Source organism: Loxodonta africana, chromosome 3 (assembly GCF_030014295.1).
Source record: "Loxodonta africana isolate mLoxAfr1 chromosome 3, mLoxAfr1.hap2, whole genome shotgun sequence".
Classification (NCBI taxonomy): Eukaryota; Metazoa; Chordata; class Mammalia; order Proboscidea; family Elephantidae; genus Loxodonta; species Loxodonta africana.
Window position 1 is genome coordinate 74023441 of NC_087344.1, and position 121896 is coordinate 74145336.

Genomic DNA, 121896 nt, shown 5'->3' on the forward strand with positions numbered 1-121896 from the left:
TCAAACCGTCAGCAAGGACATGCTTACTCTGAAGACTTTAGGGAAGAATGCTTCCTTGCCTCTTCCTACCTTCCAGTGGTTGCCAGCAATCCTTGGCATTCTTTGGCTTGTAGCGTCATCACTCCAGCTTCTGCCTCCATCTTCACAAGGCCTTCTTCTCCTTGTGTATGCCTCTGTGTCCTTCACATGGCCTTCTCAGAAAGACACCAGCCCTTGGGTTTAGAGTCCACCCTAACCCAGCATGACCTCATCAAAGACCCTATTTCCAAATAAAGTCACATTCTAAGGTTCCGAGTGGACATGAATTTGTGGGGGATACCATTCAACCCACTACAGTCACATATTCACAGGTCCCAGGGATTTGGTGTAGACATCTTTAGGGGGGCATTATTCTGCCTATTTTTTTTTTTATTCTGCCTATCACAAAAAAAAAAAAATCACAGCACTCTTAAAACCTTCCAGTGGTTCCCCACTGCACTTAGAATAAAAGCAAAACATCTCACCCACAAAACCCTCAGTAACCCACCCCTGCTCGCCCACTCCACCCCCTCTGGCCTCCTCACTATTCCTTTAGTGCAACACGCCCAATCCTGCCTTAAACTCTTTCACTTGCTTTTCCTTCTGTCTTGAATGCTGTTGTCATGGATTGAATTGTGTCCCCCCAAAAATATGTGTCAACTTGGTTAGGCCATGATTCCCAGTATTGTGTGGTTGTCCTCCATTTTGTGATTATAATTTCATGTTGAGAGGATTAGGGTGGGATTGTAACACCACCCTTACTCAGGTCACCTCCCTGATCCAATGTAAAAGGAGTTTCCCTGAGTTGTGGCCTGCACCACCTTTTATCTCTCAAGAGATAAAAGGAAACAAGCTAGCAGAGAGTGGGGGAAATCCTACCACCAAGAAAGCAGCACCGGGAGCAGAGTGCGTCCTTTGGACCTGGGGTCCCTGCACCTGAGAAGCTCCTAAAGCATGGGAAGACTGAGGACAAGGGCCTTCCTCCACAGCTGACTGAGAGAGAAGGCCTTCCCTTGGAGCTGATGCCTTGAATTTGGACCTTTGGCCTACTTTACTGTGAGGAAATAAATTTCTCTTTGTTAAAGCCATCCACTTGTGGTATTTCTGTTATAGCAGCACTAGATAGACTAAGACAGCTTTTCTTCTGGATCTGCCCATGGTCAGCTCCTTCTTGTCATTTAGGTCTTAGCTCCAGTGTCACATCCTCAGAGAGGCCTTCTTTTGTCGAAAGTAGCCTTGGTAGTAGATCACCTTGTATTATTTTCTTCATAACTTTATCTCTACCTGCTGTTTTCTTGTTTGTTTGTTTTCTGTCTCCCCTGTAAGAATATAGGCATCTTCAAAGCTAGGATCTTTTCTTTCCTGCATACCCAACACTGGAGCTCAACCAGCATTTGTTGAATCAGTCAGTGGGCCTCAGCTTCCTTGTTTTTCCATAGGTATAATGAATGATACCTCTCGTCTCATCAGCAAGGAGCCCTGGTGGCACAGTGATTAAGTATTCAGCTGCTTACTAAAAAGTTGGCAGTTGGAACCCACTAGCCACTCCGCAGGAGAAAGATGTGGCAGTCTGCTTCTGTAAAGATTACAGCCTTGGAAAGCCTATGGGGTAGTTCTACTCTGTCTTACAAGGTCACTATGAATGGTAATCGGCTTGATAGCAGTGGGATGGGTCTCATCAGGTGAGGATTAAATAGCTACCGTTTTTAGTGGCCAGTAATGAACTAAGCATGACCCTAGGAACTCGACACTTAAGATATGATGTTCATGTCTTGGTTCAGGGTCATTTGGTTTCAAGAAGCGGAAACCCTCTCAAGCCGGCTCAAGAAAAAGGAGGTTTATTGTAAGGATACAGCAGACCATCTAGTAAGCACCCAAAGACAGGAAACAAAATGCAGGAGGGATGGGCTACTTCCTGGAAATGGAAGAGATCTGGTCATCACTCTTCTCCCTCTATGGGGCCACATGGTCCCTTATCACTACTCCTCTTCGTGCAGCTGTCTTCTCTTTGAAGACTTGCTTTTTCTGCTTACACATGGCCACTCATGGCCCAAGAAAACCATGGGCCTCAATTCTCTGACCTTATGATGTGGCTTCATCATAGTCATCTACTTCCATCCCTCAGAGTCCCAAGCCCCATTGCAGAGAGCAGGAATCCAATTGGGCCAGATTAAGTCTGGTGCAGACCCTCGGTGCAATCATCTGTGAGGTGAGATGATGAGGTCATGAGCATGTTGGCTGCCTAGGTGCATGCCTTCAGGAGGAATTGTGAATGGGGAACAACTCCAAAGAAAGGAGCGTGACTGGGCAGGCATCCCAAAACATATCTGCTATTTGCAAAGCATCCACCACGTAGTACACTCTTAACAAACGTTAGTTCCTTCTCCCTTTTCCAACCACCTTTCCATTCTACGAGTCCATGGTTAATATATACAAACACACACATTCATACCAGTTGCCATCAAGTTGATTCTGACTCATGGTGACCCCAGATGTTTCAGTTTAGAACTATGCTCCATAGGGTTTCAATGGCTGTGACCTTTCAGCAGTAGATCACCAAGCCTTTTTTCCAAGGTGCCTCTGAGTGGTTTCAAACTGCCAACCTTTCAGTTAGTAGCTGAGCACTTAACTGTTTGTGCCACCCAGGGACTGTATATATCTCTAGCTTGGTTCTCTTATCCTCACACCTGTCAACACTTTAAGCTACCTGCAGTATAATTACATGTGTATCCTGCCATCTCTTCAAATTCAACTTATAAATAGACTACTCTTGCTCCAGAAAATATCTCATCTCCCTATTTTTTTCTCTCTCTGACACAAGCTTGACCTCTTCCAGGCATCCCAACTTGGAACCCCTGGGTCTTCACTCGTCTGCTGTCATGGATTGAATTATGTCCCCCCCAAAATGTATGTATCAGTTGGGCTGGGCCATGATTCCTGGTATTGTGTGATTTTCCTATATGTTGTAAACCTTGCCTCTATGATGTGAATGAGGGAGGATGGGCAGCAGCTGTGTCAGTGAGGTAGGACTCAACCTACAGGATTGGATTGTGTCTTGAGGCAATCGCTTGAGATATAAAAGATAGAAGCAGGCAGAGAGACAGGGGGACCTCACATCACCAAGAAAGCAGTGCCGGGAGCAGAGCAGGTCCTTTAGACCTGGGGTCCCTGTGCTGAGAATCTCCTAGTCCGGCAGAAGATTGATGAGAAGGCCAACAGAGAGAAAGACTTCCCCTGGAGCTGACAACCTTAATTTGGACTTCTAGCCTACTTTACTGTGAGAAAATAAACTTCTCTTTGTTAAAGCCATCCACGTGTGGTATTTCTGTTATAGCAGCACTAGATGACTAAGATAACTGTTTGGGGGCCTTAGAAGTGGTCCTGTGCCCCCTTATCCTCTCTCCTCAAATTTAATCTTCTCACCGATTCTTGTATTGATCAACAGAGCATTACTGAGTGCACTAGCCCATGGTGCAAAAGAGCAAAGTGGTCAATACCAGAGCTTTGGCGTCAGACAAACTTGGGTTCAACTCCCAACTCTGCCTATTAATTTTGTGACCTCGGCAAGTCTCTTGAACTTGTTAAGCCTCACTATCCTCATGTGTAAAGTGGTGATGGGAGTCCCTGGATGGCTCAAATAGTTAACTGCTCAACTACTAGCCAAAACGTTGGCGATTCAAAACCACCCAGAGGTCCCTCGGAAGACAAGTCTGGTGATCTGCTTCCAAAAGGTCACAGTTATTGAAAATCGTGTGGAGCAGTTCTACTTTGCACACGTGGGGTCGCCATGAGTAGGAATCAACTCAACAGGAACTAACAACAACAGAACAGTGGTAATTATAGTTCCTGCCTTACAGGATTGACGTTACGGTTGACAATGCATGTAAAGTATGCATGTACACATTTGCTTGTTTATTTGTTTATTGATTGGTTAATCAGGTGCCAGTGATGTGCCAGGAAAACAAAGATAGATAAGACGTAGTCCCTAACTTCAAAACACCTGAAGTTTCTTGACAAGTTTGTGCCACTCACTGCAATAACCTTCTGACTCCCTGCCTGACAAGGCCCCTCTGGGAATACATTAGCCAATAATTATATTATATAGCATTCATTATATAGAACTAATTTTTAGTTATAAGAGCAACTTATGATTATTTAGAAAACATAGAAGAGAATTAGAGTCACCCTTAATCCCCTGCCTCCTGGCTTGTGGTAGAATTCTTTCCTTCCTTCCAGCTATGCTGCTTTGCAGGATTATATCATACATCACATCCACTTTGTAGCCATTGTTCTTTTGCAAGTATTTGGATATGTCACCGTCATGGTTAAGGTTGTGTATCAACTTGGCTGGGCCATGATTCTCAGTGGTTTGGCAGTTACGATGTAGTTTGGCAGCTATGTAATGATGTAATCACTTCCATGAGATCTGATATAATGTAATCACTTCCATAATGCTATGAGCAGCCAATCAGTTGAAAGGGCTTTTCCTTGGGGGTGTGGCCTGTATCCAATATATGTGGACTTTCTGGCAAAGCTCATGGGCTTTTTCTTGCTCTGGATTCTGCCTCTGGCTCCTGGTTCATCTGACCTCCAGTTCTTGGGACTTGAGCTAGCCACCAATCTTGGGATTTGTTAGCCTCTGGAGCCCGTGAAGAAACCCTGGTGGCGTAGTGGTTAAGAGCTATGGCTGCTAACCGAACGGTCAGCAGTTCAAATCCACCAGGTGCTCCTTGGAAACCCTATGGGGCAGTTCTACGCTATTCTATAGGGTCCCTATGAGTCAGAATCGACTCGATGGCAATGGGTTTGGTTTTTTCTTTTTTTTTTTTTGGCAGCCTGTGAACCAGTGGCCTGTCAACTTACCTGCTGATTTTGGATTCATCAGCCCCTGCAGCTACATGGATCAAGATAAACCTTCAGCCTGACCCGCAGGCTTGGGACTTTCCAGCCTCTACAACCGCATGAACCATCTCCTTGATATAAATCTCTCTATATATATAAATATATATGCATACATGCTTCACTGGTTTTGCTTTCCTAGAGAACCCAGCCTAAGACAGTCATTAGGAAGCTTTGAAGTACCATTTTGAATGTATTCTATAGGTGACATGGTGAATTTAACAACGTACATTTATCTCCTTTATTACAGACATGGGTAGTTGTTCCTGGGTTTTCCCCCAATGATAAATAATGCCCTATAGACATCTTTATTTAATAGGCTCTGCCACCGACTGAGCACTCATTTTGTGGTTAGTTGCCCTTGTTGCCATTAAGTCAGTTTCAACTTATGGCAATTTTATCTGTAACAGAACAAAACATTGCCCAGTACTACGCCATCTTCATGATCATTGGTATATTTGAGTCCATACGTGATCCACAAGGTTTTCATGGGCTAATTTTCAGAAGTGGATCACCAGACCTGTCTTCCTTGTCTGTCTAAGTCTGGAAGCTCTGCTGAAACCTGTCTGCCATAGGTGACCCTGCTGATATTTGGAATACCAGCGGTATAGTTTCTATAGCAACACACAAGCCACCACAGTACGCCACACTGACAATGGGTGGTGGGAGCACTCATTTTAGGCCTCACCTTTCATAGCTGTTGTTTCACTTAGTGCTCATAACAATGCTGGGATTCTTATTCCCATCGTAAAGACAAGGGAACAGACGACTGAGCCGACTCAGCAGCTCACGAAAGGTGGTACAGCCACTAACTGCAGACTGTGTTTGGATCCACGTCTATGTGAACCACTACCCCGCTCAGTCCTGGCTGTTAGTGCCATACTCTCTATTTCTTTTTGCGTTGCTGGTGTGAGTGCTTTTAAAGTTCTTCATTCATATTACCAGCGTGCTTCCCAGCACCTAGAACAGTACCTGTCACACAGTATGTGCCTGATAAATGATGAATCGATGAATGAAAAACATGGCAGTATAAGAAGTTGCCTTTTTCACTATGATATCATCTGTACTGGATATTCTTATTAAAAAAAAACTCTGCTAATTTGATAAACAGAAATGTTACCATTGCTTTAATTTGCATTTCTTTGATTATTAATAAGATAGAATATGTCTACCACTAAACATTTGTAATTTCTCTCCTGTGAATTACATATTCATATCGTTTGTCCATTAATTTACTGGGGTCTTTGTGGGCTTTTCCCTTTATATTGTATAAGCTCATTATATGGCAAGAATATTAGTTATTTGCTTGTTGATTCATTGTGATTCCCCCAGGCTGCTGTTTTCCCTTTACTGGGGTTGTGTTATTTAGTCCCTGAGTTTGGATCCACTCTCCTGGTTACACCATGAGTCTCATTTGCAGCTCAGACTCTTCCTTCTAGATCCTTCTCAGGGGCCTGAGCACAAAGCAGTTTATAAGAAGTCATTCTTCAGGACACACGACATTGAGTGTGCTTTGTGGACACACTCGCGTCTGTATTATAACAGGTCACCCTGCAGGGAAGGTATTACCTTTTCCATTTTGCAGACGAGGAAACTCGGAGAAGTTAAGTGACTTGCCCATGAGCACATGAATTTTACGTGGCCAAGCCTGGGTTTGAATCCAAATCATCCAACTCTATATCCTGTGCTTCCTCCATCACGCCAGTTGCTGGAGAGAAAGCCCAGGTCAGTAGCTGGCAGATGGTACAGACCTCAACTCCCTTTTTCTTGCTAAGTGGGACTCACAGCCTCTGTGTGAATGTGTGTGTGCGTGTGCTAGGCAGAGTGTTGCATGCGATGATGGAGGGAACAAAATAAGGAAGAAGGTCGGGTTGAGAATGGACTGTGGGAGGCCTTGAGTGCCAGGCCAGAGTGCGAGGCTTTATTCTGTAAATGGCAGGATACTCAGACTCTCCACTCACGTCCTGTGCCCTCCCAGAAAACAAGGGCCAACCCTGCCCCGAAAGCAAGATCCATGACTAGAAAGCCTGAGACTCATGGCCCATGAGGTGGCAGAAAAGCCTTGAGAAGCAATTGTCCATCAGGTTTTTTCCACCTCACAGACCCAGAGAAACGAGGGGACTTGCCCAAGGTCATGTTGCAGTTTAGGGATTAGAACCCAGCTGTCCCAACTCCCAGCTGAAGACCCTGTCTTCGAATCACACAGCCTCTCTGAGCCAATCCAGAGTGGCTATAAGGAGAACGGGGTGAAGCTCACATTCAGTCGCTCACTCATTTCACTTACTCAAAAGAATGAACAAATCTGTCTAGGAAGAAGTACAACCAGAATGCTCCTTAGAAGCAAAGATGGGGAGACTGCGTCTCACATACTTTGGACATGTTATCAGGAGGGCTCAGTCTCTGGAGAAGAACATCATCAAAAAACAGAAAGACGCTCAACAAGACTGATTGACACAGTGGCTGCAACATATGGGCTCAAAGAGCAACAATTGTGAGGCTGGTGCAGGACAGGGCAGTGTTTCATTCTGTTGTGCATAGGGTCGCTATGAGTTGGAATCAACTCGATGGCACCTAACAACAACAATTAATGTTTATTAAGCACTTACTATATACCAGGTTTTCACTGGCTAGTTCTTTTCAGACGTAGATCGCCGGGTCCTTCTTCCTAGTCTGTCTTAGTCTGGAAGCTCAGCTAACACCTGTCTACCATGGGTGACCTTGCTGGTGTTTGAATACCGGTGGCATAGCTTCCAACATCATAGCAGCACACAAGTCTTCACAGTACAGCAAACTGACAGATGTGTTGTACGTAGGGTGGCTGTGAGTCGAATCAAATTGACGGCACCTAACGACAACAACATATACCAGGTTCTGGAGCCCCTGGCCTGTTAACTGAAAGGTGGGGATTTTGAGTCCACCCAGAGGGTCCTCAGAAGAAAGGCCTAGTGTCCTGCTTCCGAAAAAATCAGCCACTGAAAACCCTATGGAGCAGAGTTCTACTCTGACACACATGGGGTTGCCATGAATCAGAATTGAGTCAACAGCAACTGGTTAGTGGTTATGTACCAGGCTCTAAGCTGAAAGAAGACAAAATCTAGACCACAGTGATAAACAAGACAGACTTGGTCCCAGCCCTTGGGGGCCAGATCAGTGGAGGAGAGGAAAGGGACAGCAAATGCAGCAATGACAGTCCAGAGGAATGATGCTCCCTTGGGCTGTACTGGGGCAGTGGGATCCTGAGCAGAGGTGGGCAAGCCCCACATTCCTGGAGAAAGTGACCTCAGCTGGGACCAGAAGAATGCAAGCTGGTTAAGCCAGGAATGGGAAGGAAAGGTCCGATATCGACAGTAAGAGCACGCGGAGAGCTCTAGAGGTTAAAGGTAAGTCGTCATCAGAGACGTGAAGGAAGGAAGAGATGGCGGAGGAGCAGACACAGTGAGGCGGGAGTGATGAAGGAGGGGCTGCTGAGGAGGGCCTGAAAGCTGTGTGCAGGAGTCGGCTCTTCTTATTGAGGGCAGTTAGGAACACCCTTCTTATTAGTGGGGGTACTAAGCGGTCAGACTTCTGTGAAAGACAGGTCACCCTCACTGCCATGTGGGGGACAGATTGGAGGGGACAGCACGCAGGCAAGGGTGCCGGAGAGTGACAGGTGCCATGGGCAGTAGAGAGAGGGCTTGGTCCTGGGGTCCCCTGGAGACCAAGCTGGAGAGCTGCCCTGGCCTGGCGTGAAGATGGCTGAGTCACAGTTTACAAGCATGTGCGTGCCGGCCCCTCTTCCCGCCTGCCCGCCCCAGACAGGAGTTAGCAGAGCAGGCCGCACAGCTAATTAGGTTCAGGTGCTCGGCCCCCTGGACTTTGTGCAGAGGAGGTGGGCAGTGGAGGCCCCCACACCCTGCAGAGTCAGCTCTCTGATCAGTTCAGGGCCCTGAGCTCAGGTTGGGGAAAGGGGGGTATTGGTGGAGGGGCAAGGTGGATGAGGAGGAAGAGAAGGGGGAAAGGAGTGCCTTGCTGGGACTGAATCTGTTCATTGTGCTGTGTGTCTGTGGATCTGGGTGTGCTTGTCAGTTGTGTGTGTGTGTGTGTGTGTGTGTGTGTGTGTGTATCTGTCTGCTATCAGTGATATGAGTCTGTGCCCATGTGGATGTGGGCCTGTGTCAGCATGTGTATCTGTGCCCATTGGCACATATGAATATGTGTGTGTGTGTCTGTGTGTGTGAGTCCATGGTTATGGGAGTGTGCTTGCATCAGTGTGTATGTTGTGTGCTTGTGCATATCTGAGTGTGTATGTGATCTTACTTAACTCCTTGGTCTGATCAGTTCCCCTCTTTTGGGAGGGCTGAGGAGAGTGAGAATTTGTTGACCAGTAGCCTCACCTCCTGGGTCACCAAGCTTGTCTCCACCCCCAGCAGTCCCTCTGTGATGCCCTCCCAGACTGAAAGCAGACTTCTTCCAGCTTCTTTGTCCAGCTTCCCCAGGACCCTGTTTTGTCTGTGAAGAGTCAGGCCCCGAGGTGGGGCAGGCCAGGGTCCTTGAGGCAGAAGCAAATCAGGCTCACACGTATACACGTACATCTAACACATGCATATGTGCAAGTATGTGTGCACACATGTGCACACTATGCATAAGTGCAAATATGCACATCCATGTCCTCTGGGCACTGGCTCAACAGAGGCAGAAAGAGTCAAATAGGGTACAGGGTGTGCAAGAGGCCTGGTGCCCTGTCTTGTGTCTAGCATCCTGCATCCTGTATCCGGTTCATATGCAGTGGGGGTGCACAGGGCCTGGCAAAGAGGCAGATTTCTGTCCACAGAGTGTACACGAGTGCCCTCACGGGTACACTGAGGCACAAGAACACATAAGATCTTCTGTGCTTGTCCATGTGACTGTGTGGATAATCACCCCATCACATGACACTCATGCCCAGGCACCTCCCCACATATCCAGAGCAGCTGTGGTTGTCTGGGTCTGCTCATGAGTACAGTGGACAGAGCAAGGGCTGTACAGCCAGGCAGGCCCAGTTCTGCCATTAATTGTCTATGTGACCTTGGGCAAGTCACTTAACCTCTCTGAGCCTCAGGTGAAGATAATTTAAAACAGATGATAATCGTGCCTACCTCACAGAGCTATGATGAAAATTACAGATACAAATTCATTCATTCAACAGACATTTACTGAGTGCCTACTAAGTGCTAAAGGAGCCCTGGTGGTGCATTGGTTAAAGTGCTTGATTACTAACCAAAACATCAGCAGTTCAGACACACCAGCTGCTCCACAGGAGAAAGATGTGGCAATCCAATTCCGTAATAATTACAGTCTTGGAAACCCCATGGGGGCAGTTCTACTTTGTCCTATAGGGTCGATATGAGTCAGAATCTACTCAACAGCAATGGGTTACCATGTGCCAGGCACTGCCCTAGGCACTGAGGATCAACCGTAGATAAAACTGAGAAAAATCTCTGCCTACGTGGAGTTTACATTCTGGCACATACATACTGTTATGGATTGAATTGTATCCCCTCAAAAAAATATGTGTTGTGAAATAAGGGGCAAAAAAAAAGAAAATATGTGTTGTAAATCCTAACCCCTATACCAACTACACCCCTTGTCATAGAGTCAATTCCAACTTATAGTGACCCTATAGGACAGAGTAGAACCACCTGCCCCCCAGGGTTTCCAAGGCTGTCATCTTTAAGGAAGTAGGACTGCCACATCTTTCTCCTGCAGAGCAGCTGGTGGGTTTGAACCATTGACTTTCTGGTTAGCAGCCAAGAGTTTAACCAATGCACCACCAGGGCTCCTTCCTAATCCCTATACATGTGAATATAATCCCATCTGGGAATAGGGTTTCTTTGTTATGTTAATGAGGCCATAACATGTAGGGTGTGTCTTAAACCAGTAGCCTCTGAGATATAAAAAGAGCAGATTAGGCTCAGAGAAGGCAGCACAAATGGAGGTGAAGATACACACCATATGAAGATCACCAAGGAAACAAGGAACAAAAGCTGAGAAGAGACAAGGACCTTCCCCCAGAGCTGACAGAGAGAGAAAAATTTCCGTAGAGACAGCACCCTGAATTCAGTCTTCTAGCCTCCTAAACCGTGAGAAAATAAATTTCTGTTTGTTAAAGCCACCCCCTTGTGGTATTTCTGTTATAGCGGCACTAAGAACCTAAGACATGTACTAACATACGCATTGCCCTCATGCCATGCCTGGCACACAATGAGCGCCCAATAAATGCTAACTTCTTACCCTCTCCTCCCATCTGATACTCTTCCTGGATGAGGAACCAGGCAGGGCCCCCTCTCCTCTCCCCCTCTCCTCCCTCTGCAGTTCACGACTCCAGAGTAACTTGCAGAAGCCTCCAGCTCCTCCTTGAAGCGTAGGAAGATGGTGGGTGCATGGCTACAAACACTGCGGATGTGCGATAATTAAAAGCATAGCTGTAGCAAGTGCTGCCCTTGGCCTTGGGGTAAGAGGGGAAAAAGGTTTTATGTACTCATGGCCCCTCTTGTAGCTGGAAGAAGATCCCTGTGGGAGGACACTGGGCAGATCCAAGCTTTGCCATCACACCACCGTCACCGTCACCATCACCTATGATCAAGGGACCACCCCTCCCCCCGGCCACCCCACACACCACCAGAGGCCTGTAGTCCTTAGGATACAGGGGTTTGACAGGAAAACTGGAAGATCCTGGAGTTGTTCTCAAGAGGGAAGGTGTCTGACCTTGGGGAGACGCCATCCATCCTTACCCAGACAGGACTCCCCCACTGAGGTGGAGGCTCAGTGAGGAGTCTTTGCTGAAGGAGGGACTTCCCAAGGGCTGCAGCCTGCCCTGGAGTAGGGACAGACCACCTGTCCCCAGGACTGAGTCAACAAATGTTCACCATGCATCCCTTGGTGGCCACTCTCTCCATGGGTCCTCACCACAAAATCTATATTCCACATGGTTTTCAGGGGAGAAAGGGAAGCTCACAGAAGTTACATACTTTGCCCAAATCACAGAGCAAGGCAGCTACTGAGAGGACCTGAGGTTAGGTGTGTTCTGTCTGACTCCAAGCCCAGGGACATAGGAAGGAGGAGAGGCCACTTGGCCTAAGAGCAAAAAGCATATCAGGGGAGGGGAGAGGAGGGAAGCTGGGGAGGCTCTGGGAAGTGGGGCTCTGACTCAGGCCCCCCAACACACACATACTGAGCTGGCTGACAGGAAAAGGGGTTCCCCAGCTGCTCCAGGGCTTATCTCTGGGGGGAGCTAATACAAAGAAAATCCCTCCCCCCATCTGTTCTGGGGATCCTAGGGTGGGGGAAGTAGGACTGTGACTCACAGACAGCTGGAGGGTCAGTTGGTCGTACCAGGCGCTTGGCATCTGAGGGAGGCATGGTGAGTCCTTCAGGACACTTCTTATTCACTGGTTCTCATGAGCTTCTCAGCCCCCACAGCAGTCTGTCCTACTAGGGGGCTCAGGGGGCCTGGTGGAGGGGTCAGCTGAGCCCCCTGGAGCACCCCAGGCAGAAGAGGTCCCAGTTTGGTCTGACTGAGTCATGATGGAAACCACCTGTGGCTGGTGGGAACTGAGGGTGGGTTGAGGGCAGTGAGAGGTGTATTCTTGTTCCCAAGTTCATGGCTCAGGTCTGGGTCCTGAGGTTGGTGCACAGGAGGTGCCACTCAATGAACTATCTAGGCAGAGAAATAATCACCCTGACCTTTCTCTCCACTGACTCTCCCCTTCCCCCAGAGCCTCCCCCTTTTCATCCAGAGTTCCTCCAGAAGTGGGGTGAAGTGGGGAGGATTCCTAAAGGCACTGCCAGGCCCTAGAAGAGGTGCTTATCATCCCCACCCTCCCCAGCCCAGACCCCCAGAGATGGGTGGGCATGGTCCCCCTACCATCACTGCTTCCAGCCTGCCCAGAAGCCAGAAAGTGGTTGGCTTCCTCCTGTACCCCCCACTAGCATGTCTGGCCCTGATCCCTATGAACCTAGGCCCCCACCCTTGTCCCCAGCCCCTCTGCTGGTCATTCCAGCATGTGGAGCTGTGTGTGAATGTGTGAATGAGCTGAGAAAAACAGGGTGAAGTGAACTCATGCACCTTGGATCTGTGTGTGTAAGCGTGTAGGTGAGCGGGTGTTACAGAGTATGTACCTGGGAGGTTTGGCTTTCACTTATGTGTGCCTTTGTTCACATATGCATGTGTTGGATGGGTTGCTGAACAAGTATGCATGCGCACCTGTGTACATATGTGTGCATAGGCCAAGAGTCACAGAACCTCAAGGTTCCCAGGGACTCTAGAGCTCTTTTAATTCCACCCTGTACCTTTGCATTTAATGTAGAATCAAATATGTATGTGTGCGTGTGTGTGTGTGTGTGTATGTGAGGGTGGCTATCTCGCAATCACCAGCCTTCTGGAGCACCAGCTCCCTACCAGGCACCATGCCAGGTACTTAACACATGAGGTTTTAACCAGCACGATAGTCCTGTGAGGCAAGGAAAGTGATGAACCCACTCCATAAACAAGGAAACTGAAGCTCAGAGATTTGGGCAAGGTCACATGACTCAGAAGGCTCAGAGTCTAGACTGGAATCCAAGACTTGATCCCAGGCCACCCTGTGGTGCTGTGATGCTCATGTGTGGGCGTGCCTCCTTGAGGGTGTTCAGGTGGTGGAGGACCTGGTGTGGGGAGGTGGCGTGAGGCCCCATGGGGGGCTGGAGTCAAGAGTGGCACAGGTATGAGGGCATGGGTGTTAGGGTGTGCACTCAGGTGAGTATGTAGATTTGGTAGATCAGGGTTTGAGCGTGCACATGGAAGCCGTGGCAAGCGTGGGAATGTGCGGACCAGCAAGTGTGTGTGTTGTCTGGGTGTGGAGGAGGACGAGGGGTGCAGGGTGAGGATCTGCAGGGGGTGAGGGGAAAGAGAGGAAGTGGAAGCACAAGTCGATGTGCGGGTGTGCGTCTGAGTTGGGTGTGGGAAACGCATCGGGTTCTCTCCTTTTTTCTTTCTCTTCTCTGACTTCAACCAGGAACAGATGTCTGAGCAGGCTGACGAATTGGAAACATCTGAAACAACTGTCGGCGCTGAAGTATAATAAATAGACCTTTCATCACATTTCCCGGAAGGGGGTCGCTGGGGACAGGCTCCAGGGAGCACTTAGAGGGGCTGGGGTTAAGAGTGACCCAAGGATGGGTGGGTGGAAGGACAGACTGACCTTCCCTTCTCTCAGGAAGGACAGACTGCCCTGGGAGAACAGGAAGACAGGCTTGCCCCCAGCCCCTCCTAGTGTTCACAGGCCTTACTTTTACTATCCGTGCAGTGGGATTGGTGTTCATTCTGGGATCTGAGACCTGACATCTTGGGAAGAAGTATTTTTTTCTTGGAAACAGGCTGAAAGTTGGCCCAACAATGGCCATCACCTGGCCCTGAGCATCCCCAGGCAGACATATCATGGCCCTCACCCCCTGCCTTTGCCTCCTGGTCCTGGCCTCTGCACCCTGCCCCCAATATATCCACACAAGTCTTCTTGGGCCCCAGAGCTTGCCTGACTTAAACTTTCCAAAGGAAGACACATTGTCCTCCTTCCTGCCCCCAGATGTGTTGGTTTGAAGAGTCTGGTAAGAAAATTACGGCTGGGGGTGGCACAGCAGACGGGGGCCTGGAGAAGGGAGCTCTGCTGGGTGTTGGACGTGGGGTGTCCAGGCAGGCCTCACCCCACCCCTCATCATGGCCTCGTCCCAGGCCCACATCTGCCACAGCTGCAGAGGCATGCTCCTGAGGACGGCCAGGGAGCAGAGGGGCCTCGTTCTGACAGGAGCCAGATGCAGTGCCCAGGAATTCCAGGGAGGGGGAGATGAGCAGAGGTGGGCCCTGCAAGTGGGTGAAGGAGGAGGTCAGGCCACAAGGCTCAGGATGGGTGAGGGTGTTCCAGAAATTGGGCTCCAAGGACTTTGATCATAGAGACCCCAGGGCTTGCATGTCAGAGGAGAGGATCTCAGGCCTTGTCCCCAGACTACTAGGACACGCCTGGCCCTTTGTTTGGGGACAGTCCATGGTAGCAGGGGAGAAAAAAAATACCCCTAAACCTCCAAAGCCAGATGAAAGAGAAGATAGAAGGTCTTGACTCTACCACTAACCCAACAGCTGTGAAACCTTGGCCACCTTACGCAAGGTGCTGAAACTCAGTGTTCCTCTCTGTGAAATGGGGGTGTGTTAGCTCCAACTCTCAATGTTGCTACAAAGAATCCATGGGATGAAACGTAAGTACCTGCTGCAGGAGCTAGTAAGTGACCAATGCTCCATTCAACAAATATCCACCTACAGCTTATTATAGGCTAGACCTAGACCTAGACATCCTGCCCTCCAAGCCTTTGCACATTCTATTCCCTCTGCCTGAGACATCATTCCTCCCCCTTTTCACCTGTCTACTCTTACTCACTCTTCAGGTCTCACCTTGAACAGCTCCGCCTCAGGAGACCTGTTCCTGATCCAGAACCTAGGTAAGGGCCTCCTTCCTTGTTCTCCCCTAAAATCCTGCCTTGCCCCATCACAACAGCCATCATTCATGGTTGTGATCACTTGATCTAGAATGATGCCCCAGCCCCCAGACTCTGAGCTTGTTGAGGGTCGGCACGTGTCCCCAGCATCTCTCAGCATCTGCTGGTGTTGCTCTTGTTTTTTAAGCTAACACTGACATGGCACTTACTTTGTGCAGGTGGTGCTCCATGACCTTTACACATGATAACTCACCTAATCTTCCCAAAGGGAGAGGTGCTTCCTTTCATGAGGAAGACACTATTATTATCCATACTTTGTTGTTCTTTGTGATTCCGACCCGTGACCTTATGCGACAGAGTAGAACTGCCCCATAGGGTTTTCTAGGCTGTAATCTTTACAGAGGCAGGTCACCAGGTCTTTCTCCCATGGAGCTGCTGGGTGGGTTCAAACCACCAACTTTTTGGTTAGCAGCTGGCTGCTTAACCTCAGCAGGGCTTCTATCCATGTTTTAGAGAGGATAATAAATTGTCCCAGGTTATGCCATTAACGATGAATGAATGAATGAACATATGAAAGGACAGACATAAAAGAAGCTCACTGACTAGTGAGAGAGGCACGTAATTGCTTCTAATAAAGTGATGTGTCCATGCCCTGGGGGAGCCCAGAGGAATGGCTCCAACCCAGGAACGAATGGGAGTAAATTTCTGGAGCCTATGTGACCTAGAGCTTAGGCCTCAGGCCCTGAGAGAGGCAAGTCTTATTCCAGCTCATTCTCAAGGTGCCACTCTGGTCTCTCTAGCCCCAGATGGGATGGGGCCTCTCTGCTCCTTTGCACAACTCAGGCCTTTCTGGTTCCCTCTCTCAAAGCCGAGGACTCCCTCAAGAAGGCATTCCGTCTAGCCTGGGGGGCCACAACAGCCATCCTGAGGCTGTTGTTTACCCTGTCTGCTGAGGGCACCATTGGACAAATCGGCTGGGCCTCTTGCATCTCCTCCTTGTGTTTAAGTAAACAAATAAAACGAATGTTCTCAGCTTGGACAGGACAAGGTGTTCTCCCTAATCTAAGCCAAGGCTTCTCTTTGGAAAGGACTCCTAGGAATCTTCCTGCCCTCCCACCCTCAAGCCCCTTCCCTTTGAGAGCCAGGCTTGGGCTCCACCACCTGAGGTTTCGAGTCACCAGAGGTGGTCTCCAAAGGGCCAGGTCAACAAGGCCCATCTGCAGCATGCAGAAGAACAAAAGTCAGTAGCCTTGGGAACTCCTTGACCAGAGGCATCCTGGGCCTTGCACCCAGTACCAAGGGCTGGCTCTCTCCTTGGGTGATATGGCAGCAGCTGGAGAAGGCCAGCGGAGGGTCTGCCCAGGCAGGGGCTGGACAAGTTGCACTTTCAGTGTCCCTCCCAGCACTGGAACCCTAGAGTCCTTTGCATGTAATGTTGCCCTGAAAATGAGGGTGCACCTAAGTGTGTCCACCACAGTGTGCCTAGGCCACGTAGGTGAGTGTTAATGCGTGTCTGTGAGTGTGCACAGCGGCAAGTGCATGCCTGAATGTGCTTACGCCGTGTGTGTGAGTGTGCAAGTGACTCTAAGTGCCTGTATAAACAGTGTGGCTGTCTCTGTGTGTGCATGGGTGTGAGTACATGGCATTTGTATGTGACTGCACATACAGACACCCGTGTGTCAGTGTATCGCGTGCATGTGTACATGTCAGAACCGGGAGTATCTCACATGGGGCTCTGTGTGGCCTTGTGACCGTGACAGTGTGTTTGTGTGTGGTGGGAAGTGATGGGGAGCTTTGGCGGCCTGACATTCACACCCTGCCTGTCCCTGGCAGTCCCTGCCTCACTCAGGGCCTGGCTCAGACTCTGAGACAGAATTTCGGAACATTTGCCAAGGCGGCATCCCGGCCCTTCATAGTCACCCAGAGAAATGGCTGGGTGGGGAGGAAACCAAAGCCTTCGGTGGCTCCTGTGGGCCTAACTCAGTTACACGCTCATTACACAGCTCCTCCGCTGTGAGCCCAAAGTTGCTGGGCCCAGGGCGGGGTGCAGCATGCCCCACCCCACCCGCTCTGCTACCCCCATGCTGTTCTCCTGCTGGGTGTAGGGCAAGGCCGAGAGAGGAACCTAGTCCTGGAAGACCTAGCCCTCAGGGAGTCCCAGTCAGAGGGGAGGTGACTGGAGGAGGTTTGGTTTGAATGGCTGATCTGTCCCCCCGGGAAGCAGAGAAAGGCAGTGTGGCCTGGGCTGTCTGAGGAAACCTGCCTCTTGCCCCTTCTGGGCTGGCCCTCGGGGAAGCCTGGGGGCACAGCTGTCTCCAGATGTGCTAGGAGTCACCCCAGGAAGGCAGAGAAGCCTGATTGATCTCCCCCTCACACGAGATGCGCAGTTACTCACACCCCACAAACCTTCACAATTAGATGTGTGGTTTGAAGAACCCCACGCCAGCCTAATGAGAAGCACATTGTCTCCCGAGGTGCTGGGGGAGAGGCGAGGGCAGCCCAGGCAGCCGGCCTCCCGAGCAAGGGCCTCCAAGCTTAGGGGGAAGCAGGCCCGCCAGTCCCTCAGACACCCCCTCCAGCCCTCCAGTCTCTCTTCCCCTACACCGGGGTCCCCAGGCTTTCTCCTTCCCTCCTGGGGGGTCGTTTGGGAGCCAGATGTGGAGCTCCAGTCTCTGCAAGGGAGGGGAATGGAGGAGAGAGGGAGAATGGCCTTCAGAGTCAAACAGCCATAGACACTGGAATTTGGGCTCCACTAACTGCGCATGAGCTGTGGGATCTTGGGCTTCTTGCCGAGCCTCAGTGCCAACACCCGCATACCCAGCGGTGGCCCCGAAGATTAAAGGAAATCACACAACACCCGTGGGGCAGGGCCTGGCAGGGCCTCCGTGCTCCGTGCTCCCACACGTGGAGGCCCTACAGGGGTACACCCCAGAAGCCAGTTGCTGCTGAGTCGACTCAGGCTCATGGTGACCCCCATGTGTGTTAGAGTAAAACTGGGCTCCTTAGGGTTTTCACTGGCCGACTTTTTGGAATTACATCACCAGCCCTTTCTTCCAAGGCACTTCTGGGTAGAGTTGGACTTCCAACCTTTTGGTTAGAAGCCAAAGGCATTAACTGTTTGAACCATTCAGGAACTCCTAACATGGACTTTGGAGTCAAGCTGCCTTGGGTTTCACTCAAATTTACACCACCCAGGGACTCCTATAGGTGTATACCCAAAATCAAAAAAACCAAACCCATTGCGGACGATTCTGATTCATAGTAACTGTACAGGACGCAGTAGAACTGCCCCATAGGGTTTCCAAGGGGCGGCTGGTGGATCCGAACAAATCTTTTAGTTAATAGCCAAGCTCTTTAACCACTGTACCACCAGGGCTCCACTGAGAGATAAAGGAGGGGAAAAAAATCAAAGAGGAATGTCTTAGCTAATGAGGAAGAGCAAATGCAGCAGCCAGCCCTGTGGGTGGAGGGATAGCATGGTGCTGAGCGTAGGGATTCTGTGGGGTTCCAGCTCTGCCACTGATGTTCTGTAGGGCCATGGGCAGGTCCCGGGCCCTCACTACTCTCTGCCATAAAATAAGGCCCTTCCCTTTCCAGTGGAGAGTGGAGGAGAAGCTGCAGGGCTGGAGCCAACTGGCTGGGTTCAGCTCCCAGCTCCACATTACCAGGTGTGACCTCTGACCAGCCACTCACCTCTCCAGACCACTGTTTTCTGCTTTGTAAAATGGAGAGGATAATTGTCCTACCTAGCCCATGGAAGAAAGGCCTGGCAATCTAGTTCCAAAAATCAGCCAGTGAAAACTCTATGGATCACCATGGTCCAATGCACAACTGATCAAGAAGATTCCTTTGGTTGCGTTGTGCATGGGGTTATCATGAGTTGGGGCCGACTTGATGGCAGCTAACAATAACAACACCCACCTCATTGTGGGGTCGTGGGAATTAAATGACAGGTAAGTGTTTGGGATTGTGCTTGGCACATCATAAACTTCCAAAGAAATTTCTCTTTTTCTCTCAATCTATTTAAGATGATCTGATATTTACTGACCTAATCACTTCACATACAGTGGTGCAGTGGGTTTGCTTTTATGTGGCCTTTCTGGCCCTGGGTTAGTGTTTTTGTTAGGTGCCATCCAGTTGGTTCCAACTCATGGCGACTATGTACAACAGGCCAAAATGCTGCCTGGTCCTGTGCCATCCTTAAAATTGTTGCTATGCTTGAGCCTTTGTTGCTGCCACTGTGTCATTTCATCTCATGGAGAGTCTTCCTCTTTTTCACTGACCCTCTACTTTACCAAGTGTGATGTCCTTCTCCAGGGACTGGTCCTTCCTGATAACATGTCCAAAATACATGAGACAAAGTCTCGCCATTCTCACTTCTAAGGAGCACTGTAGCTGTACTTTTTCCAAGACAGATGTATTCATTCTTCTGTTAGTTCATGGAATATTCAATATTCTTCACCAACACCGTAATTCAAATGCACCAATTCTTCTTCAGTCTTCCTTACTTGCTGTCCTGCTTTCGCATACATGAGGCAATTGAAAATAACATAGTTTGAGTCAGGCACATCTTAGTCTTCGAAGTGACATCTTTGCTTTTGAACACTTTAAAAAGGTCTTTTGCGGTGAATTTCCCCAATGCAAAGCATTGTTTGATTTCTCAACTGCTGCTTCCATGGGCATTGATTGTGGATCCAAGTAAAACGAAATCTTCTACAACTTCAGTATTTTTTCATTTTCTCATGATGTTGCTCATCGGTCCAGTTGTGAGAATTTTTGTTTTCTTCACGTTGAGGTGTAATCCATACTGAAGGCTGAGGTCTTTGATCTTCATCAGTAAGTGCTTCAAGTCCTCTTCATTTTCAGCAAACAAGGTTGCGTCGTCTGCATATCACAGGTTGTTAATGAGCCTTCCTCCAATCCTGATTCCTTGTTCTTCATATAGTCTAGCTTCTCGGATTATTTGCTCAGCATACAGATTGAATAAGTGGCAAAAGATACAACCCTGATGCACACCCTTCCTGACTTTAAACCACTCATTAGTCCCTTATTCTGTTCCAACGACTGACTCTTGATCTATATACAGGTTCCACATGAGCACAATTAAGTGTTCTGGGATTCCCATTCTTCACAATGTTATCCATAATTTGTTATGATCCACACAGTTGAATGGCTTAGCATAGTCAATAAAACACAGGTAAACATCTTTCTGGTATGCTCTGCTTTCAGCCGAGATTCATCTGACATCAGCAATGATATCCCTCATTCCACGTCCTCTTCTGTTCCAGCTGATATTTCTGGAAGTTCCCTGTCAATGTACTTCTGCAACCGCTTTTGAATTATCTGCAGCAAAATTTTACTTGAGTGTGATATTAATGACATTGTTCAGTAATTTCTCTATTCTGTTGAATTGCCTATCTTTAGAATGGGCACAAATATGGATCTCTTCCAATCGATTGGCCAGGTAGCTGTCTTCTGAATGTCTTGGCATAGATGAGTGAGAGCTTCCAGCGTTGCATCCATTTGTTGAAACATCTCAGTTGGTATTCCATCAATTCCTAGAGACTTGTTTTTTGCCAATGCCTTCAGTGCAGCTTGGACTTCTTTCAATACCATAAGTTCTTGACATATGCTACCTCCTGAAATGGTTGAACATTGATGGATTTTTTTTGGTACAGTGACTCTGTGTATCCCTTCCATCTTGTTTTGATGCTTCCTGCATCGTTCTATATTTTCCCCCATAGAATCCTCCAATATTGCAACTCGAGGCTTGAATTTTTTCTTCAGTTCTTTCAGTATGAGAAATGTGGAGTGTGTTCTTCCCTTTTGGTTTTGTAATTCACCAAAATGATTGGTTGGGCTGCAATCTGCTAAAGGATTGGTCAGTATGCTATCTGCATAAGCGGTTTGCAAGGGATTGCAATACACCTATACACGGATTGCTATGCACCTATTCATGGATTGACTGGTGGGGGCTGGCGGGGGGGTTGCCGCCCAGTAGTTGGCCTTTACCAGATTGGTTGGGGAAGCCCTGATCAGTATGCCTTTACCAGGATTGGCTGCCCCACCCCCCAATGACTGATAAACATGTGAAGGCTCAGATGGGGCTTCCTGATCCACGAGAAACAAGACAGCAGATTTTTGGGACACGGGACCCTGCACTGAGAACCTCCTAGAAGAGCTCTAATACAGGTCAAGGGCTGTAACACTGAGCTGGTAATACTGAAGACTAAGAGAAATGGCAGCAAGCACAGCAGGGCCAAGAGGCAAAGAAATTGTTGCAGCAGTGCAAGTGGCGAGAACTACTAGACCAACAGACTGTGGCAGTGGGCAGAGTCAGCCAATGGGATCAACAGCAGCAGTGGGCAGAATCAGCCCACACAGTGGAGTTGGGCACCTCTGGGCATACACAGTACAGGGGTTGCCCATAAAACAGTTTTGCCTCAAGAGCTATTGTAATGCTGGCCTAACACTGGCCCTGGCCCAGGGTTGTCCCAAAGCTGCTGTTTGGGAGCTTGACCAGCAAGCACAGGGGGCCAGGCCCAGCTACAGAGAGAGAGACTGACAACAAACACAGCCGTGCCATATGTGACCTGACCTGACACCACACCTGCTAATACCTGGACCATGGCGTGCCAGCCCATTGACACAGAAATAAAGAAAATAACCCATTGCCATCGAGTTGATTCCGACTTAAAAAAACCCTATAGGACAGAGTAGAACTGCCCCCTAGGGTTTCTAAGGAGCACCTGGTTGATTTGAACTGACAACCTTTTGGTCAGTAGCTATAGCTCTTAACCACTACTCCACCAGGATTTCCAACACAGAAATATACGTGGATAATTTGGGAAGGGTGAGCAGATCCTTTAGACATAAGTGGGTTCCTCCCTTACAATGCTAAGTGGGGTGCTCCTAAGGGTGGAGGGGTCTGGTACACCTAAATCTGTTCCTGTTGTTTACTATTTGCTTTCTGTAAGTAATCTGTTCTTGTTGTTTAATGTTCACCTTCTACAAATAATAATAATAATGGCTTTCAGATGCCAATACTGTGTGTCTTGTGTGTAGGACTCAATCAGATTGGATAGCAGAGTCCTCATCCCAGCAGTCTCATGATTGTTGGGGATTTAGAGTACAACCTGTTTACATGCACATATGCGTACATGTACACACACACAGCACACATGCTTGTTGTTAGGTGCCATCAAATTGGGTTCTGACTCATAGCAACCCCGTACAACAGAACAAAACACTGCCAGGTCCTGTACCATCCTCACAATCATTGCTATGCTTGAGCCCATTGTTGCAGCCACTGTGTCGATCCATCTCTCGAAGGGTCTTCCTTTTATTCACTGACCCTGTACTTTACCAAGCATGATGTTCTTCTCCAGGGACTGGTCCTTCCTGATAACATGTACGAAGTATGTGAGACCAAGTCTAGTTGTTCTCCCTTCTAAGGAGTATCCTGGCTGTACTTCTTCCGAGACAGGTTTGACAGCACCCATACAATATCCTATTTAACCTTAAAAAAAAAAAAACCTCTATGTCCAAATGTCCATCAGCTGGTGAATGGATAAACAACATGTGGTACATCCATATGATGGAATACCACTCAGCAATAAAAACGAACAAAGCACTGACACTTGCTACAGCATGGATGACTTCAAATGATTACACTAAGTGAGAAAAGCCAGATGCAATCAACTACATGCTACGTGATTCCATTTATATGAACTGTCCAGAAAAGGCAAATCTACAGAGACATAAAGTAGATTAATGTTTGTCTGGGGCTGGGGTGGGAATGGAGAGTGACTGAAGATGGCCACGAGGAATCTTTCTGGGCTGATGGAAATATTCTAAAATTGGATTGTGGTGATGGTTACACAATTGTAAATATACTAAAGGTCATTGATTTGAACACTTAAAATGGGAGACTTTTACAAATGAATTTTATACCTCAATAAAGCTGTTTTTTTAAAAAAATCCCTATAAGCCCTAAAACTATTGCCCTAAGAAACCATTTCAAACTGGAACTGAAGCCATCCTGGGAGGATTGAACGGTATTCCTCAAAAATGTATGTCAACTTGGCTAGTTCATGATTCCCAGTATTGTGTGATTGTTCACCATTTTGTCACCTGATGTGATTTTCCTATGTGTTGTAAATTCTGTCTCTATGATGTTAATGAGGTGGAATTATTTGCAGTTATGTTAATGAGGCAGGACTCAATCTACAAGATTAGGTTGTATTTTAAGTCAATCTCTCTTAAGATATAAAAGAGAGAAGTGAGCAGAGAGACACGGGGACCTCATACAACCAAGAAAGCAGTGCTGGGAGCAGAGCATGTTCTTTGGACCCAGGGTTCCTGCTCTGAGAAACTCTTACATCAGGGGAAGATTGATGACAAGGACCTTCCCCCAGAGTAGCAGAGAAAGAGAGAGAGAACGTTCCCCTGGAGCTGGTTCCCTAAATGTGGACTTCTAGCCTCCTAGACTGTGAGAGAATAAACTTCTCTTTGTTAAAGACATCCACTGGTGGTATTTCTGTTATAGCAGCACTAGATAACTAAGACAGCCACCTTTCAGCCAAATAATAGATTGTCCTATAAAATAAACAGTAACACTTATGAAGAATGTGCGCCTTAAGAATGAAGAACACCAAAGACACAAGGTAATTATGAGCCTAAGAGACAGAAAGGGCCACATAAACCAGAGACTACATTGGCCTGAGACCAGAAGAACTAGATGGTGCTCAGCTACAACCGATGACTGCCCTGACAGGGAACACAACAGAGAACCCCTGAGGGAGCAGGAGAGCAGTGGGATGCAGACCTCAAATTCTTGTAAAAAGACCAGACTTAATGGTCTGACTGAGACTAGAAGGACCCTGGAGGTCATGGTCCCCAGACCTTCTGTTAGTCCAAGACAGGAACCATTCCCAAAGCCAACTCTTCAGACAGGGATTGGACTGGACCATGGGATAGAAAATGATACTGGTGAGGAGTGAGCTTCTTGGATCAAGTAGAGACATGAGAATATGTGGGCAGCTCCTGTCTGGAAAGGGGATAAGAGGGCAGAGGGAGTCAGAAGCTGGCTGAATGGACACGAAAATAGAGAGTGGAGGGAAGGGCTTCTGACACTCCCAGTCATGGCAGCAGATGCTTCACCAGGCACTGGGGGCTCTCTGCCATTGTCGTCTCCCACTCTCTCGCTATATACACATACCACACGCGACATATATATAAAGCCATGTTTACAGCACCTATGAAACCCCCAAGCTTTTCCCTCAGTATTTCACAGACATTATTTCTACACTTCACAATGACCTTGCTGTTGTTGGTTACTGTTGAGTCAATTCTGACTCATGGAGGCTACGAGTGTGCAGAGTAGAACTGGTCCATAGGCTTTTCAAAGCTGTGACTTTTCAGAAGCAGATCACCAGGCCTGTCTTCTGAGGCCCCTCTGGGTGAGTTCGAGCAGCCAATGTTTCAGCTGGTGGTCGAGTGCTTAACTGTTTGCACCACCCAGGGACCCATGGTGATACTACAAAGAATTATTATTTCCATTTTACAGATGAGGAAACTGAGACTCAAGTAGATGAAGTAGTTTGTCCAAGGCCACACTACTAGGTACAAGGTCTGACCTTAAAGGCAGCTCAAAGTCCAAAGCCTCCCTTCTTCCCGCTACACCAAGCTGCCCTGAACCTCTTATTTCTGTGCCTCTCTGGCTCTACATCCATCTCTTTCTGTCTCTGTCTTCCCAGTTCCCTCTTCTATCCATCTGTCTTTGTCTCTCTTTGCTGCCTCTGTCTCTCAGCCTCTGTCTCTCTCTGTCTCTTCATGTCTCTGTTTCTAACTCATTTATTTTTTAATAACCACAATAATGAGAAAAGCTCCTTCCCGACCCTCCTGGGGAGGGAGACAAAAGGAGGGGAGCCCAGGGAAGAGGGGGAGGGATAACCTCCCCTCTTGCTCCTGAGAAATTTAATAAAGGGCCTGAGAAAGTGCTGGACTCTGCTGCCGGCCTGTACCCTGGGAAAGGGGGCGGCCCCCTCCCCCCCTACAGACATCGGCCTGGGTCAGGGGAGGGAATGTCTCCGTGCTGGGCCCCCCTTCTCCAGCTCACAGGCTTTATCTCTCCCCTCCCTGCTGGTGGGAGCAATTTCCCTGGCTAATCCGCCCCTGAATATGGTCCATACCAGACTCCCTCCCCTTGACCCAGACCTGCGGGCTTTCCCAGGAGAGCAACCCAGAGGGGAGAATCAATCACAGAACCGAAGCCTCTGGCTCACAGGAGGTCAGGCCGTCCAGCCCCCTGCCTTCTGCTGTGTCCAGGCCAGCTCTCCACCAGGTTGTGTCCAGCCCCCACCAACATCTGGCAAGAGAGGGCTGACCTGCCCACCCCCACCCTGGACCGATGAGCATCTGATGCCAGAAGGCTCAGCTGGCCCCAAGGCCCTGTCCAAATGTATCCCCTAGCCCCTGACTGGAGAGAGCCCAGGATCCCAGGTGGGAGAAGTCTCAGCCCTCCTGCCTGTGTCCTTGAGGACAGCATTGGCCAAGACAGAGCAGGCTGATGGGATGTCCCTCAGCCTCACCTCACCCTCCAAGGGAGGCAGCGGTCCCCAGAGGGGCTTAGTACGTCGGAGCTGGAAGAACCCCCTGGCCCAACTTCTTCATGTAACTTTTAAGGGAGTGAAAGCTGCTGTTTCTAGGCAAGAAGGCGGGGTGAGGGGGGGGGTGCAGGCAGGGGGCATCCAGGGGCCAAAGAAAGGAAGCCCGGCTGCTTCTGTGCAGCTGAAATTGATCAACAGTGAGGTGCAGTGCAACTGGTGAGATGGAGCTGATTCATCAGCCAGGACGTTGAAGCCAAGGCAGATGGTGCAGGTGGGCAAATCAGTTCCCTACCCAGAAATGTTCTCCAGGTTCCCACCTGCCAGGAGAAGTTGGGGCCCTGAGGCTAGCTACCCAATCATAGACATTCTGCTGCTCCCAGGCATCTGGACAGCTTCCCCCATGTCAGGAAAGCACACGCTGGCAGAGCTAACTGTCTCTCCTACCTGACCAGGAACTGGAGGGAAGAGCTGGAGAGGTGGGGCCTGGGAATGAGTATCCAGTCACTCATTCATTTGCTTCACTGTGGAGGCCAGGCCGGGTGCTGAGTCTCAGAGACACAGGGAGAGTAATAATAATAATAATAGCTCCTTCTTTAGTGGGTTATGAAGTGCCAGGTACTGTGTTAATGGATTATCTCACTAGATCGTCACAGCAATGAAATGTGCTATTTTCACTTTAAAAATGCAAAATTTAGAGGTACAGAGAGGTTAGGTCACTTGTCTAAGGTCACATAGCCAGTTAAGAAGAGAGCCACAATTCAGACCTTAGCATGGCTGACTCCAGGGCCTGGACCACACTGGTTTACCTAGAGATTACCCAGATCCCCTTCCCCTCTCAAGAAGCTCACAGACCAGAGAAGATATGAAACAGGGCTGGGACTCTGGCGGGGGCAGGTACAAGGGGTGGGAGCCAAGGGATAGTGGGTTTCAGGGCCTGAGCTAGGGCTGACTCCTACTTCATCAAAAATGGGAGGGCAGACCAGTGATCTCACAGGCACTGCCGACAGATCTCGGCTGCTGACAGCTCTGCTCAAATTAAATACAGCTGCCTGCATCCGCAGTGCCCAGTGGGCAGCCAGAAACAGCCAGCACTCCTGCACACCTGGGCTGATGAGCTGGGCCTGCCTTTCACTGGTCCCCTTGCCTCGGGCCATGGCAGAGGAAGAGAGAAGGGCCAAGAGATGCGACAGGGAGACAAACACGTTCCCAGCTCCCACTGGATTCAGCTCTGTGCCAGGGCCTGCACTGGGCATTGTGGAGGTGTGAGATGAGGCTGCCGGGGCAGGTGCCTGGCCTACCTGGAGGAGCCAGTGATCGGGTGTCCTAGAGCCTTTTTGGGGAGCTGGGCCATGAGAAGTGGATGCTGAAGGGGACACAGACAGGCCAACCCCCGACAGACTGGGCTTCCAAAGGCCTCCCTTGGGCCGTAGGACAATGCAGTGAGGGAAGGCCTGGCTACTTTCTTTTCTAAATCTGTAGGAAGGTAGATGGGAAGCAAATGCCAGAAAAGTGAATTATTTCCCAAATGTACCCCCTGACACACTATTGGAAAAGCACCTTTGTGCCTCTTTAAGACCCTTCCTTATACTTCTCAGATTCCCTTGATCCTCCAATTCCTCAAGACAGGGATTATAATCTCCATTTTTCAAAGAACCTGAGACTCAGAGAGGTAAAGAGCTTTTCCTGAAGACACACAGTGGTAAGGAGTGGTTCTCAGAAGCTGTGTCTCCCAGCCACTTGTCCAGTGTGTGAGGACCCCTCGTACAGCTAGATCTGGTGACCTGTGGGAGCTGAGCTGGCTCTGAGTCCCTCTCTCCCGCTGCGGGCAGCCGCAGGTGGATGGACATGGCTTCCACCTTGAGCTTAGCACTAGTCCTTCGGCAGCTGGCTGGCCAGCGGAGGCTCTTTGGGACACGTGTTTCCACTTTCACTGGAGCTGGGAACTAATAGCAGAAAAACCTGTGAAGCTGCTAATGGGATAATGGAGAAAGTATTTATTTATTTTTCAGCAGAGGCCTATGAGGCTCTGGGGCAGGCCCAGTGTGAGGCCACGGAGGCGGGAGGTCAGCCTGCTGTTAACAGGGATTAAGCAGACATCATAGAATGAGGGGGTTTCTGGAGCAGAAGCTGGAGGCTGGGCCTGGTCGGATGCTCTCAAAGCCAGTTCTTCCTGAAGAGAGGCAGGCTAGGCCCGAGGACTCAAGTCACTCCTATGTAGGAGGGGTCCTGCTGGGAGTTTCCCCCTACACCTGCTTCCTGCCATCCTGCCCATGGTGCTGGCTCCTGAGAGGCCATCAAATCAGTCTCCTGCCTCCAAGCAGTGTGTTCCCAGGAGCCTCCTGAGGCCCTTGAGGAAAGTCTGGGTACCTTTCTTTCCATGAGCAGCTTCAGATGGAGAAGGTAGTTCCTATTACTCCTTCAACTGGAGCCGAGACCGTCCCCAGGACGCCAGTTCTATTTGAGAAATGTCTTCTTCAAGAGCAAGGCGCGATGGGTCTAACTTCCCCCAGCCCCACTGTTGAACTAGTTGACAAAATCTTTCCAGCCGATAACACTGCCCTTGGATCTTCCAGTCCTGGCTCGTTTAAAGGGAGCCACACTAAGCTGGGGGGCAAGAAGTCCCTTAGATAGAGGTGAAGCATTCCACAGACTTCCGGGCTGTGGATTTGGAGTAGGGGCCTCACAGGCATGGGGGAGGCTGAGCAGGCAGGACCAAAGCCCCTCACCCCAGCTCCAACCACAGCAGCTCTGCCTTGATTTGTTTTATATATTGACATTCTACCTCAGGTTTCTCTCCAAAATACTAAGGTGTCTACTACTTAAAATTAAAAAAAATTAAAATTTTGCCCCTCCCCACTCTATGCAGAGGAAATAATTCAGGGGTCAGAGAGAAGGGATTTGCCCAAGGTTACACAAAGCTAAGATTTGACTGCAAGTTACCTGCCTTCTGATCCAGAGCTGGTCTCACCACAATCTGCTGGAGTAACCAATGTCACCTGAGGAAAACCAGAGAGGGACTAGAGACGCTGCTCTGTAAGGGGTAGAGGGGTGGGAAGAAGGAAGGCTTGAGTTGGCGTCCCCAGGGCCCTCGTGAAGAAGTTGTTTCATCTCTCTAGGCCCAGCACAGTGCATAACAGGTGACAGTGTACATTGGGTGAGGGCAGCAATGACCACCCCCCTGCAGTCGGACTGTGGGATTCTTGGCTTTGGGGCTGGCCCAGACTGAAAATGGGGCCCCTCCTTCCTGCAGAGCAGCCCCCCCTGAAGGTAACTAGTCCTGCCCTACATGTGAGGGCCTGTCTGCCCAGGCCAGGCTGAGTTTCTCCTCTCAATAATAGCCCAGTAAAGGAAAGGCTAAGGCCCCTGGAGACTCCACCCTGGCTCTACTCCCCCCCACCCCCACCTCCTGGTTGGTATTCCAGGATTCCTGGTGCCCCACATCATGTGCCTAGCTGGCATCTGCCAAGCTTGGGGAGACCCGGCTGCCCATGGCTTAAGGGCTCACCTCTCTGCATTGCCAGTGCCTCTCCACCAGGAGAGCTCTTAAGATTCCAGTCAGATGCAGGCCTGCTTCGCCAAACCCTCCTCACCACAACTACATTCTATTTCCTTGGGAACATGTGCTTGACATTTGTCGGTTCCATTTCCAATCCACCCCCTCATCCGCACTTACTTTCCTGTTCTGGTCCCTCCTGCAGTCTCTTCCTCGGGGGAACAAGAAGAAAGCATTTAGGGAGGACGCTGGTCTGCCTCCACACTGCCTGGCAGGTAGAAATCAGACTTAAGTTATTCCTGGAGATTTAGGCAGACACAGGGAAGAACTTCCTGACCCACAGGGGCTTAGAAACTAGAACAGGAGCCAGATGAAGACAATGAAATAGTTTGCCCTAGAGTTATTCCATTGAGGGTAGAAGGAGGTCTGGAGGGGCTGTCCAAGGCAGACGTGGGTCTCCTCTTAGAGGCCTTAGCCCTAAGTCTGGCCACAGGCCCGAAGTGCGTGCTTCATCCCTTTGTCTGACAAATGTTTATTGAGCATCTACTCTGTGCCAGGCATCATGCTAGCTTCTGGAGAAGAGCAGTGAATAAGAGACACAATGCTGGCTCATCTTCAGTCATGACCAAGTAAGCAGGCAACTTCAAGATGGTATGGGGTTAGCACTGTGAAAAAGAAGCAGGTACTAAGGACAGGACACCTTACCCAGTCTAGGAGGGAAGTAGGAAAGATTTCCTTTGGAAAGAGACTGGGAAAAGGCGGAAGGTGGTGAACAGAGGAAGCTGCTGTGCTCTTAGATCATTGGAAAAAGATGTCGCCCAGTTCCTGCACCCCATTCAGGCACACCCAGAAGTTAGCTGGGGTGGGATAAAGGAGCCTTTTCTGTTTCATTAGTGTTTTTTTTTTTAAAAAAAAAATGGGTAGCCCCACCATTACTGAAATCTATAGGAGAATTCTACAGGAGGATTCTGATCAAAAGGGAGAAAATGCAGAATTTCAAATTCCCATGGAATCCAGACTTTCTGGGGCTACTGAAGCTGGATGAACCTCCAAAACTACTGCCCTGAGATAAACTTTAAACCTAAAACCAAAAATATCCTCTGAAGTCTTCTTTAGCCCAAACAATAATTTAGCTGAACTAGTAAAGAATGTCTGCCTTGAACATGGTGCTCTTTTAAGAACTAGCTATATGGGATCAGGAAGCCCTGGTGGCATAGTGGTTAAGTGCTATGGCTGCTAACCAAAAGGAAGGCAGTTTGAATCCACCAGGCGCTCCTTGGAAACTCTGTGGGGCAGTTCTACTGTGTCCTATAGGGTCACTATGAGTCGGAATCGACTCAACGGCACTGGGTTTGGTTTGGTTTTTTTATATGGGATCAAAGCGACAAGAGCAATTCAAAAGATTAGACAGAAAACTTAGGGGGCAGTGAGTTTATGTTAATGGGGGGAACAATTTGGAAAAGGAGGGTGAGAACTTACAGTGTAATCAATGTCACTGAATTGTATGTGTAGAAATTGTAGAATTGGTGTCTGTTTTGCTGTGTATATCCTCAACAACAGCAAAAAAAAAAAAAAAAAGCCCAGTGAAGGGGAAAATGAAATCACCAGGTCACATGAACAAGCAATAACCTGGACAGGCATTTCTCTCAGCTCTATGGTTTCAGCCCAGTGCTCGGCACATGGTAAATATTTGTTAAAGGAACAAAATATTTGGTCAGTCTGGTACTCAGTCCTTCCAATGACCCTCTTTCTCCTTCCAAACTGCGATCTGTCTCAGTTTAGAATCCTACCAGGACAGGATTAACCCCTAAACCAGCCCAAGTAATATGCAAGGGAGTAAAAACAATGATGGCTAACATTAACTGAGTGCTTGTCAAGTGCCCAGCAATGCTCTGATCACTTTACACAAGCTACCTTGTTTAATCCTTGCCACCACTGTATGAGATGGGCACTACCATGATCTCATTGTACAGATGAGGAAATTGCAATTATGGACCTCACCCAAGGTCACACAGCTAGGACAAAGATAAAAAAAAAGAGTATTTTCTGTCTATGGGGTGGAGTCCCTGCCCGACGCAAATGGTTTATGCTCTTGCCTGCTAACCAAAAAGTTGGAGGTTTGAGTCCACACAGAGGTGCCTTGGAAGAAAGTCCTGGTGATTTAATTCCAAAAAAATCACCCACTGAAAACCCTATGGAGTCACAGTTCCTCAAAAAGCTTATAATAGAACTACCGTACGACCTAGCAATTCCACTCCTGGGTATATACCCAAAAAACTTGAAAACAGAGACTTGTACACCAAAGCTCACTGAAGCACTATTCACAATAGCCAAAAGGTGGAAACAACCTGAATTTCCACCAACAGATGAACAGGTAGACAAAATGTGGTCCTTACCTACAATGAAATACTACTCATCCAATAGGAGAAACAAAGTCTTGATACATGCGATAATATGGATGGAGTTTAGGACCTTATGGTGAGTGAAACAAGTCAATCACAAAAGGACAAATATTGTATGACCTCACTTATATAAAAAGACAGGAAAAATATAGAGACCAGAGTTTATCCCTGGTTACCAGGGACAGAAGGGAGGGGAAAAAAGAGGTTAACAGTGATGGAAAAATTGCACTGATAAAGGGTAGGGTTGCAAAGCTGATTATCGTAATTGCTGTCAATAAGTTGTATGCTTGTAAAAAGGTGAATCAGCAAAAGTCGTGTGATAGATATTTTACAAGAACGACCAAAAAAAAAAAAAAAGTAGCTGTTTAGGCTGCTTATGTACAACCAAAATTCTCATGGGATTTGTTTCCTGGGTTTGGAGGCTTAACTGGCCTAGTAACATGTTTGATGCTTCTGTTTTACCTCCTAGTTCTTTGCATAGTGCCTGCAAGTGGCCATCCAAGGCACAGCAGTTGGTCTCTATTTGCCTGGAGCAGCAGAGGAAGGAGGATAGTCAGGAATAAGAGGATATGGAATGTGTAGCTAATTGCCTCCAAGGACAACTGCCTCCTTTGCTGTGAGACCAGAAGAAATGGATGGTGGCCAGCTACCATTACAGAACATTTTGATTAAAGATTCTATAGAAGAATCCTGATCAAAAGGGGGAAAGTGCAGAACAGAACTTCAAAATCTCATGGAATCCAGATTTCCTGGATCCTTAGAGGCTGCATGAACCCCTGAAACTATTGACCTGAGGTAAAAGTTAAACCTTTAATCAAAAACATCCCCTGAAGTCTTCTTAAAACTAACAGTTTAGCTTGACTAGTAAAAAAATCTCTGACTTAAGCATTATGCTATTTTAAGAACTATCTATCTGGGATCGAAGTGACAAAAGCAACTTGAAAATTAGGAAATTTAAGGGGCAGTGAGTTTATGTTAATGGGAGAAGAACAGCTCAGAAAAGGAGAGTGAGAATGGTTGCACAACTCAAAGAATGTAATCAATGTCACTAAACTGTACATGGAGAAATGGTTGAATTGACGTATGTTTTGCTGTGTATATTCTCAACAACAAAATAAAATTTTAAAAAATCTTCACATTCCTTTCCATATTTTCAATGTGATTTATCTGCTAACTTATTGTGTAATCTTTGTGGATGCCATTTTGAAACTCACAAGTAACTTCTGAGAACGGATTAATAAAGGTATATGGAGGAAAAAAAAAAAAAACCCATAGAGCACAGTTCTACTCTGACACACACCAAGTAGGAATCAAGTCCATGGCAACTGGTTTAATTGGCCTACTGGTTGTCAGGCACCTTGGGTGCCTTTAATTCTTAGGCTAATTAAGAGAAGCAGGTATCATCCCCTTTTATAGATGAGGAAACCAAAGCCCAGAAAGTTAAGTAACTTGTCTAGCCTGGAAGCTGCTCCTCTAGAATTTGGCTCCCAATACAATACTCTCTCACTTCTGCACCCTATTAGCTCCCTGGGACCTCTTCCAAACTGGGGTGCAAACAGCTGCCCCTGGTGAACTCTGGGAAGGAAGCAGCTCCAGGAGGGGAGCTGGCCTGGTGACTGGCCGGCCAGATTTTTGTTCCATCCAGGGTGGACAGTTTGGCTGCTGTATGAAAGGCTGAGCAGAGCTCCAAGATGGAACTGATTCCCATTAAACAATTGCAAATGTCAGGCAACACAGCTTGGGAGCTCCTTGCGCACGCACCCTGGAGGCTAGAGGCCAGGCCGCTCATAATGAGCATGCCAGCTGACCTCATGGTTACTCCTAATGCAATTATAGTCCACAAGGAGACAGAGGGTTTCAGTGCAGAGTCTGAGCAACGTGCTCTCCTGGGGACATGGCAGCCCCTCCTGCCTGAGAGATGGTGCTGGGACAGAGGGTGTTGTTCTAATTAATCAAATGAGATCTGTTCCAATGCAGATGGATGAAGAAATTACCTGCAGATGTGACTATGAAGAGCCATTTTAACTGTCTGTGCTGTCACGAAGGCTCAGGGAGGCAGAGCCACTTGCAGCAGGGTTCATTCCATCCAGCCCCCTGTCTCCAAGCAGGGTAGACCTGTGCCAGCCTAGGTTGATGAGTGATTGCTAACTCTCTTGGGTCTCCCTCTGTCTGTGCTTCTTGGATCTGGATCGTCCAGAGGCCCAGGTAGTGGGGGGGAACTCCCTAGGGGTCCTGGCTAATGGCCTGGTGGAGGGCTTCTGCAGGGGCACTCGGGAAGCAAGCAACAAGTGGTCCTCAGTGCACATTCCTGAGGAGCTGAGTTCTTATGCACGTGCACTGCAAAGTGCCCCCTCACCACATCTTTGCATCACTTTGCTTATTTTTTAATCATATAAAGCTAAGTAACACTTTTTTTTTTTTTAATTAAAAAGACAACTGTTCCCCCATTGAAGACACAGGATCCTTGAGAACACTGATTGATGGATCCATTCATTTCAGCACCCACAAGGCTGTGAACTCTGCTCCTTACTGGAACGTAACAGAGGATTCAGGCCTGGCCCGTGTCCTGAAGGAACTCACAGTCCAGGGAAAGGAGATGGTCAGGTAAACAGCTGGTTACCCAAAGTGTGATAGGCTGTTATACCAGAGTATGCGGTACTATGGGGACTCAGATGTAAGAGGTGGCTTGGTCTGGGTGGTCAGGGAAGACCTATCAGAGGAGGTAATGTTTAAACTGAGCCCTGAAGTTAGGTTCCCAGCTGGGTAAGGGGAGAAGGTCATATCTGTCAGGAGAACCCCTACCAACAAAGGCATAGAGGCAGAGGGGAGCACATTGGGCCTGGGCCAAAGAAGACTCAAGAGGAGCGTTAGGAGATGGAGGAAGCTGACAGGTTAATGAGGGGTCTTGAACAACATGCTGAAGAGTGTGGTTCTTTTCCTGGAGACTCTGGGAATCTTTGAAAGACATTAGGAATAAGAGGATGACAGTTGGATTTACATTTTAAAGCAACCCTCTTGGCAGAGGGCAGGCTGGAAGGAGAGAGCCTGGAGGTAAAGCCCAGTAGGAAGCTATTGCAATAGTTGAGGCAGTGCGAAAGGAAAGAACAGATTTGTGAGACAATTGGACAGTACCACCACCTTGGGCACTGATAGGCTGAAGAGGCAAAAAAGAGAGAGGAGTCAAGAACAATCCAAATGTTTTCGGAGTTGGATCTGGATGAATGGTGAGAGATAGGGATTCCATGTGGAGGAGGAGGGTCCTGCTCAAGGCATGGCTGTGGACAGGGCTCAGGGAACCAAGGCTTCTGGGTTCTGCCCTGGCTGCTTTCAGAAGTTTTGAGAGAGCCCCTTCTCTCAGCATCTGTTTCCCCATATCAAGTCAGAACATTAGCTCCCACCCCCTCTTCCATCCATTTCCTCCCAATATGGAGAAGATAATTGGGAAACATTTGGGGAAGGTATGGGGATCTCTTGAGGGAAGTCACTGCTTAAAACCAGCCTAGTTGGCATTTTCTGAGCCCACCAAGTCCACTATGGGTGAGAGGTAGAAAAGTCCCAAGCCCAGGCTTTCCACTGGGCCCAGCGGCATGTCTACATGTGGCACTAGATCTCTAACCATAGTAAAAACAGTGATTTTGGCATTTGCAGATTCAGACTGTCATGGTTGGAAGGGAGTGGCTAGGAAAAGTGCTTCACTCCTGACTTACGTGTTCTGACACGGGACCATCTCTACTACTGGGGTCAGGACAAAATTGCGTCCCCACCCACCTCTGCTCTTCTCAGCCAAAGCAAATGCAATTCCACTCTAGCCTAGATGGAAAGGCTTATCAAACCCACATGAGAGGAAGTAAAATCAGAGCACCTCCTACCCCATGTGGTACTTCTGTGCAGAATGAGCAAGAGGACCCCTCTGGTAGACTCAGCCCTGGAACTGATCCCACACACACACCTGTCTCCCACCTACCCACCCCCACTGTGGGTCCTGACACGAAACTTTCCTAACTTTCAGGTTTAGTTTCCTTTGTCTCAATTCCCAACAACTACCCCACTCTCCTGTTAACAGGCCTTCCCACCCATACCCTGACCCCCAGTCCTGCCTCTGGGATCATCTGTGCCTATCCAGGACAGGGTGACAAATAGTCCAAGTCAGCATCATCATCCAATATCCTTAGTGATGGTTCCAAGCCTTCCTCTCTTTAAGCTGTCCACCCTCCCCAATCCCTCCCCAGCAAATGATCTTGTCTCCTACCTGCCATCCAGACGACACTCCCTCCACTTCCTAGCCTCCCACAAACTCACTGGAACAGTTCTCATCCTTCTGTGCCCCATCCTGAGACAGCCTTTCCACCTGTGTTCTGGGACTTGGTGCCATCAACCATCCTCTCTCATATCCACCATCTCCTACCCCTTCACCTACGAAACAGGTTCATGTCTCTTCCATCATAAACATCCTCCCCAGATCGCCTTCAAACTACTATCTTCTTCTTCCTTCCCTCTTTAAACTCTTTCTACATGCCTCATTTCCACATCCTTGTCTTTTTTCACTTCTTAACCCACTGCAAACTTGCTTCTGCCCCCTCCGCCTCCAAAAATCTACTCTTACTGAGGTCATAGCCTCAATGGTCCATCCTCACCCTATGTGACCCCTTGCACACTTATCACCCAGGCCTTTCCTTCCTTCTTGAAACTGTCTCCTTCCTTGGCTCCTGACCTCCAATATCTCCTGGTTCTTCTCTGACTTCTCTAACATCTCCTTGGGCCATGCCATAAAAATTGAGATTTTCCAGCAAGCTCCTCAATGCTTTCTCTTCTCTCTGCACACATTCCCCAAAGCTGTGATTATCGCTCTAGTCCTGACTTCTCTAGCTATCTCCAATCCCAACTATCCAGAAGCCAGTGATGGGTGAGTGGTGGAAGTGAAACAGAGAGTAGCAACAACCTCCCATCCCCAGTGTGTCTCACGAGCACCTCAAATTCAACAGGTCCAGAACACCTCTCATATTCTATATTCTATCACCCATCCTAAAACTCATTCTGGCTCCTGCGTCCCCTACCTCTGTAAATGGCCAGCAACATGGAGCCATCCTCCCTTACTCCCTACATACAATTAATCACCAGGTCCTGTTGATTCCACCTTCCAAATATCTCTGGAATTGGCTTCTATCTCCACTGCCATTGCCCTGATTCAATCTCTTATCTCACAACTGGATAGCCTGCCAGTCTTCCTCTGCCTGAAATAGCCCTACCTCCAGATCATGGCATGCCTGGTCTTTGCCTTCCCTCCAATACCCTCTACCCCCTCATTCCTTTCCCATTTGACTCTCATCACCCTGCCTTTCTGCTCTTTCCTGGACAAACGAATGTAGTTTCCATCTCAGAACCCTTGGAAGGCTTGTCCACCAGATCAGCAGTTCTCAAACTTATTGGTCTCAAGATTCTATTACACTCTTAAAAATTGAGGACCCCAAAGAGCTTCTGTTTATGTTCATGTGTATGATATTGATCAATATTTACCAAAATAGAAGTCAAATTTGAGCAATGTTTAAAACACTAGACTACTCAAGCACATCCATTAACTGTCAGAGCACTATGTCACCACATGTCACAGAGATCTGAAAACTCCACTGTACACTCATGAGAGAATGAGACTGAAAAAGTATTAAGGGCAAATAATGTCTTAGTATTATAAAAAGTTCTGCCCTTGTGGATTGCCTGAGAGGATCTTGGGGTCCCCAGACAACGCTTTGAGAACTGCTGCACCATGTAGTCACTCACCTTACTCTTTCACTTCATTTAGGCTTCAGTGCAAATGTCACCTCCTCAGGAAGCCTTCTCTGTCCCTCTCATCCCCTCCTCAAGTCATTTATCCATGCCATTTGTTGTCATTGCTATTAGGTGCTGCTGGAGTCAATTTCAACTCATAGCAACCCCGTGTGAAAGAGCAGAACTGCCCCAGAGGGTTTTCTAGGCTGTAATCTCTACGGGGAAATCCTGGTGGCGTAGTGGTTAAGTGCTACGGCTGCTAACCAAAAGGTCAGCAGTTCGAATCGAATCCAGGCGCTCCTTAGAAACTCTTGGGGCAGTTCTACTCTGTCCTATCAGGTAGCTATGAGTCGGAATCGACTCAACGGCAGTGGCAGTGGGTTTGGATGGGTTAATCTCTACGGGGGCAGATCAACAAGTCTTTCTCCTAGATGGGTCTGAATCACCAGCTTTTTGGTTGGCAGGGGAGTGCTTAACTGTTGTGCCACTACGGATCCTTATCTATGCCATTACTACTTCTGTTTTCTTTATAGCTCTCATTACCATCTGAAACAATCTTGTCTTAGTCATTTAGTGCTGCTATAACAGAAATACCACAAATGGATGGCTTTAACAAACAGAAATTTATCTTCTCACATTCAAGCAGGCTAGAAGTCCAAATTCAGGGCGTCAGCTCCAGGGGGAAGGCTTTCTCTCTCTGTCAGCTCTGGAGGAAGGTCCTTCTCATCAATCTTCCCTAGGACTAGGAGCTTCTCTGTGCAGGAACCCCGGTCCAAAGGACATGCTCTGTTCCTGGTGCTTCTTTCTTAGTGGTATGAAGGTCCCTCTCTATGCTTGCTTCCCTTTCCTTTTATCTCTTGTAACATAAAAGTTGGTGCAGGCCGCACTCCAGGGAAACTCCCCTTACACTGGATCAGGGATGTGACCTTAGTAAGGGTTACAATCTCACCCTAATCCTCTTTAACATAAAATTACGATCAAAAAATGGAGGACAACCATACAACGCTGGGAATCATGGCCTAACCAAGTTGACACATATTTGGGGAGGACACAATTCAATCCATGACATTTATTTTCTTGCTTGTTTATTTTGTTTTCTCCCACTAGAATACAAGTTCCACGAGAGCCGGAATCACAACTCTCGTTCACCTTGGAGCCCAGTATAATGCCTGGCATAGCAGACACTCAAAAAACGATTTTTAAATGAATGAACTGTAATAAAAGCAGTGGTTCTCAGCCTTGGCTACATATTAAAATCACTGAGGGCCTTTTCAAATTCCTGCATCCCAGCCAATTAAATTGGAATCTCAGAGGGTGGGACCCAGGCTTTTTTATAAAGCAAAAGCTCCCCAAGTGATTCCAATACGCAGCCAAGAATAAAAACCACTGATCTAAATTCTTAATTCCTCACTTAGACAGAGTTAGACAGGGTATAAATGATGGCAGCTCCACGCCTTGCCTGTCTCCAGCTGGACCGGGCAGCCAGGCCCAAGGGTGAATGGATGGGAGACGATCAGGCTGGAGTCCTCCATGGGAGAGAACAGCCCTCAGTCCCCGGGTCTGGGATGAAAGAGTTGGATCACAGCTTGCACAGGTGGTGCTGGTTAACCTCACACACACTTCTGCAGGCTTGCTGCACTGGGTGCACGTTCCCCCGCGCTGTGATGAGGAACTTTGGGGAGTCAGCAACTTGTTGGGAATGAAGGTGACTTGAGAGGACAGAGATAGAAATGAGGCAGGTCCCTGGATAGCACTGGGCAGGGGAAAGGCTCACAGCTGTAAGCCTCGACTTACCTCTCAAGTGTAGCCAGGAAATGACACACCCCCTACTCTACCTGGGCAACGATTCCTGAGCAGTCACCAGACCCCGTGACTGCTTCAGGGAATCTCAGGCCTGTGCCAGGAACTGGTACTCACCCAACAAGACTGGAGCCAGCCCCTGTCCAACTCAAAGAAGTTCTGGAGATGAGGTGCCTAGCAGGAGCTCCTGGCTTCCAGAGAGAAGAAAATGTGCCCAGCACTGTGTGAGCACCACACACAGCCTCACTTCATCACTTCTTCAGAGGGGGGTGACATTCTCTGCAGTACAAGGGAAGAAACTGAGGTACAGAGGTTAGGTGACTTCCCTAGGGACACCTAGCCAAGTCTGTCTTAGATGCCATGTAGTAGATTGAAACTCTGGAGTCCTTCCAGAGTGAAAGTCTCAGGTCAGTTACGTGATCTTAGAGAAGTCACTTGACCCTCCCAAATCAGTGTCCTTGTCTATAAAATGGGGGAAACAGTACTCACCTCAGAACTGCCGACACTTACATCAGCAGCCAAGCGCTTAACCACTACGCCACCAGGGCTCCAGGGTTATTGTAGTGGGTATTACAATGAAACAGAAACTGCTCGATAAGTAGTAATTATAGTATTATTCTTATAGGCTCCCAAAATCTTCTTTCCACTATAGTCTGTGGCCTCAGAGGAAAATTGCTTATATTTGTATGATTTAAAGTTCTCTTACATCTATTAACCCATTTAACTTTTGCCTTATGAGGTTGGAATTTTATCCTCCTTTCTTTGTAATATATATATTTTTTCCCCACATGAAGACACTGAGGTCCAGTAGCAAGCTCAGGTCACTCGGTGGTGACTGGCAGAGCTGGGTCAGGAACACTGACCCCCTGAGACCTTGGCCACCACATAGCAGCAGTCACAGAGGGCCTACCCCAACCTCAAGGAGGGGTTACGCCCTGGATGCTCTGGGAAGGAGAGAGGCGGGGAAGCCTGAGGTGGAACAGGGTGGTGAGAGGAGGGTGGAGCTGCGTCCTTGATGTGGTGGCTCAGCCCAGTCAGGGCTGTCGCCACAGTCCTAGGGTTTGGCTGGGACAACAACTGCCATTTCCGCTGGTGTGGCAATGCCGAGTAGATCTGGGTCCGCCAGCCTTGCCAGGGAGTCCAAGCCAGGCAGGGCTGGGGAAGGGAGGATGTTCTGCCTAGTCTGGCCTGTGGCTCTTTGCTACTGGGGTGGGGGTCTGTTCCTGCTCTCTGTTTCACTTCCAACACTCAGCCCAGCTCCTTTGCACAGAGAGCCAGGACCACACCCTGAGTCCAGGAGGTACTGACAGAAGAGGAAACAAGACCCCAGCCTCAAGTCCTCCTCCAAGGGGCAGTGGAGGGGAAGAATAAAATCTACAATTCATTAAGAACCCACTGAGTGCTGGGAGGAACCCTGGTGGCACACTGCTAACCAAAAGGTCAGCAGTTCGAATCCACCAGCCACTCCTTGGAAACCCTAGGGGGATCGCTATGAGTTCGAATTGACTCGACAGCAATGGGTTTGGTACAGTTTGGTGTGCTGGGCCTTATCCTCTGTGCTTTGAATAAATTCGTTCATTTAATTTTCCTAATAGTCCCATGGGTCAGGTGGTACCCTCATTTTATAGGTAAGAGAGGTAAAGTCCAAGGTCCCACAGCCCTAGGTGGTAGAGCCAAGATTATGCCAAAGCTCAGAACCTTTCCAGGGCACCACAGCTTTAATGGAGATCATGGCCACCAGGAACCAGCCAGCTCTGCCAAAGACCACCTCAATCCTGCAGCACCACCACCAGGAGGGCAGGGTCCACCTTCTCCAAACCAGGAAGCTCCAAAGGTCGCTGCACCGTTTCTGCCATTTGGTTCAGTTCCCAGATGTGCTGAGTGCCTTGCAGAGCCTGTAAAGATGTAAGGATGGACAAGAAAAAATAAAGTGCTAAAAGAGAAATACAAATAATGTGTTGAGAAAGGAAGGATCATTCCGACTAGGTGAATAAGAAAAGATCATGGAGTAGATGGTGTCTGAGCTGGGCTTGGAAGAGTAAGAAGGTATCTCCTCTCCCATAGCCACAGGAGGCTGGGCTAATAATACCTCACAACATACACATTTTGCAGGAACACATTCAAACAGAAAGATAACACACAAACACAGTTGCCTGTGGGAGAGAGTATGTATGGGGATAAAAGAGAGTAAGTAAATGATGTCAGAGGGCCTTGCATAGGTTGGTGGTGATGATGTGCCATGACTGAGGAGTGTAATTAACTCGATCCTCTGCACTGAAGGTTAAAAAGGGGGAAAACAATGTCTTGCCTTTGAAGTGGAGGTAGAAGTTAAAGGCCATTTTCTCTAGCAGAGACCCCAGCCTCTCCTTAGGAGGAGGCAGCCTTCTGAGTATATTAACTAGAAGCCTTTTCTGGAAGGTGATAAGGAGCCAGGAGCAGCTGGCAAGGACTTAATGAGTTGAGACTGGCAGGCATCTCTTCAGGGCCTTTAGAGTTACTGTCATGGAATAGGGATGGGCTGTAACCAGAAGATTGGGTAACAGGGAGCCTTTGAGAGTGGGGCATGGCCAGATTCCTCACTGACAGGAGGTAACCTGCTCTGTGCAGGCTCGGACTTGGACTGGAGAGGAGAGAGGGTCAGAGTCTGTCCGCAAGCTCTGGGGCAAGCTACATGCACCAGGACTAGAGGGAAGTGGGGCAGGACTGGCTACATAATTTGCAGGGGCCGGTGAAAAATGAAAATGCAGAGCTCCCTGCTCAAAATTGTTAAGAATTTCAGGAGGGCAACAGCAGCACATTAAAGCAATAGGGAGGCCCCTTCTAAATTTGGGGCTCTGTGTGACTGCTCAGGTCACACATCCATGAAGTCAACCCTGAAGTGGTGTCCAGGGAACATGAGCAAGGGATGAGGCCACAACAAAGCCAGCTACAGGGGTCCTCTTCTGGCCTGGAGGTCTCCTGGCCAAAACAAAAAGGCTCTGTCAACACATTGGTAAATCTAAGGACGTAGCCTGGGGCCACACTCAGCATTTCCCAGGCGGGTGGGTCTGCTCCCCTGACAGCATGCCCCACGAAGGCATGTGTGGTGTTCCCAAGTAACCAGTCCACCTCAGCCAACCGGCATTCTCAGAGAGTCCAGGTCTTGCCTTATTTGGAGGAGGGAGGGCATTTAAATTTCATCTCTCCGTGTTGGGGGAGCTCTAGATGCTGGGAAAATATGTCATGCTTGGAGACCATCTGGGGAAGAGGCATCTGGAGTTGTTCCTTTAATTTACAGAACTGACAACCAAGGGTAGGGGCCTTTGGCAAGTACAAAGGGTGATGGCCCAGAAAAGAATCAAGATATTAATAACTGGCTCGGTTGGCACTGTCCTCCAGTCCCCCGCCCTGGGGTTCGTGTGGCTGGGAAGCCTGATGTCTCTGTTACGGCAGGATCAAAACCAGCTTTCAGAGCAACATAAGCCAGGGCTAATTTTTAGCACAGACGTAACTTTCTAGTTCCTTTTTCCTACCCCTCATTTTTCAGTTGCCTTTAAAGAGGCCGCAGAGAACTGAAAAACAAATCCAAGTTTAAAGAGACAAGTGCAAAAATGCAAACTGGGCAAGGCGACAGAGCCGCCAGCTGGACAAAATGTGCCTGGAAAACAGCATCCTCTGCTTGGCAGGTGCTGGGGATTTATGGTTGAGTTTTGCAGACGTTTCATCACGTTACGAGCCAGCTCAGGAGACCCTCATAAAACTCTCCTTATATGAAAGAACAAACTAGCTGATAAAAGTCAGCTGCTGCCTATAAATGCACTGTGGGGATTGCAATTGAGCAGTGGATTTATTAGTCTAGGCTCTCTGTGCAAATTAACTATTCCGCACATTTGAATCGGGAGGAGAAGAGCTGGAGCACAGAGGGCTGTCTCCCTTCTCACATGATGGCAAAATGGGCCATGGTGACCACCTCCCATTTCTTTACTGTGGACCAGACAAAAGTCTCCCTGAAATTAACTAGCTGGGGATCTACTCTTATATTCTTCCTCCTGGCCCCCAACAAATACCCACAAAAAGAATCAGTCCACCAATTCTCTATCCACTGTATTCCCGGCACATCCCCTATGACAGCATTTCTCACAATGGGCTGGCATTTCTGCTGGACTACCAGGATCATGTGTACAGTAATTAGTTCTATGCTGGGCACAGAGGGAGCTCTCCGAATGAATGCCTATGGATGTGGCAGTCTGTAAGGCCCCGCAGACATAAGTTATTACTAATCTACTCCAAACCGTTCGGAGGGGTTAGAGGGTAAGAAGAGCTGAGGTGTCTGTTGGAATCGAGGAATTATTGAGTGCCAGGAAGGAACAAAAAGGGAAGGAGAGATGCGATGAGGAAGTTATTAAGGCCAGTTTCTTCCCCAGAGAAAGGGCAATCTTTGTGGCTACTGTACCCAGCTATCCCTCTCTGTGCTAATGGCTTCATTTCCTCAGGGTTAAAGCTGCTTCTTAAAGAATCACCCTGCAACAGAATCAGGGATACTTGCTAAGGAGGCAGGTTACCTCGGCCCTTCCCCACACATACTAGGCTCTCTGGAGCTAGGGCCCTAATGTGCTATACCAGGTATCCGTTTCAGAAAAATGACTTTCCTTTGCACTATGTAGAAACCAAGAAGGAGCCTTCCAAGAATGATGGGGAGGGGGAAGAGTGCCTGGGAGGGGTCCCTGCCTGTCATTACTTAAAAAGCACTGTCTTTCTCCTCCCAGCCCCTGGCATAAAGGGCAGCACCAGGATTCACTCCAACCTTCTTGGCTATGTGATCAGAAGGGAGGGCAACCAGCAAGGTGGCAGCTGCCCTGAAGAGCCATGGATAATCACGTGCCACTGCCACTCAGATGGGGTAGCTCCGCACCCACCTCTGGGTCTGCAGGAATCCTATGCTAAGTAGGGCTGGGTACACAGAAAACCAAACTCTTGTTACAGCTGAATAGGTGTTGAGGTGGCTTTTACCTTCTGTGGCAGAGAAGGGACAGTGGTATAGAGGAAAGACCTCTTTGACCAGAACCAAGAAACCCCTGGTGCAAACTCTGGCAACGTCACTGACAAGATGTGGGTCATTGGAAAAACCACTATGTCTCTCTAAGCCTGTTTCCTCATCTACCTACAGGAGGTAAGCATACCTGTTTCATGGGCTGTTGTTAGGGTTAAAAAAGACAAGATACAGAGCATAGCACAGTGCCGTACATTATTAGGTTGTCTATTAAGTCAATTTCAGTCCCTTAAATGTTTATAAATTTACCAAAAGGCCCCCACATCTCCTCTCACTTAAACCTTGTAACCTACAAGGACATATCATCATCCCCATTACACAAATGAAGAAACTGAAACTTACAGAGGAGAAATGACTTGTCCAAGAGCATATAGCTAGTTAGAGGTTTAGACTGGAATGCAGGTTGGATGACCTGCAATTCAGGAAGCTTTCCCAATTCGGTTACGCGTTTTCTGTCCTTCTCATCAACACACCAGCTCCTTCCTCTCACTCTCAAACCTGCCCCTCCAAATGTGCACGTGCCCTACCTTTCTCCTAGTGAGAAGGAATTATAAACAGCTCAGTGCTTGAACAGGTTGAAGATGGTGCCTGGCCTGTCTCATCCTGATTAAAGTCAGGTATTACAGACCACAAAGGCTGATCCCTTCTTGGGCAAGGAGTCCTTCTTTTTAGAGCTCAGACATCACACTGCTCAGAGTGACCCTTACTCTGCCCAGAGAGAAGAATCTTAAGATCAGTTTCTAAAGGTGGATGGGGTACAGACAGGAAAGAGGGGAACGTGAACTCTTCATTCATCCAAACGCACTGTCTCACTGACAGGGAAGGGGGCTCTGACCACCAAGTCTATTCCCCAAATGAGGGAAACAGAACAGAGCTCACATTTGGTACCTATCGCGACCCATAAGCCAGTGGTATGCTTCAAGGAGGGGCGTAGAAGTACTCCCACTATGGTGATTCTCCCTAAATTAGCCTATAAATTCAATATGATTCCAGTAAAAATGCCAACAGGATTTCTTCTTCATTGTGGGGGGTGGGTGGGTGGGATTAACTACCTGGAAAATTCTAGGGGGAAGAAAAGCATAATGAATTGGGGTGGGAGGAGAGAGAGGGTTGCAAAAAAACCTAACCAATATTAAGCCTGGGGAAACCACCTAAATGTTCAATAGGGGGCAAGTTAAATAATTTATGGTATACCCAAACAATAGAAACTATGCAATTATTTTTATAAAACTAAGGAAGCTCTTTATGTATTCATATACAACAATCTTCAAGATACAATAAATTGAAAATACAGGGTTTGAAACTGGGTATATAGTATTCTATTACTTGTATAAAAATGAGGGAGAAAATACATAAACGTATTTACTTGTTATGTAAGTTATCTATTGCTGTGAAACAAATTACCCCAAAATTTAGCAACATAAAAAAAAACAAACATCATCTCAGCTTCTGTAGGGCAGGAATCTGGGCATAGCTTAGCAGGCTGCCTTTGGCTCAGATCTCTTATGAGGTTGCAGTCTAGCTGTCAGCTGGGGCTATGGTCTCATCTGAAGGCTCAGCTGGGCTGGGGAGGTGGAATCTGCTCACTCGGGTTGTTGGCAGCCATCTCACCCCAGAAGCCTCTCCACAGGGCTTCCTCACAGCATTGCAACTGATTTCCCTCGGGCAAGTGATGCAAGACAGAGAAAGAGATAGCGCCCAAAATGGAAGCTGCGATTGTTTTTATACCCTATTTTCAGAAGTGACATTCCATCATTTCTGCTGGATTCCATTCCTCAGAAGCAAGTCCATAAGCCCAGCCACATTGAAGGGGAGGGGAGTACATAAGGATGTGAATACCAGAGGCAGGATCACTGGGGACCATCTTAGGAGATGTCTATCACACTTATACTGGCAAAGAATATTTCTGAAAGGATACCCTAGAAGCATTTAATGTTGGTTGTGTCCAAGGACGGGAACTGTGTAACTGGGGGAGAATTTTCCACAGAATTTGCTTGTGTACTCTTTGAATTTTGTACAATGTGAACCGTGCACTTCCTCAGAAAATAAGTCAAATTTAATTTAAATTTAAAAAGAGCAATTAAAAGGACAGTATTTTAATAGCAGAAGAAAAGCTAAGAGGGAACAAAATAAAAACAAACACACTTAAATATACGTAGTTATTATTAAGCACCATAAACAAATTGGGATGGCTTTAGAGTCCATGATTACTTGTTTCAGTGACGGAAGTTTGAAAAGCTCTTTATTGTAACACACACACACACAAACAATTCCCATTTGCAGAACAAAATACAAATTTTTGAGCCAGACATTCAGGGCTCTTACAGTTGGGTCCCAGTCCATCTTACTAACCCATTTCCTGTCATTCTTCTACCCCTTTATACTCTACTGAATTGCTGTAATGAACTATTAATATTTGTCAGTTCTAGGGTGGGGTGTGTGTGAATGCACCAAGCACGATGCCTGGCACACAGCAAACTTCCAGTAAGTGTTACCTCCCGATCTTTCTCAAACAACTGCCTTTGCTGAGGCTGTTCTCTTTGCATGGAATGCCCTGCACCCCTCTCCTACCCCCTCAAAAAACAAACCTGTTGCCATGGAGTCAATTCCCAATCATAGCGACCGTATAGAACAGAGCAGAACTGCTCCTTAGGGCTTCCAAGAAGCAGTTGCTGGATTCAAACTGCCAACCTTTTGGTTAGCAGCCGAGTTCTTAACCACTGCGCCACCAGGCCACCTTCCTCCTAGCCCCAAGTAAAACTCCCCTCAGTCTTAACTCAGAAGTCACTGTTTTATTTCAACAACAATATTCTCAATGTTGTATTACAGTTTAAATCTCTGCAGCTCAAAGTCTGATCCTTGGACTATCAGCATCAGCATTACCTGGCACCTTGTTAGAAATGCAGACTTTCAGGCCCCACCCAGACTTACAGAATCAGGATCTAAATTTTAACAAGATACCAGTGATTTATATGTACATTAAAGTTTGAGAAATACTGGCTTAAATCTTTCTCTACTTGACCTGTAAACCTTTCTAGGTCTCTCATCTCTTTCCAAAGCCCATCATAAGGCCCAATACTCAAATGTCCTTTGAGGTTTTATTCATAATTATGTAGATGATAGAATAAATAAAATACCTGGGAGAATATACACCACATTGTTATAATGGGTATCTGGAAAGTGGGCAGTGAGCCCTGGTGATGCAGTGGTTAAAGTGCCTGGCTAACTCAAAGGTGAGCGGTTCAAACCCACCAGCCACTCTGTGGGAGAAAGATGTGGCAGTCTACTTCCATAAAGATTACAGCCTTGGAAGCCCTCTGGGGCCGTTCTACTCTGTCCTCCAGGGTCGCTATGAGTCAAAATCGACTCAACGAAAGTAGATGGGTTGGCAGGTACGCAATGTGCATTTTCACTTTTCTATAATGTTTCAATTAAAAGTTTTTTTAAAAGATAATTTAAGTAACAGTATGTATCAATGATACCATATTTGTTAAAAAAAAAAGTTTGTGAATAGATACTATACATATCAAAATATTTCTACTTGAGTTTGTTTCATGGTCTTTTACATTTTTAATTTTTCTACAAAATTTTAAAAAGCACATATCCCTTTTGTAATAAGAAAAAAACAAAGTCATTTTCATTTTGAAAAATATATATACTCTTTATTAAACCCTTTTACATCCAATGATCCAGGTTTTTACAACAAACCTAGGAAGCTGACAGGTCTGGAAGTACCATTACCATTTCACAGATGAAGGCACTGGGCCTCAGATACGTAACTCTGATCTGACTCTGGGTTGGTGTTCTCCCACCCAAGCAGTTACTCCAAGCTCAGAGGAATGCGGCAAGTCAGTTGTCAGCTTTGGGCAAAAAAATCTGTCAGTTTAGGAATCGTTATTGTAGCTCAAAACCACAGGGTAAAAGAAAAGCCTTCCTTCTCAGTAATAAACCCCAGCACTCTCAGATGAGCAACAGCAAGAGGAGAACAAGCTTCAAAGGCAAAGCACTCGGAATAATTCATGCTACACCGCCTCCCCCTGGTGGTACGCTCTGGAATCTAAAATTGCCTGATGATAGATAAGTAGGGACTGCAACTGGTCCAAAACAGATTTTTTTTTAATGTTTTTTTCAACATTACCCTATTTCTTTAAATCATCGAAGCTACTCTGTCTTTCTTCAAGGAGTCAAGTATTGACACAAACACATGGAACCAGGACCTGGTGCCAACTAGGCTCAGTGCTGCGGATCACGCCAAGGGTGACAGCAATTCCACAGTGCTGCTCTTTACCTCCTGTCCTTTCCTTCCCCACCACTTCTACTGCTGTTCCTTCTGCACCCAGCGTTCTTCAGCACTGCCTTTCCTGCTTTCTCTCTGCCTCTCTCCACTTCCCTGAGCCTCAGGAAAGGGCAAGCAGTGGCCCACGTATGTCCAGCCACAACCTGGGATGGAGAAGCCCCAACGTCAGAAACACCTAGCATCAACCCTCCCAAGGGCCAGTCCCTAGGTTCTGGGAACTGATAATTCAAGGGCATCACAGTGCAATACTGACATTCCTTTAGAAATATCAGAATGCAGCAAGGTCAGTCTTCAACTGTGCTCCCCCCGGTCTCAGATAAACACACAGCTTCCTTACTCTTCCAGGAAGAAGGAAACATTCAATAGGATATCTGGAATAGGAAGAGAGAAAAATTCTGGCTGTAGCATATCACCTGTCTAGAGGACACAGAATGTTGGATTTATAAAAGATACAGAGGCTGCGAGAGCCTCTCTATAATGCTTCCAGAGATGTGGGATGCAGAGAAGGAGATCACAGGATAAACAAAAGCCAGTACCTTGCACAAGGTCTTGGTGTTCATCTTCTGAAATTTGGTCCCAGGCCTTGGGCAAAGCTTGGATGTTTGCCAAGTCTCCCCAGTGGATTGAGGAGAGGAGGTACTTTCTCTTCATGTACCTACCTGGAAGTTAAGGACCGGTCAAAAAGAAAATTAAATACGTCAAAGTAAAAAATACTCTAATGAGAGTCTAACCCACTGCCCTTGAGTTGATTCCAACTCATAACAACCCTATAGGACAGAGCAGAACTGCCCCAAAGGGTTTCTTAGGCTGTCAACCTTTACAAAGGCAGACTGCCACATCTTTCTCTCGTGGAGCAGCTGGTGATTTAGAACCACCGACCTTTGGGTTACCAGCTGAGCATTTAACCACTGTGCCACCAGGGCTCCCTAGTTAGAGTCTAGTGAGCTATTGAAATGAAAGTGCAGCTATCACTATGTTTTAGCAGGTGGGCAGGATTTACCTGGTGAATAATCACACATATTTACTAGCACCTCTTTATTCAGATGGTTCTGTGCTACAGGCAGAGGAATTAAACACTGTCCTTGCAATCTAGCAGCCCCCAGGGTGAGGAAGAAAACCAGAAACTAAAAAGAAAGAATCTAAGTGACATGACAGATAAAGCTGAGCAGATGTTCCAGGATAAATACACGGTTTAGGGAGTAGCAAGCAGGGGGATCTCAGCTGAAAGGAAAAGCATAAGCAAAGGCACAGAAGTAGGGAAGCATGGGATGAATCTAGAGAAAAGTAAATCTGGTTTTGCTGGCAAGGAGGCAGTGTGTAGAGAGCAACAGGAAAAGAGGCTGAAAGGGAAGGTTGAGCCACAAAGAGCAACAAGCTAGGGATTCTAAACTTTATCCTACTAGCAACAAAAGCTACGGAGAATTTCTATGTATGTAACATGATTAGAACTAGACCTCCAGAAGACATGTGGATTGAGACCATTAACGGGGGATAGGAAGAAGATGGCTTGGAGGGAAAGAAGTTGGAGACAAGAAAACCTGTTAGGAGGTTACACGTCATTAAGAGCCCAAGTGAGAGGTAAGAAACTGTGGAAGTGGCACTGGGGATAGAGAGGAAGGAAAAGACAAGCACCAGGGAAATGCAACTAAAGGGCTTGACAACTGACTGTAAACATTCTTAGAACACTACCCGGCACATAGTAAGTACTCAGAAAAGTTAGCTGCAGCTACTGTTCCTTCTGCTCATGTTGCCGCTGCTGCTACTTCTACCACCGCTACTACTGCAATGAAAAAAGAAAGCAAAGGGGGTAAAGGGAAAGATGGTCTTTGTTTCCAGAGTGGGTGATTAGACAGGGCTGATTCCACACTAAAGGAAAAGGGGGCTGAATTTGAGGGCTAGATCGAGTAGCTCAACTTTAAACTTGAGTTTGCAGTTCCAGTGAGAGATCCAGCTGGAGGTAGCTATAGGAAGTGGGAAACCAAGACTAGAGGCAAGAAGAAAGTTGGGGTTTGGGACTCACTTACATAAAGGTAGAAACTAAAGCCAGAGGGTAGATGAGGGCATCAGAGAAGAATTGAGAGAATAAAGCTAGAACTCCAAGTGGTTCTTTGATAAAATCCTCCTCCCTGAGGAAAAGTATACTCACCATTCAGACCACAATACCCTCCTAACTGGTCTTTCTGCTTCCACGTTTGCCCCCCACCCCAAGTCTTTCCTCAAAGCACAGCCAGGGTGATACTATTAAAAACATCGGTCTGATTATGTCACTCTTCTACTCAAAACCTTGTAATGGCTTTCCATCTCTCTCAGAGAAAAAGGCAAAATCTTTTCAATGCCTTTTGAGCCCCTACACAGTCTAGCCCCATTTCTGACTTCCATCTCCTATTAGGGTACCCTTCATCACTCTGATCTGGCCACACTGGCCTCTTTGCTATTTCCTGAATGTAACAGGCATGTTCTCATCTCAGGGCCTTTACACTTGATGTTCTCTTCCCCCACATATCTACATAGTTTCCTCCCTAACTTTCTTCAGGTCTTTGCTCATATGTCACCTTCTCAGTGAAGCCTGCCCTGAAGACCCTATCTAAAATTACAAGCCCACCCTCACCCCTCAATTTCCTCTTTCCCTGCTTTTTCACCATAGCATTTATCATCATCTGACATACTATACATTTTTCTTTTTTGTTTAATGTTCCTGGCACCTAGAACAGTGCCTGGCAGGTACTAGGTACTTAATTATTTGAGGGATGACTGTACTAAGGAATGCAGGGGGAATCCAAGTTCAGGAACGAAAGAGAACTGAACCAAACTATTCAGTTTTCTAATCTTGTGAAAACTGAAATTAAAAGGACTTCTTAGAACAGCTCTGGACACTATCTAAAATGTATGTGAAGGATACGAATTTCGATAATGTCTCTCAATATCTTGCAACCATTCCAACATGTCAGCCAGAGAGGGGCTCACAGCTGAAGGCTGCAGGACAGCATCAATGCCAACTGCGTCTGCATGCTGCTCATAGACCTGAAACACTTGCTCCACGTAGCTGCTGACCGTGTCACGCACCTTGAGGAGGGTGGCTCTGTGGGGAAAGAGTAATATCATGAGAAAGGTCTAAGGCAAGGTTTCTCAACCTCTGCACTATTGACTTGGCAAATATTCACACATATTTACTAGTACCTCTTTACAGGTGGCTCTGTGCTGTAGGCAGAGGAATGAAACAAAGAAATGGACTGGATAATTCTTTGTCGTATGGGGCTGTCCTGTGCATTGTAGGACACTTAACAGCACCCCTGGCCTCTGCCTACTAGGTACCAGGAGCAAAACACCACCACTCAAGTTGTGACAATCAAAAATGTCTCCAGACATTGCCAAATGTCCCCTGGAGGGAAAAATCGCCCCCAAATGAGACCCACTGGTTTAAAGAGAGTAGTGACAGTGCCCTGGAGTAAGGATGACTCAAAAATCAAGAAGTGACTTAGAGACAGAGAGGCTGAAGAAGTAATATGGCTCTCACAGCTGTGTGATAAGCCCAGTTGCCAAAGAAAGTAAAGACCAAGGGGCCTATCTGGGGCTGCAATAAAACTGCATAACGAGAGCCAATACTCACAGTCCCACACCATGGACATGAAAAGGGAACAAGCAAGAGGAAACTGAAACAACAAACCAGTAGTATCCACATGCTACCTAGCCCTAGCTAGGAAATTCTTGAATGGCAGAGTCTGAGCTCTGGATGCACACACACTCCTGTGGACCTTGGGAAATTTACTCATCCTTCCTCATGTATAAAAATATTTTGTTTTGCTCACTACGTAGCCTAAGTACTCAGAACAGTACCTAGGTACGTAGTTCTAAGCACATAGAACAGTAAAGACTTAACAAATGAATAAGCAAAAAGGATCATTGTGAAAATTAAATGCATTTAAAATACTTAGAGCCATACCTAAGGAGTCCCCGGGTGGTACAAAAGGTTAAGTGCTCAACTGCTAGCTGAAAGGTTGGCGGTTTGAGCCCACTGGAAGGCATCTTGGAAGACAGCCTGGTGATCTGTTTCCAATAGGTCACAGCCTTGAAAACTCTACAGAGCAGTTCTACTCTGCACGCATGGGGCTGCCACGAGTCGAAACTGACTTGACAGCAACTAACAACAGAGCAGTGCCTAGCTTATGGTAAATGTTGTTATTATTCCATTGGTGACTTCGAGGGGCCTAGCCACCAAGACAAAGGCTACAACTTCCCAAAAAACACGGTATTCCCCAGCCCAGAACTGTGGCTTTCAAAAATGTTTGACCATGACTTATAATTAAAAAACACATTTAAAATAACTACCCAGTACCTTCACGCAAATGTGTAATCAACTGAAATAAAAGTTTATAAAACTTGACCCTCTGAAACACCGATTTTCATACTGTGGGTCCTTCTCATTTGTGGGTTGTGACCAGCATTTCAAAAAACCAAAGTAGAAGACAAAACATCACAGTGCATCCTGCACAGTATTGTTTTGTGAAACGCTTATTCCAGCTATGTGTGTATGTATGTGTATACAGACCATGATACAACATGTTATTTCTTCCTGAGGTCAAGGTCAAGTTTCAAAGTAACTGGACTGGAGGAAACCTGGTGCCTCCTGGGAGGCAGGCTTTCACAGGGAGTTCTTTTTTTTTTTTTTAACTTTTATTGAGCTTCAAGTGAACGTTTACAGGTCAAGTCAGTCTGACACCTTACTCCTTACTGCCACTTGCTCTCCCCCTAATGAGTCAGCCCTTCCAGTCTCTCCTTTTATAAAAACTTTGGCAGCCTCCAACTCTCTCTATCCTCCCATCCCCCCTCCAGACAGGAGATGCCAACACAGTCTCAAGTGTCCACCTGATATAATTAGCTCGCTCTTCATCAGCATCTCTCTCCCACCCACTGTCCAGTCCCTTTCATGTCTGATGAATTTTCTTCGGGGATGGTTCCTGTCCTGTGCCAACAGAAGGTTTGGGGACCCTGACCGCCGGGATTCCTCTAGTCACATCCAGACCATTAAGTATGGTCTTTTTATGAGAATTTGGGGTCTGCATCCCACTGATCTCCTGCTCCCTCAGGGGTTCTCCGCTGTGCTCCCTGTCAGGGCAGTTATCGATCGTGGCCGGGCACCAACTAGTTCTTCTGGTCTCAGGATGATGTAGGTCTCTGGTTCATGTGGCCCTCTCTATCTCTTGGGCTCCTAGTTGTCGTGTGACCTTGGTGTTCTTCATTCTCCTTTGATCCAGGTGGGTTGAGACCAATTGATGCATCTTAGATGGCCGCTTGTTAGCTTTTAAGACCCCAGATGCCACATTTCAAAGTGGGATGCAGAATGTTTTCATAATAGAATTATTTTGCCAATTGACTTAGAAGTCCCCTTAAACCATGGTTCCCAAACCCCCGCCCTTGCTCCGCTGACCTTTGAAGTATTCAGTTTATCCCAGAAGCTTCTTTACTTTTGGTCCAGTCCAGTCCAGTTGAGCTGACCTTCCATGTATTGAGTGTTGTCCTTCCCGGGAGTTCTTTTTTTTATATTGAGATATAATTCCCCGAAACCTTCTTCAAACCAAACAATAGTTTAGCTTAACTAGTAAAAAAAAAACAGTCTGCCTTGAGCATTTTGCTCTTTTAAGAACTATTTATATGCAATCAGAGTGACAACTCAAAAAGTTAGATAGAAACCTTAAGAGGCAGTGAGTTTATGTTAATAATGGGGAGGAATAACTCAGAAAAGGAGGGTGAGGATGGTTGTACAATTCAAAGAATGTAATTAATGTCACTGAATTGTACATGTAGAAATGGTTTAAGTGGTATATGTTTTACTGTGTATATTCTCAACAACAAAATAAAAAGAATTGAAATAAAATTCACATACCATAAGATTTACCCTTTTAAAATGTAAATTTCTATGGTTTTTAGTATATTCAGAGTTGTGCACACATCGCCTCTATCTTAGAACATTTTCATCACCCCAAAAAGAAACCCCATACCCATTAGAAGTCACTCTCCACTACTCCTTCGTCCAACCCCTAGCAATCACTGATCTACTGTCTGTCTCAATGGATTTGCCTATTTCGAACATTTCACAAAAATGGAATCATACAATAATGTGGCCTTTTGTGTCTGGCTTCGTTCCCTTAGCATATCATTTTAAAGGTTCATACGTATCGTAGCAAGTATCAGCATTTTGTTTCTTTTTATTTGCTGAATAATATTCCATTATATGGGTATATCACATTTTGTTTATCCATTTATCAGCTGATGAACATTTTGGGGGTTGTTTTTACTTTTTGGCTATTACGAATAATTCTGATTCCCAGGGAGCTCTTTAACAGCTACTATTGATTAAGGAGCTGACCCATATAGAGATGTGTCTATGACCAAGCAAGAGGTTCCTGGGGATTTCTGCCCTTACCCCTCATCAAAGTACCCTCAATCCAGAAGCAAAAGAAATATCTAGAACCATATGGTCCTCGACAGCTTACACATACCTTCATGAGCTGGTTTACCTCTCATCTCTTACCGCCCCTTCTATGCCAGCCATTGTCTATGCAACAATACCCATATCCACGTCCTGATCCATTAACACCCACTCATCCTTCAGGTCTCGGGCATCACTTCCTCCCAGAAGCTCCTCCTCTCCTCACAGTTTGGGTTAAACATGTACCTCTATGCTTCTGTAACTCCCAGTACTTACCACTATCTTAAACCCAAACAAAACCCAGTGCCATCGAGTTGATACTGACTCATAGCGACCCTGCAGAACTGCCCCATAGAGTTTCCAAGGAGCTCCTGGTGGATTTGAACTGCCAACCCTTTGGTTAGCAGCCATAGTACTTAACCACTACACCACCAGGGTTTCCCCACTATCTTAGGACATACCATAATTTAATCGACTGATTGTCTATCTGTTCTACTGGGCTGAGAACTCCTAGAAACTAGAATTGAGTCTGGTTCATTGATATGTTCCCAGCACCTTATGCCTGGCATCCCATAGGTGCTCGATATGTGTACTTTGAACAAATGATGGTCCCCAATTTGATGGTTTCCTATTAGTCCACGGCATAAACTCTGTACACTGGAACCTTCAAGGAATGGCCACATGTGCCTTGTTTCTCCTGTCCTCAACAATCTGTAACTCTGAGACAGAGGGTCTAACAATTAGCATAGATCAGAACTTGGAGACATGCTACTCCTGGGCACAGAGAGACCAGTGCATAGCAGAACAAAGTGGTGGCTGAAGGCTCTGGCCTTGGGGTCAGGCAGACTGGGATTAGAATCCCAGCTTTTCCGTTTACTAGTTGTGACTATGGGCAATTTGCTTGAGCCTCAGTTTCTGCACTTACCAAATGGGATTGACTGAGGTTAAGCCACGGAGGTGTTAAAAAGGTTTTATGAGGTAATGTATGTAAAACCCTTAGCTGTGACACCTACTAAGTTTAGAATACAGCTCTTTGTAGCTTTTTACCATAAGAAGCCCTGGTGGTGCAACAGGTATCGCTCATTTGCTAATCGAAAGCTGGCAGTTCAAATCCACCCAGCAGCTCTACAGGAGAAAGACCTGGTGATAAGACCTGGTGATCTGCTTCTGGTGATCTGCTCCTATAAAGATTACAACCTAGAAAACCCTATGGGGCAGTCCCACTCTGTCACATGGGCTCACTAGGAGGCAAAATCAACTCGATGGCACACAACAAGCTTTTTACCGAATAAAAAAAGAAAGAAAGAAAAATACAAAGTGCTAACAAGCTTCCTCCGCTCTTTTTCTGTTCAGATTTTGTACCTCTACTAAGCTCACCACTGTCAGGCCTAGCCTCTGCCGAGAAATATCAGAAAATGGCTTTTTGACAAAGGTCCCACTGCAACAGAGGGAAAGGGGGGAAGGCTGAGACACCTCCAAGTGCCGTGCTCGCAAGAGAAAAACACCCTTCTGACAGAGTCATCCTTCTAACAGATTCATCTCTTATGAAACACCCAGTTTTAAAATCTACCGAGCTCCTTACAGCCTCTCCCCTAGCTTGTCCAGGACGGTGTCACCAGCAGCCAGCTGCTTGCGCCTCAGCTGCTCCTCTAGGTCTGGGAAGGCGCGAAGTGGCGGCACGTCGTCAAACCGCACGTTCCGGGCCGCCTGCAGCTGCTCGGCCAGGTTGCTGAGGGAGGCCACGAGGGGCTGGCAGTCGCTCAGCGTGCTCCGCCACAGGCCCTGCTGCTCCTCCACCGCGGGGAAGCACTGCCGCAGGGCCTCCCGCACCGCAAGCAAAGGCCGGTCCTGAGTCATCGTCTGTGCAAACCAACAGAAGCAGCGTTAGGTCCCAGGTCGGTCGGGAGTTACGTCCGTCCTCGTGTCAGGACACGTTCTCAGCCTCCGCCCTCAAGCCCGCTTCCTCAGGTAAGGCTGTCCATTCCTTCAGGCAGGAGTTCCTGTCGCGAGGTGTCGTCTTACCTCCGGAAGCGGCTCTCTGAAGGAAGCCCCCTGTGGCCCACCTCAGGAAGCGTTTCCGACTGTTCCTCAGAGGAGGTTTCTCCAGGGGTAGGGCGGTCTCCTATTTCAGACTGCGGATTCCCGGGGCCGAGGCTCTGTCTCGCTCTCCAGACTCGTGCTACTGGAGCCGGAATCCTGTCTCTGCTTCTTGAGGCTGCTCACCGCTTTCCCTAAATCAGAGGTCAAATTTACCGTCACCGCAACGAAACATCGATGACACGCGGATCTCTGTGCGCATGCCCAAAAGCGATTCCTCGTCCCCACCCCGCCCACCCGCTCGTAAAGCGCAACCTCAGGCCAAGGCGGCCCCTGCGCTGAGGAAATACGTCATTCAGCCGCAATGACTTCTGGGTGTTGTAGTTCTACGTGTGGACTGGCTGCTTGATTGTAGTGCTTCCTAATGATTGGATGTTGTGGGACCTTTTTAAGACGGCGACTTCTCATTCGCCAGCCTGGAGCAGTTAAGTTTGAATTTGGTGGCGGCGGTCGCCTGTCCGGTTAGCCCCAGAGCCGATTTCCTCGCTGGTGGAGCGGAGAGGTTTTTCCTCGCTCTTGTTTTGGGACCTGCAGGTATGTGACTCGCGCCTTCTTTATGCCCAGACCCTGAAGGAGGGGGGTTCCCTACTGGCCCTTCTGGGTCCTTGTTCACCTTCCCCTATTCCTTTGCGGTTTCCTTAGTTTCCCTTCCTCCCTGACCCTTTGTCATTCGGTCTCCCCCGTCCCCACAGCCTCCACCGAAGCACCATGGCTCCGGCTAGGAAGGGCAGCAGTCGGTCGACTAAGACCAATTCGTTGCGGAGCCGGAAGCTCGCCTCCTTTCTCAAGGACTTCGACCGTGAAGGTAAGGGGCGGGGCCCGGGTCGTGGCACCTACCTGGAACCATCGCTGGGTCCCGGCGGGTTGAGACGCAGAGAGCACGGATTCTAAGCCTCATGCATCCGCCGGGTGACCCGCGTCCTGTCGGCTCTGCCTTTTCACAGTGCAAATCCGATACAAGCAAATTCAGTCAGACAGGCAGAACCTCCTCAAGGAGATGGATAACCTGTACAACATCGAGATCCTGCGGCTCCCCAAGGCACTGCGCGAGATGAACTGGCTCGACTACTTCGGTAGGTGCTGCTAGAGTTTCCCGCAGGCCTCGGTCTGGGACCCCTCGGTGGTACAGACTGCACACTGCCTTCAGAAGGAACCTGCTCAGATGTCACCTTTTTAGTGAGGTCTTCCATGACCACTGTTGAAAATTGCAGCCCCACTTCCATCTCCTCTCCTTGGTTTATTCTCTTCCATAGCATTTATCATCATCTGATGCTGGGGTTTTTTTCTGGGTAATGCTGGGTAGGCTAACTTTGTCTATAAAGGCCTAGGTAGTAAATATTTTAGGTTTTACGTGTCAGAGGGTTTCTCTTATAACTACTCAACTCTGCTCTTATAGCTCCAAAACAGCTATAACAAATGGGCATGGCTGTATTCCAGTAAAACTTCATTTATGGACACAAAACTTGAACTTCACATGTCACGAAATACTCCTTTGGTACTATTTCCAACTGCTTAAAAATGTAAAAAAAACGTTCTGAGCTCACAGACCATACCAAAGCAGGTGGGAACAGTTTGCTGATTCCGGATCTAATCTAATACATATTTTACCTATTTTGTTGATTACATATCCTTTTATCCACAACCAAGATTGTAAGCTGCACAATGACAGGGCAGGAAATTTATCTGTAGCCAGAAAGGTATCTGATAGGTACTAAGTACTCAGTAAACTTTATTAAATGAATGCATGAACAGCTTGGTTTGTTACCAGAGCTCAGATGGAAGGGTGAGCCCTAGGGAGTTTTTTCTGCAGCTTATAAAAATTGCCTGTTTGAAAATGGGCAAATCAAATTGTGATGTGTAAAGATACAAGAGTTTTCCTGGCCAGAGAAAGAAAAATCCTAGTCTGTTCTCCCGCCACCTTGTTAAAGATTCAAGGAAATGCAGGTAGGCACCCTTTCTGCTGCATTAACCAACTTTTCCACTTTCTTTTATTAGTTACCCAGGCTATAGCCTCCTTCCTGGATAGAAAGGCATGTTCTGTTTACAGTAGCCAGTTGCCATCAAGTCAGTACTGACTCATGGTAACCCCACAGGTGTCAGAGTAGAACTGTGCTTTGTAGAGTTTTCAGTTGTTGTTGTTGTTGTTTTTGGAATTAGATCACCAGGCCTTTCTTCCAAGGCACCTTTGGGTGAACTCAAACTTCCAACCTTTTGGTTAGCAGCCAAGCACATTAACTGTTTGCACTACCCAAGGATTCCTCTGTTACAATAGCAGACATTGAATAATCTTTTCAAAGTTGCCCTTTTATTTATTCATTCATTCATTTGCTCGTTTCTACAAGTGTTCATTGATCATTTGTAAGTCACAATGCTAGGTGCTGAAGATGCATTGACAAATTCAGACATTGTGCCTCAGGAACTTACAGGTTAGTGTAGAAAGGTGATTAAAAACTTTACACATGATTTTATACTTAGTTATAAGTGCTATAAGAGCAGAGTAGCCACCAGTAAGCTCATTTATGTAGTGCTTTCTATGCTTTACATATGTTAATTAATTTTATCCCCATAACAAGCTTATTGTCAATATTATCTCTATTTTATAGATGACAAGATTAAGGCACAGAGAAGGTAGTTACTTTGCTCAAGGTCTCATAAGCTAATTAGTGGCAAAGTCTATTTGAACCCAGATAAAATTCTGTTTCCAAAGCCACAGTTCCTGGCTGTTATACAGAATACTGTGAGAGTTTCTAGCGTGAGAACCTCACCTAACTTTAATTCTACATCTGAATCTTTCAAAGACCTCTTCATTCAACAAACACTTACTACCCAACTACCAGATGCCAGATTTTTGCCAGAAGCTATGGATATTATTGTTATTCTCAAGGAATTCACAGCGAAGGCAAGGGTGGACACTTAAACAGCTCTGAGTAGTTGTTGGGTAGGAAGAGGGTGAGTAACTAACTCAGTACTTTGCAGCAACCTACTGTGAGGGAAAAATAAACAGTTTGGGGGTCAAGGCAAACCTGAGTTCAAATTCTAGCTCTTTCATATTCCAGCTGTATGATCTTCCTCAAGTTACTCAATCATGTTAATCTCTCTGGTCTTGGTTTCCCTATCTGTAGAGTAAGGGTTGTGAGGGTTGAGACGTGGTGAGTGGAATGCTTGATACATAGTAGGGCCCATTGTTGAGGAGGTGGCTTTTGAGAAGAGTTTTGAAGGATGAATTAGGAGTTTATTGAATGCAGAGAAGTATTCCAGGCAGAGATAATAAGTATTAGGGCACTTAGTCCTGAAAGGCGGGGGCACATCTGGGGAAAGGTGAGAAGTTTGGTGTGGTGGAACATAGAGTAGGTCATGCGTAAGAGTCAAGGCTGGAGAAAGACTAGATTGTGAAGGCCCTGGAATGTTGGACCAAGGGTTTAATCTGGTCCAGTTTTAGACAGATAACTGATAGTGTAGGGAAGATGAGTTATTGTCAAAATCTGTAATAACTAAATAACATGTTCTTTTTAAAGCCCTTGGAGGAAACAAGCAGGCCCTGGAAGAGGCAGCAACAGTAAGTGATCTGTCCTGTTTTTGAACTGTTGGTTAGTTCTTTAGTCCAGTCACAGAATCCAACCAATGAGTGCTTACTGTGGAAGAGGTTCCATAGGGAACATGATCTGCTCATGTCGTGACACAAAACTACAAATCAGAGCTTCTGATATAATATAGCCAATGTTATTACACCAGGTTGAGAGAATTCTAGTCTTAAAACCCAGGGGAAGGATGAGACTTGGGTATGGAAGCTCTTAATTGGTAGGTGTGTCAGGAGTCCCAAGACTACCCTCAGGTCTGGTGATTTATTGGGATTTACAGGGCTCAGCATATAGTCATACTTAGGGCTATGATCTGTTACAGCGAAACGACACAAAGTAAAATCAGCAAAGGGAAAAGGTACATGTGGCAGAGTCTAGAGGAAATCAGGTGCAAGCTTTCTAGAGTCCTCTCCCAGTGGAGTCACACAGGACACATTTAGTTTCTCTAATAACAAGTTGTAGCAACACATGTGAAATGCTTTCTACCAGGGAATCTCTTTAGAGACTTAACGACCAGGGTTTTTATCAAGGACTGGTCACATAGGCACCCTCTGGCTAGCGTGTACCAAAATTCTAGACTCCTAGAAGGAAAGCAGGTGCTCAGGATAAGCCATGTTGTCTGTACAAAGAGTTTGGGCACAATGACCCGTTATCATTAGGGAATGTTGAGAACCCTCCCAAAATTCAAGTTCCCAGATGCCAGCCAAGGGCCATCTTTGCAAGCAGACCTTTCTAAGCATAGTGGTCTCAGGTCTGCTGTGTTCACTCATTTAGGCACTGTGAGTGATTGGTGGCCTGCCACCAGTGATACCTTCATTGCATGTCAGTTGTTTATAGAGACAGCAGAAATTTGGCAGGGATACCACCTCTCTCGCTTCCCTTAACAATCACAATCTATTACAGCACTGTTTCTTGCTAAGCCCACATGGCCTCAGAATCCTCAGAGCTGTGCATGTAGTCCCTGCCACGCCAGAGATGAAAACCTGTGTCATTCCTAGTCTAACACCTGTTCTGATGTCTGCTTCTGGCAATACCCATACATAGAGGTGGTAGCCACCACTGTGAACAAGTTTAGTTAGAACGGCCACTGAAAGCCCTTTGAAGGACCCAGGAGTGTGATAGAACCGTTATGGAGACCTCTCGACTCATAAAGAACATGAAGTCTGACACAGGACCAAGTGCTGGAGAGGATGCGGATCATTAGAAACTTGTATTGGTTGCCAACAGTATGTAAATAAGTGCAACCACTTTAGAAAACAATTTGGCATAATATCAAGGCTGAATGTTTGCATGCCCTGCAACCCTATAATGCCCTATCCCTACATATACAGTCCAGAGAGAACTTGGACATGTGCATCAGAGACATGTACAAAATGGTTCAAGGTAGCAGTGTTTGTAATAGCAAAAAACTATTGACAGGAGGATGGAAAAATCCGTTGGGATATAGCCACACTGTGGAATATTACACAGCAGTGAAAACAGATCAACTACGACCACAAATAGCAGTCAAAACCAGACAAGATCTTGTTTAAGCATACATATACTTGTGAAAAAAAGGTATGACATGCATATATATAAACGTTAACATACACATACGTATATATCATAATATAGATGCTTTTTTTTCTTTTTTTTTTTTTTTTTTTAAAGCAAATGGAGTGGGCAATGACAGGGTTAGGATCCCGAAAATCAAACCTGTTGCCGTTGAGTTGATTCAGACTCATAGTGACCCTACAGGGCAGAATAAAACTGTCCTCTAAGGTTTCCAGGGAGTAGCTGGTGGATTCTAACTGCCAAGCTCTTAACCACTACACCACCAGGGTTAGGATAGTGGGCACCTTTAGGGAAGAGACAAGGGAATAGAACAGGGAAGGAACACATAGCTAGAAGCAAGTTATTGGCAATCTTCTGGGTCTTGGATTGGGTGGTAGGTTTATGGGAGTCTTATATTTTAAGTAACGTAATATTCTTGTTTGTATCAAATATGTTTAAATTAATTGTTTCTAATTTTAAAATATTGTTCCTCATTTGATGGATCTGTTGTTTTCTGACTATCTTTGTTACAGGCTGACCTTGATATCACAGAAATAAACAAACTAACAGCAGAAGCTATTCAGACACCCCTGAAATCTGCCAAAAGTAAGTACTTTTCAAAACTACTTATTGAAGTGAGAATGCTGAGGTCCAGGGTGGTTATTGGCTGCACAGGCAGGGCCTCACTGGTGGGGCCTCTTCTCTAATGTTTGGTCTTCAGTCTTGTAAATCCAGAAATTTGATTTTGTCCACTATATTCAATATATTGTTCTGTTCTGTGTGAGCTAAAGGGAAAGGCGGAAAAAAAGCTGTGCTGGTTTGTAAATCAGCGTCAAACCAGTCCGGGGAGGCTGAGGTCCTCCACCTCTGGTGCCACATGTGTGGTGGGTAATAAATCCCATTCCACATGCCAACCGTGTCCCGTAGAAATCTCAGCTTCCCTTCCCTGGTCAGTCCGGAACCCAGCTGCTCCACACAGCGCTTTTCTCTCTCAGCCCCATTCACCCAGGGCTAGGTTAGCAGGTACTGGCCCCTTCTCTATTTCTTGGGTTTGATAATTTGTTGAAACGACTCACAAATTCCAGGTAAAGGCCTATCTTTAGCAGAAAAAAGGATAGGATGAGGTCCAGGAGGGGTCTTGGCACAGAGCTTCCGTGTCCCCCAAATGTTAGCTCTCACCAACCCAGAAGCTACACTGAGCTTCCATCTTCCAAGGCTTTTATTGGCCTCCTCACATGGCCATAACAGATTATATCATACCTCCTGAGGGTTAATCAGCATCGGACCCCAGGTCATCCCTGCTGATCTGATCATCCGCCACTCATTGGCCTCAGGTGTGGTACAATTCAGCCAGAACCAAAGGTCAAATTATTTACCCAAATTATTAGCATGGACTCAGGCCAGAATGAGCAAGGGGATTCCGCACCCTGCAGCTGAGAACCAATCATTGTTTGGATTGGGTTAGAGAGGTGTTAAATGGTAATACCAAACTGAGACTCTTCCTGATGTAAGCAGAAGGGTGGAAAGAGGATTGTAAAAGGAATCTTTCTCAGTATGTAATTCCATGTTACTCAATCCAGTGATCTGTGTATGTAAAATCATCTGTAAGACACTCTAAGAAACACTGTGTTATAGGAAAAGTTATATGGGAAGCCAGGTTTGTAATCGGGTTACTCAGTGAGCGGGGACTCAGGCCAGACTGAGTGGTGATGTGGAGTCAACGTCATTGTCATTCAGCTGTATCTAGCTCTTGTGAGGACAGATAGACCCATGGCCTGGATTTCATGGCTGGCCCCCAGGCACCTTCTCCACTAGGCAGGGCCAGAAATGCTGTCTGGTTCTTGTTCTAACTTGCCTGCCATGAAGAAAGCATGCCGTGTCTCCATTCCTAATGTTTGTTCCAGTCCTGCTTCCCTGAGTTTATGATGACATAATTGAACTTGGGTGTTCCCAGAGTTCCTCAGCTACATATTTACCATCTCTTAGATCACTTTGGGTCATTTCTACACTTTAGGTAATCTCATCAGTTTCTAAGTACCACCAGTTTTGCTTACTTGGTGGGGGGTGTACGGAAGGGGGGTGTTCTGATTTCACTTCTGGGAACTGAACACAGCAGGACCAATATCAACCAACAGTTAAAATTGTTTTTGCGCTCTTATTTAGTGTGTCAGAGTTTCAGCTGAATTTAAAAAAAAAAAAAAAAGTGGAGTCTGATCTCTCTCCTGTGGTTAAACGCATGAATTTTCTCTGCAGAATCTCTGCTCAGGATTGTCTAGGTTCTGGTTATACATATTTACAATGGGACACTCATTACTTTTTATTTAGTAGACACTAAGACTATTAGAAAATTCTTCCCAATTTTGAGCCAAAGTTTCCTTGCGGTACCTACATATTGACACTAGTTTTGCTTTTTAGTGTCCTGTAGAACCATTTTAACCCCTTTTCCATATGACAAGCCCTTAAATATTAAAAATTGTTACTGTTTCCTCTAGCTTCATTCATCTTAAACATCTTTCCTACTCCTCCTCCTTAGAAGATGATTGGCATGGCGATTTACCATTATTATGACATGTTGAGAATGTTCCCTCTGTGTCAGTACTCAGAGGGCATTACGTTCATTCATTTCACAAATATTTATTGAAATCTTATTACATGCCAGGCACAGTTCTAGGCTTCAGGGATACATGAATGAAGACAACACTGTTCTTGTGGCGCTCACATCCCAAGCCTCACAATACCCCGTGTAGTGACTACTCCCTTTTATAGATGAGGAAGCTGTGTGACCCAGTGAGTGGTTGTACCGGGACACACGTTCAAGTCCGCTGGACTCGAGTCCGGGCTCTGACTCAGAATGCCAGGCTGCCCTTGTCAGGCATCATATGGGGTTTCTGACCATCTGCTTAGTTTCTTTTGTCTAAACTCTCTTTTTAAAAAGTTTTAGTCTTCATTTTGGGTCTATTTCTTGATTACACCTTAAGGTTGCAAAAGCTTTACTCCTTAAAAGAAACGTGACTGCATCAAAGTTTATTCCCATCAGAAATATCACTCTGTTCAACCGTTTCTTACAGCACGAAAAGCAATACAAGTGGATGAAATGATAGCAGAAGAAGAAGAAGAAAATAAAAACAAGAATTTACAAACTACAAGAGTAAGTAGGCCCTCAGGTTGGGGAATGAGGGCTAAGATGCCTGAGGAGATACGAAGATGTATGATACACTCGTTGCCCTCCCAGACAGAGTTAACAGTTTAGTAGAGAAGATCCCACTTTAAACAGGTAAACACCAACAGTGATAATAGAGGCAGGTATAGAGTGCATGGAACACAGGGGAAGAAACCGTCAAGTCTTAACTGCCCTATTAGGACACAGCCAGGGCTTAAAAGGTGGGTGAGATTTCACTGGCTGGAGCAGAAAGGGAAGAGACTTCTGGGAAGAGGGGTGGAAGTGTACTGTCCACCTAAGGAACAGGGAGCAGTTTGGTTTGGCTGGAGTAAAAGCTGTGAGGGTGATGTGGGCAGAGACCAGATAACCGATGGCCTTGTATATCAAACTTGGGAGTTTGAATTTCATCAAGTAGGTAATGGGAAGTGATGTGATCAGAACAACTATATTCAGGATAGATGAGGGATGGGGAAGTCTCGAGACAAGGAAACCAATTAGGAGGCTATTCTATTTCTATTTTTAAGAAAAATCTGCATACTTTTATATCTCACAAAAAAATAGCTGTTTCCCCAGTGTTAAATGTACAGTTCAGTGACATTAACTACACTCACCACACTGTGCCGCTGTCACCACTGTCCATTTCCAAAAATAGTTTGTCACCTCATACAGAAGCCCAGTACCCCATAAGCTATCGTACTTCTTAAGCTGAGGCACTGACATGGTAGAAAAAGCAGGGGTGGTTTCGAGATAAAGGGCACAATGAGCAGGACTGGTGGGGGAACCCAAGATGACTGGTTTCTGGCTTAGGCAGCTGCCATCTGGTGAGATGGGGGACACAGAAGAAGAGCGGTGTTGGATGTGTTGAGTGCTTAATACTTTTCCAAGACATCTAGGCTAGACAGAAATTTCAACCCGGAGCTCAGGAAGGAGGAGGAAATTGAGAGAGTCACTGATGGCCAGATCTTTAGGCGGCTGTCCATCCGTGTGTGAGGGTAGACGAGGTTGTGCAGGGAGCATGAAGGGGGAGGAAGGCTGAGGATGGAGCCCAGGAACGGGTGTAGAAAGAGGAGCTAGTGAGACAGACGGCGGAGGGACAGCCAGAGAAGTAGGGAAGACAGATCTTGGAAGATAAAGGAGGAGAGAATTTCCAGAAAGTAAGGAGTGATTCTTGTCAGGTACCTCAGCTGAGTCAGGAAGGGTGAGGACTGCAGAGGGACCCTTGGATTGAGCACCCAGGATATCCTTAGTGACCTTCACAGCAGCACTTTTCTGTAAAAAGGGCTGGGGGGCAGGCTACCATGTGTTCAAAAGAGATTTAACTTTGGCCAAAATCCTATATTCCGAAGGCCCAGCCAGCATAAACCCTTAGTTGGTCAGTTACGTTTTAAATGAATTGAATCATTCAATTCTGTGAGGAAGTCCTTATGTTTGCTGTTCATTTTCTTTTCCAGAGCTAGAGCAGACCTCCCCGCCTCCCTTCTTTTTGTTCCCTTCCTTACTGTTCTTCTCTGCTGGGCTTTCTGTAACCTCAGTTTCATTTGATTGCGATTTCAGGTTAAAAGGTGTCCTCCATCCAAGAAGAGAGCCCAGTCCATACAAGGAAAAGGCAGAAGCAAAAGGTAATAGGTTTTCCAAATTTAGATATGTGTTCTTGATTTTACTGGACAGGCATGTACATCATGGCAGAAATAGGGGGTAAAAAGGGCTTTTGTGCCAGAGTTCATATAAAGCATAAAATCATCAAATCCTTGAGTGAGCTGGAGGGGCTTCTGGAAATGGTCTCACCCTCTAACCCAACACCTACTCCAATTCTTCTGCCCATTTTCACCATCCTCCCCTACTTTATTTTTAATTCAGACAAGGAGAGTCAGGCCTGGAAAAACATGCTTTAGCACTGCAGATATGTTTAGTTGCCTGACAGTCCATATGCAGAGATACCCCGTGGTCGGTGATAAAGTGGCTGCCGCCTGCCTTTAGTTTCTTGAAATGTCCTCCTGATCCTGCTAAGTAAAGATCACCATGGGCTCGAACTGATGATGCTGGACTCTACCAAACCATTTGAGCGAGGGGACGTCTCAGAGAAGCTTAGAGGAGTAGTCACTGGGATGTGTGTCTGAAGGAGGGACTCCTCATTTCTCCCCGAGCAGTGTAGCGGGACAGTAACTAGCCACCTAGCAAGAGGACCAGACCCCCAGCTGGGGGAGCCTGCAGATTGTTAAGGGGCTGTCTCCTGGGTTCAGAGTTCTGGCTCTAACTTAATTAGCTATGTGATCCTGGGCAGGTTACTTAAACTGGATTTCTTTATGAAATGAGGATAATAATGGTGCCTTCTTCATCAGGTTATGAGGGTTACATGTTAATCAAGTTAAGGTTCTCAGAACAGTATCTCACAGTGCTCTCTCCAAGTGTTAGCTGCCTCTGCTGCTGCTGTTACTGGGCCTGAGAGTTGACATACCTCATGGCTGTTTCTTACCTATAGGTCAAGCCGTTGTAACACTATTACCCCAGCTATGAACCGACTGGAGTTGTCTATGATAAAACCAACCCCAGGCGTGACACCCAGGTTTGATTCAAGGTGAGTCTTGAAAGCAGCCCTTGGATTTTGGTGGGACCCCAGAATTTGACTTTCGTCAGAGAAGGAGTATTTAAGAAAACAGGCCTGAGAAGCCATTGCAGAGGAGGGCTTCCAGTGTTTGCCTTTCCCCTGAGGGTGGGTTTACATTCTCACCCATTGTCGGTAGCAAAGTGATTGTTGGTATGATGAGAGGGAAGAGAACATTCTCCATGGAGGTGTCTGTGTGATTCTGGGCCTTTTTTAATTCTGATGAGGCTTTTTTTTTTTTCCTTAAATCAGTAAGTACTCTCCTCTCCCCTTAGTAGGAGTGAAAACTGGTACCACCTTTTTGAAGGGCAATGTAAGTTAATACCTTTCATACCAAAACCACTTGCCATCAAGTTGATTCCAACTCATGGCAATCCCATGTGTGTCAGAGTAGAACTGTGCTCCACAGGTTTTCACTGGCTGATTTTTCAGAATTAGGTCACCAGGCCTTTCTTCCAAGCACCTCTGAGCACACTTGAACCTCCAATCTTTTGTTTTGCAGCAGAGGAAGACTTAGTTTCTACTTGAATCTCCAATCTTTGCTGTTTGTTTTTCACATGAGCATAGAGTAAGGACATTTAGGGGAAGGCAGGTAGCAGCATTTTAACTGCCTTGACAAAGTTAGTCTGGGGATTACCATAACCGTAATCTCCGAATCACCCTCCTTTGACCCTGGAAAATTCCTCTTGATGGAAGAATTTAGGCACTCTTGGAAACACATTAACCACAGTTTATTTCTGGCTTTGTGGATGGCTGGCATCATACAGGATTTATGGACCTAAAATTTACATGGATACAGATTAACTTTTGCTAGATGTATGTTTGATAATTACAGCCTCCTTTCTCCAGCTGTGTTTAGTCATTACTGCTTAAAAACAAATTTTCCCCCAAATTTAGAACTCTTCAGAAATGCAACTCAAGGCCAGGCGGGGGTTGGAAGAGCCTGGTGTCATTCAAATTGCCGAGTCATCTTCACAGAGATTTTCCCACTTTTTAGAGTCTTCAAGACCCCAGGCCTGCGCACTCCAGCAGCCAGAGAGCGGATTTACAGTGTCTCAGCGAATGGCAGCCCCCTTGCCGACAGCAAAGAGATTTTCCTCACAGTGCCAGTGGGAGGCGGAGAGGTAAAGTATTTCAGAGGGAAGCCAGACCACAGTGTGCTGTAGAGTCAAGCCTTTCTTTTCCCTGGTCCATAACCCACTGCTTTCCCGCAAAGTCCTTTCAGTTGCATGGGTCCTGATCTCCACACCCTGCAGGACCCAAAACCCAGTTTTCTCTCCCAGGTTGAGGCCCAGACTTGGGAAGCTCCCTGCCTCAGCTCTGGGTTCCATTTGCTCCCCAGCTAACATTTGCCCACCTGTCTTGTAGCAGGCCCAAGATGTACAAGACATGGTTCCTGGCCTTGAGAAGCAGCTCAGTAGCCAAAATAGATGGGTTCACAATTGACTATAGCATCACGTGATCAGTGCGATAATAGAGACGTTCAGGGGAGTACAGAGGACAAAACGTTCAGGGTATGTGCTTAGTCTAAAATGGGGAGCCTGAGTGTGCCTTCATCTGTATACTTAAAGGGGTTCTGAGGCAGGCCAAGCCCAGTTCCACTGGGCTGAGCACAGCAAGCTGCAACCTCAGCTCCTATGAGGGAAAGATGGTTTATCTTCGATGTAGCCTGCCAGGATTTCTCTGCTAATTTGCTTGCCTCTGAACCCAGATGATCCAGCCACTGACCAATGTCATTGTCTCCTTAGAGCTAACACCCCTGCCCCCGCCTGCCTTGCCATTTCTCCATCCCAGCCATTCCCCTCTGTCAAGGGCAGAGTATCAAGGGGACCCCTTAGGCACACTGAGCTGCTGAATCGAGGTTCCTGCCATAAGGGACATACCAATTGAACCCCCTCTCCCGTCTCTATAGAGCATGCGATTATTGGCCAGTGACCTGCGGAGGATCGATATCACGCAACTGGATCCAGAGGCCTTGGGAAGCATTAAGAAGCTCTCTGTAAGTCTCACTGATTCATCTCCACACGTAGGATGCTTCCAGTCGCTGTCTCGGTTTAGGTTTACTTAGGATTGCCTTTTGGGTCTGGGCTGATACTAAGAATTGTACTGCCTCATTTTCCCAAGGGATTTGACTGTTAGCATACTTTCATGGCAGCAACCTGCCCCTAAATCAGTGTTGAGTTTGGGTCCATCCCACGTTGCCTACCACAGAAGTTTCACAACAGAATGAAAATTCTGCCTCCTGCAGGCAGCTAGTGCCAGGGTATCTCCGGACACGTTGACTGGCAGGAACTGAAACTTACAATAGTTTAGGAAGGGGCTAAGGAGGTATTTGTATGGAATCTCGCAGAAACAAAGAGCTGAACAATCAGGCTTCTAGAGAGGTGGGGACCTCAGCAACAGGAGTACGTGGACCGCCGTTCCAGTGCCTCCACCTCCTGTAGTGTCTCTGTCTTCAGGGCCCGGGCACTTATTTCTGTCACACGTCTTCATTCCTCTCTCTCGGCAGATAACCTCCATGAGACTTGGTTCTGATGTCCCTTAACATTGGTTTTTATGTGGTTTTGAGTAGCCACATCTCCAACTCTTAACTTTATTGCTCCATTCAAGAGGAAGAGCTTGATTCACCTTTAGTCAGATGGCCATCCCTGGCCCAATCGGCCATGGTCTTGAGTAGCAGATGGGAGCACTTGGTGCAGACATGGCTGCCTAGGCCCACTCTTCTGTGGGATCTGGGAAGGGAACATTCAAGGGAAGGGCACAAGGGCAGAGCTGGCTTTCCAAACATGTCCTGCTGAACACAGACCTAATGCAAAATCCACCTACAACCAGCTACCCAAATCTTGTGACACTGGTCATCTAGCTGAATAATAGCATTACTCGTCCCAAATTAAACTTTGACTGTCTCATTTAAGATGTTATTTACTCTTTTGTTTAGATAAGAAACTCAGATTCAGAAAGGTTTGTGATACCAGTAGAGATTGGAGGGGCTGAGATTCCCTCTCAGACCTGCCTGGCTCCACATTCCCTGGTACCCGGCTAGACTGTGAGCGGCTAATTGGGCAAGCATGCCAAGTGCCATCACTAAATTCCCTGTCTCCTTCTCTTTTTAGAGCCGTCTTGCCCAAATCTGCAGCAGCATACAGTCCCACAAATGAGGCTGCTATTCCAAGAAGCCAAACAGGATGAACCTTTAATGGGCACTTCTTGGACCCTCAAGAGACCTCTTCCCTTCAGGCTTATTGTTTATGATCCTCTTGGGGACTTCAGGGAGAGGGAGAGCAGGAGACACAGTTCCCCAGTCATTAGATAAAGCTTTGCTACCGTTTCTAGCCTCATGCCTCCCAACCCCGGTGACCCCGGACACTGCCTGCTGTGTCTCTGAAATCAGAACTTCCTGTCTTTTGCCAGCTGAATCCTCCTTCCTGCCCTCAGAGCCACTGCCTCCTGTAAGTCAGCATCCACTCTACCTTGCCCCCCACCTCCAGTGGAGGCGGATGGAAGAACCTCATGTTCGTGCAAGACCGCCCACGCCCCTCTCTCATCAGAGAGCACTCTGCATCTACTCTGTGTATGCTTGAGGCTTGGGAGGTTTAGAGAAATGAGCGCCCCAGGCCATGGGAGGGCAGGTCCAGGAAGCTGGGAGGGACTGGACAAAGCAGGCCAGGGCGGCAGAACAGGACATGTCGCAGCAGTGACCACAACAGTAGGATGTATACACCCCTCCCACATCCACCCCCTTTCTCCCTCTGCGCTGGATGCTAAATGGGGCGATGGACTCTCACCTGCTGTGCCTTGGGAGAGTGCTATCTATTTATTCCTGTTTACTGAAGACCAAAAATTCGTTTGGAGGCAGCTTCATCTTGCTCCTCTACCTCTTTAGCGATGGGACTCTGGGTAAGGGAATTGGTGGGCTTAGTCTAGGGTTTTTAAGTGACTGGCCACAGAGTAACTTTTTAAGCCATCCATGGTCCAGTGGTCCCTGCCAGGTCTGTTGGGAGCAAATGTAACTTGTCTGGTGGCCATATTCCATGTTTCGCCTGCACCCTGGGCGTGGACTAGTTATACGACGGTCAGCAGTGAGATCCTTGTGTTCCAGCCAGCCTCTCTGCCACAAAGAATCATGGGATGTGTTCCAAGAGTATGGGAACTGAGAGTCCCCACCACAGGTACACCACTTTTCTCATGAATGGCTCTTCGTTGTACTCTGTATTATTTTGCTACATGACCATTCTAGTAAACCAATCTCGTTCAAGTTGTATTCTTCCAAGTTGTTTTAGTCTCCCTTTCCCAAGACTTGTACATACTGTCTTCCCGAGTAATGGTATCTCTAAGTTGATTTGTTCTTATCAGAGCTACTGAAAGTTACTGTTTTCAATAAATTCTGGGTTTTTATTGATATCCAGCCTGCCTGTCATCTCCAAGCCGTGCTGCATGGACTAGGGGGCTCGTTTCGGAGCTGAAGCTATTGGAGTGGGGGTCTACTCAGGAAACAGCTTCAGCTACTTTCCTAAGACTTGAAAACTTTTACATCAGGCAGAATTCTGACATTTGAAGGGGGGCCCTCATCCCAAGATCCAGGGCACAGGTAACCTCAGCCTCCAAGCACATTCCCTAAACACCTTGATTCCGTGAGCTGGAAATGTACGTCTGGGAGGATAAAATCTAGGGTATCTGTAGTTAACTCTTTAGTCAAGTTGGCCAAGAACAAAGCAAGGTCAAGGGTAATTCCGTGGTCATGCTTCTCCCTTCCCAAAGCTCTGGGGTCTGGAAGATCTTCCTTGCTAGAACTGTTTCTGCATTGAAAATGACTGACATGGAACTAACGGTGGAAGAGTGTTCTGCCTGAGAAGTCTGAGGCTTCTTACTTTGTCAGTGTTAAGAAGGAAACATTTAGGCTCCAATATACTTTACCTAGAGCAAGGCTTACCCTTTCACTCCATTGGCACCACTCCCTAAATGAACCTAATTGTAGGCAATGCATAGGGGTAACAGGTGCCTAATAAATGCATTGAGTGACTGAGGTTGAGGGGTCCTTCATTCTGTATAAGGGGCTGACTTGGAAGGAAATGAGTTCCCCATCACAAGAATTTTAATAATGAGCTGAACTAGCACAGGGCTGGGATGCTGCAAAGAAAGTTTTAATCTTACTGCCAGTCCACAAACCAAAAGGGCCTGCAGTCATACTTCTGACCTGTTATTTAATTTTAAATTAGTTGCTAACAAATCTAGATTTCACAAAAAAAATCTAGATTGCTCACCTCAAAAATAGAAGATCAGGCAACGGACCTGCAGTCAGTGAGCTGAGTAGCAGCCTCCCTTGCCCCTTAGAGAATCCTCTTCCATTTCAAAGCAGTCCCTACACGATGACTTTTCCCTTTCTGTTACCTACCTAGTCCCTGTGGGCAATCTGGTTTGTACCTCTGCTGTGTATATAAAGCAAATAAAAACAGAGCTGCTCTGGGCTGAAGGGAAGATGGGGCCTGGAGTCCTCTTCTGCACCAGGACCCAAGGCCATATCAATGAGCCTTAAACCAAACTTGGCTGTCACTGAGTCAGTTCCTCTTCATGGTGACCCCATGTGTGTCAGAGTGGAATGTGTTCCATAAGGGTTTTAATGACTGATATTTCAGATGTAGATCGCCAGGCCTTTCTTCTGAGTTAACGCTGGGTGGACTGGAGCACCAATAAGCAGTAGGTTCATTCTTTGCCATACAGGGCCCGTGAGTTTTCCAAAAGCCCAACAGGGCTTCCTGTTTAAGGAATTCCAAATGCGCTGCCTTAGGAAGAGTCAGAATAAATTATTCACATGGAGAGCGAAGATGTCACCCGGAAGACTAAGGGGTGACTGACCCGAGCCATGGTGTTTTCAGTCGTCTCATATGCGTGCGAAAGCTGGACAGTGAATAAGGAAGACCGAAGAATTGACGCCTTTGAATTGTGATGTTTGTAAAGAATATTGAATATACCACAGACTGCCAAAAGGACAAACAAATCTGTCTTGGAAGAAGTACAGCCAGGATGTTCCTTAAAAGCAAGGATGGCGAGATTACATCCCACATACTTTAGACATTTATCAAGAGGGTCCAGGCCCTGGAGTAGGACATCATGCTTAGTAAAGTAGAGGGTCAGAGAAAAAGAGGACCCTCCACAAGATGGATTGACCCAGTGGCTGCAACAATGGGCTCAAGCGTAACAACGACCGTGAGGCTGGCCCAGGACTGGGCAGTGTTTTGTTCTGATGTGCATGGGGACTCTATGAGTCAGAAACAACTTGACAGCACCTAACAACAATGGAGACCTAGTTCTCAGTGTGTGTGTGTGCACCGTGTGTGTGTGCGTGCATGTGTGCATACGCAGTAGCACATCACTTAAGCCTCTCTTTTTCAGCATCAGGCCTTTTTGCTTAAAGACGTTAATATCCCCATCTCCACCAATGATGAGTCCTCATACCAGTGCGGGTCTTACCTGCACAGTGTGTCCACCACCACTGAAGAACAAGGTGTCTCTGTGTGTGCGCACAGGCTCGAAGCGTCGGCTTTCCTTTTCTAATCTTATGCAACATGACAACTGACTTGTACCTAAAGTTCAGCGTAACACACGTGCTCAAGATTTTAATGCTGGATAATTCATGTGGCTTCAGAAATGGAAGGAAGGAGCAAGAAACAAGAGTTCAATCAGAAAGGGGGGTTATAATGAGTCCCCCACCTTAACGGGTCTGGAATCCAATTTGCTTTGGCTCAAGTGCCTTGTCCCCTTCCTCTACAAGATTAGATGATCCCCCTTTATAATCCCTGCCTGCATCACCTTACCTATCAAACAACAAGCCCCCTGCCCTCACCAGAGTAACCTGCACTTCTTGTCTTCCACAAGCACTTGTCTTCCACACTTGGTTGGTATTCCTTAGTTGATAGTAGGTCCATGTGGTTGGCATTTTCTGATTCTCAGATGCTGGGTACTTTGAAAGACAGAAACATACCCTTGGCACCAAGATAGCAAGAGCCCAGCTCCATCTGCAAATTTTCAGTGCCCACAGCACATGCTGTGTGTCACAATATGCCAAGAGCCATCAGGGTGGAGACAGATGAAGGTCTCCAAGGATTCGACTCTTCAACTCGGATGTAAAGGTCACACTGGCAAATGTACTTAACAGTGCCCCAGCCGGCTGTCAAGAATGAGCACTGTTACAGTGGAGGGAAGAGAAGGGGGCACAGATGAAGCCTGAATTGGGAGGGGAGGTAGAGTGTTTGCAATGGGGAAAACAGCTTTGTTTTTTCGTTTTAAACCTACATGAGCAGCCTTGGTCAAGACATGTTCCTTGGGGCTAGGATCGAGTGATCCATAATCTGCTCCCAAGATGCTGGTGGGCGTCATGAGGTCATCCATGAACCAGGAGTTTCTGACCTCTCCATCGACCAAAGGTCCCAGGGGGACCAGCTACTAAAATGGGGCAGGGGGTATCCTGAGGACAATAACAGGCATTCTATAGTTTTCCAAGGTAACCGGCAGACACTTCTGTTTAAATGACAAAAGGATACAGAGAGATTTAAAGAGTGCTGTTTTTTTTGTATGGTAGGAGTCCCTGGGTGGTACACATGGTTAACACGCTCCACTGCTAACCAAAAGGTTGAAGGTTGGAGTCCACCCAGAGGCACCTCAGAGGAAAGGCCTGGCATTCTACTTCCAAAAAGTCAGCCACTGAAAACCCTCTGGAGCATAGTTTACTCTGACACTCACTGGGTCACCATGAGTTGGAATCAGCTCAGCGGCGACTGGCGGCTGTAGTGTAAGGAGTCTCATTCGCGCCCTGAGCGGTGTGATGGGGGGACATCAGGAGCCGAGACGCTCTCCTCTCAGGCCAGAACTCAGCCACCGCTGAATAAGAGCAGCGAGAACACTGCCCTGTCTTCCCCTGGGAGCTTTCTTCCCCTGGGGCCTCCTCACACCTGCCCAGGCAGCAGGTCAGGCAGCTCTCTCCCGGACTCCAACACCGAATTTATCCCCATCACCACGCTCTTCACATGGCACTGCTGTTACCTAGTTAACGGGTCAGACAAGGAGGCCTTAACGTCCTAGCGCCTGCCACTTAGTAGGTGCTTGGTTAAATGAGCGAGCACCTTGCCGAGCCTAGAAGATCTGGAGCCTCACTGCCCAGAGAAATTCATTTCAATTTCTGATCACATATTGTACGTCTCCGTGGTGCCTCACGCCTCACTAACAACATTAAGTGAGCACTTACCATGTTGGTGTGTGTGGTGGAGGTCCTCTGTGCCCTGGTTGCACACCTCTGTTGGGCTGGACGTTAGCAGAGCAACAGGCCCAACACCTCTAACCCACTCATTCACCCGAACCCATGGAGGGGTTTCCTAAATGTGTCCTCCACTAGGCTGGGAGATCTTCCAGGGCAATGGGAGTGTGTGATTCCCCTCTGTGCAGAGAGAGCTCAGACATATACTCTGGAGACCCCCCAGAAACTCCAGCACAAACTGTTCAGTGGTTCAGCAATTGTCCTGCAAGAGGTACCATATCACAGACAAGTTTTTATTACTTTGTCCTGCACTGTAGAACCCAAGAGATATAAAAACATTTCCAGAATTAGCCAAAGAAACCACCTCCCCAAACAGCCCCCTCCCTCCCTGGGTGGGCTCAGAGAGGGGTTCTGGGGCTGCAGGCCACCTTCCTCTGTCCAGTGAACAAGTTCCATAGAAAAATAGATCTGTAGGGGCTCCCAGCGAGCCATGACCCCGCATCATGCCGGCACCTGTGCAAGGCTGGGCCTGGGACCCATCAGGATTCTGGGACCTCACACCTCAGTGGAGAGGAGATCTACCCTGGACACCGAAGTCCTGTCAACACTGCCGGGGCCCCTCTGCAGGACTGCTGTGGGGGTGAGGGGAGATCTACCCTGGACACCGAAGTCCTGTCAACACAGTCAGGGGGCCCCTCTGCAGGACTGTTGTGAGGGCAGGGGGAGATCTACCCTGGACACCGAAGTCCTGTCAACACAGCCAGGGGGCCCCTCTGCAGGGCTGTTGTAGGGGGTGAGGTCTGAACCTTTAGAGACTGACTGATACAGCTGGAGATGGGGATGGCACTCCCTCCACCCCAGATGAGGACGCTGCCACCCAGGCCGTGTCCTTTCCAGACGTCCTTGGAGGGAGGGCAGAGCCCAGAGAGCACCTGGCAGGAGACCCCCCCAACCCTGTCAAAGGTAGAGTTATATTTCAGTTTCCCCCAACACCCCAGAGTCACTGAGCTGGAGCAGGTGCTCAGTAGATGGGGGAGCAGGGTTGCAGGGGACCCCAAGGAGAGAAGAGCTGCTGCTGGCAGGGTGAAGCCAAAGGCACTGCTTGTGAGTCAATACCCCACCACGGGTGCTCCCCAAAGATGTGCTGCACCTCCCAGCCCCCTGCTTTTCTGCACCCCTCTTGGGCTTCTCTTGCCCTAGGTCTCCCATCTGGCCTGCTGAAAACTCCACTCACCCTAAGGAAGGAAACTCCCCTACAAGGCCCTGTTCTACTGACATTTCAGCCAAGAAGCCTTTCCAGCACCCCTCCACAACCTCACATCACCACTGTCCATCCCCTCCTCTAGCCTACCTTCCCACAGACCCTCTAGCTCTCCCTCGGGCCCCGGCATACTGTTTGAAGGCACCCTTGTTACTTCTTGGTGCCCAGGCCCATCTCCCACCTAGTCCAAGCCCTCCAAAGGCAGCCTGTGTCTCAGTCACTCCTTTCATCCATCCTTCTTTCCCACCCCACCCCACCCCCCACACAGCCAAACCCAGAACAGACCTCTCTCAAGGATGACCTGGACTGACTCAGCCCAGATCCTGGGCCCAGGCCCAGACCCAGGCCCAGACCCAGCAGCCTTCCTGCAGTCCTCTGAAAGCACCAGCCTCACACAGGAGCCCTTCTGGATAAGGGAACTTGAGAGTCAGCTCAGAGACATGCAGAAGCCAGAGGAGCCAGCACGTCACTGAAGGCTAGGTGGTACCCAGAGGGAGGAGCTATAAAGAGGGGTTACCTCTAGAGTATCCCCTGGGCTGCCTTGGGGAATAATGTTGGCGCCACAAGGCAAGACCGAGGACTCGCGCTCCAGAGCTGGCCTCATCCCTGGATTGGAAATGGGGCAACATGAGGTCTAAGGCCAGCTCTGGCACCGACTCCTCATGTGGCCTCGGTTTTCCCATCTGTGTAGGGGGGAGCTGGGCCAGCCTGTTAGAGAGAGAAGGTCCAGCTCTGAGAGCCTCCTCTTTACCATCTCCAAGGCTGGAAAGCAAAGCCCTGAGGTCCCCAGGGAAGAAACATCTCCTCTCATGCTCCTCCCAGGGTGCCCTGGCCACTGAGTTTATAAAAGGAATGTGATGGGAGGCCTGCTGGGGCCCCAGGAGAGCACCAGGACCCTGAGTGGCCTTGGCTGAGATGTCAGCCCAAGAGCAGGTAAAGCAGAACTCAGCTCTTGCATCCAAGGCCGTCAGGGTCCAGCCCCTGAGCTCAGCACCACCTCTACCCACCTGGATCTCAGGGGCCAGTGCCCAGGTAGGCCCCAGTCCAGGGAGCCTAGGAGCTTATCCCTCAGCCCAGCTTCTCAAGCCTGGGCTGCCAGGAAGCTGTGGTCACTGCCAGGCCTAATGGGTGCCCCTCAGTGGGTCTGCGGAGAAAGGTGCATCCTTTGCAGCAGACCCAGTGGGTGTGGAAGACTGAAGAACATGAGCTAGGGTGATGTAGGTTTACCATCTTCCCTGTCCCTGCCCCACCTCTGTCTGAGACCTTGAATTTCCTCACTCTGTAATCTCTCTCAGGGGTCCTCCCCAGGAATTTGAGCCTTTCTCCAGTGGGGCAGGGGTGGGGTGGAGCTAAATCAGCTGAGGCATTCAGACTGGGGGAGATGGATGGGACAGGAAGTGAAATGAGGGAAGCTGTGGCCCCGGACAAGCTCTGTGGCCAAGTGAAGGAAGAGAGTGCTCACTCTCGTGTGAGTGGAGAGCAGCTTGCCAGGGTCCTTGGACAGGGCTGGGAGTCTGGACCCTCCCTGAGGTCCTGGCCCGGTAAAATGGGGGGTCACTCACACCTGTACCCCCTGGCCCTGCAGCTGAAGCACTCGTGCCCGCAGGGTGCTGATCCCGCTGAGGAGGGCCTCTTGATGGTCTGCCGACGTGATGCCGAGGCTCACCAGGTCCCTGCAAACAAGGGCTGGTCAGCCCCAGGCCGGGCCAGCATCTGCTCCCCCGGGGAGCCCTCTCTGCACAAGCTGTCCCTCTTCTCTCCAGACAGAGGGCCTCAAATCAGGGCAGGCTGGGGCTTCCCATATAAGCCAGGAGCACTAAGAAGCCCCTGGGTCCCCCAAGCCCCAGGCCTTGACCTTGGTTCCTTAGACTCACTGGGCAGTCATCATGGCCACAGCCTCCAAGCTCCCATAGCCAGCTGCAGCAAAGCTGTCCTTGTAGCGGCAAAGGTCCAGGGCCTCCAGCCATGCACCCACAGACCCGAAGGAGGGGAAAGTAGAGAAGGCACGGTCCGCCAGGGGTGTGGGGGGCCTGGGAGTCAGAGGAGCTGTAGTCAGTCGGTGGCAGGGATATGGCCCCCAGACCTGGCAGCTCTCCTAGGGAGAGGCCAGCTGAGAAAGGACGGGAGAAGGGAAGGGCAACAAGTCCCAGGGGTATACCTGGCTCATACAGGGGTGCTGGGTTACAAGGTAGTCCGACAGGCGGAGGGTGGGTCGTACCTGAGACAGTTAAAGGTAACGGGAGCACTGGAACAGTCTGGGGGTAGAACATGCCTAGAACAGGTAGGAAGGTGGCCCATATTTGGGACAACTAATATGAGTCTCACTGATTTACTGGCATTTCAATTTGTTAGGACTATCACCACATGTATTTATCCAGTTGGTGCTCATTTGTATCTGGAATATGTGGGGCGAGAGCCAGGGAAGTAGATGTGTGGGTGACAGGCTGGATGTATCTAAGGCGGTGGCAGTAGTCATGCCTGGACAGGCAGGGAGGCCAACCATGGACAGGTGAAAGGCTGGCTGTATCTGGTATGGGTGGGGATAAATGGGAGTATACCTGGAACAAGGAAGGTGTCAGGAGTACCTGGGACAGGTGGTTGTGGCACACTTCGGGGGCTCTGGGTCCTGCATCATCTTGCTCAAGATGTTGTGGATCTGGGTGAACCTGGGCCGCTCACCTGGGTCCTTCTGCCAGCAGTCAAGCATCAGTCGATGCAGGGGGGAGGGGCAGCTCCTGGGGGGTGGCAGCCGGAAGCCATCCTCCACTGCTTTGATCACCTGGGCCACAGGGTGGGGGGAAGGCAGAAGGCTTTAGGTCCCCCCAACACACACACTCATACATGCACACATGACCCATCGCAAGAAGAGCTCAGGCGGTGGCCAGGCAGGAGGGGCTGGCTAGTTTAGGGAAAGCAAGTGGACAGAGAAGAGGGGCCTGGGGCTAGGAGGTTAAGGGTCAATGTGCAGAAGTCTACAAGCCGAGGCAGAGGTAAGAGGACAGAGGCAGGAAATTAGAGTTACAGATCACTCACATCCTGCCCAGACATGTCCCAGTAGGGCCGTTCCCCAAAGGCCATCACCTCCCACATGACGACACCAAAGCTCCACACATCACTGGCAGAGCTGAAGTGGCCAAACTGAAGCGTCTCTGGGGCAGCCCACAGAGCGGGGCTCCGGCCACTCTGCAGGGAGGCAGGCAGGCAAATCAGGGGTGGGAAGAAACAGAGTTACCTCCCACCACCACAACACCACAGGGCCCCAGATCAGCACCACCTGCCCTTCTCCCAAGGCAACCAGCCCCCCTAAACCAGGGCTTCACTTCTGGGGACAGCCCACCAGCTGACCACCCAGGGATGTTCACACTGGCATTTATTCAGGACCAACTGGGTAAGCGGCCGGGTGGAGGAGTGACCCTGACACAGCAGGGTAGGGACCCGGGGAGGTGGGGCTCCAGTACAGTTTGGCGGGAAATGGGCAGACCAGGCAGGCTTGGCTGGAGAAGGGGTCCTCACCATGGTGGTATAGACAGCCTCAGCTCGGTCTCGAGGTCCCCGGCCAAAGCCAGAGATCTTGCAGACAAGGCTGTTACTGAGTAGCACACGGCGGGCTGCCAGGCCCCGGTGGACATAGCCCATCTCCGAGAGATACTTCATGGCCGATGCCAGCCCTGGCAGCAACCCCATCAGCTGCCCGGCCACCAGCTGTCCCTCGTGCTGCTATTAGAGGGAGGAGACCAAGGCAGGGGCTGCACACTCTGGTCCCCTGGTGCTGGGTGACCCCAGGAAGTCATTTAGCTCCCTCAGGGCTCCAGCTTACTCCCGTGACCCACCAGCCCTGCCTGGCTAGTGGACACCTTTTTAAGAAGTGATGCCAATTCTAAGCTCCACCAAAGAGAAAAGTAAGGGACCAAGAATAACATGGCATCAGTACCCCACACTGGAGCTCAGGCCACTCACCCTGAGGAAGCCGTCCAGGGCCCCGTGGCTCATGTACTCAGTGACGATCATCAAGGTGCTTCCTGTGGCCAAGGAAGGAGAACACACATACGCTGAGGTGTCTGCTCCACTCTGCACACACACGCTCGCCCACCCAGGCCCCAGGCTGGACCAAGACAGAACCAAGGCCAAGCTTCCCTAATCTTGCCACCACCCACTGCCCCTGCCTAGCCCTAGTATCCTCTACACAAGGAAGAGAAGAGGAATTGTCCACAGGGGGCCAAAGGCCAGGGTCAGCAGCTGTAATAAGTTTACTAAGAAAGGTCACCCAAGGTCAGAGTGATCTTCCACCCCCATCAGGGTGTCGCCACAAGTCAGAAAGGTCCAGGGTCAGAGGGGCCAGCCACCCTGAGTCAGCAAAAGGAAGAAGTGGGGATCCATGCTGAGCAATTTAGTGGCTCCCTTCCATGGCTGAGGGAAGAGCCTAGAGAAGCTGGAGAAACAGAAGCCTGGCCCATCACATTCGCTCCCCCTACTCCTGGGCTGGGCGGCAGGGATTGGAGCCCCGGGCCCTACCTCGGGTGATGACGCCCTCCAGACGCACGATGTGGCTGTGATCAAACTGGCCCAGGGTGAGGGCCTCGGCCAGGAAGCTGAGCCTCTGTGAGTCAGAGCAGCCGTCCCACAGCATGTGCACAGCCACAGGGAGCTCCTGGCGGCCGGGAAGCTGCAGATAGCCGCAGTACAGCTCGCCAAACCGCCCTGTGGGGAAACGGCACCTCAGAACCCCCCCTGGAGCCTAACCCCTCTGGCCGACCCAGGCAGGGTGAGCTGAGGAGAAAGCAGCTTCTGGGTCATGGGCTGTTTCTGGGCTGGGAGCTCCTGAGTTCAAATCTCAGTAAACCGAGTATCAGTAGTGTGACCTTGGGCCTCACCTCTCTCTTCTCTTCTCTTGGCCTTGGTTTCTTTCTCTGTGAAATGGGGATAACAGCCCTCCCTGCCTGCCTCACAGGGAGGATCCAAAGCCTTAGGAAAGGATGCTGCACATGCCAAGGTTTCAAAAGCCATGAAACCCAGTGTCCACAGGAGGGGTGCCCATGATATTTATCCTGCCCACAGCCCCTTTCTGGCGCTGTCCAGTGGGTCTGGAGACAGCGTCAGGGGATGTTGTCAGGCTCCTGGTGAAAACAGCCCTCCTCCTCTGAGCACAGGAGGCTGAAGGTTGGCAGACGGGAAGAAAGCCAGGTGGGAAACTGACCTTTAGACAGCGAGCACCCACCACGTGAGCCAGGCTGAGCACTGTGCCATCCCCGCCTTTGAATTGGTTCAAAACTGTTTGAAGTCCCTCCATCTCCACATCAGCCCAGTATGAGAAAGATATCATGCCCATTTTACAGACAAGAGGCTGAGGCTCAGGGCAGAAAAGGGTTGCACCCCTGGTCACACAGTGAGTCGGGGCAGAGCCAGGACAGGTGTGTCTGGTCCCCGAGCCTCGCAAAGACCCCTCCCCACTGCCCTAGGAAAGCCTGGGGCAGCTGTGGCAGTCTGCACAGGACAACCCTGAAAGGGCCTGAGTGGGGAGGTCTCAGAGTGACCTTGCAGACGGGAGAGTGTAGGAGGGCAGGGTTACAGACCCTTCTGCCCCCTTTCCCCTCCTTCCCTGGAATCTGGTGGGGGAGGAGCTTTCTAGGCAGATGCAAGGCCTGGTGTGGAGGTGGGGCTTCCTGGGTGGTGCAGGGACTGGGGTAGAAGCTGAAGGCGGGGCTTCTGGGTAAGTGGAATTGGGGTGGGGGTGGAGGCTGGGGTAGGGGTTGGGCTGGGGTTTGGGGCGGAGGTGAAGCTTCCCTGATGGGGACCCGTTTTCCCGGATGCCCAGCTTGCCTGCTCCAAGGCTCCTCTCCAGCGTGACACTTTTTGCATCCAGCTCCTTGGTGAACAGATGCACAGCCTGCAGTGGGTCCCCACAGCTCTGGGGGTCCACAAAGGTGCGGCGTGTTGGGACTTTGACTAGGACACAGAAAAAGAAAAGAGATGGGCCTGAGGAAAGGGACCTCCACCGTGGGCAGGGGCTAGAGCAGTGAGGAAGTGGGCTCAGGAGTTAGGAAGGTGGAGACCACCGCCCCAGCCAGACTCACAGTGGAAATACAGCTCCTCTTCGTCCTGGGCGTCCCCACTTCCTTTGCCATAGCTGCAGGGCCTGGGGACAGAGTCGTTCTCTGAGCCAGGCCGCCCCTGACCGCCCCATGTCATCAGCACTGAGCACAGCACCTCCGTCTGCCCAAAAGGACGAGGTCTGTGCCCCAAGTGAGGGACCTTTTGTCCTGCGGGTCTGAAAGCTTCTCGCTGGTTTGATAACCCCCTTCTAAAGCACACATAAACCCTAGCCCCCAGACCTATGAACTGCCGTTCCCAGGCATTTTCCCGTTAGGACACAAAGAAGATTCTTGCAACTCCAGAGGCATCCAAATCCACACCAGTGACGAAGCCTCCATCTGTCTCCTGCCTTATGTTGGTGAAACAGCAGGATCAAGACAGGCAGATCCTGCGCTCCAGCAGCTTCCAGTCTAAGTAGGAAGACAAACACTGACCATGAGCTACAAGCCCACTCACAGACCAAAGCACCAAGGAGCAGGGCAAGGTACTACGGAAACAAGATGGCCATGGCCTGGTCCTGGTGATCAAGGAAGGCTTCTGGGACGGAGGCAGCCAGGAGCCAAAGGGCTGCGCCAGAGTCAATAAAGCCACAGACTGGCATTTGGAACCCCCTGAGGTAGGGCTTTGCTGGCCCAGATAAAGACCATAGCTTTATTCGGGAAGCAGAGAAGAGTCCCTGGGGGGCTTCAAGCAGGGGAGTGCTGAGATCCCATTTGCATTTTAGAAAGATCATCCTGGCTGCTGAGTGCAGGCTGCCGCTGTTGTCCGGCAGGAGACGGTGGTGGCGCAAGCTCTGGGTGTAACCGTGTCCATGGAGAGATTTGGGGACAAGAGCCACAGGTCTGGGAGACTGCTGGCATGCAGAAAGGAGAGGGGGAGTTAGGAATGACTCGTAGGCTTGCCCAGCAGAGTTTATGGAGGTGCCTTTTACCAAGATGGGGAGAAGTAGGCTAGGAGGGAGATCACAGGTTCACATTTACACATTTGAGTTTGCAGGGCCTGTGCAATAAGTGTCATCATTAGCTGCTGTCGAGTTGGCCCCCGACGTAGCGACCACACGCACACCGGAATGAGATGCTGCCCTGGTCCTGTGCCATCCCCAGGATCTTTGCAGATCGGACCACTGTGATCCATAGGATTTTCACCGGCTGATTTTTGGACGTAGATCACCAGGCCTTTCTTCCTAATCTCTTAGTCTGGAGGTTCTGCTGAAACCTGTTCAGCATCACAGTAACACACAAGCCTCCACTGACAGACGGGCGGTGGCTGCGCATGAGGTGCGCTGGCTGAGAATCAAGCCCAGGTCTCCGGCACGGAAGGTGGGAATTCTACCACTGAACCACCACTGCCCCATGGGACAAGTCGGGGTGGTTAATGAGTAGGGAGTTAGATGTGTGTGTGTCCGGAGCTGGGAAGAGAGGTCTGCTCTGAAGATACCCTTTGGGAGCCATGAGCATTGCCCAGGGAGAAGACGGAGCCTGAGGAGGGACACTAGGAACAAGTCTCAGGAACCCCAATATTTAGAGGCTGAGTAGAGGAGAAGGAAGCCATGAAGAGGACTAAGAAATAACTGTCAGGGGAGCAGAAGGGAAATCGGGGGTGGCCAGGTCACAGGAAAAAGGAAAGAGAAGGTGAAGTAGGCAAGAGAGAATATGAAAGGGCTGAGAGAGACTAGATCACATTCAGATACCGACAGGAAGCAGCAGAAAGGCAGCCGTGGCAAGGTGGTTAACAGCATGGGCTCGGGAATCCTAGTTCCTCCACTCAGTAGCTGTGGGACTGGGATGGCTCAGTTTTTCCTTTAATAAAATGCGGATAAAGATAACCCCACCTATAATGGTCTGACTGAAACTGGAGGGACCCCAGAAGTCATGGTCCCCTGACCTTCTGTTAGCCCAAGACTGGAACCATTCCTGAAGCCAACTCTTCAGACAGGGATTGGACTGGACTATAAGACAGAAAATGATACTGGTGAGGAGTGAGCTTCTTGGCTCAATGAGACACATGAGACTATGTGGGCGACTCTTGTCTGGAGGCGAGATGAGAAGGCAGAGGAGGACAGGAGCTGGATGAATGGGCACAGGGAATACAGGGTGGAGAGGAGAAGTGTGCTGTCACATTAGGGGGAAAGCAGCTAGGAGTACGTAGCAAGGTGTATAAGTTTTCGTATGAAAGACTGACTTGATTTGTAAACTTTCACTTAAAGCACAATAAATTAAAAAAAAAAAAAAAAGATAACCTCGCCTAACAGCACTGTTGAAAAAAGCTTAGTAATTACTCAAAAAACGTTAGTTATTATGTCTGACAGATGGAGTGCTTGGGTGGCAAAATGGTGAAGTGCTAGACTACTAGCCAAAAGTTTGGCAGTTCAAACCCGCCCAGAGGAGACAGGCCTGGCCATCTGCTTCTGAAAGGTCACAGCCTTGAAAACCCTGTGGAACAGTTCTACTCTGCACACATGGGGTCACCAGGAGTCAGAATCCACTCAACGGCAACAACAATAATTATGTGGGAGAGAGGGTGACATGATAAGTAATAATGGTTCCCGAGATGGTAAGAAGGGATGGGATTCAGGTCAACAGTAGAATGAACTTGGCTTGGAGGAAGGGCACCTCTTCTATAGCAAAGGGAGGGAGAAGGTGGGTGAGAGGCAGGCAGGTTTGCAGCTTTGGTGGTGAGAAACTGAGAGACCAATGGACTGGTAAGGGTGACAGGTGTGGCTGAGGGAGTAAGTGAAGGGCAGCAAGTTTGCAGGCCAAGGTTGGAGGAGCTGGATTAGGTATTTTGGAGGTGGAGCAGTCTGGGATGATGGGCAGGTCCATGTCAGGCTGAGATGGGACAGAAGAGAAGGCCCATGGGAATGAGGAAGAAAAGAACCAAGAGGCCACGGTCTGGGATAGGTTGTCCAATGGCTACTGAAGTCATGCAGGATGATGACAGGGTGTGACATCCAGGAGATGGGAAGTGGTGAAGGGTGAAAGGGCAGATAGATGGAGGAGTGAAAGAGGGAGCGGATAAGAGAAGACGAGAAGCTTCCGCTGGACAACACCCTCGAGTGAGAAGTGGGGTGAGCCATGGTGGACTGGAGAGGGAGACTAGAGGGGAGGAGGCCCTGCACAGAACAGGTACTGCAGAGACATGGAGAGGAGGGGACAGGTGTGAGAGATGTCATAGAGAGTCCACCAAGACGGACACGCACACTGGAAGAGTATGCCTGTACCCATCACCACTAGGCCAAATGACTCCCCATTTCCGTGCAGTTCAGCTTAGAACAAGTTTTGAAACCCACCAATGGCTTGCTCTGTTGGCTCTAGCCCACCTGCCTCCGATGCATTCCTGGGCAGCCGCTCCTGTCCTCAGTCTTTGCTCCAACCAGCTGAAGACCAACCCATAGGGAGATGATGGTCCTCTCTTACTTCTCTCCCCTCTCTTCCCTCTGCCTCCCAGAGCCCCTGAGCTCAGAGCCAGGACAAGCTGCTCTCGGTTCCTACCTAGTCCTGCCTTTCCAACAGGTCCAGCACATGGGCCTTGAAGCCCCATGAGGAAGGGGCTCCTCACCCGTCTTGCCTTTCTGACTCATCTGCACCAGGCAGGGCTGGCTCCAGAGCAGGGCAGTATCCTCTCTGCCTCAGTCCCTTTCAGTGCCTCACTCGGGGCCAGGCCGTCAGTGCCAGATGAGTGCTCAGTGGCCCTCCACCCCACAGGCAGTTCCACGGTGCTGAGCTGCAGCTCCCCAGCAAGCCCCTGTCTCTCCTTGGCTCCCCCCGCACCAGCCCCAGCCCAGCTGATGCAGACTTGCCCGCCTCCCCAGTCTGCTGGCCTCAGCCTCCAGTTGGGATCCATGTGGGCTACCTCTGGATGAAGTGGAAGGTGGCCCTGAACAGCGGGGCAAAATAAGGCCACAAGGCTGCTCAAGGCTTGTGCTGTGAGCAAAAGGACTGGAGTCCCATCTGAGCCAGACCTGAGCTGTACATCCTTCCTCCTCCCCCCACCCACTGTCTCTACGCACTCTCCCACAAGCTTCTTCCTGCTGGGGCCAGGGGGCTTCTGGCTTATGAATTCCCCTCCCTGTCCTCCCCCTCCCACACACACACACACACACACACACACACACACAATTTCTGTCTCTCTTCCCTTTGCCTGTATTCAAGGGCCTCAAGATCTCTTGGGGGCAGGGGCTGGGGGCCCCCGGGCTCCTCAGGATAATCCTAATCACACTGGAGCAGCTGGAGCTTGACTCCATCCTTAGTGATGCCTTCTGACATTGAATGAATGAGTTAAGGAGCTAAATCCCCTTCATCCCAGAGTGGCTGAGCTAGCAGCGCTGGCTGGCTGCCGCAGGAGCAGTGGGTGGGGGAGGGGCTAGCCACACTTGTATCTACACAGCAGTGTGCCTGCACGTGCAAATCTACACACGAGCAACAAATAAATGCACATACACAGCTAGATGCCTATGAACACACGCTGATGTACACAGAGACACGCCCCACCCAGGGTCACCCAGGCTGGGACCATCCACCTACCTCCTCCATATAGCCAGCACGCTCATCACGGAGCCCAGGACGAGGAGGGCCGAGATGGTCACCACGGTGATGACTACTGCGGGGCTCTGTTCCCTGGACCCTGAGGCAGCTGGAGGAAAACCACGAGGCTGAGGCAGGCTGGGTAAGGCCCAGCACACGCTCTTGTCCTCAGCCCGTGGCAGGGTTCCCAGCGGCACCTCTGTATGTGGTGCTTTCTACCAGCAGCAGAGGGACCAAGGCTGGCCCACCCACCCACAGTACCACCTGGATCCCAAGAGCTGCTTCCTCTTCCAGAGCAGGATGCTTCCTCTGCTGCGCAGCTCTGAGAGAGGAGCAAGGGTCCAGGTGGGCAGGGCCCAGCCTCTCCTTTTGCCTCTCGGCAGGGCCATAAGAGACTTGAAGTGGCTCTGCAGGGTGAATGGCCTCTGGTCTGAGCTCCCCCCACCTCAAAATGCTCACCCGCAAGAACTGTAAGAGCTAACATTCAGTGCACACTTAGCTCCACTCAAAGCATGGTGCTGTGTGCCTTAAATATATGACCTTGTTTCATCATCACGACAATCCAATAAGGTAGTGTTGTCTCCATTTTACAGCTGAGGAAACTGAGGTTGAGAAAAGTTACATAATTTGCCCAAGGCCACCTAGCTAATAAATGGTGAGCCCAAGATTTGAACTTGACTCCAAAAGCCTCTGCCTGACTCCAGTCTCTGCTCTGAACTATTTCCCCAAGAAAGAGGCCCAGGGGACCCTGGGCTTTCAGCACCATCCTTCCATTCACCCACTCAACGTACATTCACAGATGCCCACTATGTACCAGGCTGGGGCTAGTGCTGGGGAGACAGCAATGAATGAGCCAGAGTCCCTGCCCTGGAGGAGTGCATGGACCAGGGGCGGCGACGGAAACAAAAACCTGAGCTACAGAATGAAAAAAGAAACAGGGAGGCGGGCAGAGCTCAGCAGAGAGAGGGATGATCATTTCTTCCTAAAGCCAATGAGGAAGGCTTCGGAAAAAAGGTGTCATCTGAACTGGACCTGGACAATTGAAAAGGTTTTTGGGGACTCTTCAATGCACATGCTGGGTCTGAAAAATGGCAAGCCATCCCATATGGCTAGAAAACAGGCTGTACAGAGGCAGAGTGGTAAGGTGTGCAGTTGGAGGGTGGGAGGACGAGGGGAACTGGGGAAGGAGACAGAACCTGGAGGACCTTGAATGCTGGGCTAAGGAGTATGAACTTTATCCTGCAGACAACTGGGAGCCAGGGCACAATGGATAAAGTTCCTGCCAAGGGGAAAAGGAACAAGGGGCTCTCCTGGCTTGAGGGTGGGGATGCAGAGGAGGTGCTTTGAAGACATAAAGGTTTGGGGTAACTATAGAGGATGGGGAAAGTGCTACACAGCCCTAATGCTGAACTGAGCTTGGGAAAATATACTTCTTCAGGCGCCATTCGGCCTCGGCATGGGACAGGAGAAGGAGAGTGGCCCATGTCTGGGGACTGTAGGGCGGTGCAGCAAGGCTTCCAGGGAACAAAGGCTGGCAGAGCTGGTGAGCATTTGTGAGGTGATAACCTGCAGTGTCCATGTCGAAACAGACACGGGGCCAGGAGGGGCTGATGCCTAGAAGATGAGGTAGGACCCAGACAACTGTTTCTAGGATGTCACAGAGCTAGTGAGGTGGGACAGAAGGGGGAGAGTTAGAGGCCAGTGAGGCTAGGGCCACAGAGGGGAATTCAGAAGCCAAGGTTCCAGATGCAGAGAACAGGGTCCAGGGGGCAGCCAGTAGCAGAAGGAGAGTAGAGTTTGCAAGGACTGTCTGAAATGAGGACACAGATATGTAGACATGGAAGTGGAGAGCAAGGCAGTTATGGTTGGCAGCCCTCTGGACCCCCACTCCTGGTAGTCACTCCCTTTGGGTGTGGGCTAGACCTAAGTGACTGATTCGTAAGGAACAGAACATGGCAAAAGTGATGGGATTACTTCTAAGACTAGGTTATAAAAAGACTGGTTTCTCTCTTGGGCACCCTCTTGCACACTCACTTGCTCACAGTCCATGAAAAATCTAATTGCCATGTTATAAGTTGTATCCCTACGGAGTGGCCCATAGGGCAAGGAACAGTATGTCTCCAGTAAACAGGCAGCAAGGGCCTGAGTGGGGAAGTTGATCCTCCCCCAGTTAAGCCTGAGATACTGCAGCCCTAGAGGACACTGTGATTGCAGCCTGTTAGAGACCCTGAGCCAACACTGACCGAGCGACACTCAGATTCCTGACCCATACAAACTAGAAGATAATACATGTCTGTTGTTTTAAGCCATTAAGCTTTGGGACAATTTGTCATGCAGCAATTGATAACCAATACAGTGCTGAGGCATGAGCCTGAGTTGGGGTCACAGCCCACCAGAAAAAGTACTCTGTATATTGGAAGCCCCATTCACCCATAGCCAGGGCCACAGCAAGGGAGCCTGTGTTCAAAAGGCTTCTTCCACCCAAAATGCCTTCCCTGCTCATCTTCACATATTCAAAAGTTCCCCAGCCTTCAAGACACGGCTCTAATCTCCTCTTTCCAGCACCTGGCCAAGGTCTGGCACAAGAAAAGCATTCGAGCAAGAAGTGCTGTCTTCCTTCCCAGAACTCAAACTCCCTCAACATTTTATCTTCACTTCCCTTTGGGCTCGGAGCTCTTCCTATCTTGGATTAAAGTCATGTAGCAGGTTGGAAAGAATTATTATCTTGACAGCTGGTGGCAGAGTGCCTCTTAGGGGGAACTGCCTTTGTTCAGGAAAATGCTTCCATGAGCTGCTCAGGGTAGATAGAGGTGAGACCCTGAGGGCTGGGTTAGCGGCAGGAAGAACAACAGAAAAGACGCCGAAACTGCCCTGCACCCTTCATGAAAAGGAATTTGGGGGTGGGCAGAGGAGGCGAGGGACCAGGGCAGGAAAGCGAAGGGAGGGCGGCACAATACTGTGGGGAGGCCAGAGATGTTTCCAGATCAGGAGATCTCATGATCAGCTTTTTAGTTTTGTTTTGATAATAGCTTCATTGAGATGTAATGCACGTACCATACAATGCACCCATTTAAAGTGTACAATTCTCCTTTTGTTTTGTTTTGTTTACTGCTGCAGTGCAGCACCTGCCATGTCCCCCAACCTTCAGTGAAGTCTGTGCCACACTCCAAGGCCTTGTGGGGAAAGGGACAGCTCCCGTGTTTGGGTCAGTACCATGGCAGAGAGAAAGCAGCAGAGTGAGACCAGGAATCACACAATCGGTGCCAGGGGTGTCCATTAGACCATAACCAACCCCGTCCGAGAGAACAGCAGAAATCTTGGGGAGGCCACAGGATGTTTCCACAAGACATGGACTGGTCAAAAGAGGCAGAAAGGCGCCAGCTGAGGCATGGGTCAGGGATGGTCATAAGCCCCTCATCGGCAAGCTCCTCCAGGACAGGTACCCACCTAATTCATGTCGGTGAACAGGCATGCATCACTGCATCCCTAATTAATTAATTAATTAGATTGCAATGAAATTGTTCTGCAGCTCCCTTAACTGGACTAAAAAAAAAAAAAAAAAAAACTGGACTAGGCACAGATAATTCTTCTCTCTGTCTCCCCACCGCCCCCCCCCGTCCCCGAGTCTCTCTGCCCAGGTCCCTCTCCATATGCACACACCACTTACCCTCCCCTGGGGTCTGCACTTCAATGCTGGGGTTGAAGCTCTGGGCCTCCCAGGAGGGCCCCAGGGACGCCGCCCGAATCTGAAAGACGTAGCGTGTAGCAGGCTTCAGGTTGGTGACAGTCACTGCAGGTGCCCCTGTCTTCACCATGGAGTAAGTCTGCTCACTCTGACCCTGGGGAGGGATTGAGAGATGAGGCCCAGATCCAGGGCCAGACCACTCTCCTGACAGACCAGTGGGGGAAAAGTAGCAGGTGGCTGGAGAAGTACCCTTAGGTGAACACAGATTGGGTGGAAGAACCTGACCCCATATGTCTCGGGGAAATCCACAGATTTCTTCCATAGGATCTCCAACCCTTCTCTCCACCACGAATTCCCACTCCCTCTCATACTCAGTGGCATTTGTAGCTGAAAGCAGCCACACCTCCAGTAGGAGAAACTCAGGAGAAGGTGCTAGATCCTTCTTCTTGGGGATGACAGAATGGTAGACATCAGGGTATGGCAGTCCTGGGGTGAGCCAATCCAGTACCCTAGTGGGCCTGATGCCTCAGAGAAAATAGACCCTGACAACTGCCCAGTCCTTGCCAGTTCACAAAGCTTTTCCAACCACTTGTCATCTGATTTCCACAACTGTCCTGCACGGTATGAAGGACGGGAGGATTACTGGCCTAACAGATATGGAGACTGGACTCAGAGGAGGGAAGAGGCTTGCCTATGGTCCTCAGTAGGAAAGTGGTAACAGCAACAGCTATCACTGATTGAGTGCCTACTCATTGCCAGATACTGTGCCCAACCTCCTTCAATGTTCACAACATCCTCATAGAGTCAGAATTTTTATCCCTTTTTTATGAAGTTCAGAGAGGTGAAGAGACTTCACTGAACATCGCGTACCAAGGCAGTGTCAGTGCTTGCTGCTCTATACCATGCTACCTCCCATTTCAGCCCCAACACATACGTACTGGTGGCTCGAGAAGACAAACTAAAGTATTATATTGACATGTGCAAAAACCTGGAGTTAGAAAACTAAAAGGGAAGATCATGCTCAGCACTTCTCAGGCTGGAAGAACTGAAGAAAAAATTCAAGGCTCAAGTTGCAATACTGAAGGATTCTATGGGGAAAATATTGAATGATGCAGGAAGCATCAAAAGAAGATGGAAGTTACGACCACTTTGGAAATCTATTTGGCGCTTCCTTAAAAAGGTAGAAATAGAACTACCATATGATCCAGCAATCCCAGGCCTCGGAATATATCCTAGAGAAATAAGAGCCTTTATATGAACAGATATATGCACACCCATGTTTATTGCAGCACTGTTTACAATAGCAAAAACATGGAAGCAACCAAGCTGCCCATCAACAGATGAATGGATAAATAAATTACGGTATATTCACACCATGGAATACTACGCATCGATAAAGAACAGTGAGGAATCTGTGAAACATTTGATAACATGGAGGAACCTGGAAGGCATTATGCTGAGTGAAATTAGTCAGTTGCAAAAGGACAAATATTGTATAAGACCACTATTATAAGAACTTGAGAAACAGTTTAAACTGAGAAGAAAACGTTCTTTTGTGGTTACAAGAGGAGGGAGGGAGGGTGGGTGGGAGAGGGGTATTCACTAATTAGTTGGTAGATAAGAACTACTTCAGGTGAAGGGAAAGACAACACACAATACAAGGGGGGTCAGCACAACTGGATGAAACCAAAAGAACAGAAGTTTCCTGAATAAACTGAATGCTTCGAAGGCCAGTGTAGCAGGGGCAGGCATTTGGGGACCATGATTTCAGGGGGCATCTAAGTCAACTGGCATAATAAAATCTATTAAGAAAACATTCTGCATCCTACTTTAGAAAGCAGTATCTGGGATCTTAAACACTAGCAAGCAGCCATCTAAGATGCATCAATTGGTCTCAACCCACCTGGAGCAAAGGAGAATGAAGAACACCAAGGACACGAGGTAATTACGAGCCCAAGAGACAGAAAGGGCCACATGAACCAGAGACTACATCAGCCTGGGACCAGAAGAACTAGATGGTGCCCAGCTACAACAGATGACTGCCCTGACAGGGAACACAACAGAGAACCCCTGAGGGAGCAGGAGAGCAATGGGATGCAGACCCCAAATTCTCATAAAAAGGCCAGACTTAATGGTCTGACTGAGACTGGGAGGACCCCGGTGGTCATGGCCCCCTGACCTTCTTGTAGCCCAGGACAGGAACCATTCCCAAAGCCAACTCTTCAGACCGGGATTGGACTGGACAGTGGGATAGAAAAAGAAGAATGAGCTTCTTGGATCAAGTAGACACTTGAGACTCTGTTGGCATCTCCTGTCTGGAGGGGAGATGAGAGAGCAGAGGAGGTCAGAAGCTGGAGGGGAGATGAGAGGGCAGAGGTCGTCAGAAGCTGGCCAAGTGGACACGAAAAGAGACAGTGGAGGGAAGGAGTTGGGCTGTCTCATCAGAGTAATTAGGAGTATATAGCAAGGTGTATATAAATTTTTGTATGAGAAACTGACTTGATTTGTAAACTTTCACTTAAAGCACAATAAGAATTAAAAAAAAAAAACCAAATGACTCACTGCTCAGGGCAAATCTGCTGCAAAGGACCTCTTTAAAGTGTTAAAAAGTAAAGATGTCACTTTAAGGACAAAGGTGCGCCTGACCCAAACCATGGTGTTTTCCACTTGCCCCACATGCATATGAAAGCTGGATAATGAATAAGGAAGACTGAAGAAGAACTAATGCCTTTGAATTATGGTGTTGGCAAAGAATACTGAATATTCCATGGACTGCCAGAAGAACAAACAAATCTGTCTTGGAAGGAGTACAGCCAGAATGCTCCTTAGAAGCAAGGATGGCGAGACTTTGTCTCACAAACTTGGGACATGTTATCAGGAGGGATCAGTCCCTGAAGAAGCACATCATGCTTGGTAAAACAGAGGGTCAGCAAAAAGAGGAAGACCCTCAGTGAGATGGACTGACAGTGGCTGCAACAATGGGCTCCAGCATAACGGCTGTGGTGATGATTCAGCACTGAGTAGTGTTTCATCCTGTTGTACATAGGGTTGCTACGAGTTGGAATCAACTTGATGGCACCTAACAACAACAGAGGTGCCCCCAATGTTATGTCTTTGCCCGCATCCCTTTATCATAGCCCCTGACACACCCACAGCCTCCCAATGGGTAGCCCCCAAAATACAGCCCCAGTTCTTTGCCCATGGCATTCAGAAATAGGGGCTGACTTTGACTAAAGCTGGGCCAATCAGAATCTCCCTTCGAGGCACTGGAACAAGTCACTGAAGGTCAGAGAGATAATGGTTGGTGGACCTATGAGGCAAGGTAGATGCAGGTAGGGGTGGGGGAAGGAGAGCAAGGCTGCCGAACGAGGGCAGCCGTGAAGTGCTATGCACAAGCCTATCTGCAGAGTAGGTTGAAACTGGTGTGCAGAGAGAAGTAGAGATGAGAAGCCACCTGACATCTCTTGAGACCTAGGTAGCCCAGGTACACATCCAGTCGTTGGGTTCCATGAGATTTCCCTGAAGTCTTTCAAATATAATCCCTTTTGTACTTGCTCCTCTTTTTGAAGCTTTTTGTCTCCTGCAAATTCACACTTTCTAACTAAGGACCTGATGGTCTAAGCCTGGAAAAGGAGGGCCACATGACAGATGAGGGTGCAGTGAGCAGGGACCCAGGAGCATCCACCCAGCTCAGTCTTGGGAGACCTATCTATGCTCTGATCCCAAAGTTGGCTCAATGAGCCCTTTTGAAGCACTTACTGCCTTCCTAGCTTCTTTCCAATGTCCTTCGCTGCTGGCGGCCCCTAAACATTAAGGTTCTTCCTAGGTCATCTCCTCCAGTCTCCTGGCTTCAGCTACCATCTCTATGCCAACAGACACCAACTCACTCTCTTTCTGTCCTTCTCTCTCTCCAGCCCAGGCCTCTCCCTTGAGCTTCAGACCTGCAAGTCTACATGGATGTCCCTCGGGCCCCTCGAATATTACAGGAGCAAAACCAAACTCACCATCTTCCCTCAAGGATGCTCCTCCTGCAGGTTCTCCATCTCAGCCAGAGGCCCCGTCTCTGTGTTGCCCAGGTCATACACCTGGCAGGACTCAGGACTGCCTCCTCCTTCCTGTTCACCCCCCACACTCACAGCTCTTGAAAGACTTCTGGTATTCAAAAACTACTATCTGACTCAGCAAAGAAACGAACAAGGCTTTTCCAACCTAAGTTTCTCCCTTCTTGTCTCTGAGGAACAACATAATATAGTGCTGAAGCTGAAAGAGGAGTCACTTTAATGAATTTGCACTAAGGTGAGAAATGGTTTAATAGTAGATTACATATCAGATTTAAGCAGTTCTGCAATTAATTTCTGGGGAGAAGTGTTAACAATTGGAACAAACCATGGTTGGATTACAAACACAGATTGACTATGGATACAAGAGGCCGGCAAAAATCAACAAAAAACTCTTCTAGGAGAATCAATTGGCTATATGGAGTTTACAAGAAAGAGTATGGTATGTTTTATTATTAATTGTAAATTATGCCCTACACATTCTTTACATTGCCATAATTTATAATATTTCATACATCTATCTTTCTGGAGAGCTGGCTGTTAACATTTGCCAGCCCATCACTGGCCCTAGTAATGTATTCACATGGTCATATGCTTTGGTTAAAATTTGAAGAAAATAAGGTCTTTTTGTACTTTTTTTTTGTAAAAAAGGTTCTCCAAATCACATGAACAAGATTCTGTCCCACAAAGTCTGGGTCAGCTGTAAACACCAGGCAAATGTGGTGAAGATGACGACAAGTGATGAATGGACACTTGAGGGGAGAGGAGAGAGTTCTGTTGATTTTGCAGAGGGGACAGGAAGAAGGCAGACACTCAAGCCTGGGAGGCCACCTAGAAGGCTGGTGGATACGTTCAGAAAAAAAGTACAGAGGGTTTTTGCTGGGAAGAAGGTGTGAAAAACAGGAAACCTGGCCAGTGAGGGTGCAGATCACAGCAGGTAATGCAAACCAACTCGAGATCCCTCCTAGATGTGGACTCACCTTCTCGTAGTATCGGATCTCATACTCCGTGCCGTTGGCCCCAAGGGCTCCAGCAGGGATGGGCTCCCGCCATGACAGGGACACACTCTGGGGCTCCACTCGGTCCCTACGTATTTCATCCTCCTCCCAGGGTGCTGAAAGTAAGTAACGTGGGATTCTAGTCCTGGGCCAGAATGTAAGGAAGGATCAGGGGAACAGGAAAGGCAGGGCATGCAGGGAGGAGAGACAGGGCCAGGAAAGCCAGAGGAGAGAACTTAAGGAATGTGGGCCAGGCAAGAGGCACCCTAGGGTCGGGGCCTGTGGGTGGGACCTGAGAGCCTGAAGGGAGGGGTCCATGGGGCTGAAAGGCAGAGTCTTCTCAAGGCCAGTGGAATGTGAGACCCCTCTCACCCCACAGCTCTCTTCTTTTGTGGCTTCTAGAAGGAAAAGTGCTGGACTTCCTGTTGCTTGACCACCCCCAGCACCCCAGCTTCCCTCATGGCACTGGTTCTAATCCCTCAGGCTCTTTCCATACGTTCTGTGGTATGAGAGATATCAGAGAAAATTTGGAGGCAGAAAGATCAGCTACTTAACTATTCTAAACCAAGGCAGGGACCCCAGGTGAATGGGAGGAAAGGTCACGACCTCACTTTGGATGTGCTGAGTCCAGGAGTTTCCAAGAGAAGATGCCTCAAAGTCATCTCAAAGTGGTTCCAGAAAAGGTGTCTGTAGGGAAATGGAGGTTTGGGACCCCTCAGAAAGTGACTGGATGAGTCCGCCCAGGGAGAATGCATAGGAAGAATGAGGAAAAGCTTTTAAGTATAATAACCCCAAGAAACACCAACGTTTAAGAGGCCAGCAAGGGAAGAGGAGCCCACAAAGGATACTGAAGAGGAGGACGCACAGAAGTAGGAGGAAAACCAGGACCAAATGAGTTCATAGAAGTTCATAGGGAAGAGGACATTTAAGAAGGCCCCCTCCTGACTCTTTCCGATTAGCTCTTGGCCAGCGGGCAAGTGATTTCCCTCGCTGAGCTTAGGTTTTCTCATGTGTAAAATGGAAACAGTAACGATGTAAGCTTGCTTTGAGAATCTGGTGAAACAATGTATATGAGGAGCTTGGCACAATACCTGACACAGAGCAAACGCTCCATAGAAGTCTACCAACATGAGGAGGTAGTATCCGCAGTGCCATATGCTGAGAAGGGACAAACTAAGACGATAATTCAAAGTGGCTTTAACAATGTGACTTCAAGGGACTGAAAACCAAAATCAAACCCCTTGCCACTGAGTCAATTCTGACTCATAGACCTACCTATAAGACAGAGTAGAACTGCCCCATAGGGTTTTCAAGGAGCGGCTGATAGATTCGAACTGCTGACCTTTTGGTTAGCACCCCAGCTCTTAACCACTGTGCCACCAGGGGCTTCTCAGGGGATTGAAGGGAGGTAGAAATCAGGTGGCAGTGGGTCAGGGAAGTGTGGACAAGGCATAATAACTCGCTCTGAAAAATGCATGAATGACTGACTTCCAGTTTTAAATGGTATCCCTCTAGCAGCCCCCACCCTCCATTGCTCCCAAATTTCAGTGAAAACATAAAAGTACAAAGAGTTGAAAACCCACAACATCACCATAAACTAGTCCTGACAGCTGACTGCCAGAACTGGATGAGGGGGTGGTGCAATGGCATATTTCTACTGATGATAAAGCCAGTGGAACTAGATTTAAAAATACAATTGTAGTGAACCCCTGGGCCATGCTGCCCACAGAGTGACATGGGCTTCCAACCTAAAAATAACTTGAAAGCTCCTTCATCCATTCCCTACTGTCTGACCCTTGAAAAAAAAGCAAGGTCTTTGTCAACTGGACAATGCACAGCCATCACTCTACTGCACAGCTGCTTTCTGAGGCAAAGTGCTCTTCCCTATCCCAGGGAGTGCCTCTCAGCCTAAATTCATTTGGAATCAGCAGCTCCCAGAAAAGACCTGGGCACAAAGGGGCGGTAAGTGAGGAAGCATCCTGGGAGGTGATGCAGTCTCTGTAGATACAGACAGGGACAGAGGTAGGAAGAGGCTTAGAGTGTCATTTTTCTGGAAGTTCGTTTGTTCAAAGGCACCAGATGGCCAGAGTATAGAGGTAGGAGAAGGTTCCATTTCAGCACAGGAGAGATACATTAGATTCTGAGAAAAGAGCTAAAAACTGAGCTCAAGTATCTGCTCTTCAGCTGTAGATTCAGCCCCAAGTGGGCCAAGAGTATAGCAGACTCCACTGGAAACCTCCTCAACAGCCATTTCCCCCTTCCCTGCTTGCTGAGCCCAAGTTTGATTCGGGGTCTACTCTCTCCCCCAGAAAACTTTTGGTAAATTCTGATTGTTCTAAGACATTTGGGTGCACTTATTACCTTCTGCCACAGATTGGTTTAGGGGTGGGCTTATAATCCAGTTCTGGCCGACAAAAGAAGTCTGCTGAAGGGAGGGTGGGTTCTGGTAAAGGTTTCTTGCTCTTAAAAAGACACCTGCAGGAAGAAATCATTCTTTTTCTGCCTCTGGATGGTGAGGATGTGATGTCTGGAGCTGCTGCAGCTACCTTGCCACCACAAGAGTGCCAGCCTCTCTCATGGCAGACTGGAAAGACAGAGAGAACCTGGGCTCTTGAGAACACTGTTGAGTGACTAAATTAACCAAGCTCTACCTCTAATTTTCTTATGTGAGCTAAGGAACTCTTCTGGCTAAAGTCAGTTGAATTGAGATTTATTATTATTTTCTGCCAAAAACCTCACAACCAATCCAAAGGGCAATTTACACATCTTGGTTTTTGTTGTTTTGTTTTGCAACAACCAGCTATTTCTGTTCAAGAATAAACAGAAAACACCAAAAACCTGGCATATGAAAAAATATTTCAGGATAAGAAAACAGGAACGTTATTCTGAAGACTCAGGAGGAGCAGACCTTTGAAAGTGATTTAGCATGACAGTCAGAGAAACAAGTAAGGAGGCTGGCATCTTCGGTAAGATGAAAGAAATCACGGCCAACACAAAATAGGAACGGAAGACCATGACGAGAAAGCAGGTGGAGAAGAAAAAGAGACAAGATGAGACTTGTGGAGAAAGTAAAGGTGTATTAGCAAAACTGAAATATTTCAAAGAAAATTCTTTACAAATACAAGGGATTTTAAACAAAACCATGAGCAGAACAAGAAACCAAATGTCTCTCTAGGCCTTTAGAACATCAAATAGACAGAAAGTATAATTTATATAGACAGACGGCTACACTACAGAAATAATAGCATTGTTTTAATGCAGCTATATAGGTTTGCTATGAGTCAGAATCAACTTCACAGCAGTGGGTTTTTTCTTTTTTTTGGTTTATGAACAGTTAAAATGTGCTTACCATACCTTAGACCATAAATAAAACCTCAGTAGTTAACAAAAACGTAAAAATCACACAGATCTCTTTCTCTAACCACAGGGCAGCAAAATTCAGAAATGAAAAGATAAAATAAAACCAAGCCACCTGGAAACAAAAACATATTCTCTAAAATAATTTGAATCCAAACTACAATTCTCGAAGAAAACATAGGTGTAAATCTTTGCCGATTAGGCAATGGTTTCCTGGGTATGGAACCAAAAGCACAAGCAACCAAAGAAAAAAATAAACTGGACTTTACAAAAATTAAAAACTTCTGTGCTTCAAAAGGACACTATCAAGAAAGTGAAAAGAAAACGCATAAAATGGGAGAAAGTATTTGCAGAGAATATACCTTTAAGGGTCTACTATCCAGAATATATAAAGGATTCTTACAACTCAACCAGTAAAAAATTAAATAAACCAACTTAAAAATGGGCGAAGGGTGTGAATAGACATTTCTCCAAAAAAAGACATGCAAATGAACGATATACAAATGGCCAATAAGCTCGTGGAAAGATGTCCAACATCCTTAGTTATTACGGAAATGCAACAAAAAAAAAAAGTTAGATACTACTTCACACCCACTAGGATGGCTACAATAAAAAAGGCAAATAACAACAAGTGTAATGAGGCTGTGGATAAAGTGGAGCGCTCCGACACTGCTGGTGACAAAAAACGTGCAGCAAAATCCTTGCGGAGGCTGAGGGATGGAGTCAGGGACACACAAGACCTCTCTTTCTGAAACAGTAGTGAAGAAGATATGTTCCGTTTCTTACTAAATTTTTGAAAAGGGAGGGCAAAAGATTAAGGTACTTTCCACCTCTTTTTCCCTAGGAAATTAGAGGCAAAGCAAACCGCAGAGTTGGGTGTGAGGCAAAGGGTTACCGCCAGAAGGTCAGTAGAAGGGGGAGCGCCCACTGGCTCCAGCCCTCAGGGGAAGCGCTCACGTCCTCTCTTTGCCCAGGGACAAGGAGTCACCCGCACTCCAATCCCTCCCTGGTGGACTAAGGGGGCTGGCCCTTGGCGGGGGTCACCGGGTCTGTGGTCACTTCTCCGTTTCGAGGCGGCGTTTGCAAAGACTGAAACGTTTATTTGGGGTGGCTGCGGAGGGGGATGCTCCGTGTGGGACCGATGGAGGCGGCCACGGAAGGGCGCGGGGTGTGGAAGGAAGGGCTGTAGCTGTGGGGAGTGGGCGCGTCCCAGCGCGCGGGGCGGCCTTACCCCCAGGTCCGGTGGAGACGGTGACCTGCGCATAGGTGGCTCCCGCGGCGGCTGCCGGGCCCGAGACGCCGTTAAGCGCTGCCACGCGCACGGTGTAGCGCGCCCCGGGCCGCAGGTGAAGCAGCGTGGCGGCGCGCTCGCGCAGCCCGGCCTGGCGCGGCACGAAGGCCACGCGCGGCCCGCATGGCTCACACGCGCCCGCCGGGCCCTCGCGGCCGCAGCGCAGGCACAGCAGAGAATACGTGACGTCCGAGCGGCCTCCTGAGTCGGCCGGCGGCAGCCAGCGCAGCCGCAGCGCCAGCGGCGAGCGGCTCAGGCTGTACTGCAGGTCCCGCGGCGCCGACGGCGGCCCTGGGGCGGCACAGGGGCGAGCGTGGTCGGGGGGGAAGGGGCGGGGGGGGTCGCGGGCAGGGGTGGGGGAGAGAGGCGGACGGAGGGTCAGCCAGTGAGGGAGGTTGGGAGGTGTGGGCGCGGTCAGGGGTTGGGGGGAGAGGGGGCGGGACGCGGGAGGCGGGCGAGGTCAGATAGGAGAGAACTGGGAGGCTAGTGTGGGGGCGGGGATGGGTGAGCAGGGACTGGGGCGTGGGGATCAGTGAGGCGGCGGAATGAGGGTGGAGGGGTCAGTGATAGGAGCTTGGGGGAAGGTTAGTAAGGGGACCGGGATGGGGATGTGGTCAGTGAGGGGTGCTAGAACAGAGGGGTTTGAGGGGCTGTCTTCCTGCACCCAGGCGCCCTCCTCCTAGCTGGGGGATAGGGTGAGGTGAGGGCGGGGCGCTCCACTCGGCGATCCTTCAAGAATTCTAACCTCTTCCCTCTGTCTGGACTCTTCCTGTTGTCCTGGTTCTTCCAATCCAGGCTCTGGCCCCCACCCCACCCCACCCCACCCCAGAGTCTCTCCTTCCACTCTGCCATCGGGGTCGCTGGCCCCCACACCCGCTCTCAGGCTCCCCTGTGCAGAGCCCCCTGCCCCTCGCCGACCCCTCGGCCTCACCCCACCCCACTCTCCAGAACTCGGCCAGAAGCAGGACTCACGGGTGCAGGAAGCCGAGGGCGGGTCGGTCGGCGAGCGCGCATAGCTGTCCTGGCACACGCAGTACGTGGAGGCGTTTTCCAGGGCCCGGCTGTGCTCAGGACATGGTGAGCAGCGGGGCCGCCGCGGGGACACCTTATAAAACCCTGGGGGGCAGGCTGCGGGGAGGGGCCACGTCAGGGGAATGGGAGCCTCCCCAGCTACTCTCTTCCCCACTGTCCTGCCTACAATCCTTAGGTGAGGTTTATCTCCTGAAATTGTGATTCAAGACTGCTCCAGAGGTGGCAGCTCCTGACTGAACAACCCAATAACACCTAACCCTTAAAGCCAAAACACAAAACCCATTGCCATGGAGTCCATTCCGACCCATAGTGACAGAGTAGAACTGCATCTTTGCGGAAGCAGACTACCACATCTTGGTCCTGCACAGTGGCTGGTGGGTTCTAATAACCACTGACCTTTTCTGTTAGAAAGGTTAGCAGCCGATTAACCACTTTGCCACCTAATCCTTAGTAAATGTTTAATACATATGTACCAGGAACGTCGGACTGTTTTACTTCTATTCATTTAACCCTTACAACAACCTGAGGTATGTACTTTATCCACATTTTTAAAAATGAGAAAACTAAGCTCAGAGAGGGTAAGTAACTTGCCCAATGTCCCACAGCTAGTAAATGATGGGATTCGAGCTCAAACAGACATTTCAGAGTCCACACTCTTCACCACACCATGCTGCCCTCATGCCCAATGGAATAAAATGCACTCAATTCATCCCCTTCCCTGATGCCATATTTTCCAGTTTGTGAGGACAAGTAGAAGAGAGGTACCTCCAAGGACTGTTACACAGAGACACACACTCCCAGCTACACAAAAACAAACACTGAGATCCAAACACACACACACACACACACACACACCATCGTCAAAGTTCACCCAGCTACCACCACCACCATTTGGGGATTAATGTGCCTAAGCCTCCCACCCCACCGTAAGCCAGAGTTGAAGGAGAGTGAATATTCCCCAGACTGTGAGTCAGACCTGGTTGTGGTTTTGTCCCCTCTCAGTTCCTCCACCTCACCTGGAACAGTTGTTAAGAGCACAGGCTTTTATACCTGAACAACCTGAGTTTGTAGCTGAGTTGTACCACTTACTCACTGCGTGGTCTTGGGCAAGTTGGTTGACCTCTCTGAACCTTAGTTGTGTCTTGTATAAAGCACCTACCCCTAAAGGTTTTTGGAGGATTAATTGAGAAAAAACATGCAAACTGCTTAGCCCCTACACCATAATGGTAGTGATTATTGTTCCTCCCTCACAGGCCTGAAGTGGAAATTGCAAAACACCCACTTTAAACACCCAGCTGGGCCAGAAAGGAAGGCAGTGGCTCACGGCCCCTCCTTTCAGAGCTTGAGTGGTTCTCACCTTGCTCCCTGGCCCTTGCCAGAACTTCCCTGTTTCTCTCCTCTAGCTTAGCTGTTGATGGAAGGGTAGCTGCTCTCTAGTTCTCAGAAGACAGTATAACAAAGGGATGCAGACCAGGAGGCTGAGGATTTCCATTGTTTGGAAGGATTAGGCTTGGGAGAGTTCATCTGGCCCAGAGCCCTGGGCAACACAACTTTGGGGAGGGCTCAGTAGCCCAGGAGCCTTTGGAAGTCTGCCTTTGGAACAAAGCATGGAGCCAGCTGACATCATGGTCTGGTGAGCAGCAGGGACCCAGGCTAGGACTCAGAAGGTCTGGATTCCAGTGTTAGCTCTGCCATTCCCTGTGGCTTCTGGCCTCAAGGAACCATCAATCAAATGGGAATGATAACCATGACCTGCCCATTCTGTTCTGAAATAAGAGAAGAGGGTGAGGGCCCTGGAGAAATGATTGGTTTGCAAGTACTCACAGCAGTAGTGAAAGAATACTGGAGGCTGTCTTCCCCTGTCGTGTGTGTGTGTGTGTGTGTGTGTGTGTGTGTGTGTGGGTGGGTGTGGTCTTTCCCTGTCCTGTGTGTATGTGTGTAGGTGGGTGGGCAGTGGGGGGTCTTCCCCTGTCCTGTGTGTGTGTGTGGGTGGCTGGGTGGGTGGGTGCGGGGGGGTGTGGGGGGTGGAGGGGGAGTCTTCCCCTGTCCTGTGGGGGTGGGGGTGGGGGTGGGGTCTTCCCCTGTCCTGTGTGTTGTGTGGAGGGAGGTCTTCCCCTGTCCTGTGTGTGTGGAGGGTGGTCTTCCCCTATCCTGTGGCGGGGGGGCCTTCCCCTGTCCTGTGGGGGGGGTCTTCTCTTGACCTGTGGAGGGGGGGTCTTGTCCTGTAGAGGGGAGTCTTCCCCTGTCCTATGCATGTACTGGGGAGGGGTGTTGCCTGCTGTCCCAGAAATGGGCGACTCCATCAGAACAGCAGTGGTTATCTCTACTTTGGGAGGCTCTGTTTAGAAGAGGTTGTGTTGGAGGGCAGACTCAGGAAGCAACTCCTGACTTCTGGCCCCACCTCACATCCTCCAAGTCAGAGTCAGAATTTCAGAGATCATCTAGTTCAGCTCCCCCTGGCCTGTCTCCCTGTAGTAGCCACAGTCTTAGCTCATATACTTTGTAACAGGGAGCTGGCTCACCACCTTATGAGGCTCCCTTGCTGAGCAATGCTGGCAGTTAGAAAGTCCTTCCTTGTGTTGAGCCCAAAGCAGCCTCCATGTCTGAAAGAAGCCCAAAGCTCCTCCTCCTACCACATCTCAGGGTCATGCTGTGACCTCTGGAGCCTCAGGCAACGTATCTGCGTGGGTCCCTCTGCTCCAGAACAATCCTGCAGAGATTTGTCCTGCTTTCTCCCCCAAGGGAAATAGCCCCAATTATTTCAGTAATTCCTCCGGTTTCTGGGAGAGGGGGAATGGAAGTCAGGTTCACTAAAGAACAAAGGGGAAAAGAAAATTTTAGCTTTATCCTCCCCTCCACATCCATGTACCTTTAAAGAGAGGCCTGTGTTTAGCTGGAGAAGGTACTCGGAAGGCCTTAATTTTCTAAATACAAGTCTGACCATTTCACTTCCCTTCCTAAAACCATCTGATAGCTCCCCACTGCCACACACCCTACCCAAGCCACACTGAATGTTTCCCTTCACACCTCTGGGTCTTGTCCTGTAATGCCTTATACCCCTTCTGTCCTGGAAAACTCATACTTCCTTCAAACCCAGATCAAATAATAACTCCCCTGTGAAGCTTTCCCTGGCATTCTCCCTAGCTTACTACTCCCCAAGGCAAAGCTGATGCCGTTCCAAGCCAAGTGGCTTCTGTCCAGCATCAGCCTGGGGGGAGGGCACTCACCACAGCTTAGAAGTGGAACTGGGCTTCTGAACAACTCTTTCTCATTTCCCAGAGTGTGGATCCAATCCCTATTCAACAAGTCAGGTGCTGTTCTAGGCTCTAGAGATACTTTAGTGAATAAAACAGACAAGACTGACTGTCCAATGGTACTGATGCCTTCCCTCCTACCTTGCAGGGAGAAGAGAGGCCATCAGTTGGTAATTCCCTCAGCATCTGGCCATCAAACCCACAAATACCTCCATTTCTACCCATTTTCCTTCTCCTTCCCTCCAGTTCTAAAGAAGGGGATGAGCTACCTCCTGTTGAAGGCCAGCCACTTCACCATCACTCTAGATTCTTTCCCTTTACCTCCTTAAAGAGTGCATTCCATCAGTCATCTCCCCTCCTGTATCTTACACCTCTCCTTCTCTACTGGCTCATTCCAGTGATATATCAAGGGAATGGAGCAGCAAAAGAGGTCCATTTCAGTGACAGGCTAGCAAGGGTGCACTGTCTATAGAATATTTAAAAACAATAACACAACTGACTGCAAGTTGGTGTGCTTTTTATTAGCAACAGGCATCAGCAATTCTAAATGATATTGTTGTGGTTGTTGTTGTATGCTGTCGAGTCAGTTCTGACTCACAGTGACCCTATAGGACAGAGCAGAACTGCCCCCATAGGGTTTCCAAGGAATGGCTGATGGATTCGAACTTCTGGCCTTTTGGTTAGCAGCCCAGCTCTTAACCATTGTGCCACTAGGGCTCCAAATGAGACTAGTAATAGAATATTTCTTCCTACTACGGCAGATGCTCCCACCAGCCCCCGCTTGATACCCCACTGGCTCTTTCCCTTCAACATATAAACCGGTTTCTCACATCTGCAATAGAAATCTTCTCTCAACCCAATGTCCTGGAGTTACCACCCTTTCTTGCCTTTCAGATGCAGGCTTCTAGAGAGCAGTTTATATTCCCTGATTCCAGCACCTCAATTTCCCTCATCCCTTAACCCTACTGCAACCTGATCTCTCTCCTCACTACTGAACCGAAACTGCTCTCACCAGGGCCACCAAGTGGACATTTTCCAATCCTGGCCTCACCTGACTGCTCACCAACACGATAGACCATTCCCTCCTGGACTCCTCCATCTCCTTTGGCTGCCATGCTATCACACTCCCCTGATTCTCTTCCAACCTCAGACCACTCCGTCTGTTTTTCTTAGGGGCTCCTTGCCTTCTGACTTCCCATTAGATATTGCTGTTCTGTGAGTTCCACTCTTGGCCCTCTTTCTTCTTACTCCACACATTCTCCCTGGGCTGTCCCAACCACACCCACACCCACAGCTTCAAGGAGTACCTGTATTGCTGGTTACCAAAGCACAAGGCCAGACCTCTTTCCTGAGCACCAGATCCACTTTCTAGCTATGTCTACTTGAATGCACCCTGGACACTGTAAATTCAACATGTCAATCCATCTCTTGGGTTCTTTACCGCAATGAATGGCCCTTCTGTTCATTCAGTCTCCCAAGAGCATGTGAGTCAAAGGGAACTCCTTTCTCCTCCCACATCACGTGGTCACCAAGTGTTGAGGATTCTCTCTCATTAAAATGTCCATTCTCATCACAACAATCTCTACTACTGCCTTAGTTCAGTCCTTGTGCTCCTTATCCTGGATTATAGCACCATCCTCTTTCCTAGTCTTCTAGCTGCTAATTCTTCCCCTACAATTCTTTCTTTGTAATTGCAGCTTGAGTGATCTTTTGAAAATATAATTTTGAACATGTCAGATCTCTGCTTCAAACCCTGTCCACTGACTTAAAGCGTAAAGTCCAAGCTCTTTATTCCAATGTTCAAGGCCCTTAATTATTTGCCCCTGCTTCTCTCCAGCCAGTTACTTCTCACCACCCACCCCCACCACGCCCTCTGCTCCAGCCACACTGACCCTTCCTGCTTCCATGCTTACATACACAATCCCTTAGCTCAGTATGCTCTCTGCACAGGGGGCAGCAGGGGAGAAAGCCTCTCATCATCTCTGGAAATTCCTCTTCACCCTTAAAGTTAGGTTCTCCTTTCTCTGGACTTCCTCAGGTCTCTGTTCATACTTGTCACACCCTGTGGTAACTACCCATTCACTCCATCCAGGACATCTTCATCAAGAACCTACCATACTTCAGATCTTGTCATGGGCACTGAGGCTGCAGTGCTTGAGCTCAAGAAGTTCCTAGTCTAACATTGGAAACACACATAAGTAAATCACTGTAATATCATGGGGGCAAATGCAGAAAAAGAGGTTGCAACAGGTGCTGGAGAACACAGAGGTGTATCCTAACTCTACCTGGAAAGCTCAGGAAGGTTCATGTCTCTGAGGCCCTTACTAAGCTTCAAGTTCCCCAGAAAAGAGATGATGACATTCATCTATATAAATACAATAAACTATCAGTAAAAGCAGATAGTATGTCTTCCATTCATGTTTAATGAATGATTGAAAAAAGGAATGAGACCAAGTTTAGTCATCTCCTCCTTTGCCTTCCCACCACTCTGTTTATCCCTCTGGTTATAGCATACATCACCCTTTTGTGATTTTTCAAATTTTACATCTCTCCATCTAGACTACGAGTGTCTCAAGAGCTGGGACTATGTCTGATTCATTTCTGTTGCCCTGGCACCCAGAAAGGCTTAGAGAAAGCATCATTTGATCATTCTGCATTAAATGCACACATCCACAACCCTATCCTTACCCTTAGTCTCTAGGGCCACAGATGGGGGAGAGAAGGAGAGACCTGTTCTCAGGCTCCCCACAGACCCAACAGAACACTCAGCATGAAGGTCTCTCCCAGAACACACAGTGACTCCAGTTCAAATCAGAGTTGTGTGGGATGTTAGTAGTCATATAGTGCAACCTAATCTCTCTTGAGCTAAGGAATTCCTTCTTCCATTATCTGACTTGGATATTGTCAATAATGGGGAACTCACTTCCTATAATGCAACCAATCCCACTAGCCTACAGCTTAGGCTGCCCTTGAGTTCTTCCTTATGTATAGGGGAGGCAGTATGGTGTAGTAGAAAGAACTTGAGAGTTGGGCAAACCTGGATTCAAATCCTGGCTCACCATTTCCTAATTTTGCAAGTGACCTCTCTGATCCTCTGTTTTCTCCTCTAGGAAATAGGAATAGCAATAACTTACTTTATTGAAGACCTGTATGAGGTGCCTATCACAGTGCCTGAAATATTAAGCCAAATTCACCTCCTAGTAACTTCACTCATGGGCCTTGGCTGGACTCCCTGCAAGCCCCAGGAAAGGCCTTGACTCCTGGCTCCAGAGCCCAAGGCTTCTCCACTCCCCCTCCAGCCCCCTGAGCTTTACAACACACCCTCTCCCAACTGCCACCTGTGTGCTACACTCCCACTCCACCCCCCGCCACACACACACACAGTCAGCCTGATACCTTCACAGACGTCGCCGAGCTCCTGGAATCCCGCACTACAGCTGCAGCGGCCCACAGGCACCAGCCACTCACCATCAGCACCACAGTGCATACGCGGGGGGCTGCTGGGCTCACCTTCCGAGTGCGCCACGCATGTTCCGGTCACCTCCACCAGAGTGGAGAAGGCGCCCTCGGCCGCGGTGGCTGGGAAAGCAGCCAGGCCCCGCACGGTGGCTCGGCACTGCTTATAGTAGACGCGCACAGAAACCAACGCCACGCATGCGCCCACGTCCTGGAAGGCCAGGTGGAAACCCCGCCGGCTGAGCGGGCCAATTTCGCGCACCTCTGTGTTCAGTTTCATCTTGCGCTCGCCTAGGTCTCCCTGCGTGAAGCTCTCGTCTGCGGCGATCGTGTCGATTTTGCGCGGCCGGCTGCTGGCGGGGCGGAGACGCCCACGGCCCAGGTCAGCCTCCGTTTCCAGGTAGTAGACATTGAAGGTCTCCTTGCAGGTGCCCGTGGCACCGGGGATGCTGCTGCAGTCGCGCAGTGTGAACTGCAGCTCTATGAAGATGCGCTGCCCACGGCCGCGGCTGATCCAGCCAGTCTGCAACCAGTTGTCTTGGTTGGGCTCCAGCACGTTGCATACCTGGTATGTGCGGATGGGCCGGTCGTGTTCGTCCACGCCGCTTATCTCTTCCCACTGGGAGAAGAGGAAAGATGTGGACAGCTCAGAATCAAGGCTCCCCCAGGAGATTGAGCCCTGGCTGTGGCTGGGGCTGAAAACCCTCCTTCCCATTCATTTCACCGTCTCCTGCCCCACCTCCAATACCACATGCACCCCTGAAATTACAAGATACAGAGCTGAGAGAGACTTTGGATACCACTGGGTTCTACCTTTCATTTTATAGATAGGAAAACTGAGCATCCAGCAGAAGAATGATTTGAGGAGATATGAATATAAAGTTAGTGTCAGAGCTAAGAATGGTACTTAGAGTCTCCTGACTTTTCCCTGGGGCTTCAAACCGGTTTGGCTCAAACCCCTGCTGAGAATTTACATTTCTAACAAGTTCCCAGGAAGTTATACATAAGAAACACCTGGTGATCTTGTTAAAATGTAGATTCTGATTCAGTATATCTGGGGTGGAAATGCAAATTCTCAGCAAGGAACTCGTTAGAAATGCAAATTCTCAACAGGGGTTTGAACCAAAACAAACCTGTTTGAAGACCTATTTGCCAGCCAGTGTTCTTTCCACTGCACCAAGCTGCTGTCACACTGCCACATCACCCTGCTCCCATCTCAAGTTCTTAAGCCTCTTGTGGGACTCCAAGTTTTGCTTCTTCAGTCAATCCATAATACACAACGCTGCTTGGAGCATCTACTGGATACAAGGCACTGTCCAGCATTGGCTCCATTTAGATGGCACGTCGTTTCTGTTCCTAGATACAGCTAGTTTTCACTTAATCTTTTTTTCACTGTCTGATTGGTTGAAGATTCATTGTTTTCTTATAAGCCACTCTGGCTTGAAGCCAGGGCTGCTGGAGACCACACATTCTGAGGAGGACTTCAATCTGATGTGACCATGGAGAGCTAGCAGAACTGAACCCTCAACCACCAGGAGATTCCTGGGACAGGGAGGGGCAGGCTTATACTTACCCCATTATTTGGCAGTGAAGTCCAGCCCAGCTCAGCCTGGGAGGCTTTGGAATCCAGAAGGATGACTAGAGAAACGGGGAGAAGAGAGATGTCGAAAGCCAGAGCATCAGTTTAGCAGAAGAGTGGAATCCTTCGGTGAGTTCAATGCAAATTTGCTAACCGAAGGGATGAAGAATGTCGTGAAGGACCCAGACAAGTTCTTCCCACTCCATAAATCCCCAGGAGGGGGTGTGAGTAGCTCAAGTCCAGAGAGAGGTAGTCACAATAATTAAGGGAAGAGCCTGTATTTGTTTCCAGTCGCAGTGTAAAAAATTATCACAAACTTAGTGGCTTAAAACAATGGAAATTTATTATTTTATCATTCTGGAGGTCAGAAGTCTGAAATCAGTTTCACTGGGCTAAAGTCAAGGTATTGGCAGGCCTGGCTACTTCTGGAGGCTCTGAGAAGAAAATCCATGTCCTTGCTTTCTTCAGCTTCTAGCCTCTTCCTCCATCTTCAAAATGTATCATTACAATCTCTGATTCTATCATCACATCCCTTCTCTTATGACTCCTCCTGCATCCCTCTTATAAGGGCTATTGTGATTACACTGAACTCACCTGGATAATGCAGGGTAATCTCTCCATCTCAAGATTCTTAATCACATCTGCAAAGTCCTTTTTGCCATATAAGGTAACATTCACAGGTTCCAAAGATTAGGACTTGGATATATTTAGGGGGGCATTATTCAATCTACCCTAGAGCCCATGGCAAGCACTCTAAGGCTAGATCTAAAATTGGGGGGTCAGTGATCTCTAGCCTTCCCAGGTTCCCTAAATTATGTCTGAGTGTCAAGAAGAGAAAGAAGAATGTGAGTGTATCAGGGGATTGCTTGTAGGCACACCCAAATTCACTCAGACTCAGGAGCTCTTTGAGGTCTGGGGTCACCAGGAATGGAGGAGGTTTGAACCTTTTTAATTTGATTCCCAGGATCTCTGGGAAAAACGAGGTGGAGAGACTCTACCAGAAACAGAGAAATAAAAATCCTTCATCACCTCAGTCAGACCGTTTTCTGGGTTGTCACCTTTGAAAAATGTCAAGGATCCTTTTTATATATAAAGCCATGATGCTTCCTACACCAGAGAGCCTCAGAGTCACTTTATTTCCCCAGGAAGCATCAGATCATCAGTCTGCATCCTGCTTTCTGTATTTATCACAGAGAAGCACTGGTTTGGACGGTACAGCCGGCAGCCCAGAAACAGGAGCCCAGGGCCATCCCGAAACCGTGGAAGGTTATTCATATGAAGCTTGCACAAGGGGGTTGGATGCCAAACTGAGGCCTCTAAGAAGAGGTTGACCCCAGAGACATCAACCACAGTGGCCATGGCGAAGGATCCATCCCGATTTCAGCACAACTGGGTGCACATCCGAAATGCATATTGGAAGGCATCAGAGATCCAGCGGCCCAACCCACCCAGTGGTCAATGCCTCCTATTCCAGCTCCTCAGAATTCGGCTCCAATAAATGTACCTGCGTCTGGATTGATTTGAACGAGCAGATCTCCCCAGTCCAACATCATAGGCAAGACGCGGGCTCTGGTACCGCGGGCGGCCCCTACCCGGGCACCTCGGACCGCGCTAGAGTTCCCCCCGCTCTGAGCTCAGCACTGCGGACAGCAGCTCCCCGGTCAGCACCTCGGGCAGCTCCCGGACCTAGCCCCTCGACCAGCGCTGTTGGCCACACAGTAGTCTTCTATCCCCCACTACTTCATCTCCATCTCTTTCCCCCACATTGCGATCTCACCTCCGCATCTCCCTGTCTCCTCTGCTGTCTTCATCTCCCCGCCCCCACACCTCCCACTTGCCATCTCTCAGCCTGTCCGTCTCACTGGCCTTTGAACAGCTGCCTCTGGCTCCCGCGGTTCCCGGTCTCTTTCTTCCCCAAGTCTCCAGACCCAAGCTTCCCAGCGCCCCCTCCCCACTTCCTTGTTGCCTAGCCACCTTTTTCTCTTTCTAGTTTTTTGCTTCTCGCTGCCCTCTTGCTCCAAATCCCAATACAGACTCCAGTTCTTCCAGCGACTCTTTCTCCCAGCACCTCAGTTCCCTGGTCCTCCAGCCCCCTATATGTTGGTACCCCAGGTTCCGAGGAAAGCCACCAGTCTCCCTACCTTCTTCGGCGGTCCCTGGCCGCCCGGGCCCCAAAAGAAGCGCGAGACAGAGCGGCATCAGGCAGACGAACAGGCGCAGCGGGTGTGGGCTGGCGCCGGTCTCCATGGTCCGCAGACAGAGCTGTCAGTGCGGCGGCGGCTCAAGCCGCGCCAGTCCCAGCACCGCTGAGCAGTGCCCCCAGACCCCAGCGCCTGCTAGGGGCGGGGTATCACTGGTCACCATCATCCATGGGGCCCAATCACTAAACACCGCAGCGGGAGGCCCACCAATCCCCGCCAGCAAAGGGTAGGGAGGTGGAGTTTCATAGACCAGGGGCGGAACACTGAACTGAAGTGGGGGAAGGAAAGGGTCCCGCCAATCTCCAAACGGTGGGGGTGGGGCAGCGCTGAGCGCTGGCGGGGCTCCTGGGGAGGGGGATGAGCTGGCGTTGGTGGCCCAGGGCCCTAGACTTTAGCCCCCTATTCCCGGGAAGTAGGCGATGTGGGCGTGACTTGAGGAGGGGCGAACCTCGGGATGGCAAAGACACTAGCAGCCTCCAAGCTAGCTGGGAATCTCCCTTGTCCCCAGGCATGAGTCGCCAGACTTACAGGGGATTTCAGAGCCTGATGCCCCGACCCCAAGCTCTGGCGAGCTCCTTATCTTGACTAGTCTTGGCTGCTTCCTGTGTCTGCGGCTCCTGGTATCTCAAGGCTCCGTCCCGCCCCCTTCTCTCTCAGCCCTCATCTCACACACACACACACCAACTGAAGAGCGGGGCCAAGCCTGACCCCGGCAGCTGCTTGAGAAGGGAGAGCAAAGTGGGAGACAGGGTTTCCCTCCAAGCAGCTTCTCTGAGCCTGGGAAACCATGTGGACGCCGGGATGGAAACCGTGGTAGATTTTGCTTGAACGATCAGTTCCTCAAGGTTCTTGCTCCTGTTGCCAGAATGCAGACAGCATTCCCCACACCCACTCCTTGCCCAGTCTGCTCAGTCTCTGGGGTTCTCCCCTTTGATAACCGCACTCCACCCACCCCAGAGAGGTGGTGAAGAGCAGTGGCGGGGACTCTGAGGCGTCTGCAGAAGGGGCGGAACCATCCTCGCAGAGTTCAGCCGCGCTGGAGCCACAAGGAAACGTGGAATACGACCTCTATCTAGTGAAGGTCATTTATGTGCAAGCTGAGGATTTAAGACATTGGTGGTGGGAGGGGTTGGGGCCCTCGTGGGCGAGTAGGGGGCTATTGAGCGCCACCATCTGGGCTGAACTTGAGGGGAGAAATCTCCACCCACCTTGTGGCATTTCAGAGCTCTTAGGGGACCCACCCCCTTTCCCCTTTGGAGGTTACAGTAGACAGAAGCCTTGGGAATGAGTGTGAGCCCTGTGTCTACGTGGCCTGTGTGGTCTGAGTGTCTGTGTGTTTTGCATATGTGTATTCCTCACCCCTCCAACCAACACTTATTGAGTGCAGTGCCCTGTGCTGGGGATACCTGGGTGAATCGCCCCAACCTACCACAGTCTAGTTCTTTTTGAGCACAGAGCATAATAAGAATTCCTGGCATTGTAGAGCACTTGACCATTTATAAGGCGCTTTCACAAGTCATTTCTCCCTCTCTCTCTCTCTGTGTGTAGTACGTATACATGCACACTTGCTTGCTCACAGACTCACTTGCTGGATAGTAGCAATAGGAGGTGGGAGGTACTGGTCTCCTTTGCCCATAGAAAGAAAGGTCGTCCGTTGGGGCTGGGGCTCAGACACCGCAGGAAACTAGAGCCCGCTGAGGAAGCAGAAGGGGGTGTGGCATCTGGCCGGTCCTTGGATGCAGGCGGGGCCTCTGAAATCAGACCTACCTGAAGAAAGGCTTTTACACACCCACCTCCTTCCCATCTTTATTCTCCTCACGCTTGATTAGCCCTCCCTCCCAGCGCTGGGAGGTGGTATTTTTAGAAGTTGCTTAGAGACCCAGGACTTCTTTCATTTCAGAATGAGTCCTCACTTCACTACTCATCATCTCCCTCTTCAAAACCGGGTCCCATCCTTTTAGCAGTCTCTAAGGCGACAGTCATAGCTTCTCATCCGGGAACCCGGGACTTCAGCGATTCTGACCCTAGATGCTAAAGCAAAACGCAGGCTACCTCTGAGCCTTGCAGGGGTCGTTGAGAAGCCAAACAGATGGGGGAAAATTATCTGGGGAAAGCTACATAGAATGTCCCTGAGAAACCCCTGGACGTCAGGAATCTGCTTCCTACCTTCTCTCACCACACACACCTGCAGACACCTCATGGAAATCTCTAGACTGAGACTCTAGAAATGGGAGAAGGAAAAGGAAGAGAAGGGTAAAATAATCCTTCTCTTTTTTACATCTGAATAACTCATTTATAATAAAACAAGAACGGAGAAGCCCTGGTAAATGCAGATATATGTAGATGAGCCGGATCTCGATAAGAGTTGCTCTAAGGCGGACCATGCTCTGCCAGGAGGCTGCGGAATAGGCAGCACAGTGAAGAATTCGGGAGGGTCTTAGAAGGCAATCAAGCCATAGTCCCTCGGGACCTTTAAGCGTTAGGCGGACCATTCAACCAAGGGTCCCTCCCAGGAGGGCGGTCAGAGTCCTGGCGTGGTGCTGAACCCTCGGAGGCGGGTCTGGTTTCTGTCCATGGTGCTTAACCTGCCGGGGTCTGGACACTTTATCTTCTGCTGAACCGAGGACTTCCCTGCCGCGGTCTGATCCTAGGGCTAGGGTTCGCAGTCTATAGCCCAGATACAGCGATTACAGTCTCCTGAAGCCAAGCAGCCTTCATTGCCTGGATTAAGAGTGGTGGGGGGGGGGGGGCCTGGAACTCACCTGGAAACTCTTGTTTTCTTTTCTGCTTCTTCCAGATATCCACTGAGGCAGGATGGAAGGGATGCTTTTCTCTTCTTCTACCCTCACTAACCTCTAGGATGGTGGGAAGAATACTTTTTGGGGCTGAGAAACTTAATTCAACTTCCAAATAATGAGAAGCCATCTTCCAGGAAGCAGACTCAGCTTTACCACAAACTCCATCTCCAAGTCATTGAAAGTTGCAAATCTAGAGGCTAAAAATTCGATCTCTTGTCGAACAGATGCAGAAAGTAATTTCAGCCTGGTTGAACAGGAAAGGTGAGCTCCTCTATGGAGAAGACTAAGATCGTACCGTAGAAATCAGAACCAAGCCCTGTTCTCAGGAAAGAGGACAGGGAGGGAGCGAAGAGCAATTGGGAGCCCTAATGCTCAAAGAGACATTAACAACTTGCCTCTTTCTTCCTCTGTTACATTCCCCTTTCCCCAGCCTAAAAAAGAAATAAATATACCAGAAAAGAACTTATTGCTAGGACAAAAGATTCACAGGCAAAAATAAGGTGGAGGTTATAAACAAATTTTTTAATAATTTTTCTTATAGTATAAAGGACATATAAAATATTGAATTTAAGAACTTTGAAAATTAAGCAGTGAAAATCTTTAAAATTATGCAACACAATTACTTAGTCTTTATGAGCCTCCTCTTCCTTTTCTGTAAAATGGGAATGAAAATACTTTTCAGTTATTGTGAGGTCAGAACATAATTTACATATGTGGCCCAGCACAGTGTCTTACATCATTCTGGTACGTATTATTACTTGACTCCATAGTTAATCAAGGTGAAAAACAGAAGAAGGAAAAAGGAAAGAAAAGATAAAGGAAGGTTAAGTGGTGAGACAGGAAGAAAGAGAATTAGAGACACAGTCATAGAGGAAAAGACAGAGTGAGGGATAAAGAAATAGACAGCTGGTTGAGATGAATGTGGTTAGAAAGCAAAGGAGTTTGAAGAAAATGTGCCTGAAGAGACAGGACTGTCATTAGGGCAGGCTGGCTGGCCAGCTGCCAACTGGCCTAGAGGTGACATTCACCTTTGTGAATTTATCCTGATCCAGAGTCATAAACTTGATTTTAACAGCACTAAGGGAGAGCCTATATATTGGGGATTGGGAAGTAGATCATATTAACTTAGTTCCAATTCTGATATATCTGAGCCAAAGAACCAATGTATTTATTTATGATAAGAAATGGCATTGCCAATGGGGCCAGAATGCTCACGTTGCAGTGTCCAACACATTCCTCCACCGAAGGAAAATGTGCACAGGATACTAATTTATGATGTGAAGTTTGTTCTGAGAGTGTGAGGGGTAGGAATTAGATTTAAACATTTGATAGCATCTGGCTCTGATAGTCTTGTAACTCCAAATCTTCAGTAGGAATAAAGCTGCCACTGGCACCTCAGTGACTGTACTAGGGTCCAGGGCTAGGGATGGGATCTGCCAATATATGCTTCCCGTGACTCTGCTTTTGGTTTGTCTGGAGATTTTTTTTTTTTTTTGTACTTTAAATGAAAGTTTACAGGACAAACTAATTTCTCATCAAACAGTATACACATGGTTCTATGACCTTGGCTGACAATTGGTTAACACTCTCCTTTCTCAACCCTGGGTTCCATATTACCAGCTTTCCTGTTCCCTCCTGACTTCCAGTCCCTGCCCCAGGGCTGGTACACACCTTTAGTCTTGTTTTGTTCCATGGGCCTGTTCAATCTTTGGCTGAAGGGCAAACTTCAGAAGTGACCTCATTACTGAGCTGAAAGGGTGTCGGGGGCCATACTCTCAGGGTTTCTCCTGTCTCTGTCAGGCCAGCGAGTCTGGTCTTTCTTTTTGAGTTAGAATTTTATTCTACATTTTTCTCCTTCTCTGCCTGGGACCCTCTATTGTGATTCCTGTCAGACCAGTCAGTGGTGGTAGCTAGGCACCACCTCATTGTTCTGGACTCAGCCTGGTGGAGGCTGTGGTAGATGTGGTCCATTAGTCCTTTGGACTAATCTTTCCCTTGTTTCTTTAGTTTTCTTCATTCTTCCTTGCTCCTGAAGCGGTGAAACCAGCGGAGTATCCTAGATGGCTGCTCACAGTCTTTTAAGACCCCAGAAGCTACTGGACAAAGTAGAATGTAGAACATATTCTTTATAAACTATGCTATGCCTATTGAGCTAGATATTCCCTGAGATCATCGTCCCCACAGCCCTCAGCCTGGCAATTCAGTCCCTCAGGGAGTTTGGATGTGTCTGTGGAGCTACCATGACCTTGCCTTGTACAGTTTGTGCTGGCTTCCCCAGTATTGTGTACTGTCTTACCCTTCACCGAAGTTTCCCTTATTCATTGTCTATTTAGTATTTTCTATCCCCACACCTCCCCTCCCTCACGACATTAAAGATTGTTTCTTTTTGTATGTAAACCTTTTCATGAGTATTTACAGTAGTGGTCTTCTACAATAGTTGTCCTTTTGTGATTGACTTATGTCACTCAGCAAAATGTCCTCCAGATTCATCCATGTTATGAGATGCTTCACAGAGTCATCGCTGTTCTTTATCGTTGGTTAATACTCCATTGTGTATATGAGCCATAGTTTGTTTATCCATTCATCTGTTGATGGGCATCTAGGTCATTTCTATCTTTTTGCTATTGTGTCTGTTTTTGTTTTTATAGTTCCATTTCTGAGTAGCCCATTTTTAGATTGGAGCACACCTTTTAAGTCTGAACTACCAAAGTAATATACACTAAAAAAAAAAAAATTATAATTAAAAAGTGAACTTACCTACTCATCTCACCCCAAAAGTCCAATCCCAAGAGTCAACCACTTTTAACAGATTTATATGTACCCTTCCAGGCATCATCTACACTTATACAAACATACAAGCATGCATTTCTTTACAGAAAATAAATACATGTATTAGTGGAGTGAAAACTGAAGATTATGTACGCAATAGCTTTTCCCTGTCACATTTTTTCTTGCTAACAGAACCCAAAATTTGTTTGGATGTTCTCCTCTGTAGTCCTATGCTCAAGGAAGAGGATCCTCCCCCCCCCCCAGGTTCAAAAGTGAATAAAGATTGTCATTGACTAATCATTTTCATCCCATTCTATATGCCAATGGTTATCTCAGGCATGAACATGAGACATAACACTAGTCTTCTAAGTTGAAAGTTTTAAGTTTTCTCAACAAATAAAAGAGATGTAAGACAGGTAATGTTTTACTTCTCTGCATGTCATGACTCTAAACTCTGCAGTATTCCCTTCCCCCAAGCATCTGTCAATTTGTTGTACTGTGGGGGCTTGTGTGTTGTTGTGATGAAGGAAGAGACAGTCATTCAGACAGGACAAGGGAATACTGTGTGGTTTAAAATCAGGAAAGGTGTATGACAGGGTTGTATCCTTTCACCATACTTATTAAATCTGCATGCTGAGCAAATAATCAAAGAAGCTGGACTATATGAAGAAGAAGCAGGCATCAGGATTGGAGGAAGACTCATTAACAACCTGTGTTACACAGATGACACAACCTTGCCTACTGAGAATGAGGAAGACTTGAACCACTTACTGATGAAGATTAAGGACTATAGCCTTCAGTATGGATTATACCTCAACATAAAGAAAACAAAAATTCTCACAACTGGACCAGTAAATGACATCATGATAAATGGAAAAAAGATTGAAGTTGTCAAGGATTTCTTTTTACTTGGATCCACAATCAATGCCCATGGAAGCAGCAGTCAAGAAATCAAATGACATATTGCAGCAGGCAAATCTGCTGCAAAAGACCTCTTTAAAGTGTCAAAAGGCAAAGATGTCACTTTAAAGACTAAGGTGTGCCTGACCCAAGCCATGGTGTTTTTAATTTTCTCATATGCATGGGAAAGCTGGACAATGAATAAGGAAGACTGAAGAAGAATTGACGTCTTTGAATCATGGTGTTGGTGAAGAATATTGAATATACCATGGACTGTCAAAAGAATGAACAAATCTGTCTTGTAAGAAGTACAGCCAGATGCTCTCTAGAGGCAAGGATGGAGAGACTTCCTCTCACATACTGGACAAGTTATCAGGAGGGACAAGTCCCTGAAGAAGAACGTCATGCTTGGTAAAGTAGAGGGTCAGTGAAAAAGGGGAAGACCCTCAATGAGATGGATTGACACGGTGGCTGCAACAATCTGCTCCACCATTACGACAATTGTGAGGATGGCGCAGGACCAGGCAGTGTTACATTTTGCTGTACATAGGGTCACTATGAGTCGGAAAAAACTCGACAGCACCTAACAATGACAACAACAAGTATTCCCTCGTTCTGTTCAAACAAGTGCCTCTTGGTCTAAGTACAGGTTCCGTATGAGCACAAATAAATGTTCTGAAATTCCCATTCTTCACAATGTTATTCTTAATTTGTTACAATCCACACAATCGATTGCCTTTGCATAACTAAGAAAACACAGGTAAACATCTTTCTGGTATTCTCATCTTTCAGCCAGGATCCAGCTGACATCAGCAATGATGTCCCCAGTTCCATGTCCTCTTCCGAATCTGGCTTGAATTTCTGGCAGTTCCCTGTCAATGTATTGTTGTAACTGCTTTTGAATGATCTTCAGCAAAATTTTACTTGCATGTGATATTAATGATATTGTTTGATAATTTCTGCTTTCGGTTGGATCATCTTTCTTGGAAATAGATATAAATAAGGATCTCTTCCAATAGGTTGGCCAGGTAGCTGTCTTCCAAACTTCTTGGCATAAAGAAGGGAGCACTTCCAGTGTTGTATCCATTTGCTGAAACATCTCAATTGGTATTCAGTCAATTCCTGGGGCCTCGTTTTTTGCCAATGTCTTTGGTGCAGTTCGGATTTCTTCCTTCAGTACCATCAGTTCTTGATCCTATGCTATGTCCTGAAAAGGCTGAATGTCAACCTATTCTTTTTGGTATAGTGACTTTGTGTATTTCTTCCATCTTCTTTTGATGCTTCCTGCATCTTTTAACATTTTTCCTGTAGAATTCTTCAATATTGCAACTTGAAGCTTGAATTTTTTCTTCAGTTCTTTCAGTTTGAGAAATAATGAGCTTATTCTTCCCTTTTGGTTTTCTACCTCCAGGTCTTTGCACATTTTATTTATTTATTTAACTTTTATTGAGCTTCAAGTGAACATTTACAAATCAAGTCAGACTGTCACATACAAGTTTATATACACCTTACTCCGTACTCCCACTTGCTCTCCCCCAATGAGTCAGCCCTTCCAGTCTCTCGTGACAATTTTGCCAGCTTCCAACTCTCTCTATCCTCCCATCCCCCCTCCAGACAGGAGATGCCAACACAGTCTCAAGTGTCCACCTGATATAATTAGCTCACGCTTCATCAGCATCTCTCTCCTACCCACTGTCCAGTCCCTTTCATGTCTGATGAGTTGTCTTCGGGAATGGTTCCTGTCCTGGGCCAACAGAAGGTTTGGGGACCATGACCACCGGGATTCCTCTAGTCTCAGTCAGACCATTAAGTATGGTCTTTTTGTGAGAATTTGGGGTCTGCATGCCACTGATCTCCTGCTCCCTCGGGGGTTCTCTGTTGTGCTCCCTGTCAGGGCAGTCCTCGGTTGTGGCCGGGCACCATCTAGTTCTTCTGGTCTCAGGATGATGTCAGTCTCTGGTTCATGTGGCTCTTTCTGCACATTTTATTATACTTTATTTTGTCTTCTCAAGCTGCCTTTTGAAGTCTTCTATTCAGCTCTTTTATTTCATCATTTCTTCCTTTTGCTTTAGCTACTCCACTTTCAAGAGCAACTTTCAGACTCTTCTGATTCCATTTTGGTCTTTTCTTTCTTTCCTGTCTTTTTAATGACCTTTTGCTTTCTTCATGTGTGATATCCTTGATGTCGTTCCACAACTCTTCTGGTCTT

The 121896-nt window shown here is 48.4% G+C and overlaps 3 protein-coding genes across 4 annotated transcripts; 1 reads left to right on the top strand and 2 right to left on the bottom strand.

Annotated features, from left to right (window-relative positions):
* Window positions 1–45568: 45568 nt before the first annotated feature.
* AIRIM (AFG2 interacting ribosome maturation factor) lies at window positions 45569–57531 on the bottom strand. Of its 2 annotated transcripts, none has more exons than XM_010595222.3 (4): window positions 57240–57531; window positions 56800–57077; window positions 51690–51869; window positions 45569–49445 (listed from the first exon to the last, which is right to left on the bottom strand). In XM_010595222.3, exons 2-4 carry the CDS (start codon window positions 57072–57074, stop codon window positions 49208–49210), a joined length of 693 nt encoding a protein of 230 aa, XP_010593524.1. In that variant the 5' UTR covers window positions 57075–57077; window positions 57240–57531; the 3' UTR covers window positions 45569–49207. The 2 variants fall into 2 exon arrangements, with proteins under 2 accessions (XP_010593524.1, XP_003415552.1); XM_003415504.4 differs by having other exon boundaries at window positions 45572–49161; window positions 49327–49445; window positions 56800–57531.
* A 66-nt stretch (window positions 57532–57597) lies between these two features.
* CDCA8 (cell division cycle associated 8) lies at window positions 57598–72586 on the top strand. The gene is made up of 11 exons (XM_003415505.4): window positions 57598–57848; window positions 58007–58119; window positions 58259–58387; window positions 60830–60870; window positions 62959–63031; window positions 65494–65573; window positions 67140–67204; window positions 68065–68160; window positions 69185–69311; window positions 70100–70186; window positions 71301–72586. Exons 2-11 carry the CDS (start codon window positions 58023–58025, stop codon window positions 71343–71345), a joined length of 840 nt encoding a protein of 279 aa, XP_003415553.1. The 5' UTR covers window positions 57598–57848; window positions 58007–58022; the 3' UTR covers window positions 71346–72586.
* A 3277-nt stretch (window positions 72587–75863) lies between these two features.
* EPHA10 (EPH receptor A10) lies at window positions 75864–113266 on the bottom strand. The gene is made up of 17 exons (XM_064281744.1): window positions 113161–113266; window positions 111014–111078; window positions 109381–110059; window positions 102671–102826; window positions 101639–101989; window positions 97033–97166; window positions 91977–92148; window positions 88310–88418; window positions 83768–83829; window positions 83514–83639; window positions 82209–82394; window positions 81654–81715; window positions 81210–81413; window positions 80730–80879; window positions 80282–80475; window positions 79571–79726; window positions 75864–79369 (listed from the first exon to the last, which is right to left on the bottom strand). The coding sequence occupies exons 1-17, from the start codon at window positions 113264–113266 to the stop codon at window positions 79255–79257; spliced, it is 3027 nt and encodes a 1008-aa protein (XP_064137814.1). The 3' UTR covers window positions 75864–79254.
* Between the last annotated feature and the right edge of the window lie 8630 nt (window positions 113267–121896).

Bases quoted from the DNA above. Each gene is read 5' to 3' on its own strand.
- CDCA8 (XM_003415505.4), top strand. From the start codon at position 58,023: ATGGCTCCGGCTAGGAAGGGCAGCAGTCGGTCGACTAAGACCAATTCG. The intron at 58,388-60,829 runs GTAGGTGCTGCT...TTCTTTTTAAAG, and splicing joins GAACTGGCTCGACTACTTCG to CCCTTGGAGGAAACAAGCAG. The intron at 70,187-71,300 runs GTAAGTCTCACT...TTCTCTTTTTAG, and splicing joins GAAGCATTAAGAAGCTCTCT to AGCCGTCTTGCCCAAATCTG.
- EPHA10 (XM_064281744.1), bottom strand. From the start codon at position 113,266: ATGGAGACCGGCGCCAGCCCACACCCGCTGCGCCTGTTCGTCTGCCTG. The intron at 111,079-113,160 runs GTAGGGAGACTG...CCGTTTCTCTAG, and splicing joins GCCAGGGACCGCCGAAGAAG to TCATCCTTCTGGATTCCAAA. The intron at 92,149-97,032 runs GTGAGTCCACAT...ATCCCTCCCCAG, and splicing joins AGATCCGATACTACGAGAAG to GGTCAGAGTGAGCAGACTTA.
- AIRIM (XM_010595222.3), bottom strand. From the start codon at position 57,074: ATGACTCAGGACCGGCCTTTGCTTGCGGTGCGGGAGGCCCTGCGGCAG. The intron at 51,870-56,799 runs GTAAGGAGCTCG...CTTTCCCCACAG, and splicing joins GACAAGCTAGGGGAGAGGCT to AGCCACCCTCCTCAAGGTGC. The intron at 49,446-51,689 runs GTATCCTTCACA...ACTTCCAGGTAG, and splicing joins GAGAGACATTATCGAAATTC to GTACATGAAGAGAAAGTACC.